The sequence below is a fragment of the Melanaphis sacchari genome, unplaced genomic scaffold (genome assembly GCF_002803265.2).
Source record: "Melanaphis sacchari strain LSU unplaced genomic scaffold, SCAv2.0 Contig36_pilon_pilon, whole genome shotgun sequence".
NCBI lineage: Eukaryota > Metazoa > Arthropoda > Insecta > Hemiptera > Aphididae > Melanaphis > Melanaphis sacchari.
In genome coordinates this window covers 3,751,105-3,852,774 of record NW_020271232.1, presented here as the reverse complement: position 1 = coordinate 3,852,774, position 101,670 = coordinate 3,751,105, and the positions used below count along the sequence as shown (strand labels likewise).

The following is a 101,670-nucleotide window of genomic DNA, read 5'->3' as shown; positions in this document are numbered from 1 at the left end:
ATCTGCGTGCGACAACTTGACCGTTAATTTATTTAATTGAATTTTATGTATATGTAATAAACAATGATATGTGAGCATATCATTACAATATAACCTCACTCTAGTTTGTTTTGAAATGTAACAGAGATAAGGTGTTTATTTCCAGGAGGATTATGAGGTCATGAGTTAATAATTTACCCACACAAACATTTAGACTTAGGGTTATTATAATTTAACAGTGAACATTCATTATTTTAATAATTAATATGTAACTTTTCGAAATTTTCTGTTGTTGAAGTATCATCCCATAGGTACTATAAGTAAATCCGTTTAATTAAACATTTTGTAAGGTACTCATTTAAAATATTCTTTCTTAAAATATGAAATTTCATACTTCGTTTTACATTTTTAATTGATGTTTCAAATTTTAAGATAGTGATGTTTGTTTACCAGTAAAATCTGTGTATATTTAAATTAAATAAATATTAAGCATATTATAAAATCTAAAAATGTATGTTCTTCAATATAAAATAGTTTTGAGTGAAGTAGAATAATAATATATAGATTATTAAATTGCAAAAGTTTTGATGATAAAAATTCAATCCAATCGTTTTTTAATTAAAAATCTAAACCCACATCACGTTCACAAACAGAGTTAATTTCTTGAGGTTGCAATGCAATATCGAACTAAACATTTTTACTAAAATAATTATTATTTTAGAACGAAAGTGCACATTATAGGGAATTGACTTATAATCAAATTTATAGGTAAAAACATTATCTGTGTTTTTACTTTTTTATGATATTTAATTAGGTACAAAATAATTTACGTCTTATTCAAATATTACAGTTGAAAAATTCTCAGAATTCGCACGTTTAATAATTAAAATATTGCAAATACTTACATTAGTCTTTACCTTCCTATAACTTAAAATTTAATCATAGTCTATAAGTCAATTATTTAATGCATATATATTTAATCATATTATGGTTTTTAAAAAAAATGTATGTGTGGCTTGGCATGGCATCTTGGCTACTATCAATCGTGGAATGCGAGTGAAAGTAAGTAATGGCCACAGCTACAAGCTCCCGGATGGGTGACCCACCCGGGTTCATAGTAATTAAAAACCTTACCACACATACAACTATACAAGTGTTTGCTATAAATCGTAACAACCGTAACAATCATAAAAACAACCTACCGTACCAATCTTACCTCTACCCATAGTTGATAACCCCTAAAACAGCTAATGGCCCTAATCGTCAGGCTTAAGTTCAATAAAAAAAATATATATCTAAAAATACTGTGTTTCAATAGAATAAATATTATGTTGTATGTATTACACTTGTTGTCGAAAATCTGAAAAAAACACAATGTTGATGATTTATGGTTCAATTATAGATAATAATACATATTTTAATGAACGTAATAGCAAATTTAAAATACAAAATTTAGATGACTGAAAAGTGGTTTGATTTTGTTTGATGTTTTGGCTGCTGTAGTATTTAGTTAGGCAATTTTAGCCTTTATATCGATTTCAACAGGTAGATATGTACTTTAGTACTTATGTGACAGTGTGTTTTTCGCCAGGTGTTATCAAAAGACAATGCAATATTTTATGGTTTAATTATAAAATTACTCTGGTTAAAGCTAATACATCAAAGTATTCCACAGTCAAATAAATTGTATTTATTTTTGTCATTGGTACTCATACGTTTAATTTTAATTCCTATAATAATAACAAAGTAAAAAAAGACATAGTTGAACAATAATATAGATAAATATATAATATTCAAAAATATTAGGTTTAAAAATCTTATATTGAACCCTTTTTTTTTTGTTACAAAAACATAAGTTAATTATTCATTATATTATACAATATATTTCATTACTGTTATTTAAGAACGATGTTTGTTTAACTGTGGAAAATATATACTATAACTTTGTACCTATGTATATTGTATAATTGACTGTGGGTGTAGATTAATTATTATCTATAGATAATAGATTAATAGATATAAGTTATAGGCATCAATATAATTATAATATAGGTAGGTATAAGTATTATTTTGTTTTATTATAAAATAGAGCAACTAAGCTATTGATTTATTCGTTGTGAAAAATACGATAAAAACGACAGGGTAATACAATTATTTATACATTGTGTAAAACAAAGGTTTATCTGCATAGCATAGAACAAACAAGTTTGCTTTTAAATATATGATAAAATTATATTAATACATAATGAGTAAGGACCTCAAACATACGTACAGATAAAGTTAAGTGTGAGGTGCTAATTTCACTAAAAAATAATATTTTGATAATGATAAGAGGTTATTTTTAAAAGTCTTACCATTATCTAGTAATAATTATACAAATTGTATTTTTTTTTATAACTGAACGTAATTTGGTTAAAAAGCTACATTTTCGTGCCAGTTAATTTAATGCTTGAGTATCGTAATCAGGATATCGTTTCACGGGGAATTTTCAAGCAGTTGTCAAATTAATTTCAAATTAATAAAAGACTTTAAGCACCTGTACAGCACAAAAAAAGGTATTTTATAATATAGTTAGGTTACCTATGTTATTATGATAAGCACAATAAAACCTAAACAAATTATAAAATATTTGTTTGCATATTTTTATATACATATTTAGTACTTATACTATATATATATTTATATATATGAATATTTGTATAGGTAGGTAATTTGAATATTAGATTACTTAAATTTAATAAAAATTATAATAGTTTGTATCAAATAATTTTGGAGAAAATAAAAAAAGTTTAATTAATGTACTATATACTTATGTTAGTTATCCCATTGGTATTTACGGTGTTTGTAGACCTTCTAATTTTAATATTTTAGTTATTAATCTAAAATAAAAATGTCATCGTCACTCATCTGTAGACATTGTTATGTAGTTCAAAAGGGTTAGGAAATCATAAATATTTTTTTTTCATTTAACTAAAACTAACTTTAACTTAAATTAAGTTTCTCGCTGAAGCCAAAAAAAAACTAATTGTTATATTTTTTATCTTGTTAGAAAGTAAACCTAAAATCTACAGTCAGAAAAATATTTGAATTAGGTGTCTGCGTGGTAGTTACACATTTCAGTAATCACTATAAATTTTTAACATTATGTCTTATCGTAATTTCAAGTTTGACATCGTAGTATAGCACGATGATATGTTATTAGTAAAATATAGTTAGTAAATTTATTAATTATTCTAGCCTTAAAGTATTTTAGTTGTTATAATGGGTGACGTTATTTCATGTCATGCATAGAAATTCAAATTTACTATAACTAAAAAGATTGTATCTATTTTATCTATTTAAAATTAAACCATTGAAAATTCATCAGAAGAAAATTCACACAAACATAAATAAATTTCGTAAACGAGTATCGTCTTTGTGATCGTATCGTGGTTTAAAATTATATATAAACGTAAAGAGAAATAAAAAGTTTTTAATATTATACAAACCTTTTAAATTCACTTTAGGTTTTATATACCATTAAAATATATACATAAAATATGAGTAGGTCGATTTTTGTGAATATTTAAAAAACATCTAGTCTTAAATAATTTATATTATCACTATATTTAGTAGGTAATCTATCTACCGTATCAAATGAATAATAACATAATAAACTTTTTTAACCGAAACTGCAGATTGCCACTTCAAGGGCGATAATTGAGTGTGTCGGTCACAAAATAAATGTAAATATAATATTATATAGAACTGACTTTGTCGGTGTTTTATTTTTAGGGATGATAATATAATATACCGTTTAATGCATTGTACTTATCACACGATATAGCTATAATGTGTTTTATAATACTGATTTTGTTTGATTATAATATTATATTTTTTAAAAGACTTATGAATATAATTCGTATTATGATAGGCCAACGACCTTATTTAGAATCACATAATCCTACAGGTACACATGACTATTTCGAGAATAATAATACCTTATCACTACCTACATAAAATTGGCATGTGATATTCTATTCTTGTGATTTATTGTATGCATAAATATAATATATTATTAAATATTACTATTTAGTATTTATTACCCACCATTTTATATTTTTGTCTTTATGTTATATGTTATACAACATTAGTTCCATTTGAGAGTTATTAAAAATTTAAAATACTACAGTGTGTTTCGTAGGTTAGCTATAGGTTTTATATATATCTATTGTGAAGTATGTCTTCTCATTATAAACTTAAATCCGTATTATATATATATGCGTGTGTGTGGGGAGGATGTAAAAATATATAATGAATCGATTTTTGAGGTAGCCGGCCCGTAGAGTAAATTGTTAAATATTATTACACACTATAAAATATGATATATTAAATATTTCAGTCTTTCGAAATCGTATTAAAAAAAAAAAAAAAAAACTTGCAGAATTCTAGTTTTTAAATCGTTAATTATTAATGATATACTTCTAGTCCAATACTGTCAATCATATTATGTACAGGACGGTCGTAGAGAGTAAATAAGTTTCCGGTTGAAAGTGGAAGAGGATGTATTTTGGTGACTACGATAACCTATTATAACCCACTATAAGTTGTATTAGCTTGTTATTAAATAAAAAATTATTTTTAATTATTAATAAAAAATTCGACGGTATAATTATGATAATATTCTGTTGGTACTTATGTAATATTATTACGGTATAATTATGCTTAGTTTATATTAAAATAATTAAATTTATACAATACTGAATTTTCGACACCTACTTTACTATTTTAACTTTTTTGAATTTACCTATTTTATACTTACGAGTGTTACATGTTATCATAGGCCTTCAATAATTACAATTATAATTTAAGATAAATATTTTATTAGTTTTATAAATAACATGTTATAAAACTTTTAACTTATATATAAAGCAGTTATAAGTACCAAACTGAAAGAAATATACAATTCGAACCAATTAACCTGCAGTCACACCACATCTTTTAATTCCAGTATTGACTTAATTTTTTATTATAGTGTATTAACGATCAATTTTTAGTTATATTATAAAAAATAATGCTACTACTTATTACTTTGTACTAATACCCATAGAGTAATTTTACCTACAATTATTAAAAAAATAAAATAAAAAACTTCTAAACAGCAATTATATTTGTATATCTGTACAATAATTATTGGTCTATTTATTTTTGCCTTGGATGTAAAAATATGTTGTTTTTTTATTTTATTTACGATTTATCTGTAATAATATATTATTAGCTAGGTTCTTACATTCAGTAAGAAATTATTGTAATGATCATTATTATTAATGTTTGAAAGAACATATCCCCTAAATATCACGTAGTATCGGGTCAATTTTCTGCTACAGCCTGAATAACTACAGGATTTAGTACTATCCTATTATAAGTATTATATATGGACAACTGTACTATGTTGCCTAATCTGTCTCTGACTTTTAGCTACCTGTTCAGTTGTCATATTGTCAATTAATATTTAATATTATTTCTACTCTCTAGTAGAATGTGTTTATAAATTTTAAATTGTTTAAGTTAATATTATTAAAGTGTTAGTTTTTAAATGAAATAAACTGAATTATAAATTAATAAATTTAACTTAATATTATAGTATTGGTTATTAAATAAACAAAATAAATTTTCCCCAAATCAGTGTTTATAAGATCAAACGGGACCCTGCTATACACAATAATAAAATTATTCGTGTGTTATATAAGTACCTACAGTGATTCACCAAGTATGTTCACCGCCATTTTTCTTTTAATAATGAATTCATTAAAATTCTGATTTTTTGAAAATTTTAAGAGCCTTTACCATTTAAAAAATGTCTTGCGACACTACAACCTTTTTTTTTTCAAATGAGAACTAACATTTTTTTCCAAAAAATGAATTGCATCAAGATAATATTTAAGAACTAAACAAATTGCGTCGTAAATCTGTACATTTTTTCTCTATCCATGTAATACACTTAGGATTGTTAATATAAATATTGAATACTTTATGTCTCTAAAGCTAGGTTAAAAATATTTTTTTAAATTATTTCATAATAATTACATACATTTAAGATATTGTTTCAAACATCTAACAGTGGTAGGTATATCATTTTTAAATATTTTTTGAAAACGTGATTTTTAATCATTATACAAAACATTTTATTTTATTTACTACCTACTTATAACATCATTGATAATTAAACTCATTTTTTAAGAAGTAGTAATAAAAAAGGGTATGTACGATGGTTAACAACGCACAATCTATACACTAAACGTGTACATTTATTTCAAAAGTTTTAAAGTACTATTCGGTAAATGATAATTTTAATACTCATATTTAATCAGATAATCGCTGCGCAATTAGTATAATAGTTACTATAGTTTAGTAAATCCAGGACGTAATTCGTACATCACTTATCGCAATTTTATATCTGGGATAAAATGTGTGCGTTGTTCCATTTTATTACTCAAAATTTAAAGTAGTAACACTGAGTTATCAAAGGGTATATTCCTACTCAAAATAATAGTCCTATAAAATGGCTTATATAAGTATAAAATATATACTTATAATATGTATTGGTCTATTAATGCATGTATCTTTTACCTATAAATAATTAAGATAATTCTTACAAATTATAAAATTTAGTTAGATTAATAAAAATTATTTTGTTATTCATGTCATGATTAACTTCATCTATCTTTTATTCTTCATAACGATATTTCAATTTAATCATCTTGGACCTATTATTCCTAGTATGCAAAGATAATAATAAATAGTTTCTAAACTACTCGTTTGAAATTTGATCTAAATACATCAAATGTATACGGGTTAGCTCAGTACCTACTTGTGAATTTGTGCGTATAACGAAGTGGGAATTTCACCAAATTTTTCTTTTAATATTCAATTGATTATAATTCAGCTTTAACGGCGATGATTCATCCAAGCGAATTATTAGAAGCTCAACTACAATAGTGTAGATACCTACTCGCACTGTTTGTACCACCACTATAATAATATATTAAAATGTTTAAAATATGATTTACAATTAATGGTTTATCTAAATTAATGAAGTCTGAATAGTTGTTAATTATTTGTTAAGCAATTACGCCATGAACTTGTAAATACTAAATATCCTTGTATACACACGCCCATAAATTGTCTGTGAAAACCGTTTCTGGTATAATAGAATAACAATAACTACTACTGGCTACAGTCATAGACCATAGTTTAGAAACCAAATTTATACACTTTATGTCTATATGTTATGTTTTAGTGCTTTAATTTTTAATATCATAAATACATTTAAAAAATGGAAAAATCACTCTACTGTATAATAACGACACAAGTTTTTTATAAAATAATAATATAATATTGTATGTTTATTACATAACAACCACAAACTATAATTTATGCAACAACTTACAATTGTATTAAAATAGTATCATTATAGTAATAGTTAACATTGAATTAGAATATTAATATATTTTTAATTAATTTTTTTTCTCAAAAACTGGCTATTCTAAACTCTTTAAATAACGGTTGTATTACTGTTAAATTAATGACCTATTAATGTTATGATACAATAGTAATTAACTGTATATATACCTATGTATATAGATTAATAGAACAATAGCTGTTTACTGAGCATTTTGCTTTATTGTTTCTAAAAAGAAATACTATAACTAACAGACATTCTTAGCTTATACTCATGAGATTTTCATTCATATAGCTCTCGAATTTATTGCCTTGTCAGTTGTCAAGAAACAAATGACGTCAATATATGAATTCGTCATCTTTATCAACGAAAATATTCAATTTTCTAATAGCATATAAAAATATGGGTCTCCGCCTCATGCCTGATGCCTTTATATTTTCAATGACAATTCATAATATGATATTCATCTATTGAATGTTATTATATGAATTTTTTCATATTATTTTATGAGTAGTTTTATTTACAATAAATGAATTTATAACATTGGTCAGTTCTGAGGTCGTAAATTCCAACGAAAAGTCTAAGCTAAGTTTATTTTATTCTGCAGGAGAATTCGAAATGAGATTATTCGACTGACTTTCATTTTTAAATTAGATCTCATGTTGTTGAGCTGAAAAGTTGAATTTTTTCTTCGTTGCAAATGGGGGAAACGTATTCTTTAAAATGTAACACTGACTTAATTTAATTTTTTTTTTACATCAAATACATTTTATATTACCAGGTTTATAATTGTGTATCTGAAAATATTTACAGAAAATAAAATAAAATAAATTATAAAAAAAAGCATTCAATTATTTCAAATACAAATTGATAGAGGTATGTTCCTAAAAATTTTAATGTTTTAACTAATAAAAACTTAAACATATATACTGTGTAGTTAAAAAGAAAAAAATGTGGTAGTTTTAAACTGCTAATAATTTTTTAATAGATTTTTTTAACAAAACATTTTTTTTTTATTATTATTTGGATAACTTTTTTATTAATGATGGTTATAATTTACACTTATATAAGTGATTCACATGTATAATATTATAGTTAATAGTTGATAAAGTAGTTTGATAATTTATTTACTATTTTTATAACGTTTTTATTACGGTGATATATATTTTGGTCAAACTTGTATTGATTACACATTTACGCACATATGTTATATTATATGTTGTGACTATGCAATGTGTACTCACTACTTAATTCATACCTCACCAAACGTTGACATATGAGTCTGGATTGAGTGCCTTCGTATTATTATAATTTATTTTAAATTTAACCATAAGTAACATGTATGTAACATAAATGACATGTAATGATATTTAGAGAATTTGTATCAAATCTAGGCTAGTTTTTGGTAAAAATCTAATTCATAAGATACGTTGATGATAAATTACTTACAACATTACTTTTGAAATGCTTACAAAATATTTATATTAGTATCTTAATATTTTAAAGATATGATTTATAAATAATTTTTATCTTTTTGAGTTATTCATAGTAATTTGAAATTTTTAGTTCTATTTTAGTTTATTTCGATTTAAGTTGATACAATTTTAGTTCCTTGGTCATAAGCTTAAAAATATAATATGAGATTATTCATAAATCATAAGTTGTCCGAATATCAAGATAAAATATGTAGGGAATATTTATTTTACAAGCATTATGTGTTTGTAGTTCAAATTTTGACATTATGGATTTTAATGTGTGAATTAATGAATTACATTTTTTACTCGAATAATTTTAGTTATTTTTTTGTGATTTAAAAACTTAATTTTAGAAGCTTAAAACATTTTAATAAATTATTTATTATATACTTTTTGCATACCTACGATGGAATTTTCAACTAATTTAGTATAATTACATGCTATGGTCATTTAAAATTTATTTTCATTTTTATATTTTTTGTTGTTATTATTATTATTTATATAGTGTACACATCAAGATCCAATTTATTGGCGTTATTGATAATTATAACTAAATATATAATTAAATAATTTAAATTAAATTAAAAAATTAAAAAATGAATAAACGTATAATATAACTGATATGGTTAAATAATGAAATTTTACAATGATTTATTTACATTATAAATTATTATTAAAATTATCAATTTGTTTATTTTTCTTTGTACCTATACTATACTAATAATTAAAATGAAAAAATTATTTTCTTATTGTATTTGTAAAATATTATTATTTGTATTTTATAGATTATTTATTTAATTTTGAGTTTTTAATAAATATATACTGCAATTTTAAAATGATTTTAGTAATTTTAAAAGCAAATACAAGGATGGAAATAATTAGAGAAGTTTTAAATGTTATAATAATGAGTACAATCAAATTTCTGAAAAGAAAATTTCGAAAAAATACTAATACTTTACAAATAAATTTTGGTCGTTAAAAAAATAAATACCCATACCTTATATATTAATATTGTTTAAGTGTAGCATAATATATTATAAAAAGTACAATTTTATCCGAAAAAATATAATTCAAATGATATAAATATGTCTAATTACTGAATTGTGTACTAAGAAAAAATTATCTAGTTGAAACATAATCGAAAAAGAAATATAGATACGTATGTTTGGTATGATGTATTTACATCATAATATATTATGTATAAATATAAATTCCCCCCCACGTCTCACAGGCTAGGAATCACTGGTATAAAATATAAAGTAATTACATTTAGTAAATTGGATTTTTTTTTTTTTTTGTAACAAATAATATAATAAATTATGGAATGAATGATTTTATTGACTGTTGACATTGTTTCTATTTTTTCTTTTAAAATACTCTTGGTACTCAGTATAAGTGTCAATAAAATTGTTTTTATTTGTTGAAAAAAACTTATAAATTTAATACAAGGCGCTCATAAGTTATTTATGTATCACTAATTGATAAAAATCTAAGAAACAAATAATCAAATTTTTGTTTTATAGTTATTTGAAATTCAAATTTGGGCAATATTAGATGTTTAAAGAATAACGATTTTAGTTATTTGATTGTATTCAAAAATATTATTCATAGCGTCTTGAAACTTCATTAATATCTATATAGTTATTTATTACACATAATTACATTTAGTAAAAATGTTTCTATTTTCCCTATTTTCCACTTGAGGGTCGTTTTATTATAGAAATTTAGATCTAATTGGTATCTTGAATGATGGTATTCATTATTTTGTTATAATTTTATTTTAAAACATTATTTTTAAGAACTTAAAACTTTTACAAATAGCATAAAGTTTACCACACGCAATACAATTTTTTAAATACATAAATTAATTTATAGGTCATATTTATTTATACCGTGAATCTATTCATACTGTTTTTCAGTTAAGTATCACTTACTTGAAAGTTAATAAAAATAATATAATATGGTTTAGATATTATATAATATTATCATAATAATTAAATATAAATAATATTTAAAACGTAGTATTTTCAGTAAAAATTAACCACAATCGACCGTAATACTAATAGTAAAATAAAAATGTTGATAACAATATCAAAAAAAAAAAAAAAAACCATTTTATGAAACATACTTCGGGTGAACAGGTCGCTTTTTGATCAATGATATATCATTGAATTCAAACTTAACACATTTATTTCAGTAACCCAATAGTTCCTTATTGTACAGCAGAGCGGTACCTATTCACTTGCTCGAACAATTTTTTTTTTAAATTATTTTTATTGGATAAATCATCTTGCATATTTATTAGTATAACAGATAATGTTATATTATTATACAAAAATTAGTCATACATTTGTTGAATAATAGTTGTAAAGTAAAAACTGAGTCATAGAAGAATAAGATTTGTTAAATTTTAATTCAATAATGAAATATATTTGAAATAAAAAACAAATATGAACAACTGAATGAATATAGTCTAATAATTGTTATATTAAAAATTAAAATTTTAGCAAATGTGAGTACTATATCTCTGATTATTTTAAAATTCGCTCTCAAAAATACCAAATAGATCCAATTTCTTAATAAAAACTTTCTTTGTAGTTGATAATAAAAGAATTTTTTCTTCTCAAAATATTATCCCCAGACACAATACAATAAATAAAAAAATGTACATCATTGTAAAATCAATACACTCTTTGCTCCGCTCAGAATCTAGTGTCTTCCGAATATCAATTTGATAGCTATAGTAAATACTAGAATACTTATGTTATTCTTTTAATTTTCATGTACAAGTATAATTATATTTAATTGAATTGCATAAGCAGTCACTAATTACTATGTACATTTTTTTGCATGGGAATAGTACCTATAATAAATAATGACAAAACTATTGATGTTTTTTATATATTATACATTTTAATACACAAGATGTTGTTTACTATTTACTATTGATGAGGCATATTTAAGTTATGTTAAGTTACATTAAATTATTAGTAGGGATATTTAAATTCGTGAAAAATAACTAATTTATAATGGTACTGTTTTATATTATTATAACTAAAAGATACATATGTGATAAGTCATGATTCATATACATATGCTTGAAAATTATCGTCGATCAGTTATTTTTATTATTTAACTTTGATGCTAAAGCTATTAAATTAAACAATATCCGTTGATGTAAACATTCATATATCATAAAAGATATTTTCTTTAATTCTCTTATGGTTCCTCCTTAAATTTTCTGACAAATAATATATAATAGCTAGGTAAGTAAGTACTAAGTACCTTATTATTGTTTATTTTTTTAGAGTTGAGATGTTTGTGTAACAATTTTGTTTAAAGTTAGAATATATAGTTACTCGTGTATATTGTTGTTAAATTATATGCAATTTTTGTAGTACAAATGTTAAATATCAAAATATATATATATATATATATAAAGTATATAAACATACATTTTAATACCTACGTTTTAAAAGTTATACAGTTTTGTAAAATAATATCATATTGATGTTAAGTTAATTTTGTATACATTTAATTTATGTTGCATAAATATTAATTATAGTTTTATTAAATGCTTTTATTCGATATATTACATTTATAAAAGTAATATTTTTTCTAACATTTTTTTTTTTCTAAACCGGTAGTTGATTGATCGCTTTTAGCGGCGGATATATGAAATATCACTTATCAATATTTCACTCAAATAAGTAGATAGTGTATAGGAAGAGTACCTTTTTTATTATTAAAAGTATGTTTACCCCAATATAAAGTTGCCATCTTCAAATTAATATATTTTTAATATTTGGCGGTTCATGGTATAGCTAATAAAATAAATTAATCACTCACTAATTTTAAAAAAATCAACACAAAATTTACAATATTTCAATTTTTAGGTACACAGTTTAAATAAATTTATTTTTTATAAATGAAAATATTGTTACATAAATTAATTGATTTTATTCATTCTTCACTTAAAGATTTTGAAGTACCTATTTGATTTATTTGAATTAATAATTTAGTGATTTATCTTAGTATTTATAGAATTTATAACTAATATAATATAATATTATTTTTCATATAAACTATGTGCCAGTATTTATAATTGTATTAGAAATATCTTTGTTTATGGTTTAATAGTAAAATAAATGAACATTTTTATCCAATAGTACACTTACTAACGTTCATAGTAATATATTCAAAACATTGATACGTTTAATTAATTTAAATAATTATGTAGGCCTATTTATGACAAAATACATTTTATATAATATCTATTTGGGCCTATAATTTATATAGTTTGAACAAATTGAATTGTGCATCCCTTTCTAATTTGAAAAAAATTAGCATCAACTAGTTATAGTTTACTGTTACATCTCTTAGCAAAACTTTAGGTAAATACTAAAAATCATTTAAGCAAGTTGTTCAAATAAAAATAATTAAATGCAAAACAAAAAAATAATAATATTTATATCATGTTAAGTAATAATTTAAAAACTATGTTGTTAGCAAAATATTGACAATTTAAATAGGTTTAAATCGATCCTTACTCTATATTGTTTTTTTAATGTAATCATGGTATACAAATATTTATTACGATATATTTTGCATTATATCTTTCACCACAGTCGTTAGTCGCTGTCAAATTTTGAAAACAAAATTTTATCATTATTGTTTGACTGTAAAATTAATAGCTATAATATATTTCATATCTAAATAAAAAAAAAATACTTTACATAGTTTTTATTACAATTTTTACTACTTGTGTAATTGCCTTTGTTATTACAATTATAATATGTATAGTTGTGACCATATAATCTTAAAAACACAATATGTCATGTTATATACGAGTTTGCTAGCAATCGTTATTGACGTGACAATGATGGTGGCGTCAACGGGGTCAGATAGGTATGTAGGTAGATAGGTAGATATAGCCATATAGGTATATAACGTGTACGCGAGGATAACAGAGAGAAACCCAAAAGCTGTTGATCAATTTGCCATGTAGTTGAATAATTCATTTGGTACACTGTTGTTTTACGCAGCCAACGCAATTACAATTACCGGATGTTTATACGGAAAACAAAATTCCATAACGCAAAACTCCCGGTAACCTATATATATATATATATATATATATTGTATAAATATAGTGATGGCCAAGTGAGGAATACTGAAATGGAACAGAGGGTTACACTATATCGAACGATTTTGAACTTGACACGCGCATTATATAATCCGCAAGGCACATATGCACACACATACACAAACACTTACATATCGGCATTTATATTTGTAGAAATGTATTGTATAAATATATAGGTATATCACAAAAATGTTTACTCGCATATTTACACACCACATATACTTTGAACGTAGTATTAAGAGTTTAATAAATATGACTTAAAAACAAAACCGTTCGTCGCAAAACCGTATAAGATATAAGTCGGTACGCGAAACGCAGATCTGAACGGTGTGTACCTATAATACTATAATATGATATTATAAATGGATGTTAGCGATGTTATGTTAATGTTTCAATGGTTTTTTGAAAATACGTATTTACGCATTTTTCATCTTATTATTATTATTATAATTTTTTTTTTTTTTTGTAATATACGAAATTTACAAATTTACAACATGAATACCTACCTATATTATGTTCATTTTTTCATATTAAGTAAAGAATACCGTTGCTAATATGATAATATTTTATATTACTTGCAAATTTATGATAAAATAATAACACGATGACATTATCATGAAAATAAAATAGAAGCGAACATTAAAATATTTATATAAAATATAAAGGTGATACTTTTAATAGTCGAACTTATTATTTTGAAATATTTTTTTTTTACATAATTTAAAGTCATTTCAACAATCTCGAATACGATTATCGAGAATCGATAATTTTCTGAATCCCTTGTATAATTTCACTTTAGTTATCACAGAATTTTTTAATACTTTTTACCTATTATGAACTAGTATGTTGCTAAATGTTATAACTTAGTAATCATTTGAAATTTAATTTTTTTTATGAAATTCCTGTTTTTGAGTATAAACTTAAAAACGTATGCCATCATTAAATAAAAAAAAAAACCTTAAAAATAGTAAATTTATAATAATTTATTAATAACCGCAATGTACGTGTTACCATATCTTTTAGATGATACGGGCATTCATAAAACAGTTATAATTACATATAAACTTCTATATATTATAATGTAATTTCATATACTTATTATCATTGACTACATCTATTCTAAAATTGTTAATATTATAAATTATATATATAATTATCATATTATAAAATTATGTAAATATCTAAAATACGTGATATTACTCATATGTAAATAAAATATTATATATATACGTAAAAAAAAAATTATAAATAATAAATAAAGATTTTTAATGAGATGCCGAGATGAGTGTAGGTGTTCCACTCAATTTTTGTATACTGTTTGAAATTTAAAAAAAAAAAATATATTTTGAAATAGGTCACTTTGAGTGAATATTAATTTACATTGATCAGCAAGTTTCAAAAAATTAAAATATCAAGTATTTCATTGACGTAATAATAGCTCTTATAAAACTTCTTGAGAGGACACCATATATTGATTTTGTATTTCTGTCAGCCATATACACAATAATAAATGTACATTATCTGTTATAGTGCCAACACTGCTGAAAGCTGTAGGATATAAATATTCAAGTTAATTTACTTAGTAAAGTTACATTTAAATTTAAACAATATATGTTTTTGGGACATTTGTCCAATGTTGTTTAATTTTTTATTTTCCGTTTTAATATGATACATTTAGAATAATATTTACTTAGTTCATATACATAGATCTTTTAGTACTCAATCTAAATATAAGCAAATAATTAGACTTTCTTTTTTTAAATACTTTTCTAGTGATGCTTTAAAAATATTTCAAAACTGTGCTGATAAAACCCGTATTAATAAAAAATACAATCAATGTAACCAATATAATAAGTTTAATACTATCTATCAGAATTCAAAGTTAATGAAAGAAGATTTTGTTACTACCCTTAAAGTTTTAGTATTTCTAGTTTTAATTTTAATTAATTATCTCGGAGGTTGACGTTTTGTATTATTTATGCATAATGTGATAATTTATATAAAATAAAGAATGTATTGATAATATTATGTTACAAAATACACCTTCATGACTATAAAATCTGCGTCAATGATATTATTCTTAGTCATCATAGTATATTCATATATTTATTTTAATTTAGTTTTCAGAACTTATTTATTTAATACGTAAGTTTTTTGAGCCAAATTTTACCTATATATCCTATAAATTGTATACAATTATTAATCTAACAATAATACGATTAATCAAAATAGGTATAAATGATTTTCTGATACCTAGTTAATTTTTAGATTTGTAAGTAAAACTTACTTAAATTGTGTATTAAACTATTGAATAAAGAATATTTTATGCAGATAATTTTAAAATGTTCTACTATACGATTTATAAAAGGTTAAGGGTGTGAATTTTAATGCACTTTGCGTCTATGCACTTTGTGTCTACTTACCAGTAATATCTCACTTTTAGGCTGTATAATATTATGGACTTAATTATTATCTTAAAACAAATGTTTATGCAACGGGTTACTTTTTAAATATAAAATATTTAAAAAATAAATAAATAATAAATTATACTTCATGCATATTTTATACTATATTACATAGACATGGTACATTATACATATTTATTATATAATGTAATTCTAATTAATTTTAATTATTATCGTTGAATATGTATAATTCTATAAATATTGAGGTCATAGGATTTATATGGGCAATTAGATACTTTTAATTTAAATAATTGGTTTTTTTATGAATACTAATGACAATGATTATTATTATTAAAAAAAAAAAAAAAAAATCTATGAGCTTAATGAGAAATAAATCCTTAATATTAAATAAATATATCTAATCATTATTAATAAAATAAGTAATAAATATGTACATTTTATTTCGTGAAATATATATATAATTTATTTTTTACAAAAAAATTTATCTGATAATACGAACAGTGTAATATGCGTGCATATATTTTAATATTATTGTAAATTTTACATTATTAATAAATAAATATATGACCATAGCCAAACATTCATATTTATTAAATAATTTAGATTTTATAGGCTATTATATCTATAATTTATAGCATGTTGATTGAAATTTTATTCTAATAAATAATAATAAAATAATATTTTTAAACTAAAGAAGTATGGATACGTTTTATTATGAATCCTAATTAAATCATAGTATAGTTTTTATATTTTTATATTATTAGAAAAAAAAAAAAGTTTGTAGTTCCAGTACATGTAACACGTTTCAACGTTTGTAGTTTTACGCGGTTTGCGACATTATTGATTATTGATATAATACATTATAATATCATTTAAATGTAAAATAAAGTAATAAAAAGTGTTTTAAACCATAGAAAGTTAGTTAGTATGTTTCAAAACAAACCTTCATAGATATTAGTTGATGACCTTTGGTTTATCGGGTACAATGATCGGATAATATCTTCATATAGTAACATTATAGAAATATACTAAGACAATCTAAATTTAGTGGTTGTTTTTATAAAAACTTCTCCATTCCAATTTTTCAAAGACAGTCTTATCTGGTTAACTCCTTCACACTTTTAGGAAATTTTTATAATCACTCCAGAAATTTCTTAGATATTAATTAATAATAAATTTTTTCCAACGACATATCTAATATTGTTTAACCACGATCCACGTACTTTTGAATTAAATTATGATTACAGCAATTGTAGTATTTTGATTTGTTTATTTCGTTTTAAACATTTAAATTTAATTTAGACCTAATTTGAATTTGATATTTATTTGAGTTATGGGAGTATTCGATGTTACAGGAGCAACAGTCCTCACGACTTCCGATAACTTTATAATATATTATATATCATAGTTCATGATATTAAATTATTAACTGTGGACGTTTGTAATCAAGTGTTATCTACCGGGGAAATTATTTGAACTCAACATTGATTTCAGTCACGCGATGTACTATGTAATAATATATTTAAAATCGTGTCATTGTATAAAGTCTTTTAGTCTAAACCGAACATTCGAATGACCCTGGATGGGCTAATAATCGTTAACGGTTAAGAGCCAATGGTCAGTGATGGAGGATGATAATATGCGGATTTTTTGATAACAAGTATAATATGTATCTAACCAAATATTCCAAATCGAAATCGCGACAGGACTCGTATGTCATGTATGTCGCCCAAACCGGAAGAGGGTGGTATGTATATAATTATCATATTATGTGTGGCGCTTGCGTTGTACGCCGTTTTGTCCGGAAAGGCGCGTATACTTGCACTCACGACTTAGCCCGCTTAACATTTACTTGTGTGTAAACAATATTATAATAATGTATACGCGATGTGACATTACTCCGTAGTGTACGGATGGACTGCACATCCGACAAAATAATAACGATTATATTAATATATAACCATAACGCGCGATGCGTTCGTGTGTACCCGTGGCGGCGGCGGCGAACGGAGAATCAATCTTCGCGCGCGCAAAAGGTCACCGCCGCCGCCAGCTCGGTCGTCGCGGCATTGGCGAGAGGATCGTATGCCGCCGGGTGAGCCAGATGCGACGGTAGTCGAGACGGAGGGAGGGTGAATCGAAGAGGGGGCCGACTTTGGGCATAGACGGGGATGCCGCCGAAAGAAGGGCACGAGGCTGCGTTTAGCAAAAGCACCTGTGGTGCCCCACGGCGCACGATCGAACCGGGCGGCGGCGGCGGCGGCGATGGGCCTTTGCGGGAGGAGCTCCTCACGTATATATTTTATTATATAGTACATAGTATATTACAACGTAACCGACAAGAGGGACAACAGTACGTACTACGGCGGCTCAGGGTCATGAGCTGACCCGGCCGCGCGCGCCACAGCCACCATCGCCGCCACACGCAACAGCGAATCGCGTCAGCCACCACCGTCGTCGCTGCTGCTGCCGCCGCCGCCGCCGCCGCCGGGTCGTCGTCACTTCGGCTGTCAACCCGACGACGATACGGCCGCGGTTGCCACCGTCGTCGTCACCGACGCATCCTATTGCATAGTCGACCACGTGTGCCAATTAGTCACACAGGTGAGTAGTATAATATTTTAATTGCATATTATTACTATTATTATTATTATTAGTAGTAGTAGTAGTAGTAGTATTAGAGGTATTGTTAGGTAGGTATGTGTTAAAATATCATTATGATGTTTTTGAAGCTTTATGTTCTTTGTTGAAATTTATTTTTGAATTTCGCGGTCGACATAATAATATAATACACGCGCTTACGTCACCGCGTACGACGTAATACAATAATAAATTATAAATAACTGTTTAATTAATTATTTTCCAATCACGAAAATATTTCCACCCGGAAGTTATAGAAGTGCTTACGTTTTAATATTATTACCTATGTTCGCGACGGTGGTGGTAAATTGTTATAATATAAATTTGATGAACACAAGCTTTTCCTTATAGGGGTTGCTGAAATAGTTAAAACGATGAAAGTGTAAAATGTTATCATTAATATTGTATGACGTACGAGACGTGAGCAAAACGGTAGAATTTTATTATACCTACTACACTATATCAGTATATCACCACGCGGTGTTGTTATTTTCGTTGGTGCACGAGTTTAATAGTATATTGCTTTAATATTGTACACAAATATATGTGCTTAGATATTATATAATCTTTTAAAAATGCTGTCGACTTGTGCAGTTCCACCGTGCACGTCTGGGTTATACATAATATATAGTATTTGTTTTCGTTCTTCCCACGCCGTCATTATAATCGCACAACTGGGATTGGTAACTGGTATATATATACTTACGCGTTATATCTGTGTAAAAAAACATGTAAGCATACCTAATAAGTAATAACTAATAAGTTATGTTACACATTTATATGATACACGTATATATTACATATATTTTGTGCTAAACTGCCATTTCCTGATATATCATTGCGTAACGTCTTCGGTGGCGAATATCAATATTATTCGTTTGCACCACTTGTTTGCGATGCCTCTGCAGAAACGACAGGTTGTATATACGCGGGAAATGTATATTAGTTTTGTACATGACATTGTGTACTGCAAAGCACCTATATTATAGGTATTGATTTTATTTTTTTAACACAGCATGATGGCTTTCAAAATATATTATTTCCTATACCTTATAACCAACCATTTTCTTTCAATTCAAATACATCTTAGAATGTTCAAAGACACAACATAAATGTTTATTTTATTATGGACGATAGTGTTGAGTAGAGATAACAGAAATAATTGTTTTTAATTTAATTTTCATTACATAAAAGAATATAGTATATACTAAAAATAATATTTTTAAATTATTTATACTACAACATTATTAAAATATTTCAATTATAGCTAACGGTATTTATATTTTGGGTACTAATCTATTGATGGAAGGGAGGAATAAAAATAGGTAATATGAGGTCAGATGTCAGAGAAAAAAATCAGACGCCCCCTCATGGACTTTTTTTTTTTGAAGATATTGTGAACTAATGTTGATTTTTGGAAAATAAAAGCCTCAATAATATAATATAGTTGTTCATATAAAAAATGTAGTTATTTAATTATAACGTATAGTGAAAATATACGAATTTGATATGTCTAGTAAAACTTACTTTACTCTTTATAATTTAAAGTATGATACACCTACATAAAAGATATAGACGGTATAGTTACATCTAATCGCCGATATTATTACCACTTATCAGTTGTCAATTAATTTACACGACAATCGTAAAATGTAATATTCGTCTCACTGCTTAAGAAGTAATAGATGAATTGAAAAAAAATTAAATTAACTAAAATTAAGTACTCATTATTATCATTTAATTATTTTAGTGCAAAATGTTAAAATAAAATATACCAAATATATAAACGTTTTAGTACAATTCATAGGTCATTTATAAAACTTCATAAACATATAATAGACGTTACTATAGGATTTAAAAATTGGGGCTCAATATATTTTTCCTTTTGAGTTTTTTTTAATCTCTTTAAACCATACAAAATTTATTGTATCTGTTAAGTAAAGACAATAAACTGAAAATATAATCCCATCGAAACGCGTTTCTCGTAGTTTTCGTACTATATAATATAATAGGTAGGTACTTAATTTTATACTATTATTAACAGTGCTTAATTTGGGGGGGCGTGGGGGGACGGAGTCCCCCTTCTTTTTAAATTTTTTTTAGCGTACCCCTTCTATTTGCCCCTATGATAATGTGACGGTTAATTTTGTGTGGAAGCTCGTTTATCGAACATCCGATGAGTCCCCCTTCTATTTTTTTTCTAAATCAAGCACTGATTATTAATACAGGTAATTAAATAGATAAATTAATAATAACAATAATAATAATAATAAAAAGTGGACAAACATGGGTACCATTCTGTTATATAGAGGGTGTTGAGTAACAATTCTGAACGGAAACAATCTGCCAAGCCATTTCACTAAAAGTGCATTTAATAATAAAATGTTTTTTGACATTATAATTAAAGTAATTTATTTTATAATTAATATTAAAGTGAGTAAATTTGTTTTTTCTGAAAATATTTAATTTATTATATTATCAGTATTTAATTATTAGAATTATACATACATTTATATAATACCATATTATATTATTGTGATTGACATTCTAGTTAAGTTAATTTACTGTAAATATTGCAAAATAGTAGAAATAAATTCATACTATAAATGTATATTATTATCTTTAAATTAATCTGTGTATTTAAAAATCTTATTTTATATTTCTAAGTTTCAATTTCCCGCGGGTAAACTTTATAAACTATAAAAAAATAATGAACATTGTTATTTATTTTTTAAATAAGTTATTTTATCAAAATTTGAGCTTTTAATGTTTAAAAAAATAAATATATTTAAATATTTTTTAGATTTTTCAATTCCAATATGAACTACTTGTGAGATATATCATACTAAATGTTCAAATTGAAAATATCATGCATTAAATATTTGTAATGTGTACATTTTTGTGATTTTGATGAATTGTGTATATATTTGAATTTGAAATGCATTTAAAAAAAAAAAAATGTGCCTTTAAATTTTAAATATTTTTTAATAGATATAAGAATAATTTACGTGGAAACTTATTATAAATCAACATTCATAAAAAAAAAATTGTCAAATTTATAATGTAATAATATAGATAGGTGCAGGACACATGTATTATGCATTATTAATGTACTAAAGAAAAGTGCGTACTGATAATTAAGATGCAATGGTAAAAATATTAGAATCATATAAAATAATATATGTATATATATATAACATGATATTTCATATGATATTATTTATAAGTAACCGTAAATAAACACTATAATGATTATTTCGTGGACTGAATTTTCTATGTATATAATAATAATATAATATCTTACAAATGGTCTAAAAGTTCTAACCTTGTGAAAAATAATACATTATAATTTTGTTTACTGTTATATTTTAGCAGTGATGTTGAGCCCGAAGATGCAAAGATGTGTCCGGGTGGTAGACAATCAGCTCCTGATGTTGTCGGACCGCGCCCGTACAGATAGCACACTCACCGGAAATCTTCACAAAAAAGCGTCGGACAGCGGAAGATGGAAGAACCGATATTTTGTTCTTTACCAGGTATGTTATACTAATATTATACACAGAACAAAATAATATTGTTTTATCTAGAATCATATTCTTATGATTTTCTAACAATTATCGATACAATGGCTATGAAGATGAATAATATATTGTATATAACTAAAGCTATTTCAAGTGTTTATATTATTTGAATATTACACTATGAATTTCACTTTTAGTTTAAAATTTAAAAAAAAATAAAAATATATTTAAAACTGTCTACTCGTATACTTGGAAACAATAACAAATACATTGTAAAAATTTTAATTTAATTATAGGTATTTTATAATATATAAAACATAAACACAATAAAATTAACTGCACGTGTAAATAAAAACAAAGTATATCGATAATGATGTTAATCACAACGTTTTAGGATGAAAATATTTAACAATGCATAGTTGATTTGAGCTTTGTAAATTCTCTTTTTTTAAATATATAAATTTCTCATAGTAAACCATTTTTATCGCCGCCCGTAGATTGATCGTTTGAGTGGAATTTTTTCAAATTATGTATATTTTAAAATGTATTCAGTTATCTCTTGAGGTATTTAATATACGTATTATAGTATAACCAGGTCATTTTAAGACAAAATAACCTTGTTAATATTAAAATTGATTCTGGAGAGCAGATTGAAATTTATTAGAATATCTACTTAGTTATAATAGACAATTTATTATTTTTTTATTTTATCATGTTCCAAGTATTATTATTAAGTACTTTAATAATCGAGCTTTTTCAATGCGTCATCATTCCTTTGAAATCAGGTCATAAAAATATAAAAATCACGTTCATAAATTAAACGTCAAAAAAACATAAAAAACCATTTTACTTTATTATTTTACTCTCAATATCAAATTAATTTAATTCCAATATTTATCTGCTTATATTAGCAATATCATTATATTTATGTTTAGTTTTCATTTTTTCCTTTGATTTGTATTCATCAAGACAACCCTAAAGTTTTTTTTTTTTTTTTAATGCATATCACAAGTGAGTACAAAAGAGATGACATGATTCATTTATATATGTATTACTATTTTCATCATACTAGCCATCTTTTTTAATAAGGGACATAAACTGACTACAAATAATGTTTGCGATTGAAGGGAGGGTTGAAGCTGAGGTTTATTCCGGGCTTTAATGAGACTTTTGGTATTCTAAAATTCTTTAAAAAAAATTGAACGACAGTACGAAAAATGGTAGCCGCATAGAACCAGACCTTTTCAAATTTTTAAAAATTGTTGAAAATTATTTTTTGATTATGCATATTATTGTTATCTGTCTAACCATTGAACCATTTCATTCCAACTTTATTAAATCGAACCAAACACCGTATATCTATGTAAATATTTTAACATCTGTGCTCATGAATTTTTATATTAAGTTCCCTAAAAACTCCAAAGTTGCTTAGCTTCATCCAAAAAATAACATTATTTCACTATCTAGCTATTAAATACTAAAATAAGCTTTTTATGGAGTGTTCTAATATAATATTAACAGGATAATAGGCCCGAACATTTTATATAATTTATTTGAAGCTTTATACATTTATTACTGTATAATTGCACATATTTTCAAAAATAATATAATTATTTTCAAGTTGTGAAACCTAAGTTATTATTAAATATTTTTCTTTATAAAAAAATGTTTTTCAGTATAATATACTAATATACTCGTAAATTACTTACCAATAGTTTGCAATATATCTTTTAGTATATTTGACCTAAAGAATTATGCATTACATGTATATTATTTTGAGGTTTGATGTCCTTTTAGAGTATCTATGTAAATTTCGATCAAATAATAGGTTTTGTTGAACCATTTAAAAGTTAAACGCCTTAGAAATTGAACTAAATAGCGTGTGAATATTATTCTGTTTATTATTTAAGTTATTAGGTATATACAATAAATTCTCTTCCAGATTTTGGTTGATTATTTTATTGAATTCTTCTATAATATAAAGTGGAATTATTTTCTCGTTTAACTTGTATATTGACTATAATAGAATAACCACTCAATTGAGTATTGATGGATAATATTGTTTAGAATCCTACTTAAATAATTTGACTAATCATATCAAATTATAGTAATTTAAAGAAGTATATTAAGTCATAACATCAACTGAATAAAATAAAATAAAAATTATAATTTAATTGGTAATTATAACTATAATAATTATTTTTTATTGGTATTTAGTTAACTATCTATATTTAATGAAATTAAATGTTTATTTTATGAAAATTATACAAAGTACAATAATGTGCAATGAATTTATTCATGTGTATAGCATATCAATAATGATAATAATATATGTATAAGTTTATACGCTGATATGGAATCATAATTTAAATTGTATCCATAACAAAGTTTATAAGTTGTATAATATTAAAAGAATAACCTACATTGGTACCTTATTACAAATACATAAATATTTAATCTCAACTGCATACTTATATGTATATAAATTTAGTTAAAAAATATTTTATTAATTAAATCTGTAAATAAAATAAAATAATAATAATATTCTCACAGACATTTCCTACTTGTCATTGAAGCTAAAAATGAAATGTTTTGTAATATGTATCTCTGTCGATAAACTAAAAGGATCTCCTATATTGAAAGTATCGTTAAATAAGTAATTTAAACCTTAACTTTTCTCTGCGAGTTGTATCATATTTGAAGTTGTCATTTACCGAGTATTCTAAAAAAAAAAAATACGAGTAAATATTATTATTTTCTATTTTCGTAAAATTCTCTGAAGAAACTTTTATGGTAGTGTTTATAAAAACGCAGTTTTAAAGAATGAATTTTTTTAATAGAAGAAAATATAGTTACAATATAACATAAGTTACAAATATTTTTTTATAACTTCATTAATAATACAACCATGAATATAAATTTATTACATTTTAAAGAAAAATATATAACATTTTTTTTTAATTGGAAACGGCAAATAAAAAATTCTAGAAAAACTTAATAAAATCAATAAATCATTATGATATTGACAATTGTTTTTCATCAAATGTAATTAACTGTAATTCTTCAAAAAATGTTCTCAGGAAAAAATCTTTATATTATAATTTAAGAATAATTTAACTCTTTTCTGAATCAAAACTATTGAAATTCATATGTTTAACAATTATTTATAGTTTCTATAAGACTACCACCATATAGTATTTCTTAAAATATAATTTAGATATAATATATAATTATTGGTTGTGGATTTTATTTTAAAGTTTATAATTGAAAATCAAATTTTCATAAAAGAAAAAATAACCCAATAATAATCATTACATTATTATGATTATGAAACATTTTATTCAAAACTTTAAATATGTCTCATCAAATTCTAAAGTTCAAATTCATGGCTGTCTTATATTTCAATGTATAAAAAGTAAAACAAAAGTTAACTGGAAAAAAATTGCGCTGTGTTCTAATAAATCAACTAATAAACTAGAAGTCTGGATTTTTAAAGACTGCAAGGTTTAAAAGCTCTTTCTGAACCTTATATACCTTATTTTTTTTTTTTCCTGGCGTATTCAATTTGATTTACGACATACATTTCACTCGTTGCGTGCCAAGCTTCTCGAAAAGAACAACAAATTTAGGCAAGTTTATTTTTTTTAGCCAGTTAAGCCGGATGAAACCTAAATAGATCAAAAAACTAAAAAGAGAAGTGAGTGAAAGTAAAAAGGAACAACCTTTGTAATGTTACTTATACTAGAGGAAAAGCAACAGGTCAACGTTTAACCTTTTTATTTTTTCATCAAGCAGTTTAATCATATGTTCTGTGTTCTAATTTTTTTTTTAAATAAATCATTGTCCAATTACAAAATTATTGGAACTCTAAAAAGTTAATACAATTTTAGAATATAAAAACACTGATATTAGTAATATGTTAAGACGTTTGATGAGTGAAAAATCAGAAATTAAATTCCATATTAAAATATGTAATTTTTTTATTAACGTGTTATTGTTAAACGAGAAATATTTTAATATTTTTAAAAGTTTTAAGCAATAAATTAAAATTAAATTAGCTTTAGTTTTCTAATTTATTAATACCAATACATGTACTAATTTAATTATCTATAATTTAATGATACAATTAATATCATATAAATTATTGTCATAAATTTAAATATCTGACCAGTCGCTTATTATTTTTTTTTTTTTTTTGAAATATGTTGTTTTAATAACTTGTCGCTATTTTCTAGCCAAACAAAGATTCTTTTATCAATGACAATTGAGGTTTGTAAAGGCTTAATAATACTAATTTAAGTTAAAATTTATCCGTTTTTAAATTTAAAAAAAAAATTTTTGACTTAAATGTGTTTATTTAAATACACATAAACACAATCTTCAATTTTCAGTAAAACAATAATAACGAAAGGTACTGAAACTGGAGGTATCACCGGTAAGGGTGAACAATTTTTATCATCATCAATATTTTTATATCATAAATTTAATTTCAATTTAAACGAATTTCTTTAATTTTTTAAGACCAATAAAATTGTTCATACAATATAATTTAATTTAATAGTGTATTTAGGTTAAATATAATACAACATATTTCTGTCCATTGACCTTAGATTTTAATGTTATTTTTGAGAGAATACAGGGAATTTTGAAAACACGTTTTTATAACTAAATTATAACAAATTAAGTTTGATTAAATAAGTGTCATTTCGTGGAAATTTGGAAAACTGATAAAATATGTATATGTATATATGTATATATTTATGGGTAAAAAACCTAGTAAAGTGAAATTATTGATAGTAAATGTAGAATATATTTAAAACACATATTTAAAATTTAAATTATTTATAAATAAAAGTTAACACAAATACTAGAAAAGTGTTTAGCAAAGAAGTTCTTCACAACCCAATATTGTTTTTAATATTGGGTTGTTTTGATAATACATTCATTAGAAAAATATTAATAATATTTGTGTGAGAGTTATTGTATAAAAATTATCGCATGTACATTAAACATGCTATTTACCTTTTAAAAGTTACGTTCTTTTATATAGAAATAAACCAAACTGGATGTTTTTAGTTTAAAATTGTTTCTTGGTAACAATAATTTTCAATAATAATTTTTAAAATAATTTTAAAAGAACATTAACTACATTATTAATATATAATTTTTCTAATTTTGTAAACCAATTAATTTATGTTAATAATGACCTAATTAAATTATATACAATTTCTTTGTGTTGAAAATAAAATAAGAAAGGCAGTATTATACCTACAATTAATGGTTAACGACGAAAAAACTCACTGAGAATAATATTATTAGAATTAGATAAAATTAAATCTAGTGTAGAGTTGTTACGATTTATTTTTTCAAATTCAGATACAAAGAATTTGCTAAAATATTAATTAATAAATTACTTAAATTATTAAACTAAGTAAATTTAGGACAATATCACTATTTACTAATGATTAGCAATGACAAATGTATACCAGGTAGATTGTAATCGCCTAATAATATTACTTTGAAGCGTTTTATTGGTTCGACCAATTATTTACAGTATGGTCATTATAAATATTGACTCTAGAATAAGGTGGAATATATATAGAGTTAATTAACAAAGCAAATATCCCTGATTATAGTTATATAAATAATAATTCAAACCAAACTGTTCTAATTGATTTAAATTAAAAAAAAAAACGATAAAATATTATAGTTTATAATAATTAATATTATAGTAAAAAATAATAAATATAATGTTTTAGGCAAAAATTAATTCAGACGTACTAATAACAATACGAATATAATTATAAATTATAATCAAATATATTTTGTAATGTAGCCTGTCAGATCACTTTCGCCCAAAATTGTTTTTTGTATACAATGATTTATCATTGGATTAAAATTTATCTTAACTTAATTATGATGTGCATTTGAAATCTATTATATCAATATACCGCACATCGGTTTTCCCTATTTAATATTTTAGACATGCTTATTTTGATGTCATGTTTATACTACTTTAATTTAAGACTAAATGTAGTGATAAATGTTAAAGATTTATTATGATGTAATATGTTGTTAATTTATTAATTTTTGTGAAAAAAAATTATCCAATCATCAATTTTTATGGACATTTCTGATAGTAATTTGTATAATATAATTTCTCTATATTTTTTAATATACTAAGGAAAACAATACAAAAAAATAGTTAAAATATTAACTATTTTATTATTAAAATAATAGTTTGATAATCTTAGCTTCTAAGACTTAAACTGTATTTGTTTAGATGATTTTCTATAAGTATCAATATTTTTCTTTCTCAATCAATCAAAAATGTTAGAAAATAAAATATAATGTTCCTTATAAGTTTCAAACGCTGAAATTGAAAAAAATTTGTGTAAATTCTCAATATCTTTTTATGAGCGTTTGAAGATAGAACTTTGATTAATTCCATTAAAAATCCAAGTACTTGTCGATTATTTTACAATTAAAAATTCCTAAAATATTTATATCTTAGATTCAAAAATTTAATACAGAGTTTCTCATAAGTTGTTATTATTTACTAATTTATATATATATATATATATAAAATTGACTATAATTCTAAAAATATTTCAAAGAAACTATAAAAAAATAATAATAATTAAAAAACTAAATCAACTTATTATAATAGTAATAGTAAAATAAATAACTTAAATAGAACATTAAAAATTATATCATAAAATATTCTTATTAATGTAGAGCATCTTCGCTTTTACCAACTTAGAAATGATTTATCTTTAAATTTAAATTTATTGCATCAATTACAGTGCTTACTCAACGCCGAGATACACTCAATTCCCACTGTACTATAAATTGTGAACAAATAGTTATAATTTGGAAGTTTTTCACTACAATTTATGATTTATTCATTAAAATATGTACATAAATATGTGTGTATTTATATACATTAAAATAAACTTGTAAGGAGTGAAATTTTTTAACATCAGATCATATATGGTATCGGGTTTCTATATATCAACAAAAAAGTTTCATAGTAATTTATTTATTTATTTTTTTAAATTACCGCAATATTTCATAACTCTAATAATGAAGGTAATTCCCAAAAGTACGTATTTTACATAGTAATTTGACTCCGGTTGTCTTGTTAAGAATGTTAGACGAAAAATATCTTTATATTTAAAAGATTTACTTAATATATATATATATAATAATTATATTTTTACTGTGACTTGTTAGGTAAGAGCTGAATACCTATCTATTTTAATCTAAGTATTCTTTACAATACAACAGATAGTAATAATATTATAGTTATTTTTATTGCTTAAAATATGGTTTTAAGAATTAAGCAGTACTATACTATTATAGTAAAATTAAGTAGGTATTACCTAAGACTCAATAATACTTAAATAATATAAATACTTTTGAGACATAAGTTCACGTATATCTATGAAATGCGGTATTATTAAAGTGTATTGTTTATACCTACTTTAATATATAATAAAAACTTCGTATAATTCAGGGATAAAAGATGTATTAACGTACCAACTTTTATCTAAAATATTTAAAATTATTCATAAATATTTTTTTTAAACCACTAAAAGGTTTTTAAGTTTAAAAACTGTGGTAGGTATATATATAATATACTATTTATGTATATAAACGTTATGGAATATCAAATACCGGATTTAGGTATTTTAAATTAAACCTTGTAAATAATTCAGTAGTACTATGTATTTAATATTGTTGAATAATTTAACAAGCAATTATAAAATGTAATTATTTAATTTATTTTCGGCCAATAGTCTAAATGTTGTCACAGTTGTTACGAATAAATTATGTAGGTTACAAAATAACCATATTATTCATAGATATTTTATTTTAAAATATTTAAAGAACAAAATGTAAAAAATAAATATTAATATAGTTTAGAGTTGGAATAAAGTTTTTAAAATATACAAAAAGATTTGTGATGATAAAAAAGTTTTGTAATTGTTTTTAATAATTCCAAAGAAATTCAAAAAATGTTATTATTTTTACTAAATCAGTTTTATTCCTTAAGTATTTTTATTTTTTATTTTTTTAAGTTTTACGTACAATATTATTGTATATAATGGCTATACTAAATGCACACAATATATTTTTTCAAAAATATACTTCTTGCAACAATTTTTTATGGTTTTACTTTTTTAATAACAGTCACTGCAATATTTTCTAAAACTAAATATTTTTTTTTAAACTTTCATAGGTAAACATCGAGTTTCAAATATTTAATGTTGTGAGAAGTAGAGTTTACTATGGTATATTGTAATAGTTTACATAAGTTAATAACTCTGCCATAAAACTCCTTAAACTTCATATCATTTTCTAAATAATTACATTTTGTTTGATAGTTTTTGTAAATAATTTTCTGTAAATAATGCTCAACGCTTTCAAATTTTTAACTATATTGGTTAATGTGATAATATTAAAACAAATAAATAATTATTGGTATATTAATTTTAAATTTGTTGAAAATTAAGAAAAATTATCATATAATATTATATGTTAAATAACTGCATAATATATTATAGTACAGTATCGTATGGTGGAATGCGTGTAATTTGTTTTTGGGAATTATTAACTTAAGTCAATGTTTTTTAAAGTGGGCGTTATCGCCTTTTTAAAGACGCTAGAGCTCTCTGAGGGTGGGGGATCAATCGAAGCTATAAGGAAGGCAATAAATTATAAAAATATAGCAATGACTGTCTTAATTTTATTTTAAAATATGTTGCTTAATTTTGTATTTGTACCAATATTTTTTTCTTTAAGGACCATCTACTGATTTTTTTTTTAAGTGGGTGGTAAATATTAGTATTTTCTATACATGGTTTAGTTTTTAAAATGTATTAACTCTTTTTAAGTTAATGTTATATAAATGAAATTTTCAATTTTTTTTATGTTATTTGATAATAACTCAAAATTATGCGAGAAGAATATTCAAAAAAAGTGTATATACATTTATACTTACCGATAAAATAAGTGTTTACCTTTAAAATAATTACTTTGTTTATTATTTTATTTATTAATTTAATATTTCGAGTACATCATCAGGCTATAACGTTAGTTTTACCATTTTGCCCAACCTCCTGAAACCTCAAGTGTTATTGCTTTATATATCAATAATAACTATTTAATCATTTTAAATATATTTTGTGTATACATTTTTTTTTTTTTAAGTTAACTTAATATTTTATTACATTTTAAATAACTAATAAAAGCAACTTATTATAACTCCAACCCTGCTTAAATATGTTATAAAAAATAAAAAAATATGTTATTTATTTATAATTAGGTATAATATAGTAGTTATATTCATAGAATATTTTTTATATTCCAACAAATTATATTCGTGCTCATTTCTTGGAGCTCGGTCTTATATATAAAATAATTTTCAATATTTCTATATAATTTCAAGTACAACTCACATTAGGTATATCCGTTTTTTTTCAAATTGTATACATTTTTTGAGCTGCATGTTCTTTTAATGTAAAAATTTAATTATAATATTGGTTGTTATTTTTAATATATTATTGATTTCTCGCTGAAATTTTACTGTTAAAAATCAAAAAGTGTATTTACAAGACCGGTTTATTTATAAATTTTCTTTCGGGAATGTAAATTACAATCTATTATTAAATTATGCCCCTACTATAATTGTGTAAAAAAAAAAAAAATTATGTAACAAAAAGTTCTTATACGGTACTAGATTTATAGATAATACTTGTATATATTAAATATTTGAATACAATCCCCGTTTACAAAAATATAGAAATTTAAAATTTAAAATCCAACTATTGATGTTTTCGTTTATTAGGCAGTTATTAATTTTTATTTTTTATGAAATTGTATTCGACACTTAATGATTTATCTATATAATATCATACATATAAATATATAATAGTCAATAATATTGTAAATGAGAAAATGCTATGATTATTAACAGTAATTAGTTGTACAACCATTTTAGTTTAAGTTTACTCAAGTAGAGTACAGTGTATACTGTATATATAAAAGTGATTCAAAATATTTGTTATAGCCATTTTATCATCTACAAGGCTTGAAGTGAGAAAAAATTCCAAGGGGGGCTAATTCGTCATATAGTTTTAAGCGTTCCATATGTGATATGTATATAATTTAATGTATAATATCTAATGCACAACATAAAATATGTAATGTATAAACAGTGATCGTGTAACATACTCATCCCATTTTTAACTCAGAATTATATTCGAATTTGTAATTTATTCCACGAAAAATTTAAATTACAATTAATATAATTTTAAGAACAACTAATATTTTAGATAAATTTAATATTTTGAAAGAAAATATTTTTCTGTTAATATTAATTTGTAATTAGGTTGTCTTTTGAAAAAACTTAAGAAACTGCCCAGACAAAAAATATTTATATCGTAAAAATAAAGTGTTTTTAGTGTTTTAAATTGTACAAGAAAAAATTCAAATTCTATATATGGTGGGGTGAGCATGTTTAAAAAAATCATACATTCACATCTTACCTATCTATAAATATTTTGTATCAATATATAAAGCTCAATTTTACATAATAGCATTATGTTATCGGCTAATTGAATACCTATTAATTATTTTTATACACATATTAGATAATCTATAATTTGTATTAAATACATTTAATAAAAATAAAGTAAAAATTAAAAAAAAAAACCAAGATTTAATCTCAACAGAATTCTAAATTATATTGACTAATGTTTGATTATAATTGAAGCGTTCTGGCGTACCTTAAGAATAATTTGTTTAAAGGGACGCTTTTTAATCATAATTAAAGGTAGGCGCCTCCTGCGATCCTCCACTTTAATCTTTAATCATATAAATATAAAATATTTTTTATACGAAACTTCTTTTTATTGAGAAATATATAAAACAATTAGTAATTTTCTTATATATTTTTTATAATATTTTAGGAGGTTGGGGGGGGGGGAACTTTAAAAATTGAAATTGTAACCTATACTTTTTTTGCAATCGTAATGCAATTTTTTTTTCCGGAGTATTTAATTACATAATAATCAATATTTGGATAAATAGTTTATGAGTTAAAAGTATTTAAAATTTATATTAGTGGAGTTGTATGGGGATACTCCAGTGGCGTGCTCAGGAATTTTGAATGGGGGGGGTTCACCTTTTTTTTAATATAATATTTTAATCAATGAATATTTATAACAAATCATTATGTAATCAAATGTAAAAACTATATTTAAAAATTATAAAACAAAGTCTAGTTTACGGGGTTTTTTTGCAAGTTCGTCAAGGACTTCTTCAGCTGAAAGTGGTATATCAGTGTGAACAGCCAACATTGTCAGTCCATTAAGTCGTGTCTGAAAACAAATTGTAATTTTAATCTTGTATCATTTTAAATATTAAGTTTGAGATTGAGAAAATCACTTCTGTCATTGTGTTTCTTAAATAAGTTTTCAATCTTTTTAGACATGAAAACGTTCGTTCTGGGGTAGCTGTGGACACTGGTAAACTACATAGTATTTGAACTAAGAAATGAAGATTCGGAAACATTTCCTTCTTGCATAGCCTTAATGCTTCCAACCCACTTTTAGGGTGTTGTCCATTGTTGTTAAGTACTGCATGCCACAGATTTAATTCTGCTTTAACAATTTGTTTATCAGTGTCAAGATAAAACTGAAGAAGTTCATCAAAATCGTCTGAGTATGTACCAGAAAACAAACATTGAAATCCTAGAAACAATTTTCCAAAATTAGTATAATTCAATAAAAAATAAATTTAGTTAGGTACTAACCTTTAAGTACATTTTTGTGACATAAAAAGCGCTCATTTAACTGCTGTATAAATGAATCAATATATGGTATAGCTATTGTAACTCTATAATATTCTTCAGGGTCATTAATACTAGGGTTGGCTCGTTTTGTGCATTTTTTACTCAAACATTTGATCGATATGGTAATATCTAATATATTAGCCATTTTCTATAGTAATATTATTTTCATTAATTAAATTAAAAAATATATCATATAATATTATATTTGATTATTATTACCTCAGCTTCTTTAAACAGTTGTTTAAACTCTTCAGTTATATTTCCACGTAAACGTTGAATAGTAGCAACAGTAACTTCAGCAAGATCTACTGCTTCTTTTAAGTCAAGATTGACTTTTTGCAAAAGTTTACATAATGGTAAACCATATGAAAATAAAACCTAATGAAACAACAAAAAATGTTCATTATGGCTAAAAATTATTGTTTATATTTTATACAAATGCATGACAATAAAATATAATATTTACTTTAATAACTTGAAGTGAAATTAAAAATTCTGAGTCCATTGCTTTCATTAAAATGTTGGCATCAGTCGAAGTTGTGTCATTCCACTCGCATATTTTTTCTAATGTTTGAATTACATAAGGAAATAATTCTACAAAATCATTTATTGCTGTATATCTTTCCACCCATCTTGTTGCACAAAGATGTTTAATAGATTTTGATCTTGTATCCATGTCACTTTCGTTAATAACACTTAACAAGACATTTTTGCGTTTGGGTGTATTTAAAAAGCAGTACATTTTTTCAACCAAACCCAAAGAATTTCGTATTGCTTGAATATCACAACTTGTAGATACAGCTAAATTCAACGAGTGTGCTGCGCAATGAACATACAAGGCCTTAGGACATGTTTCCCTCACAATTTTTTGAGTACCTTTAAAACGCCCCGACATATTAGAAGCACCGTCATAACCTTGTCCATACATGTTACTGCAGTCTATTCCACATGAATTAAGCCCTGTATAACAACAAATAATTAATAAAAATCTAATTTATTTATAATAAATACAATATTCGTCAATTACCATTCACAATAGTTGATGCAATGTCTTTTCCTGTCAGACTATGAATTTCTATATATTTTAAAAAGCGTTCACAAACAAATACATTTTCATCAGAACCAACAACATATCTAACACACAACGCTAATTGTTCTTTGACTGAAATGTCAGTCGTTTCATCTGCTAAAACTGAAAAGCATTTGGCAGAATTGACCTCTTTGACAATTTTCTCTAATAAAATATCTCCAGCAGATGAAATAATTTCATTTTGGATTTTTGCACTTGTGTACTTGTATCGGCCATCAGATTCCAAAAAATGTTTTAAATGATTCAGATCTTTAGCCTTATACTTCAAAATGGCACGGAAATTACCTTCATTAATATAAGGTTCAGATTCAGCTATAAAACAATGAAAATACAACATGGCTATTAGTAACATTGTTAATTGTAATTAATATTTTAAAATTTAATATCACTTTTAAAACAAATTGGACCAGCATCTTTATGTCCACGTAAAGCAAGTTCTTGCCTTCCACAAAGCATGACACATTCGATAATTGGAAGAAGATTTAATCTATTTTCTTTTTTTTGTTTCATTCTAAATGTAAAATTATAAAACCAAATTCAGCCATTAAAAACTTTTCTCAAGGTATTAAAAAGAAGTATAAACCCCAAAATTTGTTTACCTTTCTGTATCCAAAATATCAATTATGCTTGGTTGGCCACTTGAAAATGATTTTAAGAACTGTTCACTTTTTAATAAAGACAAGGTATGATATTCATGTTTTGAGTGTTTTTCAAATACCTATTTATTATTGTATATAATTTTAATAAATATATTAGAAATAAATCATAATATGATATGTCAAGAAGTTGAGAATTATTAAATTTTCTTGTTTTTATTAATAATTATTATTAATATTAATAAGTTTATTTACTTCTAAAGCTTTTTTCCAATTTTGAAAAGCATGTGTCACAAGACTTCCTAAAGCTTGAGATCCTTTACCACCAGATTTGGCAAAAACTACGCAGTATTTGCAAAAAGCACCTTCCAGTTTTTCGGAATAAGATAACCAATTAAATTTATCTAGCCAACGTTGCTGAAATTTGATATTTCTCTTGGCATTATTATTAAGCAATGGAAACAAGTAATTTGCTTGAGGTGACCATAAATTTGTTAATACCTAAAAATATAATTGTTGATGCAGTGTATGCTAGGAAATAGCATTTAGCAGAATACTTACTATGTTTTTTTCATGATCAGATAAGCAGCGATTAAGAAACAAGCCAATATCATTTTTTTGAGTAAGATGTACAACATTTTCCAACTTAAATAAAATAAAAATAATGCCAAATATTAAGCATACTAGTATTTATAATCAATGTTTATAGTTATGTTGATCGTAATTCATAATAATGAATATTGATAAATATTAAATTATTATAATTAACTACATGTAAACATGTTAGACAGCCATACACTTCATCTTCATGCACATATTATACTCCATGCTAAAGAATAATGTAATTTAATAGCGTGCAAAGGCCAAAAAATTAGGACTTTAATATGGCGTATACCTACCAGTTTTAAGTCAAAAATCTTAAAATTATTACCTTACCTGGTTACCGATAATTTGACTATCTTCCGTTTCCAATTCGTGTTTCCGTTTAAGTGAATCGGATGCAGTACTCGCAGTAACACTGACACTCGTGGATGTAGTTTTAAAAAAGTTCGTTATCTTTTTATTTGACATTTTAATTTTAAATTAAACAATTTCAAAACACTAAACTCAAAATACGAACACATATAATACAAACGTGTAACTCGACGCCTATCAAATTCACGATTGAACAATAAAATATATTAAATAATAACAGACCATACTAAGAATATATTTGTTTGTTTATTTTAATTTGTTTTACATTTAGATTCCAGTCGATGCGTACTAAATTAGGAACTACCGTGTATTACTATCATGTAAGATATCAAAAAGTATAATTATAATTTATAACTAACATTAGTCAATACTCGAAAGCTATAAATAGTTTTGAATGTTGCATATTCGATATTTCAGTATTTTTCTCTTATAGATTATCATTCGATTATTTATATAAGCGACAAACATTATAATCGGTTCTAGCAATGTAAATTGTAAATGTTAATAATAATTCATTCGAATGAAATCGTTAGGTTATTACTCATTTGATTATTCGATTTTTTTTCGACTACTAATCATTCGATTATTCGATTTTTTTTTTTTTCGATTACTAATCATTCGATTATTCCCATCACTAATAATATGTTTTTATAATTATATAAAATGTATATGTTGTACAATCACGACGGGTTACATAGAAAACAGGAACATTGGTTGCGGTAATATGTTAAATTGGTAACAAAATAATGCACAATGATACCTGAACTATTATTATGTCTGACAAGGAGAAAATTATACATAATCAATTTATAAAAAAAAAAAACTCTAAAATTGAAAAATATAATAATTATAATTTTCTATATGTAAATTGTTAATACATATTATATATTTGTCAAGTGCCAAGGGGGGGGTTTGAACCCCCTAAACCCCCCCCGTGAGCACGCCCCTGGGATACTCCACAAAATTTTGATCGCCTAAACTTTAAATACTTATAAGCTACTCGTCCAAATTTCGAATTGTATACATTGAAATACTCAAAAAAAAATTCTTCGCATTATGATTGCAAAAAAATATAAGTTCCCAATTAAATTTTTAAAGTTGATTTCATATCCTCTCTCATAAAATATTGTAAATAAATATAAAAATTAATAAACATTTACTCGTTGATATTTCTAAATAAAAAAAACGTTTATGTTAAAAAATTTTCTCTATTATTTATATGATAAAATTACTTACATAAATTTTGAATCGCTGTATATAATATTCCTGACTGTCTTATGAAAATGTAAAATAACCTGTTCGGAATTTCACCACCGGATATAGGATTGATTATCATTGGTAGATAATATATAATAGTACACGTATGAGAGAAAATATAATTACTATATAGTATATAATATAATATTATTGTTTCTAAGCCACTTTTGGACTTGACAATAGCTTACTAAATTCAAAGAATTTATAATTGTTTTATTTGTATTTGTTAGATGATAATTTAATATTATTTCAAAACCATAATGTTTATAATGTACCTACCTATTAATTTATTAATTATATTAAATGATAATTTGAGTCATTATCAAACAAAATAGCCACTTTTAAACTTGCTGTTATTCGCGAAATATTAATTCTATTTCATGCAAACAACTCATCACACTTCAGAATTATAATTGTTTCGTTTTCATGAAATGTGCACTTATAAACTCGTATAATTATTAATTGCGTTAGAAATCGAATTATCGATAATTATAAATTACAACAAATTCAAAAACAATATTATCACTGTAATGTGTAAACAAGAAAATACTATATTTAAACGATTGTCACAATCTTGCTATAGCTAGTGTTCAAATACATTTTCGTTTTCTTTTTTACTTAATATTGTGCACAACTCTCCACGTTATCAAAATAATTGAAATAAATCAATTCACTATTGATTGTTCAGTTTTTGAATTCACTAGTTATAAAATGTTGACAGGTCTATGACCAAGTCATTCGTCGTATTTTAACTTGTTGAGTTATTTGTTTTTAATTGACTTAAATATTAATTTCGATGCAAATTATATTTATGTAAGTTAAAATTACGGTGACAAAAATAAAAAAATAAATATTTCATTTCATTAATAAAAATGTATTTAATCATTATCGTAGTTAAAATATCAGAGGAAAAAATATCTAGAAACATAGTATATTTTGTTCGTCTTTAAAAAGTATTATTTTACATATTTTATTATATCTGTTAGTATAAATTTAACAGCGTAAACGCCGCTTCATATTATATTTTAATCGTATATTTTCATATTATCTTACATTCGTACCTATATTAAACCTGTATTTTTTTAATTAGCTCGCGTTATATACCTTTATGCTTGTAATTTCGTGTAACACATAATATTATTATATTATATACTTATTGCCTGTACTTATTATAGTGATTTAAATTACACTATAGACAAATTTTCGAAAGGTTTACAATAAAACTTAAAAAAACATAGCACTACAGAATAATATAGGTACCTACTATATATTACGTACTTAATTATTGAAAATTTTAAAAATATTTGTGTTTCATAATATACACACGTACATATGGACATTGGACATATTAAATATAACTAGGCGTCTAGGCGAACGAAGATATTTGTCATCATAAGAAATTCAAGTATTATTTTGATTATATTTAATATTATTCGCGTAATAATATACTGTCATATAATATGTTGGTACTCGGAGTATTTCAAGTGTAGTAATATATATATATATATATATATCACGTATATAATCATGATTAAAGGACGTACTAACGTCATTCATTCTTCATAGATAGGAAAATAGGAGAATAGAGAAAATGGAGGATACAAAGTACGTACCTATACCTACTATCTAGGTACAAACTACAAAGAGATTTTAATATATATTATGTGTCATTATAATTATAGCCATAAGAAGGAAATGAAAGAAAAATAGGCAGATACTCGACGACAACCCTATATTTTCGGACGTTTCTTTGATAAAAGTCTGCGCGTCATCGATTTCCCGACTTACAGTCGCATAAACAACAATGCTATGAATCACTACCGAGTGAGTGACGGTGCAATCGCGGGTAGAATAAATCTATTATTATAGGTACATTTTATCTATACCAAATTCTATTTAAAAATATTTAATAAGGAAACTATGAAATAAATTAGCCATAAAATATATTTTAATAAAATTATATAAGTATAAAAAATAACAAGTCTTTAAGTCACGTATACTACTCTATTCTGTTTAATTATTTTCACTAAAATAGTATTATATATATAGAGTAAATATTTTTACAACTTTTACGTAAAGTAAATAGGACTTAAAATGTCTAGCAAAATGGTTATCGCAGAAGGAGGGGTAATTTAAACGCGGTTGACCCCATCTCTCAACATAAATAATATGCCACTGGTCTCCATAGCCCGACATCGTACACATTATCGTACACTAGCTTAATAACCATAATTTGTATTATAATTTATGAATGCATGCGTATCACAATATTTATTATGCATACACAAATTGTATATGGGCGCGGCAACGGCATAATAGACTCTAAAACTATCCTTATTAATACCACCGAATAATTGTAAAATCGAATTAATACATATTAATGTAATTTGGATTCCTGCCGTAGTGCCGTCCATTTGTGGTTACGATTCAAGATAGTTCTTAAGACACAACGTGATTAACCCGAATAATGTCACTGAGTCACTAAATGGTGTTGACAAAGACAACATTAGTTATTATCCAGTGAAAGTGCCATCATAACCACGAACATAATAATATAATATATGGAAACATTTTAAATTAAAATAAATAATAAGTATAACCAATATAGGTATGATTTAATATTTATATAATTATATTAATGTAACCACAAAAATATACATTCTTAAATATATATTTTTATTGAAACATAAGGTAAATAATTACTGTAATAAATATTATGAAATAACATCATAAATTCATAAACTATGATACTTACCATGGCTCGTCAACATAGTGTAAGGTTTTTATTACTTCGTAACCAACTAACTAACGCATTGTTAACGTCTTATCAGATTACTGATACATTTTTACCTTTTGTTAAATTATAATATTATACTCATATATTATATTCCATTATTTATACTTTATACCTAAAAGTTTTTTATTAGTCCGATCAGCTAATTGAATGCCATTTATAAATACATTTAATTATGATACAATAATTATACTTATAAATACTTACTATTCATATGATTCCATAAAAAAATTATTAACTTAATAGTTAATAGCTCAATAATTGTAAATTACTAAATCGTGTTTAAGAGAATATTAGCTTACTTAATTGATTTATTAAAATACTTACTGATGACAAAAATTTAGTACTACAGTCTTATTTTATTGAATCTATGACGGTTATAATTGTTAATCTTTTTGATACCTAGATAATTTATAAAACAAATCTTGTTTTGTAATTGTTGAATCAATTTTTAATAATTCGTCATGATAATGCTAATGATTGTGATGATTGTGGTAAACTGATAGAAGTAACACTAATATTGTATAAAAAAAAAAATATATTACCTTCAAATGTTATAGATATTTGAGTTTTATCAAAAAAACAACACATTTATCATTAAATAATGACTTGGCCTAACTGGTAACTATTACTCGCGTTTCGGACGATTGTCTCTCGAGTCTCGAACGTTCCCATAATATTCTTAATAACATTTTTTTTTCATTCAAACGTAAATAGTTCGTCTTTCACAAAAGTGCAGGTTTTCATTCTCAACTAGTTGTGTTGTGTCTTGTTGCGTATTCAATACGCAGGTAACATAATTTTTGTAAGCAATGGAGAGTGGTGTATCACTAAAAATATTAATGGGTATTTATGGCTTTCTTGACGTGATTAAGTCTTAGGTGTCAACGATTTAATCTCACTTTTCTCGAATATATCATTACTCAGGTTAGAGATATTCAACTATACAATATTATAAATCCTGAAAATTGAAAATTATTTGGTTTTATCATGAAATATACTATAAAATAGCAATATAAAAATATTTTGTATTTATCACTAGTGTATTATATTTGCATAAAAAAGACTTATCTTAGAGCTTGATACTCTAACAAAATATTTTCAATTTTAATTTAAATCAAGTAACGGTCTCAAATTAACGAGATTCATGAGTAGTGCTCAAACTCGTAGCTCTCGCGCTCTACTGACTTCTAGATGCTAATAAATAGTAATAAAACTCATATTTCTTATAAAATATGTATGAAAAATAATATTAGTCATATATTATTACAATTCACATATTTTTATAACTTAAATCATCAAAGAACTTATAACAATTAGTATAGCCTAAGAATTAAGAACGGTAACACTAACTCTCAGTAACTGATTACTACTGATTAATGATTATTAACAATAGTTATTCTAAATAATTTTATTGAAGATTGAGAATTGAGGTACAAAGAATATATATATTAGTACTATTTACATATTTATACCTGCATATGCGTCATATAATCATATCCTCATACTCATAAAAATGTATATAATTATGTATATTATAAATTTACAAGCACGACTGCACGAGTTAAAAGTAGACATGATATTATAATTAATAATTATTGATTATTGATTATATTAACATTTGAGACTAGTTATTTTTGTTGGTGGTTGGATAATTGGTTCTCAAAATATTTCTCGATAATCAACTAATAATATTATATATATATATATATATACTAAATGATAAATTCTATTTAAGAAATTAAAATTACAAAAATAATCATAGAACATTGTTTTGGTCACCGAACAATCTAACGCGACTATGCAACACCGTATACCCCCGTGTTGTACATTTAGAGAGTATATTATGCTAAAATAAAATTAAGAGAAGAGAGTATACGCCGTATACCCTTCAATACACTACTGTTTGTGAGTAGTAATACTTTACCAACAAGTTGCATAATATATTCGACTTTTTATTAAAATATATGACATGGCGAGTTGTAAACGCAGCTGTAGTGCTGACGTGCTGTAGGTACGCCTAATTAAACGCAGTCCCTTGGTTTAATTGTAACGATAGGTATATTATTTCGTTTAAACCGTTTAAGCGTTTCAGGTAGAAATACTAAAAAGTATAATTATATTAAATTAAAAAACGCCCAGAATTGTTTCTGTGTCTTACGACTTACTACGGTTGAAAACAAAAATTTTTTTATGTATTTATTTTATTATATTTAAAATGAGTCAAAGTATAGCATATTATTATAAACTTGATAATTTTAGTACATAATAAATCAATTTAAATTCTATTTTTTTCACTAGCATTGACTCTTCATAACTTTGTTTCATATGTATACGATATAAGATATAATATATGTACATTTTGTTAAAGCTAATAATCATGATTTTATAAAATGCCTTAGTCATATTTCCTATCATAATATATACCCACTATTATTTTTTGTTATTTAGATACACGATCAGTAGTAAATTCAATTATAATTTTAAATCTACGCCTTTAAAAGTCAATTAAGTATTTTTTAACCAAATTTGTATTTAATTAGCGATGACAATCATGAAAATATTTTGTTTTTAATTTTTATTATGGTAATAATATTATAACAATAATTGTATGATTTATAAGCGGAAACACCTTTAATTAACATGAAATTGTATATAATTAAAATAGTTTAGTCGCCGTACTCGTACATAATACAATATACATAAGTTCCACCATTCCGTATAACTGTTTACAAAATTGATTTTTTCTTTTCATTTTGCGTTAGATATTATTATTATTACTATAATTTTTTTATTTCTGTCTCATCAGAGTAATGATATAAGAACCACTTTTGTAAATCTAAAAAAATCAATTTATCATTTGTTCTTTTTTTCTCATCGTTTATGAACGAACTACTAATCTGTCAATATACCATCCCAAACGCTGCTTGAAAAATACTTTTATACACTTGCATCAAGATTATAATATTTGCTTTAGTTGGTACGTAACCCATCCTTTTTTTTTTTTATTACCCAAGTCCCAACGTTCTTAACTATACTAGTCGTAGTTTCGCATATTAATTACTGCCAATTAAAAAAACGCATATTATTTTTGCTTTCATGTTGTTTGAAATAAAATTATGTGTTAGGTACAATATGTCAGTAATTAATATTAAATTAATACTTAAATAGAAAATAATTGTTATTATATAAACGAATTGATAAACGTATCGTTGGTGTTTTTGTTTCTACGTTTTATACTTTTTATAACGTTTTTATTGTACATTCTTTCAAATATTTTTAGTAACAAATTTTTATACGATTCGTTTCATGTTTAGAATTGCCTTTGAGATTTTAAAGTAGACTATTGATATTTTTCTTTTTTAGTTGAAAATACAATAATTATAAAATATAAAACGCATAAGAAGAACGTGTTCTATATACAAAGTTTTTGGGATAATGTATAATATTTTTCCATCAGTACATTGCATAATATTATTATGTTTTAAACTTTTTTCTCTGTATATATTTTTTTTCAATTTTTGTGTAAATATTTATGTTTAATATATATAAAATTGAAAATTAAGAACAATTCATTTTTGTCCTTAAATATTAAATCGTAATATATTCATATATTATTATACCTATTGTAACATTTTTTTTAAATAGTTTTCATAATTTGCTTTCTGAGAATGTAATATATTTCCATTTCATACGAAAATAGATTAAATAAAAATATTTTTGGGAGTGATATAAGTAATAGATAATTTATATTTTAAAACTATTGAGTTTGAAGTGATAAATCTGCTATAAATAATATTATGAAATAACACAATAATTTATGAATAAAGAAATAACTTATTGTATAATAGCAATTTAATCATATTGAAAATTATAGGTCTTAAAGATACATGGCATGCTAATAGGTTGACTTTTTATCGCTACGTACCGTGGGACTTCACCGAATATTGTAATAAAAAAGCTCTATCAGCGAATTCCTATTAATATAGTCGGATTCGCTTATTACGTTGCCGTATTTAACGAAATTCCGAGTAAAACGAATTGGTTGGTTAGTCAGTCTCACACAATTTATAAAATTTTAACCGTATACACTTTTCCCGTTGTTTTAGGTTTAATGACAAATAGTCTTCGTTATGGTCACTTAATGCCAACAAATTTACTTCAGTGTCAATTAAAACTACTGAAATATTATCATGCTGAAAAGGTAGTGAAATAGGATGATAGTTTGTATATTTTTCATTAGAGATAAGAGGAATTTGAATTGAATATAATAAATAACTACGCTGATCAAAAGTTATGAGTTCAGAAAATTTTAAGAAATTAGTTAAATCATTTACATTTAGGTCCAATGGAAGGGCTTTCCTAACGATAAATTTCCCGTAACTCATCTATTAATTTTCTTCTTTTGATTATGGTTGTATGAAAATAATGACAAAATTAAATTATGGTATAATAACTATAGTTTACAAGTATATGGTTTTTATTACACTAATTTTGTGACTAGGTGACTTAATCAAATACATAAAGTATAATATTATTTAAATGACATATATAATAAATCATCGTGTATAGCCAAGATTTTAAAATGGGGGAGGAGCTAAATATAAGATAGGCAAAAATACTTTGAACTACTTTCATTAAAACATAATTTAAAAATAAAAATAAAAACAACTACAAAATTATATCAACTTATCTATATATTATATATTTTTAAACGTATAAAATAAACTATATAAATATGTAAATATGTTGAAACGGCCAATGATAGAGAGAGACATGGACCACTGTTTCCTCATGGCTACGCTACTGATCATATATAACTGGTAATATATAATATACAATCTACAATTTATAAAGATACAAATATTTTATTCTGTTTTATCCAAAACATATTTTTTGATAAACAAAAGAAAAAAACTTCTTGATTATAGATAATAAAAAGATAAATGTGCTTTATAACACGTGTGACTGAAGAAAGAGTTAAATCATAAAGAAATAGTAGTTATTAAAATTTAGTTATCAGTAATTAACATAAAAAATAAATAAATAATATTATCAATTTTATCACTAGCAATTTTTTATAAATCACCATTTTTTTGCCAACGACCATATTATAATTTAGCGTTCTCTTCGAGTACATTGTTCTGCGTACGTATTAGTTATAAACAGAGCCTATACATTTGCCAATTTACACGTATTTTATACTTTTATATTCCTCTTATTGAATATCATACGTACTTCAGTATTTGATTTAAATAATCATTCGTATTACGTATAGAAAGAATCAATATTAGAAACTCTCTTTTGTTTTTGTAGTCAACTGGAATTCAAATTTTTAAAATTATTAATGGTTTTATTTTGAGTTTTTAATTTTTTTTCCAATACTTCAAATTAACTTTTTTCGGAAAAACATAATACAGTATTAAAATCCATTTATATTACAGTTTTATATTGATTTAATAAAAATGTTGTTATCGGTATTATAATCAAATATCAATAAATATTTGAGTTAATGAGAATCGTTTTTTTCAACAGATTTACGTCCACTTTATTATACAATATCTTCTCTGTCATTTGTCTCTGACTATCTTATACACGTAATATTATTGTATCAATTATCGTCGTGTACCTTGATCCAAAATCGTGTTTTGTGTTGAGTTCAAATACACCGGACGATTATGAAAATCACTTAATAGCTTCAAACGCCAATTTATTGTGGTTGCAAATGCATCAAATATCGGTTTGATAACAGTTTCAGTTGAATATATTATAAATTGTGATGATATTTCATTTAAAAAATAAATAACTAATCCTCGTAAACTGTATGTGATTTATTTTTTATACGATAAATATTTTAATACGTTCTTTTATTTTTATAATTTTATATCATTTATATTTGAATTAATCATTACGATGATGAAATAGCGTAAATATTACAATACAAATATAATTATTGATTAAAAACACTTTTACATTATTATAGTTAATATTATTAAGTGGCAATTTACACGTTAATACCATTATTGATTTACTATGAAATATATATTTAGAAAAAAAAATGAAAGGCGTATGGTTACATGCGGTTACGCAGGTAAATATTTACTGTGCAATATAATATAATCAATTAATTTTACAACACTTTTTTATGTTGCTAAAATTGATTTTTGTATCGAAAGAGCTCGCTTAGAATAGTATGATGGGTATTTTAAGAATTTTTGTTATTTTATAATGAAATATTTTAAAATAATTGATATACAGTTTAAGAAAAAGAGTGTCGGAGTAGATCGTATAAAACTGATAAAGAAAATCAAACAATCACATTTTCATAATCTTTTTTTAATGCAGTAGTTTATCATAAATCATTACTTTTAAATTAATAGCATGTATGTATCACACCCAACCTAATAACATTACTTCGATACCTTTCAGTTTTATAATAATAATAATAATAATAATAAATAATCGATTAGTATATCAATTATCTTACAGTATTGACATAGATTTTGAAATTTTAAAAATAGGTATATATACTTTATACATATGTTCTATAATATTATATTACGCATATGTTTGATAACTTGAGAACATTTAAATATTATTAATTTTTAGCTTAATAATTTATATATATTTTAGACATATTGTGTTCATATTAATCCTTGTTTGTACAATATTATGAGTACAATAATAGCTGTCATCATTTTTTTGCATTTTAATAATTTTAAAAATTGATTTTAATCAAACCGTCTATTAGCAATGTACTATTTGTAATTTTTATTTGTAATAATTTAATAACCTATGTGCAATAGTTATACAAGAAAAGATTATAGTAAACGATTTTAATATAATATTACATTTTAAATGGTAAATAACTTATTCATTATAGCACTACAATATAGGTTAGCTACACAAGCGTTTTCAAAATGACAACCTATACTACTTAATATACATTTTTCTATGAATAAAATTAATAGTTTTTGATTATTGTTGTTTTTAATATTATTGATTATTATACGTAGTTTGTAACTTTTCATATAGATGTTATCGTATTTAAACACAAATTTGTAATGATAATATTTACGTGGAAATGTTGTCAAACTACAAAGTCTCAGCGGCCCATTATAATAATAATTATTAAATCTATTTTGACGTTATCTTATCATGCTCTTGTCGAAAACGGATTTTTAAATTTTCAAATACCTTAATGGAAAACAAACTATTGTTGGAGAAAATGTAATAATTATCATTTCATTATTCTCTTCATTTATTCTCATTCTCTCTCTTTCTCACTCTCTCTCCCTCTCACTATCATCGTCGTTCAAAGAAACCTTTGTCGACATGTTGATTTTGGAAAACAATAATGATTTTCAAACAACAAAACTTACATAGCTAGGTCGTCTCGTCATTCGCAAATTTGCTTTGGTGTGTCTCTCTTATCGATATCGATTTTTTATGAATATTACTAGTGACCTTTGAATGTAAGGGATGTGTGGTTAACGTGCGTCGAATATCATCGTATAGATCCTGCTCAATGAGACCAAAATACCTTTATTTAATTATCCGTTTGACATCGTGGAATATACGCGTACAAAGGCTTCATACATTTATAGTAATAAATAAGTACATTAACTGTATTTAAGGTTGCTGCATCTATTTAAGACAACTCTAAATGTACGAGAATGACAAAGGAATTAATCCGAACAACTCGAATACTTGATGTATAATTTCACTTTGTTGTTGAGTAGGTACTATATAATATATACTATATATATATATATATATAGTCATAAAGAAATGCCGAATATATAAGATTATATAATATTATAATATTGGACTTCCCCGGTGGAAGAACCAAAAGGCTAGGTATATCATACATAGGTAAATACTGATTTCTTCATATATATACCTGCTCGTTAAAAGATGTACCTGATTTCTTTCTTAATGTTTGTAGATAAGCCCACACGTAAACACAATTCATCCTGAAATAAATTTTATTTATTCGATTCCAATGTATATTATTTATTTAAATTTTACTGTAAATTCAAGCTACTGCTAATGTCATGATACATACATCAATTAAAATAAAATAAAAAAAAGAAAAAATTCTAATACAAAACACTTCCTACAGCTAAATGGATATTAGTATATAAGCGGTGAAATATATAAATAAGAGTTGGTGAAATTTTTATCGCACAGAAACACACTGTTTTTTTTTTTTTTATATATAACAATGATAACTGTATGAAAAAAAAAATATGCATTACCTTAAAAAATGGTGATATGATGGTAACTTAGAGATAAACTTATATTAATTTTTACATCATTGCTGAAAAAAATTAATGCATCTTGGGTAATGTTAAACGGACTGAAGCTGACCGTAACTTCAAACGATAAAGAATTGGGTTTCAGAATATATTTATCTTGTATGTTCCTCTCTTTTATATAAAAATAATTAGCTGTGCCCCATATAATCATATCTATTATTGTTAATTTTAAAATAATTAATACTTTATTATGGCGTACTTATTTTAGTTTCGAATAAAATACGAGTAGTTAGAACACAGTTATACATACAACAACAATTATATTGTAGAGTGTAGTGTAGACTCTAGTGTTTATATTTAATACGTATCTAATGGATGTATAAGAATATTATAAATTATTACTCATGTTAATAACCCAAAAACAATGAAATAAACCACCACCAGCTAAACCCAGGCATTAATTTTATTCCTACGTTACTTCAATAAGAAATTACGGGTGATTGTAAATTCCACTAATTTATAGGTAGTCAATTTTCGGGTTGAATTTAAAACATGTAAATTCCACCGATACGTATTTTTGATCTGAAAACATGTTAACTCCACCGATGGTAAAATAAGTAACTACTAACTAGTAATCATTATTAATTATTTTATATATATTTTTTTTTAATTTGTTTAAAAAATGACATAGGTATCTAAATTTTAAGTATATTATCTAGTGTGTATAAATAAGAAATATGTACATAAATTATGTACCTATTGTCTGCTATGGCTTATTATTATTATTGTTTACTATTGTGTTATTATTATTGCGTGTTTAATAATTTTATATCATACCTATACTGTAATACTAATTAATTTATCACAAATGTAAATGGGTAAATCTTGAATATCTAAATAAAAATAAAAATGTACCGGTGGAGTTTACACCAAAAACGGTCTAAAAAGATTGCAATCGGTGGAATTTACATGCGCCCTAAATTATTAATAGCTATTATAATATTAGGTAGATGCCAACGATTGCGTGCATTCTGCATTTCTGCGCAATCGAGTTAAGTAGGCACTACTGTAAGTCACACGATTATTATATTTTAGTATGTACATTTTTTGTATTCTATATGTACAAAAATAAAGTGATATGAGGAGAGAGGGAATGTGAAGAAGATATGAAGGTTATGAATTATAACCACAACCATAATTTATTTTTGGCTATGAAACTGGATCACTACTTGAGCCTTATTTTTGCTCTATCCAAAAGTACGCTCAATCTGCCTCTGGTGAGATTGGTGAAATATTTACTATTTACATGTTGATTATACTGTGATATAGATATAACAACACTTATATACCATATTAACATATTATATACGATAAACGTATTTAGTAATAGGTTCACAAAAGTGAATTATTTACTTCAAAATTGTTTATTCTTTGTTAGAGTATATATAAATCTCGTTTTCCAATAAAATATAATCAGCAAAATTTAGAAACAATTAAACAATATAATTAGCCTTATTTCTATAATAATATTTTTTCTTTTGTTTTATTTATAATTAGTTATCAGCTTATTAATTTAATCAACCGTTGTCAAATCATCTATATTGAAAGCAAACGTAAATGGCTAATAATAATAAGAGATCGTAATTTGGGGAATAAACTTTTTTGTTTTTTAAATACAAATTACAAATTGATCATCAACAAGGTAATGTTGAATCACTGAGTCTAATTTAATGAATTTGTTTAGAAACAAAAGTATTAAATGTCAACGAAAACCTTAAAATCTAATGAAAATGTGATTAAATTGAAGAAAATATATTGTCGAAGAGATAATAATATAACTATCAACCATATTTATTTTCTAAATTTGATTCAATGAAACGATTTACTTTTTTCTTTCATTCGATTTAACTTAAACAATACAAATACGAATAGATCATTAATTTAGTAGGAGACCATCATTAAACTCATCACGGCATAATTCATTTAATCAAAATACAATATTATAATAATACCTAATAAAATATATCTTTAATAATATTTTATTAATATCGTGTACAATGTATACATGTAATTCACTGTTTTTTTCTTATTTTTAATTTCAGAATATTTTGTTCTATTACGAATACGAGAGCTGTAATAAGCCGTCCGGAGTAATACTGTTGGAGGGCAGTTATTGCTCAAAATTAGATTTTTCTAGTGGTACGTCGAAAGTCACTGGGAAAATCCATCCGGAAAATGAGGTGAAGTATACATAATTTTTTTTTACCATTAATAATCAAAAGAGCATAACTTACTCACATTTTGTGATTTTCTCAGCACTGTTTCGTCATTTCATATAACCATCCTCAAATGCGGCAGTACGAGTTCCGCGCATCTTCAGATACGGCCTGCAAAACTTGGGTGAACGCTTTGAAGCAAGCCAGGTATACAGCTAGTTAGCTCGCTTATAATAAATTAATGCAGTAGTTTTATCTAAAGGCAGATGGCAAAGTAAAAATTTTCCCATGTCAAATATGTTCCATGTAAATAGACCAGATTTTGCTAATAAGACATAGACATTTTGATAATTTTGAGGAACTGTAAACAGGAATTATATGCACCTAGTGGAAAATAATGGTCACAATACGATAGTTCATATTTAATAGTTAAAATGTATATTAGACACGTGTCGCGTGTGCATATTACATATGTATTTTAAAATATGTAATTAAGTGCTTAGATTGCGGTGTGTGAATTTATTGTATGAAAGAACGTATTATAACATAAAATATATTTCACATTGTAAGTTTTTATTTTTTCTAATTATCTATTGAATGAAAAGATTCAAACGTAAATTGGACGTATTCATATAATATGCCATAATAATATACGTTTACATTAATGATTGCTTTTTTATGCACATACGAATTTTAATATGTTTATAGGTGAGTTATAAAAATTATATTAATATGTGTTATAAATAAAGTAAAACCTGTATTATTCAGACCCTTAATAAGACAGAATGCTGTTCTGTGCGGATATTTATTATGAAGTTATTTTTTAGTCTCATAAATCATATACACCTTTAACAAACGGAAAAACATATAAAATGAACAAAAATATTTCGATACCCAAATTTATTTTACTATTATACTATTACTAACATCAGCGATTAATACATATCGATATATAACTCCATTATATCTTGAATCTATATCATCAGTGCTTATTATTGTTACATCGTAGTTTTCCTTTCGTTTTGCCTCGTCTCACTTATTTGCACAATGTCTTAAAATATTTGTTTAAGTTTAAGTAAAAAAAATGAAAGTTATGGAAGAAAGTAAAAAAGGAAATAGCGTTAAATCATTATAATGAATATATTTTTTAAATGCGGGAAAACTAATTGAAAACATACAAGGAAGCACTTATTTACATCAAGAATCTGAAACAATTTTCCATGAATAAATGTGATAGTGAATTATTAGAGACGATATCATAGGTAAAAACCGTTGTTAAAGAAAAAAACCAGACAAAAACTTTACACGAATTTTGGAATTTTTAATTGTATTTTAACCGGCTTACTTTATTTTATTAATACCTACTAAAAACTTTTTATTTATAATTATTTTAAAATATATAATTAATACACATTATGTAATTATTTACTAAAAAATAAAATTTATTGTAGCATATGATATTTACTAGTTTTAATATTTTAATTTTTATTATTGACCTTAAAATGTTACAACTTTAACCATGTAGTATATTGTAACACTATAATACAGAATTTTCCTTTTTATTTAGTTGCATGGAAACTTACCTAAAATAGAAATTTTTATTGGCCCCGTGCAATTTCGCACAAAGCAGGTGTACTGTATATTGGTTTATATTTATTGAAATTTCATTATTACAGTATTATATAATTTAAAGAGAAAAAAATTTAAAATTTTTTAAAAAAGCTATGTTAAACTGGCAATATATACATTTTTAACGTTCCAATCTTTTTAATTATATTAATAATATTCATAAATAATTCCTACATTTTTGTTGATATTGGAGAGAAGTATGAATTGTGTAAAATTTCAACAAAATGCTATTTTATTAAAAATGTTCATCCAACTGCATAAAAAATGTCATAAACTCATTAAAATGCCAACAACTATTCATATAATATGATATTGTATAGTTATATAGATACACATTTATAATTATTTGTATGCAGGAGTAGGTACAATCGTAATAATATCATTATTGTCCGAGATTAAATATGTAGGTATAATATTTTATTTCTAAAACTATTTTTTTTTTCATTTTAATGCTAATATCAACACAATATAAATTCTAAAAACAAAATAATCGCTTTTAAATGTATCCGTGATTTCTAAAGTACCTCTAATATAATTTTATATTTTTACATATTTAGCAGTTATTTGAATATAATAGTTGTGTTCAATTATTTAATTTGTTTAGCCTTACATATAAAATTATAGTACCGAAGTAGGTGTTATATTTTATTTAGAATCCCCTCCCCTTTTTCAATAAGTTTGTCTTAAATTCTGTACAGAAATCATACTTTTTAAATGTATATTTCATACAATAAAATTCTGTAAGAAAGCAATGATATCGAATTAAAAATATGTATAGTAACTGGATAGTAGGGTGTGAACGAAACAAGTTATTTTTTTCAATTATAATATGTGCTAGTTAAAACTTGTCCGCCCCCTATCAAAAACTATAATGACGTAATTATACTAGTATACTGTTATAAAGCCCGAAACATATTGCTTTACGTCTGTTATAATATTTCTAATTTTCACCGTTTCAGTTTCAATAAATTGCTGCTACAAAAAGAAGAACTTGAACAACGGCACTTGCATTTGCTACAGGTCGTCGAGAGTGAAATGACTGCAAAATGGCAATACGCCCAACAGGTCGATGAATCGGCCTCAGAAATCAAAAAACTACGCGCAGAAGTAATACATAATATTATAAACGAATTATAACTCCCTTATAGTTTGTAACATAGTTACGTGCTTATTTTTGATCGCATCTCCATTTCATCTGACTGGTACAGTTAAAATGTAAATTATCAGAATTAACCTTTTGTATTTCAAAGTTACATAAACACTTATACAATATTGATTTTAGCATGATTTTTCTAATTAAATTTATCATAAAGATTCTGACCTTAATATTAAATATCGATTGACATAATTTGGAAGATTTTTGGGTATTCTGAGCAAAGCACACTGTTTATAATTTCGTGTAATATTCGCGCTCTCAGTTACATTAGTATATTTTATTATTTGTATTTGTGCGAATAATACAACTACATAATTCTACTCAAATAAACAGTGAAAATAAACTAAAGGTATAAGTGCATAACGTATTGTATTTGTGTTATTATTAGAATGCCAGTAACAAATTGACTGCCGACGCAATATTTTTTTTTAACTGTCTACAGTCGCCATGAGAACATAAAAAAACAAAATTAGAATTAAAATTGTCCCTTAGAGCCTGAGAAAAACGCCAATAAGTATCTTATTGGCAATCAAACTTAAAATCGTGTAAAATGAACGATTTTAAAGTGTTTAAGCCTAAAGTATAAACCATGTTAATTCCAGATGTAGTTCTCGAGGTAGTCAACTTGTTAAATATGACATGTTGTAAATATCCAAAGTAGGCATTTATACTTTATAGATTGTATACTATATATGATACTAATACTTTGAATCTGTTTGTATGGTGTACCTATATGATCTAAAAACAAGAATGAACGAAAAAAACCCGTTCGATTTATTTTTATACAACGATGACAAAAGTGTTCATAAACACTAAACAATATTCATCTGTAAACATTTCAAACGTACTACAGACCTTAAAACATTATTCGTTTATTTTATTATATTAAGTTCTGGTACATAAAACCATTTATCGTTTACCGTTCAACGAGTAACATTTTGAATAATAATAATAATATAACAAAAAATACCAGAACGTATAACTTTTACTAAATTGGCCTCTATGAAAATTTCGATCATTTTATTATACGTATACTTAATAATTATATATAGTTGTATTAAATCAACATCTCGCGATGTAACTGATTTTCTCACCTGTACGTCCCGAACACCACATGAATAAAAGTTATAGTTAGCAGCCAGATATTAAAATATCACTGGATACCGTACCTTTTCGGGTGCCGTTTTTATAATAGGTATTAACATTAAAGAAGGAGCTGCGACCGTTAACATCGTTTGGCGGGTCCAGCACCGGATCGTTCGACGGTGGAACGACGGGTTCGTACTCGCGAAGACAATCCAAAGACAGCTTTATATTCTCGGACCCAACCACTTTCAACGTCCAGGACTCAATCGAAATGCGCAAGATCAAGAAAGTGCAGAGTTTCTTTAGAGGATGGTTGTGCAGAAGACGGTGGAAACAAATTGTCGAACAATACATCAAAAGTCCTCACGCCGAGAGTATGCGCAAAAGAAACAGGTGAGTACTATATTAAATATATTATTTACTATAATATAAAGTAACATCATACCATTAAACTATTTTACTATATCTAATCAAAATGAATATAGAAACGAGGTCCCGGTATAAATATAATTATTTTTTTGCAAAATTAAATCACCTTCCTTCCCGAAAATGTCAACTAATTTTATTCAAAAGTCACATTGATTAGTGGTTATTGATTAATATGGAAAGTTGAAACACTGTTTAATATTTGATTAGATGCATTACATTCGTCATATCCCGCATTATATAGTTACCAACATGTTAAATTACTATTTATTCAACAGATTGTGGTCAATGATGTACATTTTACATTATTAATTAGTAATACTATCCGATATTCGGTTATAATACCATTATATTATATTTAGAAAAAAAACCAAAAATTTATTTTTTTTAAACTCTGCTATTATTTTTCTTTTTTATGCAATATTTTAGTAAAATATGTATTATATTTTAATTTTGTTTAATACAATAATTCTATTTTTTTTATAATTTAAATTGTATAAGACCAATATATAGTCTAAAATCGAAATAAATACAAGAAAAAGCTTACTTTTTAAGTAATTTCTGTTTTTGAGTCTGGTATAGTCTAAATATAATACTTATATATATATTTTCTTTATTTCAATGTTTTAATGTTTGATTTAAATGTTTAATACTAATTAAAATATACTTTTAAGCATGATTTTCAACGATTACCTATTATATTGGGTGAATGAATAATAAAAACGTTATTATACAATTATATGGTTATATACTTATATATATTGTTTCAAATTTCATGAAGTTTATTACTCGAGTATAAATATTTAAAATTATTACAGAAAAATCACTCTGCTAGAAATAAAATACAATTTTATTCCGACAATTTATTGTCTTTTGTTTGTCTATTCAACTACATTTTTATTATGATATAATATTGATCGAAAGCATTATACTAAAACTTATGTGAAGTTACAGTTTGTCTCTGAATCGTTCGATTGTGTGAATAGAAATTGTACAAAATATAATATTTTTTTGGTACCCGATATAAGACAGAAGCACGTGCCGGTAAACCTTTAACTTTATTTTTTACGTGATCGTGGTCTAAGTAAAATACATTTGCATGATAGTCATATAATTTATGCAAACACGTGTTTACTCTCGTATAATCATCACAACTATTTCGAGTAGTGTGATTCTTTACTTTATACGTACCATATTATCGTGTACCTGCGGCTTAAAGCTAACACAACATTTGGTTACAACACAATAACAACAACATAATATTATTATAGTTGCTTATCGTAGTTGTACACACGACGCGGTTTTCTTGTATTTATGACGCTGATGATTATGTTAATAATAATGATAGAATCGAATGCTTGACATTATATAATTATTATACACTCATATAATTACAATAATTTGCATTTTTTTTTTTTATTTTAAAACCACCATCAGCCTGGTTTTCCGCATGGTTGAAGCCGAGGAAGAGTACGTGAGCCAACTGGAAGTGTTAGTCACGTGTTTTCTACGCCCTTTGCGGATGGCAGCCAGCTCAAAAAAACCACCGTGCTCTCACGAAGACATAAGTTCGATATTCCTGAATAGCGAGACAGTATTGTTTCTGCATCAGATTTTCTACAAGGGTCTAACAACCAGAATGGAAAATTGGCCCACTCTAATCTTAAGTGAGTTTTGAGGAGTAAATCTAGAGCTATTTAACATGCTTAAATAAAATATATTATATCGATACAGGTGACGACTAACGACCGTAACCGTAACGAAGTTACTTGATGTAGCTTATTGCTTTTTTCATCTTGATACGAATATCACACACACTATTTAATACCTTAATACAGTACCATTTCTGTAACTATTAGTAATTTCTTATCTTTTATTACTTTTTATTCTTTTTATTTTTTTTTTTTTTGTGATTAAAAAGTCTTAGTTCTTTATATGAAAATGCCGAGTAGTAAGCTTTTACCGTAAATTATTGTTTCTTTTTAATACTCGTACGATGCCCCGCGACTATATTCGCTAACGTTTGTTTTATCACCATCATAATAATATTTAATTGAGTCATTATTTCAACCATCCATGCGTTTTAATATTTAACTACTAAGTTTCGATCATCAGTCTGTTGTATGCAATACAACCGTAAAAGGCAGTATTATGACGACAACTTTAAGGAAGGGGAAATCTATGGCCGGGATGACTATGAGTCGTGTTATCAATAATATCGCACATACATACCGATTTTCTTGTACCTAAACACTAATAAGTTACCATAATAGTTACCTACGCAATTTTTCCACTACCGTCTTCTCAATATTATTCAATTACTTAAACACGCGTTTAGTAACATCGGTTTCTTGTATCATAAAAACAATGGCATCTCGTAAAGTTTTTTTTGTTCCATCTTGATATTAATTTTTTCTTTTAGATTAGAAAAATATAGTAGGACTTCAGCGGCATCAAGTGGCAGTCACCATAGAAACAAACGCCTTTGCTGTATTCGCTTTGGTCTCCAGTAATCACTAGAAACTTTTTCTCACAAAACTTTAATCGGCCAAAATAAATTTGGCAAACTTATTACTTCTATCTCTTTACCAGTCCATCTCCTCCTTATTTTCAATTATTTTCACTGCAAAGTTATTTTCACGTTCTCTAACGCAATTATAATGTTTTATACTTGCTTCTATTACTGCTAGAATCAACTGACATAATATTACATTAAAAGGTCACTTGCGCGTGTGAGTGGAATTCTACATTTCATTTATTGATTTGTTGAGCATTCCCTAAACCCATAATACTATAAAATATTTTAGACGTTTTTAAACTTAGTGAACTAAATTATACATTATGGTCGACTGTCTGTATAACTATATCTAACCTCATTTCAACCGCCGTTATAATTCGTTTCGATTCCCGTGAGCTTCGAGTTTTATAAGTACCTAAAAACGAACGCGGTATTTTATTATGTTAGACTAAACATATGATTTTTTATTTTTATTTTATTTTCAGGTGATCTCTTTGACATACTACTGCCCATGTTGACAATCTACCAAGAATATGTAAGAAATCATCATTACAGTTTACAAGTGCTGACCGAATGTAAACAAAACCCTGCGTTTGTCAATCTTTTGGAACGATTGGAAAACAAACCAGCATGTCATGCACGATCATTAGAAAACTTCCTAATAGTACCAATGCATCAGGTAAATCTTATAATTGGTTTGAAATAATAATAATTTTATTTGCATATGGTATAAATATCAGTTAAATCTTAGTTAATACATTTTTTAAAAGAATTAACAGAAAAACAACAACGCGGTTACATTATTTTATAATTTAGCCGATTATCTTTTATTAAGATTTACCTCTGGTAATTATCAGAGAAAATGTATGTAAATGTATATGTTTTATAGATAAATTATTCGTTTTAAATTCTGAGCGCAGCGATGAATGTATAGATTTTATCATGATGTATTTTTTTTTTTTTGATAAGTTATCGATAAAATGCTTCAGTTTACAAAAAATGAAAGTGGTTTTAGATCTCAAATTGAATCTATTTAGTACTTGATTTAGTGATTTCTTATATATCAGCGATACTTCTTCCTTAACCTATCCAATCACTAATAAAATCTAAAATTACCTCTTTATAAATACTTTATAAAATATTCAGTTTCTGTTCAATTCGGATAAAGTTACTTTAAAATGTATAACCACTGCCTAATATAACAACGCATACAGAAATAAAAATACTGTAAAACCTATTATAATGCACTCCACAGTAGATGTAGATAAAATCTATAAGGTTTCGTTCATATTATGGAGAATTATGTATATATATTTAATTTATGTCAAATCATAATAGAAACTGTTTTAAAATATACATCATTATATAAATTAGTCAAACTTTTAAACATAGTGTATGTTATGAAATTATTACTCTTTAATACGAGTATAGTATATTTATTTTATTTTAAGTACACATAATGTTAGGTTAGGTTATAGACATTTGTATAATATGCATAGATAATTATATATAATGTATGAAGGCTTGCAATAATTATTATAAATTATTTAAAAGTCAATCTTAAGTTATTTGATTTTTTCCCTTTACAGATTCCTAGATACATAATAACTCTTCATGAGATATTAGCACACACACCTCATGACCACGTGGAAAGAAAAAGTTTGCAAACAGCGTGTCAAAAACTAGAAGACTTAAGCAGACAAATTCATGACGAAGTTAGCGAAACCGAAAATTTACGAAAAAATCTTTCCATTGAACGAATGATTATCGAAGGCTGTGATATTTTACTGGACGTCAATCAAATATTTGTCAGACAGGGTACTCTGGTACAAATGCCAATCGCTAGAAAAAAGAGCAGGATACCCCATTTCAAAAGTGAAAAAGAAGCAATAAGACAATGCTTTCTATTTACAAACCATATGATAATCACAACTAGGTGGGTCCATACCTTATATTATACCCTATAGTTACATGCAATTATTAATAAGCACACTTATTTGAACATTTTAATTTGCTTTAGAACTACTAGTGGAAAATTACATTTGGCTCCCGAAGTTGGAAAAATATCTTTAGCAGACTGTCGTTTAATTGAGGATCCTAATGATAAAGAGGACGATAATAATAATCCAGGAGAATTGGAAATTCCAGATGGAAATATTGAAGGTATGTAAAATATAGTTTAACCAAAAATATTTATGACTGTAGTGTTTTTTTTTTTCTCCAAAAGCTGACGATTCAGCAGGTACTAGCCATTCGAGTGATATTGAGAATAGCGATTGTGAAGGCTTAAAATATTCATCTAGCCCAAGTCCAAGTCCTAGTCCAAAACCACAAAATTACGATTTTCAACTTTGTGTTGATTGCAAATCGTCTACGCCTATTGCAGTTCATTTATATGCACCCTCTTTACAAGAAAAAACCGCGTGGGTCAGTGATATTAGTCAAGTAAGTACAAATAATTTTAGTATTAGTACGTAATAAAATACTAATAATATTAATAACAATTTTATATTATTTATTACATGAATATTAGTGTATTGAAAACTTAAGATTTGACGCGATGCTTCGAAATTCTATGTCAGATACATCTTCTGTAACAATGCCGAATTCAATGCGTGATCCAAAGCTTTTTAAAGATGACAAAGATATTAAATTTAGTAAATACTACAATTCCTGTAGGGTACGTAACATTTTTGATTTAGTAAAAATAATTTTTTTTATGCGCAATTATCTTTTATATCTAGATTCCGCGTATTCACCATGCTACAAAAGAAAAACTGATATCTAGACTCGTGGATTTGAGATTTTTATCAATAGATTTTCTTAATACATTTCTTCTTACGTATAGAGTTTTTACTGATGGAGTTACTATTTTGGAAGCGTTAAAAAAGGTGTTTTATAACAACGAAGTTGATGCTTATGAAAATATTGGTCAACCTATGAATAACACGTAAGTCGATATATAATTATATTACTTATTGAGATTCAAATTTATTATTTTATTATCAATTTTAGATCATTAGATCGAAGCGAATTGCATAACAATCATCATCTCACCACAGGGGATAGAGACAGAAGACCCAGTGTTATTTCGTCAAACCGAAAGAATAGTGCCGCCAGTTCTGTATCCGGTATCCATTCTATTAAAAACGCTCATAGGAGCGTTCTATGGTACTTACTTGTTTAACATATATTATGTTGTAATTTGCAGGTTACGGATCAGAGGTCAGTGATCGAGATAGAAGTTCCAGTGTAGATTATTGTCCGAGGGGAAGAAAATACAGTTTTCGAAAACGTAATAAAAAAAATGAAAGTATTATCATTACAATTATTTTATTTATATGGTGAATTATAGTGGAAGAAGAAGAAAGAAAAAATAAAGTAAAAGGGTCTGAAGAATACAGTTCAACAACTAGTTTATATCAGCAACCTTCACCGGGACGAAAAGTCAGCATACTAATTGAAGATACAGGTGACAATTGTCATTTAGCCCCTCCTTCTATGGTTAAAGCAACTTCATCATCTAGTAATGAGACTCTAACTGGAGGTTAGAATTAAGTTAAGCATGGTGTAGTTTTCTTTCTTTAAATGTATGCCTTATTTTTAGATAACCAATCAACAGTAGTTGCAACATCTCCATGTAGCAATAATAGTAGTTCGACCTTAGTAGCTGCGACTTCTAACTGTGAGAAAAGTCTTAATAATAATAAAACCAGTAGTTTTCCAAAAGTATCTACACCAGAACGTAAAATACAATCACCTTCAAAAGGTTTCCCTATTCATCATGGACATGCAATCAAATTTGGGTCCATAATATCAGATGCAGCCAAAGAACTTGTAGAAAAGTAATATTGTTTTACTTGAAGTAAACAAAAGTATAACAATTACTTTTATAGATTCCATTCAGAAAAGCATTTTTCCACTCCACAACCACGTAGAAGAAGTTGGTTCAATCATGACTGTACTCCAACTATAAGAAAAAAGAGTGTTGGGCTTTGTGATGACGACATAGGCAGCACTGATGAAAACGGGTGGCTTAGTAACTTGCATAGTGCATCATCATCGAGATCAGCTTCACTAGCAAATTCTAGTATTGCCCAGGTATTTTTATTGGTGGTATATTTATGTAAAAAACAAAACTGAAAATAATAGTATGGATTTCTGTAGTATTTTTCTAGAAGAAAATCATTTGCATGCGCTGGTGATGCCGATGGCTGTTACAGTGGAAACATATCACAAAGAGCTAGCATGCAACACGATAGTCCTCCACTATCTAGTCGAGTTGGTGTTGTAATAACGTCATCGAGACAATCAAAAAGAAGGTAAGCCTATAGCTGATATTTAACTCATATTTTCGTTTATTTGTTGTTTGTTATTTTAAAAAGCGTGGGACCAAATTATCACTTAGGAACTATAAAAAATTGACTAAATAAAATAGGTCCTGCGCTCAAAACATGTATACAAACCCACAGCTGTAAGACGGTTCTCATATGTTTAAACGTGTTTTGTTTTATTTTTGTGTTCAGAACTGGAAGGCCGGAATTTTGGTAAGTGCTGTGGATATGCACAATGTGAGAGGTCTGACATTTGAAAATCGGCATAGCTAAAGGGGTTTTTATTCAGTTTTATTTTTGATTTCATATTTCTGCATGAACCTATTACTTACAGATTACATATACTATTTTTCTGCTCTTTGACAACTTAAAAAGCTAATATTGTTATAATACTTAGTACTCTCCCACACTGTAAAGAACATTTGGTTTTAGCACATAATGAACCAAATAGTATTTATAAAGGGTCTTTTAGAAAAATTAAAGGAGGAAAATAATATATGCATGGACTCTGACTAGCAGTTAGCTAAAATGTTTGAACCACATACCCTAGTAGTGATAATATACTTAAAGTTCTGAAGCTAATACTATACTATACTTAGTTATTCTAATTGGTCGCACAGCCACTAAAACCATTTAGTTATAACTGCTCATTCTTTCGCTGTGTAACGGCCAGTAAAATCCATCCAACCCAGGCTAATAGAAAGTAGAGTTTAACTTTTAAAGAATGTAAACAATATTATTGCCGTATAAATAGTTTAAGTTTGTTGTTGACGAAATAGAGAACACCTGCGATTCCTGGGAATGTTTCCGTGCACGTGTTATTCATTCAAGTATCATATTGAATTGATTCTATTCCCTCTGCCTCGCGATCGAGACATATGCACATCTCAATCAGTATACTCTTCTTTTTATTATTTTTTTTTTCTTAAATCAATAACCCGATCAAAATACAGTTCTTCAGTGCCTATAAACATTAATATTTTCGATTCAATATAACTTAAAGCTCAACACAAGTGTCTTTAGACGAACAAGTATAGTTTTACTATACTAAAATGAAATAACACATATGTGTTCTTTTATTCAAAGGAGCAGCACGTCTACTGCTGCTGCAGCGTTTGCTATTGCAACGTCAGCTTCAAGTAATCCACGAGAACTTTCTCCATTACACGATCAAAGATGTTGTTCAGTAGAACGAAAAAGAAAAGAATCTGTCATGTCCACAGCAGCTACAATGAGGGTGTTAAATGTCTTAAAACATTGGATATCAAAACACCCACAAGTACCATAAAAAAAAATTTTAACGTGAAGAGTACCTACAAATAAAATGAACATAATTTTTAGGATTTTGAAAATGAAGCACGCCTTAAGAACATGACTATAGACTTTTTGGAAGATATACTCTTTAGTCCTAATCTTTTACCAGCTGAGCACAAAATTGCTGGTCAATTACTTAGATTACTTACAATGGATGAAACAAAAAAACCTACTGTTGATCTAAACTTGCTGTTAACTCCGTCTCAGGTATGTTAATAATCGATTAAATTTTTTTTTTTTTTTTAACTTTTTATTAAAACAATTATGATATTATATCTGTACGAAAAATACTATTATTTATAAAAGGTAATGTAAATATTTAATCAATTTTATACTCGTATAATGTATGTACAATGGTATAACAGTATTCTGTATTATACTTTAACAAAATATATTATATAATAGTATATCGTTATTTAATTTTATATTATAAAAAATACTAATAATATTTTTTTAACTTTAATCAATTGAGAACATTTTTTTTAATAAAATCTATTTTACTTTAATTGTTCTTAATATTTATCATAAATTATTTAATTACAAATTTAGTATTGTATAATATTTATTAAAATTATCATAAAAAACTTTAAATTAATTTAAAAACTTTTAAATATAGATTACTTAATAGTAATAAATAATTATACATGCATAAACAGTAATTGGATTTTCAGATTCCTAGTTCTGAAAATATTGACACATTATCTGCATTAGAAATTGCTGAACAAATGACTTATATTGACCATCAAATATTTATAAGAATCCAAAGCCAGTGAGTACAATATTATTAAGACAATATACTTTTTTTTTCAATATATTTATTAAATTTATTTATAAATTTACTATGAGCAACAATTTTTAACACTGCTGTTAATCAGTCAGTGTAAAATTATAACATTAAAAAATCAAACTTAACAAAATTTTAATTATACCATAAGTCCATAACTAAAGTAAACTTTTTGTCATTTCTTTAATAAAAAATGACGAATAAAGGGAATTAAAAATTCGTAATTATTGTTTAACACAAAACATATACAAATATAATAAATTCTACTAGGACCATTATTTTACCACTTTCAAGACTTTTTGGTTCTCTAGTCATACATACAAATATAAAAATTATTAAAACAATGCAAAACGAATGGTCAGAGGGTCTACAGTGTCTACACACATCACTGAAGTATTGCTAACTATAAGCAAAATCTAATTTATTGCGATAACATAGGTAGGTATAGCTATACTACTGTCTACTAATAATAATAGTAATCAGTCGGGACATTCCGCTACATAATAATATAATATATTAAATAAATAAATTCAATAAAGAATTTCGTATATCTTTAATTCAGACAATTTGGCCATCTTAATTATTAGCCTCCAAGTGTATTATTTTAGTTTCAGTAGATTTCAATAAGAAATTGACAATTTTTTAAAGATAAATTTTAAATTGTTCTTGTCAAGACGCAGGGACTTTTAAAAACAATTATCATTAGAAATAATTATTGTATAGGTACAAAAACAATATTACTACAGGATTTGATCATAAAAAATACTCAAAATAATACAACAAATGTAATCGTTTGTTAAAATATATTTAATTTTTTCATTAGTATATTTCAGTTATAATAAAAAAAAAAAAGTTTTACATATATATAGAACTATCTAGTGCATTAGTGCATTAAACATGCTATCCCGTTTTTTTCACTGTACATTATTTTATTTTATTTTTTATTTACTCTTGTGTAACTAAAATATAACTATATTTAATGATCATTTAAACGTTTACAAAATTATAGTACCTATTCTCAACGTCAGTAATAACAATTATGAATCGTTATTACATCGCAATTCCACGTGTGTTTTTCAAGGGAATTTTTCGGTCGTGCTTGGATGAAAGACGACAAAAATATCAAAGCGCCTCACATCATTCTAATGACCAAGAGATTCAATGAATTGTCGCAGCTGGTCGCTTCGGAAATAATGCGTAAGAATAACGTGGCCGCAAGAGTGATAACAATAGAAAAGTGGGCTGCAGTAGCAGACATATCCAGGTGTTTGCATAACTTTAACGGAGTCCTTCAAATATGTTCGGCTTTTACTAATAGTTCGGTGTTCAGATTGAAGAAAACATGGGAAAAAGTTTCGAAAGCTGTGAGTTGATATAATTATAAAATTTATATATTATATATAACCGATTTGAGTAGGTATTTTACTTCGAAAATGACAGTTATACACTCTAAAAATATTAATCATTGTTTTGGCTTCAACGAGATATAAAATATATTTACATATTATTCAACAAATTGCTCAAAAATGTAATCTAATATTATTCATGTTTCTACCTATTATACTTAACTTACCGCCAGTTCAACAAATTTGTTAACCTTTTTTGGCTACTACCTTGAACTTTTATTTGTACCTCGCATTTTATGGTTGTTAACTATGTAACCCGTAAAAATAATTTTTAGATTATTTTTTCTATGTAGATTATTGTTTTGTTTTTAGACAAAACTGTCAGTACAAAAACTTCAGATAATTGTCTCATCTGATGGAAGATTCAGAAACCTTCGTGAAGCTTTGCACAGATGCGATCCACCATGCATTCCATACTTGGGGATGTATTTAAGTGATCTATCGTTTTTAGAGGAAGGGACGCCAAGTTTGGCAGACGACGGTCTACTAAACTTTTCAAAATTACGTATGGTGAGTAAAGTATATTAAAAACGTATCATTTATTTAATTATGTAAGCTATTAGAAAAATATAATCTATATATTGTAAAGCTTACATCAATATTAACTTTTAGAAATATAATTATTTTATTAGGTAAGAACACTCGAGAATATTATAAAAACTGTTTTTCTAATAAATCGGTTCTTAAACGTTTATAGAACCTGATGGAAGACTTTTATAAGCCGTAAACCCTCTACCAACTTTCTTTCAAATATCTTTATATTACAAAATATCTCACTTTATGTGTTTAGGCCGAAATTATTGATACCTCTGGGGATCGCAGACCATAGTTTAAAAACCATCGTTTTAATATATATATACATGTATATACTATATATAATATATAATACATATTACGACTTATACCAAAGGTTAGGTTAGGTCTATAAGTAAAAGTCTTATACTATTGTCTATTGGGCTTACCATAAAATGCTTATGTTTAATCTAAACGATTATAATTAATTAATATTGCTTTAAAAAATAAATAATAGTGTATTTAGGTAGGTATCTGTCGGCAGTTTCCGCCGATCTGTATGTTATGAGACATATCCTTTTAATTCCTACACTACGTCCTTCCAAGGTCGGAAACTACAGCATGCGTGTATAAATGTGAAACACGGTTATAGACGTATACAACTAAATATCTCTTCACGCTGTTTCTCAATCATTCTATATATCATTTTTTGATATTGAATTTGTTGATTTTATTTTTTTTTTTGTTCAGATTGCGCACGTGGTACAAGAAATCCGCCGGTTTCAGCAGACCCCGTACAAAATCGACTTCCACCCTAGGGTGGCCAACTACTTATTGGACACGTCACTGCTGATGAACGAAGATGAGCTGTACACCAGGTCCTTGGAGATCGAACCCCGGCCGTCTCGGCTCAGCATCACTACGCTGTCTAACTCACCGCACCACGGCAGCAGCAGCCAATGACGACGGTTTAGCGCCAAGAGGAATCAGAGCACGTGCTTTAAGTAAATGATCGATGCGACTGACCCACCTGTGGGCGACAGCAGCGGCGAGTGATAGCGACTATAAAATATAAAAATAATAATAATAATAATAATACCTAATAATAAATTATAATAATCGTCTTCGATATCATTACCACGTATCACGTATTAGTTAGGTCACTATAAGTTGGATCGAGGGTGCTGTAGAGATAAATAGATTTGTTTTCTCGTCTGCGATGTCAACCATTTTTCATCATCCTATCTCGGTCACAACTGTTTTCTCGCCGCCGCTCTCTTCGCCCGGAAGGAATATCATTATTAATATATTGCTGATGTCGAGCGAAATTAATGATAAGCGAGTACGATATCATATTGTATTAACGTCCTTCCGGTGGGCCGTCCCGCTTAGTTTACGTGCACAATGAGTAGGTAGGTAGGTAGTAGCATTGATTATAGAATAATTATTAAATAATATTCTATATTATATTATAGAATTCTATAAACAATGGTAGTAGGTACCTATATACATTTCCGCTTGGCCCCGCTGGCACTACTACGCCATCGCTATCAGCTACTTTAATTTTTACGCATACATAATTGAGTGTTGTACACTTTTTGTGTATTCTACTATGATTATTATTGTTGTATCATACCGATACAATTTTTCCCGTCTTAAGCGGTTTTTTCTTCGAATTTTTTAATAATTTTGTCTTCCAGACTTTGGGAAAAAACGACTGGCACTGCAATAGCGACGGCATAGGTATATATTATACGTCGTACGCTAACAATATTAATGTGCCACATTAGAATTTTAACCTGAATCGTAGGATTGTTTACTGTATTTTACTTTTTTATACATATTAGATAATATGTCCTTTGAGCGTAACTACTCATCATACGTTATGCATAACATATTCGAATGTAAAAAAAAGAAACAACACGTACAAACGAATACTATTTCATTTACATAATCATTTAATTGTTAAGTTATTTTTACTATATATTTTGTTATTCTATTATCTGTACCGTTTGTTCTGCGGGCATAGTTGTTGTTAAGATGAAAATAAATAAATATAGAGTTGTGACAACTATACGATTATTATTAGATATAAATGTATAGTATACGATCATAATCGATTGTCGAGATGAATTGTATAAGCATTAATGGAAAATGTATCCTTACCCATCTCATCATGTTTATGACATAAAAATAAAATGGAAAAACAAAAATAAAAAATGATCATACCGAACAATCAAAATATAATATTAGACATTAAAGCTATTTATCATATAGTTACTTAATTTAATAGAATATAGTGTACTAGTGCAACCACTATAACCCATTGTTTCTGTGTTTCTATTTGGCTTCGATTAATATATTTCATTCCTTGTCAATTCAATAGTAACTTCCTATGCTTCTGGTAGGCGGTAGAGGACATCGTACGAAAATATCTGTATAGTATTAGATTTTTATAAACAGACATATTATTACACACGAAATTTTTGCGCTGCCCTTCTCATGGTTTTTGCTCAGACAATTAATAATAAAAATATACATTTATTTCCTACTCGCCTAGACCTTTCGATTAATTTTGTTAAAGCGACTATGATTCTATGTGCGTAATTTCAATTTATATATTTAGTTACTTATACGTAGGTGTATGTGTTGTATCGTTATGTATAATATACATATTTAATTTTGAGAATCATCACTTATAATAATAATTATTAATTGATTTGTAAAAAGATAATTTCGATTATTATTTTATTCGTTTATGCATTCATTTGTCGATGGGTGCGTGCAAGTTTAACGGTTATTACAGATATCGGTTTTCAAAATTAATACGCAAACATAGAGAAATTAATATTAAACACCGAGTGATAATGAAATAAAAAACATTTTTTTTTTTTTTTTTAATGATAAGTTATAATATTATAAGACAAGCTGTCCCAATTTTTCTCAAATTGCCAAATTTTCTCATTAACTATAATGTAACTAATGAAATAAATATATGACAATTTATTTGTGTGATACGAGTTTCTTTCATATTTACTCTTCTTTTTCTATATACTATCTCTCGCCAATGCATTATATAAATATAAATTTAAATATATAATGCATTTTATTTATTAAAATATGTATTTAATGTACATATACCAAGTTTTTATTATATTATATTATTGTATTTTAACTATAAATGTACTTGATTCAGTGACTTTAATGTAAATTCGTTAGTTTGTTGGTGTATTTTTTTCTTATTTTGTTATTTAAATATTTATTTTCTGTACTATAGGTGTAACAATAATATTAAGTTTAAACTATGTAACACGTTCATTACAAATCAAACGCCATAAAAAAAATGTATAACATTACATTATATTATTATAAATATTTATTTTTCTCATACATGACAATCACCTATAGACGCGGTACGATCTACAAACATAATATATGTACTGATTGATTAGATTATATGGTTTTAAAGGATAAATATATATAAATCATTGTTACCTATATATATTATAATAATATGTTTCAAGAAAAAATATGTTTAACGAATTTTCTTACACTAACATATCGTCGGTGGAGTTTGATCTCTATTTTAAAGGCTTAAATTGTATTATATTATAATATTTCATTATTATCATTATTATTATTATCATTATTGTTCTTATCATAGATTAATGGACTTAGATAAAACAAAACTGGAAACTTAAAAATATAATATGTGGAATATGTGGATGCATGCGCATGGATGATGTGTTTTCATCATTGAAGAGATTACATTTTTATGCAAATCGAATGGTATAAAATTTTTTTTCACTTAGTCACTTTCACAATTTTTATTTATTATTGATACTGTGATATCAAAATTTTTTTCATGCTTTAACCTAAAGAGTTTGTGTGACGTTGTGTATGCGAGAGACTGCTAATGCTTACAGTCAAAATAGACTTTAAAATATATGCCAAAATGTTTTTTTCATGTTGTGATATTTCAAAAAACTTTTAATTCCATAAATGATTATTATTATGATATAATAAATACTCAAAGTTACAAGTGGTTGTTTTCGTGTAAGAAAATCAATACGTTTATTAAATATTCAAGTGTTTATTATGCGTGATACTAGTAATTTATATATACACATATAAGTAGTAACCTAATAATGATAATAATAATAACAATATTGGTTCGTTGTAAGTCTCTATCGTGTTTTCCTTTTTTGTGTTCCATTTAAATATGATTAAATGCACCCGTTTGGTTTATTTTTGTTCTATAAATCTTAATATATAATATTATTTGTTGTTAATTATATATATAAATATTATATTATATTATATTATAATTATTGTTGTATCGATTTCTTCGTAAATATTACGACAAAGAGTTTATGTCATTGTTCAATAAAATATTTCGGTTGTTATTAAATTTAATGAACTATATACATTATTATACGTGTTTTTCATTCACATAATTCACTGTCAATGCAACAGCGTAATAAGCTAAACAATTTTTTTCACTGACTGCCGTCCACTATTAAAGATTATAAATCAGTCGATAGACTGTTTTTCTCTTCACTCTACTTTTTATACGTTTATACGTTTACTAATGATTTAAAATGGTTATATCAGAACTGGAAAAATAAGTTCATACACTATCTACTTTTCTAGAGATTTAGGTTGTAAGACCATCATTATGGGATGGGATTGTACTTTTATACATGTCGTTAAGTATTAGGGCTAAAATGTAATCGGGAGATTTTGATACTTAAGATACCTATAAAATGCCATGGATTTGACAACATTTTTTGAAAATGTAGTAACTGCTATTCCTGTATGGCTGTATAGCCAGATACTAATAAAAATAGTACATAAAAACCAACTGTTTTCGTAAAAATAAATAATAAAAATTTGATTTTAATTACGAAATGAGAAAGTTGAGACTTTAAAACGTTGTAAGAAAGATAACAGTAACTCGTGAGTCTGTATCAGTGAGACAAGTCGTTGGTCATAAAGAAAAAATAGTTTAAAGAGCTTTGAATATTGAAACCATTCGACAGCTGTGTTAAGAGAGAGATGCGAGAGAAAATTAGAAGTTAAAATAAAAAGAAAATCCTACTAATAAAGCGTAACAATCAGTGGTGTATTTGTAAAAAAATCGTGGGTTTACGCCATTTTAAAAAAATATGAAAATTTAAAAAAAATATCGAAGGGAACATATTGTCTAGACTGTCTAGAGAATCGAGCACTTGTTTTTATATTTTTAATATATCTGTAGTGTATAGGTAGGTGTTACTATGTCATGTGATACCGTTACGACGTAAATAACCACCTTAACTCGTACACGATTGTTTATAATATTATTTATCTCAAGTCATAGCAATAATAGTACCAGAACATATTTGATATCCATAATTGTATTATAATTAAAGTTGGCGTTCTCAACATTTTCGGAAACGAATATTCCCGTGCTCAGAAATTCCAAAAAAGGCTAGGATTGAAAATTCCTAAAAATACCAAAAATGAAAAGTTTTTTCAGTATTTTTTTTTTTTTTTTCATCATAGATAGTCACGTTTCTTAATTGGTGTACTTTTTACATGAATATATCAATATAATTGTAGATATTTTAATAATTTAAAAATATATTGTAAAATCTTATTAGGTATACTGCAAGACGATTATTCATCATTAGATACAGTTAATATTTTTAGAAAAAACAAAGAGTAATTTTGTTTAAAATAAGGATACTAAGTATAATTTGTTCTATGGTACAATCGTAACATGGCAATAAATTGTTCTTTAACCAATACAAAAATTTCAAATAAAAACCACAGTTAGTTCCCTATATAATAGTTGGTGTTTGCTTATCAAAACAATAACAAGTTTACCAATCGAAAAAATTTTCTTTTATAACAGATAATAAATAAAATCTTATATTTACTTTTTTTGCTCGAGTGCTATTTGTTTTATCTGTTTGATTGTTGTGTTTTATAAATATATACTAAAATTAATTTGGTTTTAGGTAGTTTTGGTCAGAAATACAGAAGTTAAAAAATTTAACAAAATTAAAATGTGACAAGTAAAAATATAAACTTAAAAAAATTATTGTAAATAAAATTCAGAGTAGAACACTTTTCGTATAATTTGCACAGAATCGAATTCAAATTAGTATTGAGGAATCTTCCATTTAATTTTTTAGGTGAAAATTGAATTGTGGTCATTCGAAACTTGACCAAAACTAACTTCATTGCTAATTATACCTGAGATAGTAGTGTGGTTGATGATGAATGATAATATGTAATTATTTGTGATAATTTGTTTACTAATGTTATATTATATTTTATTTTATTCAAAAGTTATATATTTATTTATAATGATCTGTTTACAAGAGTTGAATTTCATTTTATTTAATTTAATGGTAACTATACATTATAGACACAAAAAAAAAAAAAAATGTTAAATTTATCCTTGATACTACTACAATTATTCATGTTTAAAGCACAATCGTAACAGATTTTTTCCATACTCATATTTACTCAATAATCTATGGAAACAAAGGTTTGATACTTACATATTTTTAAAGGTAACAAATTACTTTACTAATTGAAAGTGTAATAAAAAATAAATTTGAATTTTAGTAGAAATAATTAGTTTTATAAAAACTGTTACAACTATTATACCCAGTCACCCCTACTTGCATACAATTCAATTACTGATGAAACCTTATAAAATATATATTTAATTTATACATACATATTCGAATGTCCTACAATTAAAACCTAATTTCTGTCTTATACATATATTGTACTAATGCAGTATAAATGCTTTTTAAATGATAATTAAGTAAAAAAAAATTTATTTCATACACCAGTAAAGTAGCTTTATGATTCGTAAACAATAATTTGTTCTCTTGATTTCAGTATGAATCTCCACGCCGAATTTCTACACGTTCTCGAGAAGTCTTGGAAATATCTTTTTGCGATTTTTCCGTCGCGTTGTACTTTCTAAAAGATCGCCTATACTTAATAATTACAAAATTGTACATTTTCAAATATCGTTTTGGTCGGATTTTTCTCGCCGGGGCCCAACGGTGTCCTGCAGCTGCTCTTGAATCTCTTGGAACGTCATGTTCTTCGTCTCGATGGCGTACTTGTACGTGTAGAACGCGCCGGCGAAATTGACAACGGTGAACAGCACGAACATGACGTAGAACCCGTAGTGGTTGGATACGAACAGGAACATCTTGTTGGTGACGAACGAGCAGAACGCCAGTGTGATGGAAGCGATGGCCGAGCAGTGCGACCGGATGTTGACGGGGAACAACTCGCCGAGGAACACGACCGGCACGAACCCCACGCCGGTCGCGAACAGGACGGCGAACATCAAGTGGCAGAGGTACGGTAGCCACGCGAACTCGCGGTCGACCCAGCCGCCGCCGCCGTCGCCGTGCGAACAGTAAAAGAACGCGGCGAACGTGAGCGTGACCGCGCCTAGGCCCACTTGGGAGACCAACAGCAGCGGCTTCCGGCCAACCCTGTCCACCAGCGCCACGGCCACGGAGTTGACCACGACCAGCGTGATGGCGAACACCATGACCGACTCGTGTTTGTTCAACAGCTGCGCAGTGTTCGGCAGTATGAGCGCCGAATAGGCCATTATGCAGCTGATGCCGCCCGCCCGCTGCGTGGTGCACGCGGCCACCACGATGGACAGCGCCCGCATGTCCTTCCGGCTGGTGAACAGCTGCCGGAACGTGGACCGGTTCTCCATCTCCTGGCGCACGTTTTCCGCCATCCGGTCCAGTTCGCGGTCCACGTCGCCGCCGCCCCGGAACCACCGCAGGCACTCGGCCGCCTCGGGCCGGCGGCCGCGCTTCAGCAAGTAGTACGGCGACTCGGGCAGCCAGACGACGGTGACGAAGAACAGGACCGGCACGACGGCCGACATGGCGTTCAGCGCGCGGTACGACACCAGCGGCCCGACGATGGCCTCCACCAGGAAGCCGAAGTGCAGCTGAAAGCAGAACACGCTCCCCAGGGCCCCGCGTATGGCGGGCGACGCTATCTCGCCCAGGTAGACGGGCACCACCGTGTACGACATGCCCTTGCCCATGCCGGCCAGCAAGCGGGCCGTGTACAGCGCCCAGGCCGTGGGCACGCACAGCGTCAGCGCCCACGTGACTATGAACAGCGGCCCGAGCACCACGGTGCTGAGCTTCCGGCCGACCAAGTCCATCAGGTAGCCGGCCATCAGCGGGCTGACCACGTTCCCCAGGTCCATCGTGGCCACGATCCACGACAACTCTTCCATGGTCGCGTTGAAGTCCGTCTCGTGCTTGATAAACTTCTCCACCACCGAGCTCGGCCATCCCAGCCACATGCCGCTGATGAATATCGACAACGTCGCTACGGGAACATCACACCGTCACCGTTAGATATCATAATAATAATAATAATAATAATAATAAAATAATCATCGCATCGTGCAAATTATAGGTAAGCACTACCGTAGACGTAAATCCAGAGTAATTATTGGGAGGAGGTGGAGCGTTTTATATTGTGGACATAATGTGTAATGGGTACATGAAATTCAATAATTTTATAATGTCACAAACATCTCCTAACATTATAAAGGAATAAACTTTCAACTGAAAATTTTAAAAAACTAGATAGGTATAGGTATATTGAATTTATAAGTATTATATACTTATATATAATAATATTATAATAAATACTATAATTATATAATATAATTTTCTTTTGGCATTTGAAAACATGTCAATAACTTTAGTGACGTTTACATCAATATCGCAGTAAATATTTCAAAGAGCGAGCGAGAAGTAGCACAGAATAAAATGGTACCGAATTACCGAATTATAAACAGAACTATCCTCGAAATTATGTACCTACTATTTATTATTACTAAACGAACATAAAAATTAAAAATAATACTTTAAACTATAAAAAAAAAAATTATGATTTTTATCATTCTTTAACATATTAATATAATAATATAACTTTTTCGCAAAATCAAGGGGGGGGGGGGGTATCGCACCCATGGCCCCCCTTGTATCCGTGCCTAAAGTACCATCTACGACGTAATTATATGTCTATCGTGAACCGACAGTCATACCATGGCCATGATGTATTATTATGATTTATTGCCAGCCGCTGGCATTGAACAGTAAGATGGTATTATTAATTTTAAGAATACAACACTGATTGCCGTGGAGAATCGATTTAAAATAATAAAAACAAAGAAGTACATAAAGAAGTTACAAAAATAATTATTACAAAACTCCTCGAACTTACGGTAAAGCCCAGTTAATCGGTTGAAGATAAAAATAAAATCACCCTGTGTTCGTGTGTTAGGTACTCTGTTGCACATGTATACGTGTAACACACGTATATTGAAAAGTCGTTTATCTAATTATCCGTACTGATTAGGACCGAAGGGTTGCGGATAATCGAACAATGATTAAAAAATAATATAAAATGAACGTGAATTAAATTCAATGTTGCATTTAATGCATTGTGTTCAATATAATTATAAAAAAAGTAATGCGCTGTAGCATAACGTGTAATTATATAACGTGATAAAATAAATATGTATATTGTATAAATTATATAAAAAAAAGTGCGAAATGTGATAACTGATTAATTTAAATTAAGAATTTCGAAATACGTTTTTTTTTTTCAAAATTATCGAAGTGCGGAGAATCGAATTTTTAATTCCGTCATGTGTTATTCAAATTTATATGTTCGTTTTTGAATTTTTGTTATGAGACAATTGTGATGAAAGAGGATGGCATTATATAATATTTTATATAAGTAACATATGCTGACGTGCTCTAGTAAAATGAGTTTTTCCAATTGATTTTATTACATTTTACGGTATTATTATTATTATTACTAAAAAGATATCACCTACTAAGAATTATAAAACGTTATGTTATATTATTAGCGAAAGATTAGTGTGTTGATTACTATGCAAATACGGTACATATCGGATAACATATAGGTTTATTTAAATAATAATCTAATGGGATTTACATATAGGTTTATTTAAATAATAATCTAATGGGATTTACAACAGAAACTTACCGACTATAGTGACATAAATTTGTCTGTACACACCCTTCTTGGACATTTTGCTTGATTTTTTTTTTTTTTTTTTATTATTAATCTTCACTAAGAATATGAACTTATCTATGAACAAACAGTCGTAAAAAAAAATATATATATATATATATATGATATTATTCATGTGCAATAAATAATTTTTTTATTTTATTGTAAAGTAATATTATGGCCACACAACATTATTGATAATTATCATTCATGCATTGGGATTTAGTTTAATCGGCTTAAAATTCAGTAAAACTATAAGAATATTTTCGTCGGTTGCTCGTTTAATATACACTTTAATTTAATATTATTATAATATTAAAAATTCTAGATGGATTTGGTGTCAAAAACTGCACATAATAAGCATCCGTGTCTGCAGGAAATCGTGCATTTATTAATGATTTAATTTTTAAGAGTATCGCGTTTAAAAATTTCATTTAGTCAATTCGTACTCAAGCGCAATGTTGGATATGAATGAGATACTCCTCTAATCTCTTGTATTAATGACTGTAACAGCTAGTAATATTAAATCAAATAATATTATAATATAGTTACATTATATAACATATGCGGCTTATTGATTTTTGCTTTATTGAAAATTAATTCAACCTACCGCGTTATTACTATTTATTATAAAATAAATTTTTAATGGAATGGCAATAAAAAAAAAAAAAAAAAAACATAAAATACCCTTATTTATTGATATAGACAATAGATCACGTCATCTACGCTGAGAATCGTCTTTCATCGTGTACAATAATTTATCGTTGAATTTCAATCTAACAAACATGTATCATTATATTAAATAATAATTGATCTATATTTATTGATACTTATGATAAATATGTGCAATACCCATTTATATATATTTTTTTTTGTATTCATCATTTTAAAGTATATACATTATAATCATTATATAAATATTAAATCGTTTCCTATATGTTTAGTTTGTTTAACGTGATAAATAGCTATAGATTTTTGGCTGATTTAATTAACAAATACTTCGGTCTTATAAATATAATTTATTTATGACCGAAATTAAACGTATTTGAAGATTATTTAAATATCAATTTAAAATATTTGTATCTATACATAAATATTTTTTTGTAGCCAGTTTCTATGTACGTATTCATAGATTTTTTTAAGTAGTACATTTTACAGCATTGGTAGCATCCACAATCTCGACTCGAGATTGACTTTTTAATATTTTTGATTTTAACTTCTCCAAATATTAAAATATAATAATTTTTAATTTCTACTTTTTTCATATAATTGTTTTGGACATCGGTTACCAGACTTTTTCACGCATTCCCAAAAATAAAAATAATTTAATCACACTCCCATTGAATAAATAAAACAACATTTTTTATTAGTGTATACTGTACAGTACTATAATAGTATAGTACCTAAATACAATATCAATATTTACTTCGCATCTTCCCTGTTATGTGCAAACGTCTCCCAGTTTGGGAACTATTGGCTTAGGATTTAATGGTTTATTGGTATAACATCGAAAATGTATTAAAATTGATCTTAAGTAAAGTTGACAATAAATTGAAATCTGATATTAGAACTCTTATCACTTTACTGGATTAATCGGTAAAGTGTAATAAAAACGTGTCTAAATTATAATAGTTAGGTTAGTGTATGTTAATCTTATGACTAATATCAACTATGAAAAATCACAGTTTCCAGTCTGCTTAATCAATTAAAATTGGAGAAAAGAATTAGAAAAATCAGAATTTATAGGATTGTACACATAACAATTATCTTTAAAAAATATATTTGTTAGGTACTCACTTATTTCTTGTAATCATAATCATCCAGCCTGGTTTTTCTTTATGAACAACTTGAATATGTTATTTGCGTAGAATGAAAATAGGTATTTGAACGATGATAGTTATTGTTCGCTTAAACTTGCTGTTATAATATTCCTATTAAAATTCAAACTTATCAATTGCCTCGTATTTCAATATAGAAATGTTTTATTTAAAAGGAAATTACATGAAAAAATCAAATACATAAATAATAATATAATTCCTTTAGTTCGTATATGAACGAGAAATAAAATTATAGCACATTATTTTATACGTAATAATAATATGTGTCCTGTATGCCTGCACATAATAAACTCGTATACCTACCTATAGACGTATTGACGCTTAATAGAATATTTGTACAGCTGAATTCCAGTTTTTGGTTACCTACACTAAATAATTTTTGATTTTCAAAATATACAAAAGTGAATTTGACATTATAATAAAGTAATAATTCATAAGCATAGTCTTCGGCTAAAAAAAATACAGTGATATTATGACCGCCGTTCAGTAAAATATATACGAGTACCTATATTATAAGTTTATTACTTAAAATATATTCACCAATATGTAGATATCGGCGGAACCGCCTGATCAACAATAATTTATCAAGCTAATAATGCATTAACGCGGTAGTCAACTTCATACCCATACCAACAAGAAAATTTGTGTTATCATTATAATTAGTACTAGTATTATTATTATTATTATTATTATTATATCATTTGGAATGTATTTAATTATTACGCGTACGTATTTACATATTTTGATAGATGGCAGTGTGGTACCTGTATCTACTCGCTATAATATAGTCTTAGATAATAATTAAAATATATATGTTTCGTACACGATCCATCTCTTCAAATAACAATTATAATAATTCACATTATCGAGTCATTAATGAAATGTAAGCACACTTAAGATTGTGAAAATGTGAAAAAGATATAATTTGTGATACGACGAAGATGTCACAACTTCTTATTTTCTTTGTCGACGACTTGTACAGTAATACGATTTTAAAAACACGAGAGTTTTTATAATTTACATAATAATATTATATGTGTATATCATATTTTTAAAGTATTTATAAGTTAATATAAGCACATTAACTTCAACTTTTGAATTCGTCAAAACTATGAGTTTTTAATTTTATTCACAGAATAAGCAGTATACTTTTTAAAATTACACACACACATTTGTTGTCTCCGTCCTACCTTCAATGCACAACACAACAAATGTCCATTCAGCAGTTTTACATTTTGTAAGTCTTGTCAATTAGAATGGACCTGTTATCAAACTTAAGAATAAAAACCTTTTCTATGTTTTTAGGTATGTTTATAACAATATTTAAATTCGATATTGAAGTAAAATGTGAAAAGTAAGCATTTTTATATTATAATTCATACTTTTCCCGGTAAAAATAAATTAAGACATAAACTTATCCTCAGCAAAAATATCGAAGATTTGTTATTTTGTTCCCCAATAAAACGTTTCCAAACCTAAGGGGGATCAAAATGTACCCTATGCAGCTACGGTTGTATAAATGTCCATGATCGCATATCATTTGATTAAATTCTATATTGCACAATTGTTACACTTTAGCACGCTACACTCAATAACATTTAGCTAATAATAACGATTCATTACGATATGAAATTTGTAATAAATTTATAGCAATTAATATTTTATATAATATTTGATACTCAGTTACAAATGCAATTCAGTGTTAAACATTCAATAGCAATGCATTATCTGGATAAATTAGCTGAAACTTAAATAATTTAGTTTCACAAATTCATCATTTTACTTGAAATCATTTTTTTTATAATAATTAAAATTAATAAGTTAACAGAATAAATAAAATTGTGATAATTTTCTTAAATTTGTGTATAATAATTTTAAAAGAACTTTTAATGAACTCTAGATTTTCAAATCGTTAAACTTAAAATTATTAGTTTTATAAAATAAAAACACAGAATATTTTAATATCTAAAGTCTTATAAACTGTCAAAAGTAGACAACATTATGAAACTTATACATTTGTATGTATCTATCACTTATGACTTATATTATATAATGGTTAATAAATGATAGCTGATACAATTAGTATATTATAACTTACAAATAAATATAATATAAGTTCATTTTTTATTTTCATACAGAATCTAAAAAAAAGACAATTGAGCTAAAAAAACTAATTATTATTTCAGTAGGTATATTTAGTACTTATATACTATATTATATTGAAATATAAGTATAATATAATATTATAGTATATAAGATATAGAATACATATTTCTCTTAAATCTTATAATTTAAATGAAAATATTTAAAAAAAATTATGTAGATATAAATAAAAAAGTTTTAATTTTTCAGTAAAAAATATTGAAAATCTATTGTCACAATACTTTTTTTATAAGCGTTCAAAGTTAAAACTTTGACACAAGTCGATAAAATCTTAAAAATGTACAAATTATTATTTAGTTAGAAATTCATAAAAATTTTGGTTTTTAAATCTAAGATTTGAAAATGTAATGCAGGTTTCTTAAGAATCTAAAACTTTTACGTATTTTATATTATTATGAATTTTACACATCTCAAAAAACTTTACATAAATACATTTTTTTTTTATGTAATGACTAATGAATAAGGAATTATTAAGTTTTTATAAACTTCTTATTAATTTAAACAATAATTTGAGAAATGTATATGGTAAAATAAAAAAGAGAATAATTGAAATAATTGAATTATTATGATATTATTATTTCTCATAAGATAATATTCATACTTTAATTTGTTACTGTTCCAACTAAATGTCTATACTTTTTTTATGACCTCCCTTAAGAGTATCTTTGAAGTATCAATAAGCACTTTTTTTTACTTATATATACGTACAATAGTAAAGTATAAAAATAAATCTCTGTATTTCACAAATTGTGATTAAATTATTGAAATTAATATAAATTAAGTTTATAATATTATTTATATCATTACAATAAAGAATAATATGTCTGTGTTTTGTCAGAAGCTTTTATTTTAATAAAGTATAAATTATCAATTCGTTTTGATTTTAATTCATTTATAAATAATAATTTCTTGAAAATAAAAAAAAGCTTCACAGAACACAGCAAATGTCATTCTTTATCATTTTTATAACGGATTATAACACCTTAATGTCAATAATTTATTGGCAATAATTAAAATAAGAATATCGATGTTTTGAATTAAACTATTAACCTTTGTGTTAGTTGTGTAACACATGTAAAATACGAAGAAAAATTAAATATAGGTAACCTAATGTGATCTTTTAAAGAGCGCGCCGTCAGGCATTAATATATTACGTATAGCTATAATAACCTATAAAAACCTACAAATTTTATAGAATTGAAAATTTTATTTTAATTTATTATCATTATAATAACTTACAGTAATCTAACTATCGAATCCAACGCACCTTCAACATCAGTTTCAGTGTGACGAGATCGTTGTGCATTATCGTAGAATCTTTCCTGCCCTTGCAAAACGGAGACATAACTAATATCGTTCTATCAAAGAAAAATGTAGAAACTAGAAAAAAATCTATACACAATTGTATATTACTTTTATAAAACGTAAAAAAACAATCGTTAGCTAGGTATATTACGTACAATATTGATTCATTATATAAAATAGACTACAAAATATAATGTAATGTTAAATGTCGCACAAGACCGTATAATTATCGTGAACACTGAACAGTATTATTATTATTATGTTATATCGTTGTGGTTGATTACGAATGTTACACTATTTGCAATAATTGCCGATGATTGTCATCGGACAACATCGTTATTACCTATTAAAATTAATTAATATTATTGTTATAGTTTATTAGCATATATTCATTATGGACCAAAACAATAGAGTGCAATCAACGGAGGTGTACGTCGACGTGGCGGCAGAGGTGACCCAGAAATGTCTAAAACTCGCAAAAAAATAAGAAAAATAACCAATTGGAGTTTAAAATATTATAAAATACTGATTGGCTGACCACCTACAACGAAACCCATTGTGCTATATGCACATAATATAATATGTACAATGTACATTGTACGTATATACAGGTATTGTATTTAGCTCGTAATTTACACTGACACACAAGAAATTTAAATAATTATATCTTATACTTAACTAAAAAAACAACTGTGCATAAAGTACCTATAAGAAATTATATAGCCATATAGGTGTTTAAAAAAAAATTAAATAAAATGTGTACGATAACTGATATATGTATAAGTACAATGAAAAGTTGGTGTATAATAATAATTATTATGAAACTGAAGAGTGACGCTGCTTAAAATGTATTCCGGTATTTGTATATTATTTGTATAATAATATAATTATAATGTAATAAAAAAAATATAAAAAAAATATAATTAAAATAAAATAATAAAATAATAAAATAATAAAATAATTATATTTTATATAAAATATAATTATAATTATAATGTTATTTAATTACAATGTTTTATATATTGATTTATTTTGTGACTAACAAAACATCAATTTTTATTTTTTTGTACATTATAGGTGTCTACTACGCTTACCTTTTTCGGATATAAACCAACAAATTACTATTGTAATTTTGACTGAAAAATGATTATTCTATTACAGTGATCAATAATTTTATAATTAAAACTGTTGTCAAATAATTTATACAATAGTACCTATGTTTTCTGTTGTGAATAATAAAACATAATTATTCTTCAATCAAAAATTAAAACAGTTATAATGGTATTTACAGTAGGTACTAGTTACTATAGTATTAAATTAGAAATACAATAAGTTTAATCAATTTTTATTTTCTGGCATTAAATCAGCCTAAATGACAAATATGAAATAAGTATGTTAAACAAAGATCTTAATCATAATAACCACAATTATTTAGATCGATTAATTATTAGTACTGATCTATATACTAACGCTGAACGTTTAAATATTTGCAATAATATAGTGATATTTATCATTAGGTAATTAGGTTGGCTGCATAGTATATGCGATTACAATGCAATTTTAAATTAATATTTTTAGATCACAAATTAAAACAAAACAGTTTTATTATAAATTATTTATTTATTTATTTATTTATTTTGTAATAACGCAAAAATAAGAGAGAGAGAGAAAAATTAAGTTAAATAGTCAAAGATAGATAAAGTTTAAGTAAGGAGATTAAAGGTCAGAAGAATTCTTCCCTATACTTATAAGTGCTGGAGAATAAAGTCATCTGCCAGGTTCAAATATTTAAGTCACTCAGTATTACTTTTCTTCTGATCTTATGAGAGTTCTCGATGTTATGTATTTTGAAAATTGTATCAAATACATATACACCGTAAAATAAAATTTGTTCTACGTATAAGTATAAACTATAATATTAATGTAAAATGTATAATAATCACGCATCGTACCTGGCTAGCAGCTGTTAATGTATTATGCTGTAGTATAGTAACACAAATTAAGAACTCTAAATAGAGCTCAATTAATACAACACTGATTTAGTTCGTTAAAAAAAAAGTCCAATTGTTGCACGCAGGATCCGGTGTCGAGAGATGTTGCTGATATGGTACCTAGATAAGCACACTCCGAGGTAATGACAACAAAGCCATGTCGACCAAAGACTAGCTGGTTTTTTTTTATATAAAAATGTGCGTCATTCAATTTGTAAGAAAATGGATGTATTTTTTTTTTAGCTTTTTTCTGTCTTTTTTACTTATAAATGCCTTTTTGTGTTTAATTTTCAATAGATTTGATAGTTTTATATGCAACGTACATCTTAACGGTACAAATCGATAACATCTGAAGACGGTGCATTATCGTTTGTCAATTATTTTTAATGGATTTTATTATCTGCGATATTTATTGAGTATTTGATATTGCCAATTAATTTAACATTTATAAAAGTATCTATACTACGTATCTATATAGATTAAAATATTTTTAAAATGCATAGATACTAGATTCAAAATTGTTCGTCAATGTACAATTTTCTTTTTAATAAAAAAAAGTTAAAATATACAATATACACACAATTTAATTTTTTTAATAAATTTTGTAATTGCTTTTTCTGTAAATTAAATTTTTTGTTTTGCCTTTTTTTAACATTTTAAAATTTAAAATGTTTTTTTTTTTTTAATTATATTGGCTTTAAATCCGAACCCTATTTATCAGTATTTTGGATAAACTTATTTTATGAAATGCATTGTGTATACATATTATTATTATTATTATTATTATTATTATTATTATTACTATTATTATTATCACAACAAAAACACTACATTAAACTCCGTGTAAAAAACAGCTAAGTAAAAAAAAAAACCAGATCCTAAGCACTATAAAGATGTGATATCATAAATGAATGATAAGTAAATTCAATTAAAGTACATTTATTTCGTTTCAATAATTTAATTACTTGGCAAAAAATTATTTTGAGTAGAAATGTCCATTGCAATATTTTAAATTATTATAATGAACTTCTAATGCCTTTTGTTTATTTTGTTCACGTATTTGGTGTGCCATGTCATATAAAATACCTATATAATTTTTTACAAAGTAAATAAATTATTGAAACCAAATAAGTGTAGTTTAATTAAATTTATTTGCCATTTATTTATGATATCACATCTTTATAGTGCTTAAAGACCGGTTTTTTTTTTTTACTTGGCCATTTTTACATAGAGTTTAGTGTAATGTTTTTATTGTAATATCAGTTATCACTAATTTTTTTTTGTCTATCTTAATAGATTTAAATATATTGTCAGATAACTTTCTAGCAATACCTCTAAAGGCATTTTGAGAGTACTCGTAAACCGATTTGTCTATTGTTCAATATGTCCGCATGTAATGCGGAAACACTGCCTTTGCTTTGATTTTTTTTACAAAGTTGTCAATACAACAGTTTTTTTGAAGAATATATTTTATCACTAATTTTCTTGTTTTTATTCGATTAGTTCTTTTCTCTGTTTTTTAATTTTTTGTTTGTAAACTTATTAATTGAGTTATTTATAATTATATTATTTTAATTTTCTTATATATATATATATATAATTGCGTGCAAACACAAAGATAACTAATAACTAGGGCTAGGATTTTAATGACCTAAAAAACCTAAAAAAATGACCTAATAAAAACTAAAAAATGATCAAAAAAAAAAAGACTCAATAAGAAAAATTGACCTCATAAAATGATCAAAAAATATATAATTATATAAATTAATTAATAAGTAATAATTAATATTTATAAGTATACTAATCTAACAAGTATATTTTATATTATACATATAAACGATTGGTATTTTGAAGCATTAAATATTTTTAGAAAATATGTTTATGATTTTATTTTAATGTTGTATCTTTATATGTTTATACAATAATTTATAACGATCAATAACGACCATTTAAAATTTTAAAAAATTAAAAATATAACTCAGATTTCAATAAAGTATAAAAAATGACTGTAAAATTGAAAAAATGACCTAAAAATGCTAAAAAATGACCCTAAATTAAAAATAGTACAAAAAATGCAAAAATATGCAAAATAAAAACTATATATTTGAACTCGTAGATGACCAAATCACATTTTGTGCTTGAAAAGCTATATCCTGTAAATCCTAAAAAAAAAAATGCAAAATCCTATACTATCCTAGCCCTGATTATAATATTTATAATCAGTATTTATAATTCTGTACTAGGTATGTTCAAAATAATAAAAAATATAATTATAAATATTGTTACAGTAAGTGTTTTGTCCAGATGACAACTAGTTCCGTTATGCATAGTTTGAGTAAGTAACCATTTCATGAAATGTTATCCAGATAGTGGAATTATACAAAGTGGATAAAAAGTGTTTCCATTTCGTGAAATGTACAATTATGCCATTGGATGCAACATATGTAATTTATTATATTGTAATTTGCAGTAAGTATTGGTAAAATTATCAACTTTATGTTTTAGTCGTAGTAAATTAAATATTAATATTAATTATTATCTAAATTTCATACTAACTTAAGGGATATATTTATCCAAACACTTATATCTTATTACACCACATTAAAATAGTATGTTAATAATTGTATATTATAATTTATAACTTAAGAATTATATTACAAATTAATTCTTATGAGTTATGTTACAGCATAGTTGAGTATAGCCAGTGTTGAAATGTATTCATCATTCCATGAATATTTGTTTTATGTTTAAAATATCCATGTCATACTTTTACTTTATTTGTCGGACAGTCGGAAAGACATATGAAATTTGACTTGATTACTGATCAATACGGCCTAAATGTAATTTAATCAATTTTAGTATTCAATATTCATTATCTTTTCACTTGCATAAATCTTTCTACTCCATCAATACCCGCGGGAACCTTCCATAAAGGTTTAAATGTAAATGTTTTAGTGATTTGCTGGACATATAAAACATATACAAAAAAAATAATGTATACATTTTTAAAATATTATTATATTTATTTTTCAAATATTAAAACATCCTTATATTATTGCTATTGATATTAATTGTTATTACAATAACTGATATGATTAAAACATTTTAAATGCGTTTATAATTTTAAATAACATAAGTTAAAGTATACTATAGTGCTGTTTTTTCTATTCCTAACTATTATTCTTTGATCTTAAGTGATTCCACATGAAAAAAAAAGTTTATTTTTTTTCAAGACATGATGGTACCTAACGTCTAACTTGTAATGATCACTTAAAAATTTTCTAACACATCATGAACGGGCAGACCATACAGTTATTTTGAATTTTTCACGTTTAATACAAAATAAAACGGGTGAATTATATAATTTTTTGTACATATTTCCCAGAAGTTAATTCGGCTTGAATAATATATTTATAAATAATTTAGTCAGTTGCAAGGAAACCAAGATATATTCAAAATTGTGTGTTTGTTATACTACTATTTGAGCATACATTTCATTGTGATTTAGTTTCCTGCCACAGTATATACAATTAATATATTTTGCGGTCTTCGAGACTCATAAAATATGGAAAGCTCAATTAATATTAGAATTTCCCTTGTTATTTTCGTGACATGTTTTTTCAGCGGAGCTATTGGAAGAACAATCACTTTGAATACTATCCAAATACAAGGCCGAAATGTAAGTATATCTATTTGATACCTATAATTTTTATTTTTATTAGGTACATCTTAATTGTGATATAAAAATAATAAAACGAGTTAAATAAGTCGTGTACAATAATTTCAAGTTTTTTTTTTTTTTTTAATTTTAATAGTATTTCACTTAAAACAAAATATATTTTCTGTTACTCGTTATTGTTATCGGCTCCCCACACTTTTCTTCTCGACCGTACAACCGATATGTCGTGTAAGAAATTTGTTAGCCGATCATCGCAGTTATACATATTATTATCGTATAACGATCCTTTCAAATAAAAGTTATTAAATACCACTTAGGTACTTTTTTATATTAATATTATTATGTTTTAAATATTTTAATGTGATAAATTGTTAAAAATGTGATGTTTTAATATTTTATAAGAAATAAAGTTTTTTTTTGAAAAGTTTAAAATGAGTACCTCTATGTCCCCAATGATGCCACATGGCATCAGGTCTGGAAAACTTAGAGCTTTTCATGAAAATTAAAAAAAAAATTTTTTTATCTTATTTGAGCTCTATATAGTAATATCAGAAAAAAAAACCATACAATTTTAAGTATTTCTAGTAGTGGACCTGAAAGGGTTAAAAACAATATAATATTGCTTATAGTGAATTGTAGACTATTTTGTAATTATAACCTACTTATTTTTTATTCTGAGTTTGATACGATCACCGCGACGAGTATTATGCCTGTAACCCCCCCATGTTTTGAATGTACTACATTAACTGCACAACCCCCGAACAACATTTGTTCAGATCTGGTGGTAACCTTTAAATACGCGTGCACGGATGACCCGTGCCACACAACGAAACATTGTCCTAAGTCGAGTTGTAAAATAAAGAAATTGTGTTCTATCAAACGTAATGTAGAAGAGGCGTTCAGAAAACGTAAGCAACAATATTTATGAGTTATGACACTACTATACAAGTATAATACCTACATTATCGTTGCACAATAACGTAGAGAAATTATTTATACGGTTATATTTTTATATAATCGCGTAAAGTTTTAAAAAGTTAAATAATTTTGTTGAATAATCATATGTTTAAAACATAAATATTTTCACAGGCAAACTCAAAATGTTGAAGGAAGATAAAAAAAGAAAATTTTGAAAAAATATTGATTCAGATAATTTTTTTTTCATTTATGTTATAGCGATACCTACCTACTTATATTTATCCATATTCCCTTTTGTTTTATAGGTACCTATTGTTAATTAATAAGATATTGAATTCATCATGGACTATAGTTTTCATTTATTGTTGTGTAATTAATCATTTCAAATGACGTTTTAACAAATCCGCAGACCCGGATATTTTTTTTTAAATCTTAAATATTAAAATTTATATTATATTTTCTTTCATAAAAAAATAAAGATATACAAACATACGTAATCGTCGTGTGTTAAAAGATCAAAATCCATCGAAAGTATCCAGAGTCGAACTGGCCCGGACCGGTAGTATGCAATTGTGGACGGGGCCCCTGATTTTGTACCTATTTTTATTATTATTATTAATTTATAGTAAATAGAAATACGAAATAAATATTTTTTCTTTCAAATCAGGAAACGTATTATTGATTACAACCTTGAAAAATTCTCAATAATTATTAAAATAATGACATTGTTATTATCATTCTACGAATTTAATTGGGAGCTGTTTATATACAAATATGCGTTCATAGATTATAAATAGTGTAGAATTGTTCAATTCTTGTAACTATTAAATAATATTATATTATACGGGCATATGCGTACTATTTGGTATTCGCATTAGGTACCGCTAAATACTGATTGTAAATTAATTATTATATTTTGGGTAAGTATTGTACTCGCGCATATGAGGCGGCAGCCCGCAAGGTTATAAATAGCTTGTAAAGTCAATAATATGATACAAATTACAAGAATAATAATTTATAGTTCAACAGCGTTGTATTGTTCATTTATTTTGTTTAGAATATGGTTATTTGTTATCATGGCCTTAAAGCTAAATTTAAAGATTTTAATTTAACATTGTCGGTTGAATGGTTAATTTCAAATTGACAACTTGTAAGTTGTTAGTTATTAGTTATTAGTTATTACTGTTGTAGTGTTGTTTGTTAACCGTTAACCGTAATTATTTTAACCGGGAGTCCGTGATTCGCGAATCGTGATGTATAAAAGGAAATACAAAGCTGATTCTGAAAAGAGAAAAGAGATAGAAAAGCAAAAATTGCTTAAATGTGCAAATGACAAAAGTCAAAAAAAACTTAGTTTTTCTACAAGTGTGAAACCACTGAAACCTGTGAAAGGTAAGAATATTTTATTTTATTTTGTTATATAGGTTGTTAAAATATAAGACAATAACGCATATTATATTATTAATTATACTATACATAAATAGTATCCATAATATTACTTTACAAGAAATTTGAATTTAAAATTTATTTTTTGAACTTCTAAAGTGTTATTTAAATATTAAATCTAACTATCTATGTGTGTTTTCAATTATAAGATGCAAATGAAAGTATGGTTTCTAGTTTCTACAAAGTCACTATCGTTTGATGTGAACCCAGTCTCAAAATTAGCTATGTCTACTATTACCTCAAGTAATTAATATTTTAAATTTAAATTTTTGAATCTATAAAGTATTCTAAGAATATAAAATTTAAACTTTTGTGATTTTAATAATTAGGTGAAACTGAATGCATTCCTACTAAATTAACATTTGCTGTAGATCCAAATTCTAAGTTAGTTAATTCTACAATTTCTACAAGTAATTCATATCTTAAACATTATTTTTTGTATCTATAAAATTTGAATATTAAATCTAACTATCTATATATTTTCAATTATTAAGTGAAACTGAAAGTATTTCTGTTGTAGATCCAAATTCAATATCAGCTGAATCTACATTTACTTCAAGTAGCTTAGCCTTTTTTTATTAGACCTGCCAGAAATGAATCAGTAGAAATCAAATTAGCTTTTTTTAAAAGTCGTCCCATTCAACCTTTTGTTTTAATTAATGATAAACTTCCATTTGATCCTCAAAAAATGTATTATCAGACTTTAAGTGATTCTCTAAAAGTTCAGCGTAAATGGTTATTTTATTGTTCTTACAGTAAAAAAATATTTTGTACTACTTGTATGACATTTTGCCCACTACGTGAAAAAATTAGCAATTTAGTTACTGGATTAGAAGTTATTTAAATGTATATGGTACTTTTAAAAAACACGAAAAATCAAAAACACATGGTGAAGCAGTTTTTGCTTTACTGCAAGCCAACTTAAACAAAAATATAGAGAGTTGTATTAATATTAATTTAAGTGAAATTCATTCTAAATAAGTAGAATTTAATCGTTTAGTCATTAAAAGGCTCATTGATATAATAATATTTATTGGTGGGCAGGGATTAGCTTTTAGAGGTAAAGACGAAGCAGCTTATAGTTTAGAGGACAGGACTATTAATCATGGTAATTTTTTGGAACTAGTATTGCTAATTAAAGATTATGATGTTGTATTGAATATGCATGTTAAAAATTGTATTGAGTTAAGTAAAAAATGTAAAGCTAAAGATAAAAAAAATGATAATAATCTTCCTTGGACCCGTGGTAGAGGAGATTTAGTAACATTTCTATCAAAAACATTTATAAATAAACTTGTTTTAGTTATTGGTAAATTATTATAAGAGAAAATAGTAAACTAATTAAAAGAAGCCCAAAGTTTTAGTGTTTTAGTACTCTACACAAGATGTTGCAGTATTAGATCAGCTTGCTATTTAGCTATTTGTGTTAGGTATGTTAAAAAAAAAATGTTTATGAAAAACTTTTAAAATTATTTGTGGCTTATGATTCTAGTGGAATTGGCTTGTACAATTTAATTACAAAAGAATTTGCTGAAATAAATTTAGATATGAATAATATTGTAGGTTGCTCTTTTGATGGGGCAGCTACTATGAAAGGGATTTATAATGGCTTACAATCACATTTAAAGAAAAATGCAAATCTTTTTCGAGCCAGTCCTACACTGAAAGTACTTACTAGTGATCAGTCTGTTTCTAGTCTTATACTTTTCTACACGCACATTTTACATTCTATGTGAATAATTAAAGGTTGACTCGTATGTTATTTTATTGCATTTCACAAAAAAAAAAAATGTACTTAATTAAAACTGTTTATTTTATTTTTTATTTCGAGTTTGATACGATTACTCCGACGATCACAAAATTTCACAATTCCAAAATTACCTATATCAGAATTCACATATGATGACATTTTTGTTATTTTTTAACTTTGATGTTCGTGAGGGCATACACAGAAGATTTGTTTTTAATTAGTACCATATAAGAATCACTATGTTTGATGAATTAGTAATTTAATTTAATTTAAATAGGTACATTTATATATTATGTATATACAAAATATGTTTTTTTACGATTTTTGTTCAAATAAATGATTACTCCGCCTTGGTATTGAAATATATATTTATTCCTGATTGCATGGACTTATCATAATAATTTGTTTAATGCAAAAATTGTCTATTATTTATTCATTTTTTAATTAATTATCACTTAGGTACCATTTACCGGACCATATTTTAAAAAAATACCCTATTTTGCCTATACCTACCTAGTCATTCAACTTGAAGAATGATTATCTGCTACATTAAGGTATTGATTATTAATCAAATATATTTTTAATAGTTACTACAAATAAATAAATTTAAAAATAAAAAAAAACGAAATCAAGCTGCATCAGTACTTTGTTGATACCTATACCGCACTCTTTAGTTTGTATTGAATTAAATAGAATTACTAATTCTTATTTCTTATGAATGTTTTTGTTTTCACTAAACACAAAACAACTTCATGAGGAATATTGTTTATTTTTTGCTCTAGACAATGTTGCTTGATTGCATAACCAATTTAACAACTTCATTCAACTCATTTCTCCTGAAATAATTTTATTAAAGCAGGTATCATTTAACTTATTTTGTATTTTTGCCCAATATACCTACCTGCCCAATTACCTGGTAACTTACTTAAACTTGTTTGACCATGTAATTTATTAAAAATGTTTTCTAGAACGTTGGCAGTTTTGATTGAGGTATTTGAAGGATTAACCAAATTCCTTTTTTAAATGCATTCTATCCAACAATTGCTGGTTAATGGTCCATTTTTTGGTTGACCTAAGTGAGGATACTTATGTAGGTATACATTTTTTTGCTTCATAATTCAAACAATCTTCTTATATATTTGATAAATTATTCTAATCATTTTCAAACCACTGAAATAGTTATTAAACAGGTATAAATAAGACTTTAAAAAAATTATTCATTTCAAACCATTTCTTGTTCAAACTGACTTAATAAATCAAGACTAAATTCGGATACTTCAATATTGGTTAAATGATTTTAATGTAGTTTTGTTTTTAATAATGTAGGAATAATGATGACGAATCTGAAATCAAAAGGTATAATATTATAAACTAAAAATATGTTATTTACTCTGTGTGTTTATATAATCATAGTCTTCAGTATATATATATGTTATGCAATACTAATAGGTAAGTGAGTGTTGACAACACTGTGTCATGATACTAATTTAAAATTAAATAATGTTGTATTAATTATTAATTAATTAGAAATCTTATGTGAAGTATTTAATAATTTTTTTTTTTTTTTTCCATTTAAATTAGAATTTATTAATAAGTAGGTTAGGTTAAGAAAATTGTTTCTTTATTAAAGGAAGAAAAAGATTTTTTAAATTACTTTTGTATATGCACTATGAGCAAAAAAGTGTGCTTATTTTAAGGTCAATTTAAAATGCAACTTTTGATGTCATAATAATTCTATTCTATGTTTAAAGTTTAAACAAATATTAATTATAAGTAATTCAAAGTTCATAATTTCCTTATTTTCTTATATTCATAATTAATCATTTTCATAATTCATTATAATTAGGGCTAGGATTTTAATGATCTAAAAAAAAAAAAAAAAAAAAAATGACCTAATAAAAACTAAAAAAATGACTCAATAAGAAAAAATAACCTCATAAAATGATCAAAAAATATATAATTATATAAATTAATTAATAAATAATAATTAATATTTATAAGTATACTAATCTAACGAGTATATTTTATATTATACATATAAACGATTGGTATTTTGAAGTATTAAATATTTTTAGAAAATATGTTTATGATTTTATTTAATGTTGCATCTTTATATGTTTGTACAATAATTTATAACGATAATAACGACCATTTAAAATGTTAAAAAATTAAAAATATAACCCAGATTTCAATAAAGTATAAAAAATGCAAAAATATGTAAAATAAAAACTATATATTTGAACTCGTAGATAACCAAATCATATTTTGTGCTTGAAAAGCTATATCCTGTAAATCCTAAAAAAAAAATGCTATCCTAGCCCTGCTAATAACTAACAGTTATAACTTATAATTAAAATTACATCAAATCAAATATAATTAATGTAATGTTAGGTTAAACAGAGAACACGACAAACACATGAAACTGTAAAACACAAACTAACGACTCAATGAAGCTTATTAGTAGTTGATAACGAAATTTACGAAATGAAACAAATATAAGAAATAAAATAATAAATATGTGAACTCGTGAAATAACAATAATGAAATTCTTCACAATTATTTCCCACCTAGGCCATCAAGTCTTGTACTGCGTACAAAAAATGGAGAAGGTGCGACCGGTCGAAACGACAACCCGAGATGCGGCCGCCATGATTGCAGATTTCATTGTAATTTCTCTTTTAAAAAACATGCACGTTTCCTTTGATAACTTAATTTCTAACCGTCTGATTACGATGATTTTTGCAAAAGGATTGTCTGCACAGATTGTTGAGATTTTTCTAATTTATTAGGTATCAATATTGATTTAGTAGATAATAATTAGTCGGGTCCGGTTTAGAAAAACACCCAAATTCACAACATTCAAACAGGCAATTCCTGCTTCGAGATAATACACGCTGCTAGGGATGTAATAAAAATATCGACAATATCGATAAGTTGATATTTTGTGAAAAAATATTGATATTAAAATTTTGATATTTTTGACCTATCGATATTTTTGTTCTGATATCAGTGATATCTCGTACAGAATATGGATATTTAATTACAATTTGATTCAGAATTATTGAAAGAAAAGGTCATTTTTAGAAAAATATTCTCGTGTTAGATATCGTCGGACGGGGACGTGACATAATGTAATCAACGTAAGAATAAAGTAAAAGTTAACAATAATACTAAATAAATATATTAGCACAATTATATGTGCAAATCTGCACTACTATAGCAAGTTATAAAACAATATTAAATTATATAAAAAAAAAAAATACCGATATTAACTCAATCTATAAGATCACACCCGATTCAAAAAATTAACCTACGGTCCTAAAATAACGTCTGTCTAATGCGTTGTGCGCTGGTATTACAAAAACATATTGGGCTATCTTTAAAAGTTCAATGTTGTTCATGATGAATTAACAAACTAAAACAAATAACCATTTTTCACTAGCAATTTTATTTTTCCAGTCTGTTAAACTATTAGATTATACTCCTACACAGATATACCGTTTTAATAAAAATAATGACATTTCGACTCGATTTTAATAATATTCGAAAAAATTGTCAAAATTAAACTATTTTAATTTAAAAAAAAAAATAAATAAATATCAATAGCGATATATCAATTTTTACATTGGTTTTCGCACCCCTTCACTCTGCAGTCGTGCCGCCGCCATATTTATTTTATTTTTTTTTTTTTGTTATTCGGCCGCGTCGCGACCGTGACGTTGGTTTATTCTATCTGCTGTACGGTCACGAAAACGTGGGATGACTGCAGCGCACCGCGTGGCAGTTTCTCGTCGGCGGCGTCTGGGGCGGGTAAACCGTCCTTCAAAAATGCAAACAGCACCCCAATGCGCTGCGGTGTTCTTTGTGACGCGAAGCATCTGCGACGAAACAAAATAATATGTCGAGGTGCTCGTTGTTATTTAGAAAAATCGATACAGGGTGCGCCGCAGTCATCCACACGTTTTTGTCACCCATATCACGATACTCTACTAACTTCTACTAATTGTCTAACTATTGATTGTAGCCGATATTTACGCAGTAGTTTGTGTAAAAACAAAATCATTATTGTACGACGTAGTCATTCTCGATTCCTTTTGAAATCAGCGTCCGTGTCTACGAGCATTATATAATATCACAATTAATTTTTTAATAATTATTATTGATAATAAATAATTGTGTACTTGTGTCTTATGGGTAAGGGGTATGTGGAGAGGGATGTAACCTTCATGACTCCGCTTAGGGGTGGATTTAAAAATTTGCCCCTCTTATTTAAAATAAAATCACCTCTGTACAACAAAATTTCCTTAAATAGTAAAATTTTCTATGTATTATGCAATTATTTTTTCATCTAACCAAAGTTCAATAAAAAAAACGTTTTGATTACTTATTGTTTTTTCTTTATTTTTACTGTACAAAATAATAATAATAATAATAATCAATTTATTAAACAATTATTTCATTATTTAAAAAGTTTTATGTTAATAATTTATTTTGAAATTTAAAAATTCAAAAAAAAAATTTAGTATTTTTTTATTCAAAAACAAAATAAATATTAAATATAATTTTGTTGCGTATAAAAAGCCACCCTATGCGGCTGCATAGTTCGTAGTGCCTTAAATCCGCCCCTGACTCCGCTTTGATTGTTTGGGTGGGTGGATACTTTTTGGATTCAATATTGTCCTTTCAATTAAAATTTAGTTCGGCACCAATTAATATTAATATAATAGTCTCATATTATCGTTATTAATATTTCATTGTATCTATTACCACGTCAATTTGTCATCGATCAATTTTCATCAAACGCATAATATTTTTATGGTCCTGTACTCCATAATAAAATACGAAAACCAATCATCAGTATTATACTTTTACTGCTTTACGCGAGAGTTCAAGAGCAGGGCGCACAGGATCGTGTCCCGATCAATACCTATGGCTGCCGCACACGCCCTTCCTAAAAACCACTATTTACTCAACTCGAGGGTAGTGCGATGTTGCCGATGTTCACTCGTTAACCGTCGTTTGCCGTCGTCAACGCGCAATTGTGTGCTGGTTACGCGTCTCTGATTTTTCGCGGTTGGGCGAAACGACATGCACAACAAAACTGTCCCGTTCCCTCGTAAAAAAGAATGTTTAATAGGTACAACAAACCTTCCAAAAATGAAATGAACTGTGGAGTGTGAATAGGAATTTCGAGTTTACTTTCTAATTTTTACCGCAGACAAAGTTTGTTTACAAATAAGCAATGCTTGTTGCTCGATGTGGACAACATAAAACGGAAAAATAAAAATTATTTTGTCACGTGGCTACACTGATGAAGCGAGCTGAAGACCCTTACTGTTATTATTGCCGGCTTACGCCTCACGCGTATTGTATTTTATTATACCTATTATTATTATTATTATTATTATTATTATTATTATTACATACGTTGTCGCACACACTATTTTTTTTTTTTTTTTATGTTAATATTTTCAAAAGGTTCTGTATAGGTACTTTTAACATGCATATTACAAAAAATGTAAGTACCTTTTATAAACAAATATTAATATAATAATAATAAAGTCATATTTGTGAAAATTAATAATATTTTTATTACGAATAACTCAGGTACATTTTAAATTTACGAAAATGAAAAAAAGTCATATTTACTCAGGTAATTCGTTTGTCTTTTGAGTGTTATTCCGATTCCGCCTAGTGTAAACGGAATCCAACGATTTTAACAGGCGATATAAATTGGTGCGTGATATTGACGGCAAATTTTTATCGGCGGACACAGCTTGAAATACCCTGTCAATCGTAGGGAGTTGATCCTCTGACCGAATTTGTTGAACGTGCGTAAGAATTACGTCCTTGTGAAATTCGCCAATAGTGTCTATAATTGATTTTTTGGCCCGTTTTGTTTTTGGAATAGTGACAGTCTTCTTCTCTTTATACTCCTTAATTACATTGCTTACCGTTGTCTTACCAATACCCATGGAATCCGCAATCATTTTCACAATTTTATAAACCGGCAATTCTGAATGTTTGACAGATTTTATTTTATACTGATTTATGATAACTGCTCTACGGTTTGCATCAATGATCTAAAATCAGAATGTTTCGTTTTAATAATATATTTCAGGAATAAAAATTCAAAAAAATTAAAACATAAATATTTGGAGGTATAAATGCAGTTAACATACAATTTGAAAAAAAAATAATGTAATTATTTAATTAATTATTATAAAATGGTTACTCACTTTTCCAGTTTTGTTTTTTTTTATCGGTAATAAGGGTACCAGTTTATCGTAGTCGTTCATGTTGAAAAAATAAATTGTTTAACAAACAAATGAAAAACGCTGAACGCAGTGTATATTATGCACGTATGTATATAAGTATATACACGATGTTCGCCAATCATACACGAGTGGAGTGATGAGAAACTAGGTACGTTCGGGATCGACTGGTCGTCGCCAATAGCGCTCGCCTACATACGTCAATACGTGACGTCTTAAGCATTGACGTCATATATATTTCCAGATTTATTTCGAAAATCGAATAGAGTTTAATTACCGACGTCTGTAACAGTTTTGACCTGTCTAATTAATAGAGCCCGGAACTTGATGACCTACAAATCTCTAAAAAATGCACTAAAAAAAAAGTATTAAAATGACTTATTAACATCAAAAAATGATACAAAGGCTAAAAATACTAAAAATAACATTTTCAAAAATTACGTTTTTTTTAATAATAAATCATCAAAACATCATCGTTTTTATATCAATATTTTTTAATCATTCATTTATTATTTTATTCATCTAGATTTAAACAATGCTAATATTTTTATACATTAAATATGTTGTTTTTTTTTACAGACACAAGTCTTATATTAAATTTAAAACGGAGGTAAGAAATAATTTCAGTCATACAAAATAATTACAAAATAAAAAATCGGTATTTTTAGAAAAATAAAACCAAAAAAAAACCAATAATTGATGGTTTTGGAATTAAATAATTAGAATTTGTTCGGATTACAGAGCTAAAACTTGTTGAACTTACTAGTTGAATATGGTAATAGGGCGGAAACCTGTTGATTAAATCTTTTTTACAAATTTTTGTTCCTATGGCAAATTACACATAGTTATTGTTTGTAGTAATCCTAATAATATTATTTAATTAATATTAAATATAATAATGTAATCAATGATTTTTTTTTTCATTTTATCGTTTTATAGGTACCTAACTTGACTGCCAACTATTACAACACTATTACTAATATTCATTAAAATAATACTTAATGAAGAATTTGAATAATTTATTTGTATTTGAGGATTGCATAAGATACAAGTATGCTTTTGATTCAATTTTATCTCGGTGAACGTCTTGAAATGAATTTTTCTACTTCAGAAATATAGGATTTTCCTAATATCTATCTATCAAAATAAGAATAAAACTGTAAGTTTTGATAATGATAAAAATTGTGTATTTAATTAAATTCACTACTTGTTTTTTTTTTTTTTTTTTATCATAGAATGAAATAAAATACCAAGCAAAGAAAATTTAAAATAAAGACTTCGAATTACTCCATACTCAAGAGTAGACACAGATAATTGCTGAACAAGAAGTCTTATTCAATTTCAATAACACAAATACAAAAAGTTTAAATCAATTGTATCCTCATTTTGAAATTGAAAAAAAATTGTTTTAAACTTTTAGGTTAAATTATCTAAATAATAATAGATATTCTGTTATTTTAATTGTTGGTTATACATATTGATCAATAATTGATTTTAACTAAACTTACCAGTCTTCAAATGCTGACATACCATTTATATAGGTACAATTAATCATATTATGTTTATATCAAATACCTAAGTAATCTATAAATTACTAATTAAATATTTATATTGTACTACATAATAGAACAAATAGAATATAGATCCATGTTTTGTGGGTCGTGTGTAGGCCAAGTGATGGCCCATCGCTAATTTTTAAATTAAACCAAGTATATAAAAAATAAATTGTTTCCAAGATATTTAAATATTATTTTATCGGTTGTTGGTCCGCTAGAGTAAAACATTAAAAATATTTTTATTTATGCTAAAGTAGTAAAACAAAAATCAAATATATAAATCTCTACTTATTGTACTAACTTACATATTTAGTATTATAAATAACAGTATTTATATGTTTTATTGTATTATCTGAGCGTTGTTAACCATTAAATGATGAAATTATGTTTTCTTTTTTTTTTTCATTTTTTTTTATGAATTTTAACAAGAATTAAATATATATGTATTTAAGTATACTTATTTATTTTTTATTTTTAAGTAATCAAAAAAAATACATAGTCAAACATTCAAACTTATTATAATACAATTATGTTTTGAGCATTTAAGGATGTGTAAGATGATATGTTGTATAATATTTAATTTATCTATCTTTTTATATATTTTTTTATTGGGTATTTTTATTCATTATTTACTTAAATATAGCTCAATTTAAAAAAACTTTTTATTACTAAACTCAGAAGAAAACTTAAGAATACTATCAAGTTCTATTGTGTTGAATGTTAATTATGTGCTACTAAAATTAAATTACATGAATAAAGCCCTAGTTAAAAATCTCGAATAAGAGATTATAATAAGCAAAATATGAATTATTTATTGGAGTAACAATTTTCTATCAAAATATATTACTTTTGATTAAAACTTAAGTATTTAATATCATTCAATCATATATCTTTACCCTAATAGTTTATACACTATTAGCTTATTAAGAGTAAGTAGGTACCTACTACCTATCTATTAATAAGAGTAACATTTTTATTTGTGTAAAAATTATCTTTTAATTAAACTTTTTTACAAGAGATTTTTTTTTAAATATTTTTCTTTAGTTAAATAACTACTAGTTTCCATTTTCTTACATTTAAATTTTTATTAGATTATGTTGCAAGAATATTAGTTGAATAATTACATTAAAACATGGATATACCTATTGGTGTTTCTTATTATTTATATTGTAATATGTTCTATACTAATATCGATTGTTATAGCATGATTGAGTTTTTTAATTATTATTCCTTTTCAATGTTTGTGTTAAATTATACATTTTTGTTTTATTAATATATTTCTTGTTCATAGGCATAAATAATTATAAAGTTCTTGCATATCTATAATAAAGTGATAGCAAATCATTTTTATTTATGTTAATGATTGTTCTCAAAATCTTTACTTGGTTTAGTATTTATTTAAAATTAAATTTGGGTATAAACGCATGTTAACCGGCCAATAGCATTTTATTACACCAGTGGTAAAATCAAATACCTATTGTTCTTGTCTGAATTGTTGGCTATATTATTAACTGTATGTAATATTAATCCTCACCTATTGAAAATTTAAGATTTAGCACATTTAATTTTGAAATTATGATTTCAATTTTCAAATTTGTTTTTGTAATAAAACAATTAAATTTCAATTATAAATTTATAACAAATTAAAATATATTAAAGTGGAAAATTAATTATCAATATCGACCAAGACATCTTTTTGAAGATTTCTGTAATCGAATTAGGGGGTATTTTTATTGTTACAGCATAAACTACAAGTTTATAATAATAAGATATATAGTTATGAATTTAAATTA

General features: G+C 26.0%; 3 protein-coding genes and 1 long non-coding RNA gene across 13 annotated transcripts; 2 read left to right on the top strand and 2 right to left on the bottom strand.

Moving 5' to 3' along the window:
- The first annotated feature begins 18,849 nt into the window (after positions 1–18,849).
- LOC112596893 (ras-specific guanine nucleotide-releasing factor 2-like) lies at positions 18,850–69,902 on the top strand. Of its 5 annotated transcripts, none has more exons than XM_025342717.1 (26): positions 18,850–19,071; positions 22,483–22,643; positions 51,564–51,701; positions 51,778–51,884; positions 54,266–54,413; positions 55,658–55,941; positions 57,412–57,641; positions 58,978–59,171; positions 60,082–60,428; positions 60,513–60,655; positions 60,720–60,937; positions 61,026–61,172; positions 61,237–61,442; positions 61,508–61,623; positions 61,704–61,787; positions 61,848–62,039; positions 62,100–62,337; positions 62,389–62,593; positions 62,660–62,814; positions 63,019–63,039; positions 63,913–64,105; positions 64,168–64,347; positions 64,812–64,909; positions 66,006–66,288; positions 66,643–66,840; positions 67,594–69,902. In XM_025342717.1, exons 2-26 carry the CDS (start codon positions 22,485–22,487, stop codon positions 67,804–67,806), a joined length of 4,497 nt encoding a protein of 1,498 aa, XP_025198502.1. In that variant the 5' UTR covers positions 18,850–19,071; positions 22,483–22,484; the 3' UTR covers positions 67,807–69,902. The 5 variants fall into 5 exon arrangements, with proteins under 5 accessions (XP_025198502.1, XP_025198505.1, XP_025198503.1 ...); XM_025342720.1 differs by having other exon boundaries at positions 22,480–22,643; positions 55,673–55,941; XM_025342718.1 differs by having other exon boundaries at positions 22,480–22,643; positions 61,508–61,611.
- LOC112596894 (zinc finger MYM-type protein 1-like) lies at positions 33,868–37,919 on the bottom strand. The gene is made up of 12 exons (XM_025342722.1): positions 37,111–37,919; positions 36,736–36,819; positions 36,430–36,675; positions 36,178–36,296; positions 35,968–36,089; positions 35,516–35,890; positions 35,365–35,448; positions 34,955–35,307; positions 34,708–34,866; positions 34,450–34,636; positions 34,083–34,387; positions 33,868–34,015 (listed from the first exon to the last, which is right to left on the bottom strand). Exons 1-12 carry the CDS (start codon positions 37,243–37,245, stop codon positions 33,902–33,904), a joined length of 2,283 nt encoding a protein of 760 aa, XP_025198507.1. The 5' UTR covers positions 37,246–37,919; the 3' UTR covers positions 33,868–33,901.
- A 3,396-nt stretch (positions 69,903–73,298) lies between the features above and the next one.
- LOC112596977 (facilitated trehalose transporter Tret1-like) lies at positions 73,299–79,237 on the bottom strand. Of its 3 annotated transcripts, XM_025342871.1 has the most exons (5): positions 79,098–79,237; positions 78,754–78,887; positions 77,644–77,732; positions 76,930–77,034; positions 73,775–75,231 (listed from the first exon to the last, which is right to left on the bottom strand). In XM_025342871.1, the coding sequence occupies exons 4-5, from the start codon at positions 76,973–76,975 to the stop codon at positions 73,874–73,876; spliced, it is 1,404 nt and encodes a 467-aa protein (XP_025198656.1). In that variant the 5' UTR covers positions 76,976–77,034; positions 77,644–77,732; positions 78,754–78,887; positions 79,098–79,237; the 3' UTR covers positions 73,775–73,873. The 3 variants fall into 3 exon arrangements, with proteins under 3 accessions (XP_025198654.1, XP_025198656.1, XP_025198655.1); XM_025342870.1 differs by lacking the exon at positions 77,644–77,732; XM_025342869.1 differs by lacking the exons at positions 77,644–77,732; positions 78,754–78,887; positions 79,098–79,237 and having other exon boundaries at positions 73,299–75,231.
- A 448-nt stretch (positions 79,238–79,685) lies between these two features.
- On the top strand, positions 79,686–86,727 carry LOC112596978. Of its 4 annotated transcripts, none has more exons than XR_003114809.1 (4): positions 79,686–80,031; positions 80,100–80,148; positions 82,637–82,873; positions 86,542–86,727. It is a non-coding gene; the product is annotated as an uncharacterized LOC112596978 (long non-coding RNA). The 4 variants fall into 4 exon arrangements; XR_003114810.1 differs by lacking the exon at positions 86,542–86,727 and adding an exon at positions 83,340–83,374; XR_003114808.1 differs by lacking the exon at positions 86,542–86,727 and having other exon boundaries at positions 79,686–79,775; positions 79,930–80,031; positions 82,637–82,981.
- Positions 86,728–101,670: the final 14,943 nt, after the last annotated feature.

Bases quoted from the DNA above. Each gene is read 5' to 3' on its own strand.
- LOC112596893 (XM_025342717.1), top strand. From the start codon at position 22,485: ATGTTGAGCCCGAAGATGCAAAGATGTGTCCGGGTGGTAGACAATCAG. The intron at 51,885-54,265 runs GTATACAGCTAG...TCACCGTTTCAG, and splicing joins AACGCTTTGAAGCAAGCCAG to TTTCAATAAATTGCTGCTAC. The intron at 66,289-66,642 runs GTGAGTTGATAT...TTTTGTTTTTAG, and splicing joins GGGAAAAAGTTTCGAAAGCT to ACAAAACTGTCAGTACAAAA.
- LOC112596894 (XM_025342722.1), bottom strand. From the start codon at position 37,245: ATGTCAAATAAAAAGATAACGAACTTTTTTAAAACTACATCCACGAGT. The intron at 34,867-34,954 runs GTAAATATTATA...TTGTTTCATTAG, and splicing joins TTTCACTTCAAGTTATTAAA to GTTTTATTTTCATATGGTTT. The intron at 34,388-34,449 runs GTTAGTACCTAA...AATTGTTTCTAG, and splicing joins TCACAAAAATGTACTTAAAG to GATTTCAATGTTTGTTTTCT.
- LOC112596977 (XM_025342869.1), bottom strand. From the start codon at position 75,194: ATGGCCGAGCTCGGTGGTGGAGAAGTTTATCAAGCACGAGACGGACTT.